Source organism: Bufo gargarizans, chromosome 6 (genome assembly GCF_014858855.1).
Source record: "Bufo gargarizans isolate SCDJY-AF-19 chromosome 6, ASM1485885v1, whole genome shotgun sequence".
In the NCBI taxonomy this organism is placed as follows: domain Eukaryota; kingdom Metazoa; phylum Chordata; class Amphibia; order Anura; family Bufonidae; genus Bufo; species Bufo gargarizans.
This window is the reverse complement of record NC_058085.1, coordinates 137449149-137589968: the sequence shown is the minus strand read 5'-3', so window position 1 is coordinate 137589968 and position 140820 is coordinate 137449149. Positions and strand designations below refer to the sequence as shown.

Below are 140820 nucleotides of genomic sequence, written 5' to 3'. Positions count from 1 at the left end.
GCTCAGTCTCATTCCAATGAGCTGCAATACCAAGCACAACCACTAGGTGCAAGGGGTTTGCAGCCCTCTGCCTTCTCAAACAGCTGATCAGGGGAGTGCCAGGTGTAAAAACACTCAGAAAACCCTTTTAATAAGGGTACATTCACTCAACCATAAGGCCCCTTACAGACGAGTGTCCGGGTGCCTTCAGTGAAAAATGCCCAATTACGCAAACAAATCCATTCAGTTTTGTTTGCAATCGCGTTCAGTTTTTATGAATATAGAACATGCTGCGATTTTCACACAACACAAAAGTGATGCGTGAAAAACATCGCTCATGTACAGAGCCCCATTGAAATGAATGGGTCCGGATTCCATGCGTTTGCATCGCACCCGCGTGGAATACTCGCTCGTGTGAAAGGGGGCTAAGTGTTTTGCTGGCCAAAATTTCGGATCCGCGAAACACCGATTCCGAGCTATATAGAAAATGCCTATTCTTGTCTGCCATCTGAACTTTTGCAGCACCACTGAAATGAATGGGTCCACACCCGTTACGCAAAATTGTGGAACGGATGCGGACCTATTCATACAGTCGTGTGGTTGGACCCTAATCATGTGCAACAGCCTCATATTCATCCAGTCCCTCCCAGTCAGATTGTAAGCAGGGCCCTCCGTCCTATTTGTAATGCTAGGAGACCGGCAGTGGACATTTATATGATCCCTCACCTCCATGGCCCACGCTTATGGACATGTATAGAATGGTAGTCACCAACCTGTGGCTCCCCAATTATTGCACCCAGCATTTGACTACTATGGCATGCTGGGAGTTGTAGTTTCAGAACAGCTGGAAAGCCTCAAGTTGGAGCCCACTGACGTGCATGGTTTAAAAAAAGATAAAAACCATGCCACGCTCTGCCTCTGTTCTGCCCCACAGCTTGGAAGCAGCGGCCATATCACTGCCAAGTGCGAACTGTACCCTGTGAAGACATGCGACAGCTGGCAGAGGAGTTAAATTATGAAAATCATCTTTAGAGATGGACCTGACAGTCCGGGCCTCATCGAACCTAATTTACATATGTGGCTACAGTAAACTGTCAGGCGGCCATCTTGTATAAAGCTCCAGATCTTTCTGGACGGAGCTCGCACTGAATGAGTGAGCAGCAGCTGATGCGGCAGCCATTTTGTGCCCCTCTCCTCCACATGTCCCAGAAGCCACTGTGAAGGGGGCAACAAAATGGTACTCAAACTGGCGAATAGATTATGTCCATCACAAATGAATGCATTCACCCAACTTATAGACCTAGAGCATGGACCCTTTCTTGTAGGAGGCCTGGCAGACATCTTAGGATGCCACACTCAAGAACCATGTGGGAAAACATGTGTAACACGGTTGCGAGTTGTGCAAGTGACACACATGGCTCAATGTGCCGCCAGAAGCCACATCACCACCACATGACTGTGGCCATATGGTGCACATCCGCTATATGTACTTGCGCCTTTAGGATATGTTCACCAGCGGCATTTCCACCTCAACATTTACAGTATATCACTAGAATATGCCTCAAGTGTCAGATAGGAGCAGGTCTCTGAGGTGGGACTCGCGCCTATCCCCAGACGAGCCCCCTGGAAGTAAAGGATAGTACGTCGCACATGTGCATCCTCCTCTCCAGTCATCACTATGGGACTGGGACAACTTCCATAGCTGTGCATGCCCAGCTGCCTTCACTTTCAAGGGGCCCCGTTCTGGAGGTATAAGCAGGTCCCATACCGGTTTGACATTTGCAGCATATCCTAGCAATATGTCACAAATTGAGGTGGAGAACCCCTTTAAGGCCGCGTTCACATCACTGTTTCGTTTTCCATTCTTTTGATCCTTCAGAAGAACAGAAAAATAAAGATCCCTTATTTTGATCATCCATTTTAACCACTTCCGTCAGAACTCAGAAATAGCTAAAATGGATGCAAAAGGTGCGTAACTGGGCACGACAATTAAAATACAAGATCCGTTTTTTCCTGTTCTTCTGATGGATGAGAAGAACAGAAAACAAACCGGTGATGTGAAGCAGAGAAAAGCATGCATTTCGAGTTCCATTGTTTCTAATGGGAATCTGCATTACCGCTCATACCACAGAAGTAAAGCATCACTTTTTGATCTATAAACCACGTGTAAAAGCAAGGAGTAGTGGTAAAAATAATATAATACAAATTATAATCTACTGTGTGAACATAGCCTTAAAGGGGCCACAGAAGGCTATAAAACACTAGAAACCAGGCCCGTCGCCCTATTAACCAATGACAATCAGATAGAAAACACATTAAAATTACTTACCAACAACAAGTCGCTGCCATTTAGCACCAATAATAGACAAAACTAATTAAATATATCAACATATGATAAATTAGCTAGTTGTCAAATTTTAACATTTATTTTAAAAAAAATTCTGACAAAAAAAAAAAAAAAAGAGTGGGAAGGCAAAAAGATAAAGAGTAGAGTATACAAGGACAGGAGGCCTTCAGAACAGAACAAACAGCTCTACAGACGCCATGAAGTCGCGGTCCGTTCAGTCAATGCAGGATCAAAGGGTCGGGAGTCTATGGCTCTCCAGCAAGGGGCAGGGAAACAGTCAGCATGGAGAGGAGTCAGTGTCCCGGGGCTCCCGCTCTCGCAGCAGGCGGCGGTTCTCCTCCTTCAGCTTCCCCAGTTCCAGCTCCAGCTGCCGGATCCTGGACTCCTGGGTGGCGGTGGCCAGCTCCTTGATCCTCAGGCTGTTGTTCTCCTCCTCCATGCGGCTCAGGCACTTCTCCAGCTCCAGGTACTCCCGGATCAGCTCCTGCTTGCTCATGTCCTGCAGGCTCTCCGCGTGATACTTCTCGTAGGTCTCGGAGAAGTCCTTCTGTAAGAACTCGGCCCCGTCGTCGCTGCCCAGGCCGTCGCTGCCAGTCCCGTCCTCCTCCTCGTCCTCCTCCGTGCTGTCGTCTTTGGCGAAAGAGTTGGCATGGAAGGAGGGGAGCGAGGCCAGGCCTCTCCGCGGCGGGGGGCACAGGTCCGGCTCCTCCTGGTCGTGGTCCTCCATCAGGAACTGCGTGGTGTTGTACGGGGCCACCGGCTGCCCTTTGGCAAACATCTCAGCCCTCATCTTGGATGCCCGCTGCGACTCGCGCTCCTCCAGCCGCTTCTTCTCCTCCCAGGTCAGCTTGTTGTAAGGCTTCCACCTCCTCTTCTTCTTGGACGGGCGCCTTCGATGCCTCTTCTTGCCCAGCTCCTTCCACTCCTCTTCCTGCTGCTGGGATTTGCCCTGGCCAAGGTGCCCGGGCTTAGGAGAGTCGCCCACCTTGCCGCCGTTGTCCTCTTTATCTGGGCAGGACAGGGTGGAGGGACTTCTCCTCTGGCACTCCCCCATCTCCTCCTCTGCCCTCGGTTGCCACCCACTATCTTCTTGGCTGTCCAGCAGGGATCCCCCACCTGCCAAACTTTTGCAGGGCAGGGTTGGCTCCTGAACTCCCACTTCAGCCATGGCACCCCAACTATTGCACTGTGGGGTGCAACAAAGGATGGAAACAAAGTCTCTCCTGGATGCAAGATTCTGTGCTTAAATGTTGCTCAGTTCACCATTAAAATGAGAATCGTCCATGGAGCCCGTGAAGTGCAGAGATCAACTTGCCTGAAGGCTGCATCCACCTCGCATGATAGCTGCTGTGTGTGGCTCCCCCAACAGTGCTGTGCGCTTCCCACTTCAGAAGCAAGCGTGTTGACTAGAGGCTGCACTGGAACGCAGTGGCTGTGCACTGCCACCAACTGGCGGCTGCTGCTAACACACAGGAGAAAGCAGTCAAGCCCCCCCTCCTCCACCTCCCTTCTCTCCTTCGCCTCAACTTGCACACTCGCCAACCAACCTCCGACTGCTACTGCCCAGCCTGGGACGCTTGCTTTTATAAAGAACCCGGCCCCCTTGCTGAAGCGCATGCGCCTATATCCGAGTCTAGTTGCACCCTGGGAACTGTAGTCCAGGTTGATAGTCGCTGATGAGGGGGTCAGCGTCTATTTGACTACCACTCCCACAAGACCTCTGATGTCACTTGCACTGAGACCAATGAACGCCGCCAAAGCCACTGCTTCCTATTCTGTGAAGCGATTGGCTAAGAGATCGTCGGGCTGTTGCTAAGCTATAATAAAAGAGCTATTGGCCAACGTTCCTGTCTGTCAAGGATTTTTAAACCAATCAGCGAGTGTGGGCTGTACCACTTGGACGTCTGAGTGGGTGTAATCTGATATTTTTGTAGCGTATGCTTTTTTTTCTGTCAGTAGTACGGCAGATGTATTTACATTTTTAACTCCCTCAGTTTTCAAGCGACTGCCATTAAATGTGAAAATACGGTTCAATTATTTGGAAGGCATACGTTTAACGTCCCCCCCACATAACGCAAACCATATAGCTGGGAGACAAAATAGTTCCTTAGATAGTCGTACGTATGAAACGTCCCGTGTTGCTGGCTACTAGGACCGTTTGTGGTAGTACTCCATGCAGTGGTCAAGGAAACATTGATGAGCCCTTGTAATCGCCTTGAAGAGGGTTCTATCCTGCAAACGAGAGCGGAGCAATACATGCCTTCTTATAGTCAGTAACAATGAAGGCGTGGATCTCTCCGCAGAGGTCCGTGTAAACATACGCTGTATGTAGTTCCGTCTTAAAGTGGAAATGATTACACAGGACAACCAACAGGAAGCGTGTGTTTTGGCCTGCACATGGTCAATAGAAAGACAGAGAGACCATACAATGTATTTATTCATGACACACATGAAGCAGAGATTTACTTTTACATGTAATATATACAATGTGTGCATTATACATAGCACACCACTCATCTGTACACAAATCATTAGGTCAATCACATTACATACCCCTTACGTGTGGAGGCATGCAAAGGACACGTTGTAACATGCCCCCTCTTTGGATGCTGCAGCGCCCCAGTCTCAGTAGGCCACTAGTGGTAGCTACGGTATATAGTCCAAGTTATTAGCTCTTCCTACAAAAGGAATTTGTTGGTGGGGGTCCAAATGCTGGCAGTGCCTGGCCACCCCCACCAAAAACGCCTTACACCCCAAGCAGTACAGGAGCTTCTTTGGGGCGTAGTGTCGCACGTTCCTGTACATAGACTTCCGGGAACGCGCAACAATGGGCGTTCGCTGGCACAGGAGCCGCGTATGTGAGACGCCCGTAGAATCGCGCATACAGAGTGCTCCATCCAGTACGCTCAGGTGTGAACCCAGCATTAGATCCAAGTTTTATGTTGGAGAACCCCTTTAGGCCGGGCTCACATGACTCAAAATACAGCAGAAAAAAAAAAAAATCTGCGGTTTTTGCAGCAAAAAAAAAAAAAAAAAAAAAAAGCTATGTGTATCACAAGTGGGTTTTGCTGCAGAATTGCCAGCAGACCACCATCTCCATTGCAAAGGGTGAAATCCGCAGCATAAATTCAAATCCTGTAGTGTTTGCAGGCAACACGTGGATGGGAATGGATGGGAATTCGGGAATTCTCATCCACTTTACTGGTACTGCGCAACGCTGCGGATTTGCCACACGAAAATCCACAGCAATTCAGTCATGCGTTAAGCCAGCCATAGGGCTCATGCACGCGACCGTATGCATTTTGCGTAACGGAACAGCTGGCCCCCTAATAGAACAGTCCTATCCTTTTTGTTATGTGGACAATAATAGGACATGTTCTACCCCTTTGTGGAACGGAAATACGGAAACGGAATGCACACAGAAAACTTCAGTTTTTTTTGTGCGTGGACCCACTGAAATGAATGGGTTCGTCTACGGTCTGCAAAAAAAAAAATGGGACAGAAAAAAAAAGTTTGTGTGCACAAATACCTGTGACTTGTCTGTAACTTGATGTCGTACAATTATTTTAAGGGTACTTTCACACTAGCGGCAGGACGGATCCGACGGGCTGTTCACCCTGTCGGATCCGTCCTGCCGCTATCTCTCCGTGCCGCCGCTCCGTCCCCATTGTTTATAATTGGGACGGGGTAGAGCTCCGGCGCAGAACGGCAGTTCGCAGTGAGAGGCCGCTTGACTAAAAAGTCGGACATGCAGTACTTTTAGTCCGGCGACCTTTCGCCGTGCTGCGCCCCATTTTAGTCAATCCGTTCCGTACTTCCGTTCCCCAAAAAGGAAAGATAGAACATGTCCTATCTTTTTGCGGAACGGCTGGATTGCAGACCCATTAAATGGAAGAGAGTTAGAGGATGTGATAGGCCACCCTAAAAAGATACACCTAAGGGCTCATGTACACGAACGTATTCTTCCGTGTCTGTTACATTTTTTTTCGGACCGTATGCGGAACCATTCACTTCAATGGGTCCGCAAAAACAATGGAAATGACTCAGTTTGCATTCAGTTTCTGCATGTCCGCTTGGCCGTTCCGCTAAAAAGTAGTGCATGTCCGCAAATCATGGTCCGTGGCTCCTTTCATGTCAGCGGGTCCGCAAAAAATACGGAATGCATATGGAACACATCCATATGTCATCCATCTTTTGCGGAACCATGCCCTCTTTGCCCATGTGTTTACTGTTTGCAAACATTACAGTAATAAACTTCCTGTTTCCGTTTGCGAAAAAATAACGGACTGCAAAACAACAATGGTCATGTGCATGAGCCCTAAAACTGTGAATAAGCCAAATTTTTTGGGGTAGGAAATTCCAGAGAACTGGTGCAGCTCGAGAGAAGTCTTGGAGACGGGAGTGAGAGGTTTGGATTACGTAGGATGTCAGTCATTGGCTGAATGGAGAGCACTGGTAGGGTGGTAGACAAATGAGGGAGGAGGGGGGTGCAGCACAGAGCTTTGTGGGTGAGAATGAGCAGTTTAAATCGAATCCTGTACTGTATGGGCAACCAGTGTAATGACTGGCACAGGGCAGAGGCATCAGAGTAGCGGTTAGACAGAAGAGTCTGGCTGCTGAGCTCAGGATAGACTGGAGAGGAGAGAGTCTGGTGAGGGGAGACTGATCAGTAATGAGTTACAGTAATCAAGGCCGGAATGGATCAGGGCAACAATGAAAGTTTTCGTTGTTTCCAGGGTAGAAAAGGGCAAATTCTAGACATGTTTTTGGGGTGCAGGTGGCATGAGCGGGCGATAAATTGAATATAGGAGTGAAGGAAAGATCAGTGTCAAACATGACACCAAGATAGTGGGTGTGCCACACATACAGGAAAATGATCAGGTTGGCTACTTTCACATTAGCGTTCGGGGCTCCGCTTGTGAGTTCGGTTTGAAGGCTCTCACAAGCGGCCCCGAACGCATCCGTCCAGCCCTAATGCATTCTGGACCCGGATCCGCTCAGAATGCATCAGTCTGGCAGCGTTTGGCCTCCGCTCCGCTCAGCAGGCGGAGGCAAACGGATCCGTTTGAATTTGACACAATATGGCTCAATTTTCAAACGGATCCGTCCCCCATTGACTTTCAATGTAAAGTCTGGACGGATCCGTCTGAGGCTACTTTCACACTTAGAATTTTTCTAAGCTATAATGCAGACGGATCCGTTCTGAACAGATCCCATCGTCTGCATTATATGTGCGGATCCATCTGGGCGGATCCGCTCTGAACCCAAGTGTGAAAGTAGCCTTAGTTAAGATTTATCAAAACTGTTGGAAAGTAGAATCTGATTGGATGATAGGGGCAACTAAGCCATTTTTCCTTTACCTAGTTTTAATAAATCTCCCCTAAATAGTTCAGTTTTAGAGAGGACAGACAGCGGACAGTCACTGGTGTTCTGTAGTACAGCAGGGATCATATCACAGCATGACGTGTATAGTTGGGTGTCGTCATTAGGGATGATGGTTTTTATTCATGCGTTTTTATGACGTGTGCCCTGCATTTCAAAATTCACATAGACTTCCAGCTGGAGGGTGGATTTGGCATTTATTTAATAAAAGATGCACCAAAAAAAAAAAAAAAAAAAAAAAGTTAAAAAAACATTGACGGATCCGCTCTGGCGGCTCGTATGCGGACCCATTCACTTCAATGGGGCCGCAAAAGATGCGGACAGCGCTCTGTGTGCTGTCCGCATCCGTGGCTCCGTTCCGCGGCCCCGTTAAAAAAATATAACATGTCCTATTCTTGTCGGCGTTTTGCAGACAAGAATAGGCATTTATATTGCCGGCGCCCGTTCTGTTCCGCAAATTGCGGAAGGCAACACGGGCGGCTTCCGTTTTTTGCGGATCCGCGGTTTGTGGACCGCAAAAAACGGCACGGCGGTGTGCATGAGGGCTTAGGCCACTTTCGCATAGTCAGTATCTTTAAGCCAAACCCAGGAGTGCATCCTACAGAAAAAAAAGTAACGGAAAGATATATGGCTCTTCTGTGTTTTGGGTAGTGTTGAGCAAACTTCTGTATTTAAGAATTCCGTTATGGATTCCGCTACCATGAACCATTTATGGTCTGTGGTAGCGGAATCCATAACTGAATTCTTAGATAACCCGAATCCGAACCTTGTACGCCAAACTTGAAAACAGAAGTTCGCTCCTGCCTACTTTTGGGCCCACTCCTGGTTTAGGCCTACAAATACTGATTCAGGTAGATTTATCAGAACTAGTGTAAAGGAAAACTGGCTTAGTTGCCCATAGCAACCAATCGGATTCCACCGTTCATTTTTTAGACCTTTGGAAATGAAAGGCGGAATCTGATTGGTTGCTTTGGACAACTAAGACAGTTTTCCTTTACACCACTGTGGAACATGTTGGTGCCATGTACTTAAAAATAAATGATGGTCTGGACAAGGGTTTCTCAACTTTAGTCCTCAGGACCATCTGCCGGTAATGTTTTCAGGATATCCTTAGTATTGAGCAGGTGATATAATTAGTGTCAGCGCATCAGTACTTACCACAGGTATTCATTCTGTGGGATATTCTCAAATCCTGACCGGTCCGAGGACTGGAGTTGGGGGAACCCTGGCCTAGACTTTATACAGCTGTAACAAATTCTTAGCTTTAAATAGTTTTTCATACAGGGAAGTACAATGCACAAAACGATCCTTAGGCTGGGTTCACACCTGAGCGTTTTACAGCGCTTTCCTACGCGCTGTAAAGCGCTCAACAGGCAAAAAACAATGATTCCCTATGGGCATGGTTCTCATCTGAGCGTTTTACAGCGCGTACGAACGCGCTGTAAAACACCCTACGCCCCAAGAAGTACAGGAGCTTCTTTGGGGCGTATTGTCGCGCGTTCCCGCACATAGACCTAGCGGGAACGCGCGACAATGGGCATTTGCTTGTTTCCTCGCACGTATGTAAACGGCCGATAAGCACGCTTGTAAACAGCGCTTATCGGGTACGCTTAGGTGTGAACCCGGCCTTAGACTTACTCTATATTGGAGGTGATGGGCGAAGGGTTCCTAAGGTACAGGGGGACTTGGAGCAACCAGAGACCAGCCATGATCTATCTGCTGACAAAGTTTGCTCAAAGTTCCCCCTCCTTTCCATTCAAAGGAAAGGAAGACAAATATAGAGCCGTGCAGGGGGAAGCAAGGAGGATTAGCAATGTCTCCATAGGCCAGAGCTGTGGAGGTGCAAATATAGCCAAATCTTGAGTTAATCAACATAGACAGTGATATGAATAGAAGAATACTCCTCCATGTCAGCCACATGGGATGATGGGCTCACCTCTGTCACCCCGCATCTCTTCCAATACACCCAACTTGTACTTCCAGCAGCATTTCAGATCCCGCAGCAGGAAGCCTTCCCCATCTTCTTATGAATTGTTTGCACCTGTCTGTTCAATTTGGTGTAACCTGTGCTGAATAGGTGGAGGCTAGGTATGACCCGGAGGCTGGATTTACATGTTGCGGCTGCCGTTTTAAAAAAATTGGACAAAACTTTGCTGCTGTGACTTAGGGCAGTATAAACTGGTGACCGATTCCTTGGTTTCGCAAAAAAAAAAAATTCCCCTCAAAAAGGGCAGCAAACGTCTGCAAAACCACCACCGTCAGATGTTACATGTAGGGATGAGCGAACTTTGTGTTTTAAGTTCGGCGTACAAGGTTCGGGTTATCTAAGAATTCCGTTATGGATTACGCTACCACGGACTATCCGTAACGGAATTCTTAGATAACCCGAACCTTGTACGCCGAACTTGAAACACAAAGTTTGCTTAACACTAGTTACATGTTTTCCTACAGGAAATTCTACAACACGGGGTCATTTATAAAGCAGAGCGTTTTATGCTGGTCTTTACTTCCCCCCTGCAGACGTTGCGGAATACGTGTGGGTTTTCAGTATGGAAAAAACAAAGCGTAATACAGTACCAGCAAAGGGGATGAGATAAGACAAATCTTATGCACACTTTTTTTCCGTGCGGAAAATGACCTGCCGCGTGGACTTTGAAATCCACAGCATGTCAATTATTTGTGTTATTTTTGAAGCAGAGTTCACCCTTTTCAATGGAAATGTGGCAAAACTGCACCAAATCCACACAAGCAGTTTTTTAAATGGATCTGGTGCGGAAATGCATGGAATTTCTGTTTTGAAATCGGCACTCGTGGCTGCACACGGTGTGGATTAAGTGCGGGTTTTCCATGTGAAAAATGCAGTCTAAGGCCTCATGCACACAGAGTTTTTTTTTCTGTTTACATTCCGTTGTTTGCGTTCCGTATAGGGTCTGTATATGGAACCATTCATTTCAATGGGTCCGCAAAAAAACCTGAATGTACTCCATTTCCGTTTTTCCATTCCGTTCAAAGATAGAACATGTTCTATTGTTGACGGCATAACGGACAAGGATAGTACTGTTCTATTAGGGGCCAGGTGTTCCGTAATACACACAAATGTCCGTATTTTTGGCGGATCCGTTTTTTGTGGGCCGCAAAATACTGAAAAAGCCATACGGTCGTGTGCAATAGGCCTAAGGCTACATGCACACGGCCGTTGTTTTGGTCCGCATCCGAGCCGCAGTTTTTGCAGCTTGGATGCGGACCCATTCACTTCAATAGGGCCGCAAAAGATGCGGACAGCAAAAAAATATATAACCTGTCCGATTCTTGTCCGTTTTGCGGACAAGAATAGGTAGTTATAAAGAATACTCAAGGTCAGGAAGTCAATAGTCGTGGCCCAGTGTATTGTCGATATTTAGAATTTAATGACACTTATATTAAAACAATGCTTGTGTTGCACTGCTTTCTTAGAGGAGTGTCAGGCTTGACAAAGAGATTCCGATTTTTTCAGGCAGCGTTTTTTTGGACAAGGGTCGCTTTTAAACATATATTCAGGTGGGTTGCTCGGCCTAAGTTCTATCTCTACATATACTAGTCGTGATGAGTGGGGAGAACCTTAACTGGCTGTATTCCGGGCACCCGCCCTTGTTCCCGCAACGCACCCGCACCCGCACCTTTTCCGCAACACCCGTCTGAAAGAGGCCTAAGGCCTCTTTCACACGAGCGTGGCGGATTGGCTCCGGATGCATTAAGGGTGCATTTAGTGAAACTCGCACCATTTTGCAAGCAAGTTCAGTCAGTTTTGTCTGCGATTGCATTCAGTTGTTCAGTTTTCTTCCGCGCGGGAGCAATGGGTTTTGATGCGTGAAAAAAAAACGCACATGTACACAGACCCTATGAAATGAATGGGTCAGGATTCAGTGCAGGTGCTATGCATTTACGTCACACATTGCACCCGCGCGGAAAACTCGCTCGTGTGAAAGGGGCCTAAGGCCACCTCCATACGTTGCGGAATACATGCATTTTTTTCCGTGCGGATTCCTGTGTAGTACAGTACCAGCAAAGTGTATGAGATTACACAAATCTCATGTACACATTGCAGATTATTTTTGCGCGGAAATTGACCTGCTGTGCATCAATTATGTTTGTAGTTTTAGCTGCTGATTTCACCCTTTTCCAATGAAGGGTGAGATCTGCGGCAAAACCGAATCTGCACCAAAACCCGCTGTTAGAAATTGTAGATTTTGGTGCGGATATGCTGCACAAATTCACATAAAACCACACGGAGATTCATGCAGATCATATGTGCGTTCACCCGCACTTCGGTGCAGGTACCCTAGGGCCTCATGAACATGACCATATTGCGCTAGCATTTTTTGCAGACAGCATACTAAGTCATGCATAAATCCATATTTTTTTGCAGATCCATGTGTCCGTTCCACAAATTATAGATCATGTCCTATTCTTGTACGTATTGTGCATGAGAATAGCCCTTTCCATTGATAGGAGTGAGGAAAGAGTGGGGTGCACCTGGAACTTATCTGGATTTGGCGGATCCATTGTTTGCGGACCAGAATATGGGCATGGCTGTGTGCATGAGGCACAATGGTCTGCAACCTGTGGATTTTAGGCTGCTGATAGTAGTAGTTGTACGACAGTTGGAGGGCCACAGGATGCATCTGTGACTCTTAGGCCCCTTTCACACGGGCGAGAATTCCGTGCGGAGTGCAATGCGTGAGGTGAACGCATTGCACCCGCACTGAATCCGGACCCATTCACTCCAATAGGGCTGTGCACATGAGCGGTGATTTTCACGCATCACTTGTGCGTTGCGTGAAAATCACCGAAAGCTCTATATTGTGAGTTTTTCACACAGCGCAGGCCCCATAGAAGTGAATGGGGCTGCGTAAAAAATTGCAAGCATCCGCAAGCAAGTGCGGATGTGGTGCGATTTTCACGCATGGTTGCTAGGAGATGATAAGGATGAAAGCAACCCCTGACTCCATTAAAGTGTATTCCCTGTATTATTTTAGCATCTTAATACAGAATGCTTAGTAAAATGTAGATTGAGGTGTTAAAAAAATATATTAACTTACCTGTTCCAATTGATCGCGCAGCCGGCATCCTCTTCTTTCTTCTTCTTTCAGGATCTACAAAAGGACCTTTGGTGACGTAATCGTGGTGAGCGCAGTGACGTCAGCGCAGGTCCTGCTGAATGAAGATAGAAGATTTCTATCTTCATTCAGCAGGACCTTTGGTGACATCCCCGCGCTCACCACGTGGTGAGCGCGATTACGTCACCAAAGGTCATTTTGCAGGTCCTGAAAGAAGAAGCAAGAAGAGGATGCCGGCTGCGCGATCAATTGGAACAGGTAAGTTATTTTTATTTTATTTTTTTAACACCGCAATCTACATTTTACTAAGCATTCTGTATTAAGAATGCTATTATTTTCCTTTATAGCTTTGTTAGAACGGAAAATATTAAAATCTACAGAATACCCAACCCAAACCCGAACTTCAGTGAAGAAGTCCAGGTTCAGGTTTGGGTACCATATTCAGTTTTTCTCACGCGCGTGCAAAATGCATTACACTAGCGCAGAAAAAACTGAAGAACGAAACGCAACCACATACAAAACTCACCCACTCGCAGGCAAAATCGCACGATTTTCCCGCGACGCACCCGCATCCTATCCGGACCTCACATGCGACAGAGGCCTTAGGGTCCATTCACACGTCCATAATGTATTGCAGATCTGCAATACACCGGGCTGGTACCCCTCTAGAAATGCATATTCCTGTCCGCTATTGCGGACAAGAATAGGACATGTTCTATTTTTTTCGGGTAACGCGGACCAGAAGTACGGAGCCACGGACCGGAAATGTGGACGCGGACAGCACAAAGTCCCCATTGAGAATGAATAGGTCCGCACATTGCGGAACGGATGCAGACCCATTCTATGGGCGTGTGAATGGACCCTAATATGTGGCAGATGCTATCCACACAATATACAATGAATCATGTCACACTCTGACTGTATATCACTGTGTAGCTGATTGTACTGTATAACCATTGTCATTCTTCACATTGCCATCTCATAACGGATATCCGCATGTTCCCTACAGGTTCTGCAGCTCTACTGCATGTCCACAGTGTTATTTCACAGACCGTCCATCATAATTCCAGTGATGATATGTGGGAGTGTTCTGTTTATTTGACTTGTGCTTCTTAGTGAGTGGAATCGCCCTTTTAAATCCTCCTCAATTCTTCCTGTAGTATTTGCACGTGATAGGAGGCAGAACTAAACAGTCTGGAAGTGATTGACAATCTCACGGGCCAATCACAGCGGCTTCAGTTGCTTCATGTGTAGTTAACCTTTCCTGTGCCACACAGGCCTTTATTGTTACTGTCTTGTATTCTGAAGACAGCCTCAACTGCATTCATACAGTATTGGTCCTTTAAACTCACCCACAGATACCTGATGAGGGGATTCTGAAAGGTTGTGGTATGGTGGGGGGTCTTCAGTTCAGCACCCTAGAGAGGAATGCAGCCACAAGCATCTCTCACCCTGGTGGATCCATTACTTCCACCTGGTAGTCAGTCCTCCCATTTCACTGAGAAGTATGCACTTCATCATTTCCCATGTGGTGGCGCTGCAGGGGAATTGAGCACTCATACTTTACCACTGATTGGGGGGGGGGGACAACCTGTGATCAGTGAGGGCTCAAGCACATGGCCGTTGTGCAGCCGTTCTATGCATTGGGGATCACAATTTGCGGTCCCCAATGCATGGGCAACCTCCGTGCAGCGGCCGGGACGGATTGAGACCCATTCAACTTGAATGGGTCTGTGACCCATCCACACAAGTTCTATTTTTTTGCAGTGCGGAGGCACGGACGGAAGCACTCCGTAGTGCTTCCAATCCGTGCTTCCGTTTCACACCGCATCTCCCGGATTGCGAACCCGGCTGGGAAACGGCCGCGTGCATGAGCCCTTAAAGGGATTATCTGGGTCAAGATCTGAACCTGGACATATCCCAGTTTTCACCCAGGCAGGCCCTCTAATATGAGCATCGGAGCATTTCGTGAATCACGCAGGGCAAAGGCTTTTTCTGGAGATCCAGTGTCGGGCTATCCTTAGGGACTGCTAGGTGGAGGCTTCCGCCTAGCAGTAAGCCCAATGACATCACTGGCACTAATGGGTAGACCTTAGCACTGCCCTAGCCTGTAAAATGGCTAGGGCAGTGCTAAAGCCTCCCAATCAGAGCCGCTGATGTCACTAGAAACACTGCTAGGCGGAAGCCTCCATCTAGCAGTGTAAAAAATATAAACAAACGTCCCTTATCCTGCGCGATTCAGGGGAGGGGCTGCCTGGGTGAAAACATTGATATGCCGCGGTTCAGCTCTGAACCTGGACAACCCCTTTTAGGGTCCATTCACACGTCCGTAAGTGTTTTGCGGATCTGCAAATTGCGGATCCGCAAAACACGGACACCTGCAATGTGCGATCCGCAATTTGCAGACCGCACATCACAGACACTATAATAGAAAATGCCTTTTCTGGTCCGCAATTGCGGACAAGAATAGGACATGTTCTTTTTTTTTTTTCAGGAACGAAATTGCGGATCCCGAAAAAACTGATGCGGATCCCGAAAATGCGGATGCGGATCCAGGAAATGTGGATTTGCATCCGTTCCAGCCCCATTGAAAGTGAATGGGTCAGCAAATTGCGGAACGAATGCGGACCCAAATTATGGACTTGTGAATGGACCCTAATTGTAAGGGTACTAGCCATACTGCACGGCCATTAACAATGCAGACCAACTAAACAGTGCGGTCCTAATTACCATACTTTATTCGGAGTCCGTACAACCGCTGGGTGAACAACCACAGCACGGCCACGTCGCAGCACAACATGGGTCAAAAGTAGGGATGAGCGAATTTCATATTTTGAAATTCGTTTTCGGTTTGGGTTGTGGTATAACATGAATTGCGTTATGAATTCTGTTACCACGGACCATAATGCAATTCCATAACAGGATGCCTTTAGAGGCATTGCGTTATTCATTCCGTCATAATTGAAGTCTATGGGCTGCATAACGGATCCTTCCGGTTTATGTTATGGTGGAGTCCTCTCCTGCATAACGTAGTTCTGTGAAAAACTGATGATTTTCCTCAGTTGTGCCCGAGTTCTCTGCAAATTAGTTCATTTTTTTCATGCAAATATTATGAATTTTCATGTGTTTTTCACTAGAATAATAAAAAACAACAACACACTTAGGCCTCATGCACACTGCCGTGTTTCACGGCCGTATGCGGGCCGTGGAACTGCGGCCTGGATCCCTCCTGAGAGCAGGAGCGCACGGCGTCACTGGTTGCTATGACGCCGTGCGCTCCCTGCTGCCGCCGCAATACAGTAATACACTGGTATGATCTATACCAGTGTATTACTGTACTGTGCCGGCAGCAGGGAGCGCACGGCGTCATAGCAACCAGTGACGCCGTGCGCTCCTGCTCTCAGGAGGGATCCAGGCCGCGGTTCCACGGCCCGCATACGGCCGTGAAACACGGCAGTGTGCAAGAGGCCTTAGGCCTCATGCACACGACCGTTTTTTTTTAAGGTCCGCAAAAACGGGGTCCGTAGGTCCGTGATCCGTGACCGTTTTTTCGTCCGTGGGTCTTCCTTGATTTTTGGAGGATCCACGGACATGAAAAATGAAAAAAAAAATCGAAGTCAAGTTTACCATTGAAATGATAGGAAAAAACGGACACGGATCACGGATCACGGACGCGGATGACAATCTTGTGTGCATCCGTGATTTTTCACGGACCCATTGACTTGAATGGGTCCGTGAACCGTTGGCCGTGAAAAAAATAGGACAGGTCCTATTTTTTTCACGGCCAGGAAACACGGATCACGGATGCGGCTGCCAAACGGTGCATTTTCCGATTTTTCCACGGACCCATTGAAAGTCAATGGGTCCGCGAAAAAAAACGGAAAACGGCACAACGGCCACGGATGCACACAACGGTCGTGTGCATGAGGCCATAATCTAATCTCCTAGCCACCATCAGTGAAAAACAGACAGTCCTTCAGTGTGGTTCAGGATTTTTTCACTGACCCATTGACTTGAATGGACCAATCCTGTGTAAAAAATAGTGATGAGAGGCAGGTGCAATATTTGAATTTGCGATATTTTGTCATATATTTGCGAATTCGAGATAATTTTCTCGATCGCAAAAAATCGGCAATGGAATATTCACATAATGCGAGCGAAATACAGGTGTAAGTCACTATTGCTACATTTTTCAAGCTGCTAGAAGTTTCCTGAGACTGGAGAAAATGGTTGGCACGGCAGAAGATTACAAAAGCTTTATATGCAGATAGAGTGCTCCAATATATTCGTGATTGTGAAATCAGCACTCATGATGCGAATATTTTGGCGCATACCTGCAACTTCACATTTTAACAGGTCTGACTACTTATTAGTGATTGGTGCTGTAAGGGCTGTTTCAGACGAGCGAGTCCATTGCGGGACCCACGCTCCGGGTGTGAGTGTGATCCTCTGCTCTGGACTTGCAGGAGCGCAGGGCATTATCATGATTTATAATGCTATGTGCCTCTGCTTGGCCTTTTCTCCACAGAATCATAGTGACATAAAGCTGTCAGTATGATTCTGTAGAAATAAGGTCAAGCAGAGACACATAGCATTATACATCATGATAATGCCCTGCGCTCCTGCAAGTCCAGAGCAGAGGATCACACCACACACGGAGCGTGATTCCCGCAATGGACTCGCTCGTCTGAAACAGCCCTAAGTATTGTTGTGAACTTATGACATCACAGCACTATGTATGTATGTACACTATATCACGATCTAACCTACACTGACAATCTCCCACTAAGGCCTTGTTCACACTTCAGTTATTTCCAACAGTTATTGTGAGCCAAAACCAGGTGCGGGTCAAAAACACGGAACTTTTCATTATACTTTATCTCTGTGTAGCCTCCACTCCTGGTTTTGGCTCACAAAAACGGATGTAAATAACTGATAAAATAACTGACGTGTGAACAAGGCCTAACTACGATATCTGTATTATATATATATGAGCTAACTATCTATCTAATGTAATGAGTGGAAAGCACAGAGCACAGCAATGACACTGCTCTCTCTTTCAGAACTGGGAAAAAAAAAAAAAATGCTGAAAATGGCTGCTGGGGAGGTTCTTATATAGTAAGGGGTAGGCAACTTTCCTATTGGTTGCTAGGGATGTTGCTAAGCTCAGACAAAGACATTGCAGCCTTCTCACTGGCCCACAAGCAAGAAGGGAGGTTACTGATGAAAAAATAATCGCAAATTCTCGAAGTGCCGATATTCGCAATTCTAATATTCGCGCCCAACACTCGTGAACAATAGATTTTTCCTGAATGGACAGATGGTCAGTAAAAAACATTGCTGAAGTGCCTATAACCATTGAATGAATGATTTTTTTGTGGTGTTTTTTTGGCTTGTAAAAATTGTCATGAATTTCATACGTCCGACAATCATGTGGCAAAACCAATGCATGGTTTGGCCACAAATTGCCGTGGTTCTGTAGCTAGCACAGATGATGCTCATTTAAACCGCAATACAGTGACATCTTATTTTAAAATGCCGAGAACCGCAGCACAATTGCTACATCTGAATATGGCCTAATAACAGTGTTGTAACTCAGCAAGCAGAAATCTTGTAAACTGCGAGGATGGCAGATTAGAAAGTCATTATACAATCAGGACCCATGCACATGATTGTATCCGTTTTGCAGTCCGCAAATCAGGGATACCAGCAGTGTAGGTTATGTTCTATCTTTTCTTTTTTGCAGGACTGCGGAACAGACATACGGATGCGGACAGCGCACATGGGGTCATTTATCAAACTGGTGTAAAGTAGAACTGGCTTAGTTGCCCATAGCAACCAATCAGATTCTACCTTTTATTTTTGATAGCTCCTTTGAAAAATGAAAGGTGGAATCTGATAGGTTGCTATGGGCAACTCAGCCAGTTCTACTTTACACCAGTTTGATAAATGACCCCAACAGTGTTTAGTCTGCACTTTTGCGGTCCCATTGAAATGAATGGGTCCTTGTCTGGTCCGAAAAAATATAAAAAATATGGTCACGTGCATGGAACCTTATGAAGGTTTACATAAACCTGGAAAAAACCTTTGAGGCCTAGTTCACACGAACGTGTGTGATCCGTGGCCATATTGCGGGCCGCAATACACGACCACAATTCCGTGTGCATTCCGCATCACGGATGCGGACCCATTCACTTCAATGGGTCCGCAAATCAGGAATTGCGGAACGGCCGCACGGAGTGCTTCCGTGGGGTTGCGTCCCGTACTTCCGTTCCGCAAAAAGATAGGACATGTTCTATCTTTTTGCGGAACGGGCGGATCGCGGACCCATTAAAGTGAATGGGTCCGCGATCCGATGCGGCTGACCCACGGCCGGGGATCGTGCATTGCGGCCCGCAGCACGGGCACGGGTCACACACGTTCGTGTGAACTCGGCCTAAGGCTGTGGCTACACACATGACAGCAAGTCTCCAAAAAATTGTGTGATCAAAAAACGTGTGTGCATTTTGCCTCTGCGTGACTATTTTAGGCTGTGACACCCATCATGTGACCAAAGATTGCTGTGTATCAGTGCAGCCATTCAAACAGAATGGAATCGCAAGTTGCTGCAACCCCAAAATGAAAAATAAATAAATCCAGCACTGGATTTTTTGCAATTCTGGTGTCATGGTCGCAACAAGTCGTGCTGAAACCCCATTCAGTTGAATGACTGCAGAGCTACACACCAATCTTTGGTCGTGAATTGGGTGTTGTGGGCATGATCGCCATGTTTGCTTTAGGGCTCATGCACACGACCGCGTTGTGTTTTGCTGTCCGCAAATTGCCGGCCATGTGCATTCTTCAATTTACGGAACAGGCCACCCATAATAGAAATGCCTATTCTTGACCGCAAAACGGACAATAGGACATGTTCTATTTTTTTTTTGCGGCCCCACGGAACGGAGTAACAGATGCGGACAGCACATGGAGTGCTCTCCGCATCTTTTGCGGCCCCATTGGAGTGAATGGGTCCACATCCGAACCGCAAAAAATGTAGCTCGGATGTGGAACCAAACCACGTTTGTGTGCATGAGCCCTTAGAGCTGCGATTTTGCTGTAGCAGCACAGCTGGGGTGGGATTTTTTGCGACTGACGCGTTACATTCATGGCAATCCCATTGACAGTCATTATATGCGATGTTGCAAATCTGGCCCATGTGGCCATACCCTAAAAAAGCAGTTCTACAGCGCTTCATACGACATGCAGTTTTCCCCTTTGAGTAGACTTTAGTTGGGTCATTTTGTTTATTACTGTTGGAAACTCTACTGTTTTTACTGGAATTCACCTTTAATGTAGGCGTGAGTCAAAACAGGATATAAGCCGTGATGACATTTAGAGAAGCAATGTACCCGGTTCTTAGAAGCAAAAGTCTAAATGAAGTGGCGCTGCTGCTGATTAATTATGCTGATACAATGGAAAATATGAAAAATAAAAAGTATCTCGGTGATCTTCTGGTAGAAAGGAGGCGAATGACCACTGACAAATCTCTTCAGTGACTAGTGGAAAGATATCATCAAGCTTCTTGACCTGATGAAGGGGACCCAAGTATCCCCAAAACGCGTTGTTTTATTTGATGATAATCCATTTATCTATATTGGAAGTGTCTCAGTCAGTGTTTTTTTGCACCATATCGTGACCCTGCTACCTTTCTACTCATGGAAAGATGACAGCTCTGTTCATCCTGTACTGTATAGAGATCATAGACATGTCATAAGTTGTTACCTCCTGGTTTCATCGAGGAAATAATACTATATACAATGCATTCTTTATAGCAGCACGGTGGCTTAGTGGTTAGCACTCGTGTCTTACAGCACTGGGGTCTTAGCTATGAATCAGACCAAGGACAACATCTGCATGGCGTTTGTATGTTCTCCTGAGGTTTGCGTGGGTTTCCTCCGGGTACTCCAGTTTCCTCCCACACTCCAAAGACATACTGATAGGGAACTTAGATTGTGAGCCCCATTGGGAACAGCTTGATGGTAATATCTGTAAAACACTGCGGAATAAGTCAGCGATATATATGTGCATAAAATAATAATAAAGTCCCATCTTCATCTCTCCTAAGTTGAGCTCATAAGCAAGCAGGTGCACTCAACTGTTTTCTTAAAGGGGTTGCCCAGCCAGTACATATTGATGACCTATCCTCGGGATAGGTCATCAACACCTGATTGGTGGGGTCTAACTCTCGGCACTACCCACCAATCAGCTGTTTGAAGAGAAATCTAAATCAATATTTGGTGTGAGTACCCTTTGCCTTCAAAACATCAATCAATTGTTCTAGGTACACTTGCACGCACTTTTTGAAAGAATTCAGCAGGTAGGTTGTTCCAAACACATTCGAGAACTAACCACAGGTCTGCGGAGGATGTAGCCTTGCTCAAATCATTAAGTCTCTTCATGTAATCCCAGACAGACTTAATGATGAGATCAGGTGTTGCGGAGGCCATATTATCACTTCCAGAACTCCTTGATCTTCTTTATGCTGAAGGTAGTCCTAAATTACATTGACTGTATGTTTGGGGTCATTATTCTGCTGCAGAATAAATTTGAAGCCAAACAGATGCCTCCCTGGTGGTATTGCATGGTGGATAAGTATATGCTTATATTTCTCGGCATTGAGGACACTATTAATCTTGACCAAATCTCCAACTCCATTTGCTGAAATCCAAACTTCCAAGGAAGCTCCACCATGTGTCACTGTTGCCTACAGACACTTATTACTGCCCCACTCTCCAGCCCTTTGGCAAACAACCTGCCTATGCACAAAAAAAACCTCACTTCCTATATTTTTGTGCATACTTGAGTTGCTTGGCCTTGTTTCCATGTCAAAGGTATGAATTTTTGGCCGCAATTCTTCCATGAAGACCACTTCTGACCAAACAGTGGATGGATGTACCTGGGTCTCTACTGGTTTCTGCCAGTTCTGAGCTGATGGCTCTGCTGAACATCTTATTTCAAAGGAAAATAAGCATGATGTGTCTTATTTGCTGCACTAAGTTTGCTTGCCTGACCAATGCTTGTACAGTCTTCAATGTTGCCCATTCTTTGTGCTTCTTCAAAAGAGCTTGAACAGCACATCTTGAAACCCTACTCTGCTTTGAAATCCTGGGAGAGACCTTGCTGATGCAGTATAACTACCTTGTGTTTTATTCCTGTGCTGAATCTTGCCATGGTGTCTTCCACAACCTCACCTTTGTAGCAGAGTTTGGCTGTTCCTCAAAGCTGTTTCCATTTTAGTTAATAAGTGTTTGACTCTCACATGAAAAGGAAGATCATTATCATACGCTTGGTATAATTGGTTAATCATACACCTCACTATAATCCTACAAAATCTCAGATTTTTTGCAAGTGTACCTAGAAGAGCTGATGCTGTTTTGAAGACAAAAGGTGGTTACACCAAATATTAATTTGATTTATAGCTCTATTTTATTCATTCACTTTGCATTTTGTCAATTGATAAAAAATAAACAATTAACATTTCAATTTTTGAAAGCATTCTTCTAAAACTTTTGCACAGTACTGTATACACATCTTGTAAATGTGCTATAAATGTATTTGGTGGAATACCCCTGGAGCCTAAGTAGGGCTGGTATTTCTTCCACAAAGTCAAGCACTTTAATGGCGATCAGTGAAGGAATAGGAGATAACAATTGTGAATGCTGTACCTGCGCTCCCTGGACTTTGTGTGGCTGTCATGGCCCATAACAGGTAGGAACTAGTGTTAGGGACCACTCATGGAGGCGACCTTGACGTGGTGAGTGGCTTATTACGCTTTAGCCAAAATGTACACCAATGCCTCATTCAACATCCAGCATAGAGGCAGGGCAGAGTGCTGGTTGCAGAGTGCGTTTGCATTTGTGTTTTTGCGTTTGTATCTGTATTTCGCCATAGCAATGTGCACCTGCATACAGGGTTGTGCTGATTGAACCCCCCACATTTTTTTCTTTGTAGTATATATTGGAGGCGTGGCGATCTCCATGCAGTGATGCACACCTGACCAGTTAGTCTGCCCTGGAGGCTGGTTTTAAAGTCAGTATAAAACTGAGTCTGCTTTCATAGCGCCATTTGGCTCCAGGAGAAGTATATAGTGGGCTCAGCATGCATGTTGGTACTTGCATCCCTGGATCTGATGAAAGCTGTAATGGCAGCGGACAGGGTTAAAAGCAGAGTGTGCTTGGCGTGCATGCTGTACCTGCGCTCCCTGGACTTTGTGTGGCTGTCATGGCCCATAACAGGTAGGAACTAGTGTTAGGGACCACTCATGGAGGCGACCTTGACGTGGTGAGTGGCTTATTACGCTTTGGCCAAAATGTACACCAATGCCTCATTCAACATCCAGCATAAATGCAGGGCAGAGTGCTGGTTGCAGAGTGCGATTGCATTTGTATCTGTATTTCGCCATAGCAATGTGCACAGGGTTGTGCTGATTGAACCCCCCACATTATTATTATTTTTTTGGGCTACTCTCAAGTTATTTTCTGGCCTTGTGCAAAGACACAGAAGTGAAGGGGAGGTACATTTTGTGTTAACATTTCTCTTGCTGGCATGGTTTACAGGGAGGATTCTTTTTGGGGACATGCCTTATTGGCACACTCCTGGGCGGATTTTCCAAACTCACGTGAAAAAAATAAAAATAATAAATCAGCGCTGAATCCAAGCAGATTTTCATGCCTTAAAATTACGCACGTTTTTGATCCTTTTTTTTTTTTGGCCACAAAAAAAACGTGCGTATGTGCACATCTCAAACGGTGTGTTTTTTCCGCTTCCCATTAATTTGAATGGGAAAATCAGCCCTGATTCTGCCCCAAGATAGGACATGTTGTGTTTTAGTTTTTTTTTACACGTGTAAAAAAGAAGCAAGTGCTTCTTTCTATTGAAATGAATGGGGGAGGGGGTCTGTTTTGAGGCGTTTTTGGAGCTGATTTTGAGGCAGAAACATTCCAAAATCAGCGCCACAAAAACTCTGTGTGAACTGACCCTTAAGCTGCACATACATGTTAGCATACCTGTCAGTGACCCTCCCATACAAAGAAGTGTGGGGGAGGTATATTTTTTAACATTAATAAAAATATTGACTGACCTGTGAGTGCTCTTGCTGGCACGGTTATTGATGGATTTTTTTTGGGGGGGACATGCCTTATAGACACATTCCCAGACTGGCATGTGTTTTTAATTGGGATAAAGGAATAGGCTGTTGCCAGATACCTCTGGCAGCCAGTTATCTCCCATGGGAACATGCATGTTGAAATCCATTATGCCCAGTCCTTCTTTGCACCAATATTTGGCTTCAAGAGAGAGTTCCGTGATACCCATACCCAATAGAAGATTAACTGATACTGCAGAATTTAGTGGATTCATCCGACATTTACCTAATGTGTATGGGCACATTTTATGGAGATACTGTTAATGGAGACAGAGGGCACTGTTAATAAGGGAACTCTCTGCCTGTAACTGTTTACAGGGGAACTCTACCTTGCATTACGGAGACATGGCCACATTTTAGACTATGTTCACATGGCGGATTCTGACACTGTCAAAATCTACTGCGTATTCCGTAGCAGAAATTGCCACGGTTTTAGGGCCACTATTTCAGTTTCAAAATTTTAGTCAAAAGATGCCGTGTAAAGGCCCTAAGAGTTCAGCAAAATTCTCCCAAATATTAGTCTATTTTGGTGTATGACAACCATTTACCATTACGTATACAATATAAGCCACACCCGCCAACCCAGGAAGAAGTCAGTTGTGATCGCCATAGTAACCACAAACAAAAACTCAATGGAAGTGTAAATGGTGCACAAAAAGCCTCCGCAAAGTTCAGCTGTAGGCAAAAGGGAAGGACAATGTGTACGTGTTGACACTTTGAGGGATAAGATCATTATTAAAGTCATTCATGCTTCCGGTAAAACATGCCTTTAAGGGCTCATTCACACGACCATATGGTTGCCGTGCCCCTGTTGTGGACTGCAAATAACGGTCCATAAAGCACGGGCACTAGCTGTGTGAATCCCGTATTGCGGTGCGGACCCATTGACTTGAATGGGTCCGCAATCCACACAATACATAAAAAAAATAAAAAATAGGACAAATCCGGATCTTTTGCGAAGAGGAAGCACAGACCTGAAAGCCTACGGAAGCGCTTTGGAGTGTTTCCGATCCTTACCTCCGCATGTCCCATCTTTAGCCGTATCTTGCATTCAAGTCAATGGGTCTGCATCCCCTTACAGTCATATGACTGAGCCCTAATTCTTATCTGTGGGTGTAATATACTGTTTATATTACTGCAGGACATTCAGACAGCGGTGGGGACAATAGAAGTGGTGCAGGTACCTGTAGGACTCATTTACATAAGGCCTGATTCAGACAGCAGACATTCCCATCTGTGTCCTATCTGGACTGCATCTGTGTAGCACATAGCCCAATAAACTAAATAATGTAATTCACACTTAGGTTTTTCTGTGCAGCATGCGCCATTCTTATACAAATTCTGTCTGAGAATCATTCAAATGAATGGGTCTGAAAAAAGAAGAAACAGACATCCGGATACATCCGTGTTTTGTGGATGGAATACATAATGGCACTGTGAATCGACATTTTCTGTGTAACCCATGAACTAAGGCTACATGCACAAGAACGTTTTTTGTTTCCGTGTCCGTTCAGTTTTTTTGTCAGTTTTAGGCCTCATGCATATGACCGTTTTTTTTTTTAAGGTCTGCAAAAACAGGGTCCGTAGGTCCGTGACCGTTTTTTCGTCTGTGGGATCCACGGACATAAAAAAAAAAAAAAAAAGTCGTTTTGGTGTCCGCCTGGCCGTGGGGAGCCAAACCGATCCGTCCTGAATTACAATGCAAGTCAATGGGGACAGATCCGTTTGACGGTGACACAATATGGTGCAAACGGATCCGTCCCCAATTGACTTTCAATGTAAAGTCAGGAGTCCCTTTTATACCATCGGATCAGAGTTTTCTCCAATCCGATGGTATATTTTAACATGAAGCGTCCCCATCACCATGGGAACGCCTCTATGTTAGAATATATCATCGGATTTGAGTTAGATCGTGACACTCAAATCCAACAGTATATTCTAACACAGTATAGAATATACTCAAAGAATTGTGTACATAAGTCCCCCCTGCTGGCTGCCCCCCCCCCCCCCCTGTATTTAACACATTGGTGGCCAGTGCGGCCCCCTCCACACAGGCGCGCGCGTTCACAGGATCGGAAGGTAAGCGAGTGGATCTCCAGCCTGCCAGCGGCGATCGTTCGCTGGCAGGCTGGAGCTGCGATTTCTTTAACCCATAACAGCGTCTAATATACCTGCTACCTGGTCCTCTGGTGGTCCCTTTTGTTTGGATCGACCACCAGAGGACACAGGTAGCTGTGTAAAGTAGCACCAAACACCACTACACTACACCCCCCCCGTCACTTATTAACCCCTGATCACGGGCGTCTGAATGGAGCCTTACAGGGGGGTGATCAATTACAGGGGGGTGATCACCTCATATACACTCCCTGATCACCCCCCTGTAAGGCTCCATTCAGACGTCCGTATGTTTTTTACAGATCCATGGATCGGATCCGCAAAACATACGGACGTCTGAATGGAGCCTTACAGGGGGGTGATCACCTCATATACACTCCCTGATCACCCCCCCGTCATTGATCACCCCCTGTAAGGCTCCATTCAGACGTCCGTATGATTTTTACGGATCCACGGATACATGGATCGGATCCGCAAAACACATACGGATGTCTGAATCGAGCCTTACAGGGGGGTGATCAATGACAGGGGGTGATCAGGGAGTCTATATGGGGTGATCACCCCCTTGTCATTGATTACCCCCATGTAAGGCTCCATTCAGACGTCCTTATGTATTTTGCGGATCCGATCCATGTATCCGTAAAAATCATACGGACGTCTGAATCGAGCCTTACAGGGGGGTGATCAATGACAGGGGGGTGATCAGGGAGTCTATATGGGTGATCACCACCCTGTAAGGCTCCATTCAGACATTTTTTTGGCCCAAGTTAGCGGAAATTTTTTTTTTTTTTTTTTTTTCTTACAAAGTCTCATATTCCACTAACTTGTGTCAAAAAATAAAATCTCACATGAACTCACCATACCCCTCACGACGGAATTCAAATGCGTAAAATTTTTTAGACATTTATATACCAGACTTCTTCTAACGCTTTAGGGCCCCTAAAATGCCAGGGCAGTATAAATACCCCACATGTGACCCCATTTTGGAAAGAAGACACCCCAAGGTATTCCGTGAGGGGCATATTGAGTCCATGAAAGATTGAAATTTTTGTCCCAAGTTAGCGGAAAGGGAGACTTCGTGAGAAAATACAAAAAAAAAAATTTAATCAAATTTCCGCTAACTTGTGCCAAAAAAATAAATAAAAAATTCTATGAACTCGCCATGCCCCTCACGGAATACCTTGGGGTGTCTTCTTTCCAAAATGGGGTCACATGTGGGGTATTTATACTGCCCTGGCATTTTAGGGGCCCGAAAGCGTGAGAAGTCTGGGATCCAAATGTCTAAAAATGCCCCCCTAAAAGGAATTTGGGCCCCTTTGCCCACCTAGGCTGCAAAAAAGTGTCACACATCTGGTATCGCCGTACTCAGGAGAAGTTAGGCAATGTGTTTTGGGGTGTCATTTTACATATACCCATGCTGGGTAAGATAAATATCTTGGTCAAATGCCAACTTTGTATAAAAAAAATGGGAAAAGTTGTCTTTTGCCAAGATATTTCTCTCACCCAGCATGGGTATATGTAAAATGACACCCCAAACACATTCAACTTCTCCTGAGTACGGCGATACCAGATGTGTGACACTTTTTTGCAGCCTAGGTGGGCAAAGGGGCACACATTCCAAAGAGCACCTTTCGGATTTCACCGGTCATTTTTTACAGATTTTGATTTCAAACTACTTCTCGCACATCTGGCCCCCTAAAATGCCAGGGCAGTATAACTACCCCACAAGTGACCCCATGGTATTCCGTGATGGGCATAGTGAGTTCATGGAAGTTTTTATTTTTTGTCACAAGTTAGTGGAATATGAGACTTTAAGAAAAAATAAAATAAAAAAATAAAATCATCATTTTCTGCTAACTTGTGACAAAAAATAAAAAAAGTTATATGAACTCACTATGCCCATCAGTGAATACCTTAGGGTGTCTACTTTCCGAAATTGGGTCATTTGTGGGGTGTTTGTACTGTCTGGGCATTGTAGAACCTCAGGAAACATGACAGGTGCTCAGAAAGTCAGAGCTGCTTCAAAAAGCGGAAATTCACATTTTTGTACCATAGTTTGTAAACGCTATAACTTTTACCCAAACCATTTTTTTTTTTTTACCCAAACATTTTTTTTTATCAAAGACATGTAGAACAATAAATTTTTATCGTTTTTTTTGCAAAATTTTACAACTGAAAGCGAAAAATGTCATTTTTTTGCAAAAAAAACGTTAAATTTCGATTAATAACAAAAAAAGTAAAAATGTCAGCAGCAATAAAATACCACAAAATGAAAGCTCTATTAGTGAGAAGAAAAGGAGGTAAAATTTATTTGGGTGGCAAGTTGCATGACCGAGCAATAAACGGTGAAAGTAGTGTAGTGCAGAAGTGTAAAAAGTGGTCTGGTCATTAAGGGTGTTTCAGCTAGGGGGGCTGAGGTGGTTAAAGGGGTTGTCCAAAGACAACAACTTATCCCCTATCCACGCCACATAAGAATGGGGGGGCTGTGTTCCCCAATTTCAATGGAGCAGCAGACACACATGCATGTCCACCTCTCTATTCAGCTCTATGGGACTGCTGGAGATAGAGTGCAAGCGCTCGTCTATCCAAAGCAGCGCTGTAGAGTTGAATGAAGCATCAGCAGAAACATGGCCCTCCATTCTTGTAATCAACGGAGGGCCCAGTGGTATGACCTCCACTTATCAGACACGTTTTGAATAATTTGTAATGGGACAACCCCTTTAAACGTGTTGCATGAGTTTCGAACAGTCACCTATCCGGTTCATAGGCAGTGTCAGCACTAGGGATGAGCACAAAACTTAGTTTCAATACTGTATGGAGAGAGCGCTCCGTACAGTATTAGAAGGTAAAAAAACATTTCCAAGTGGTACCTTGGGACGGAACCAGAGTTTTACAGTAGAAATCAATTTATTAAGTTATTGTGCTTAGTCTTGCGAGACTTCGTGAAGCAATAACTCATCGGGGCCAATACATTCTAATACCGTACAGAGCACTCGCTCTGTACAGTATTGAAACAAAATGTATGCGAATCGACTTTGGATGTTTCATCCGAAGTCGATTCACTCATCACTAGTCAGCACCATTCACATGAATACTTCATTTCTTGACAGTCCATGGACAAGAATGGCTCTGTTTCTAGAAACAGAGACATTTTAAAGGGCAAACACTAAACATATTGTAGATTGTGTGCTATAAAAGGAGATAATCATGAAAAAGGTTTCCAAAAAACACAGCCCTGAAAAACCAAATTGTGTGCATATGATTCCTAAGCAACAAAGGGGTCACAGGTAGAACTATAACCGACCATCCCCTAACATAGCAGTCACATATACTGTATATAAGTCCTGGTGATTTCCACACGAGAATAAAGGTTAGATCCAAATCATCGTTTATTTCTTTAGACAGGTGGAATATTGATTTACAGAACACAATATGATAGGTAACTAGGTCAGTTTAGGCAAGGCTGGAAGCAAAGGATTAAATCTAATTGAGGATTTGTATATAACGGTGCAAAAAAATATATAATTAATCCTGAGTGTGCTACTAGGCAGTGCCGGGTGATCTGCTCCATCCTTGTTCTATGCTAGGACCCATTCTACATATACATAATGTGTACATAATGCGTAATATAGATTTCAGGAGTTTTATATAATAAACAGTTACTGTGACAAGCATAGTGCAGGGATGGGGGGAGGCAGCTGTGACAGGATCAGCCATTCTTGTGTACCCCCCCCCCCCCCCCCATTTTTGGCTCTTAGACCCTGCTTTATGTGCCATGGGATGTGTTCAGGGATAGAAATACATACCATATAGCAGGGATGCTCAACCTGTGGCCCTCCAGATGTTGTAAAACTACAATTCCCATCATCCCATAGCTGTAGACTGTCCAGGCATGCTTGGAGTTGTAGTTTTGCAACAGCTGGAGGGCCGCAGGTTGGGGATCCCTGGCATATAGGATCAGCTAAACAAGTTTCTCAAGCAAGTCCAGCAAGGTCACCTAAAATGGATGGGTTTGTCTTTGAAGTCTTTCGTCTTTGTCCTCTACTTGTGTGATGGTATTTTGACAGCTAAGGCAACGTTCTCCATCAGTGCCATTATACAATGCACTGGTTGTAATCCCAGCGTCTGGTCTAATTACAGATATATATAAAGCCTGGCAGGTATTGTGAACACTTGGCAGATCCGTGAAGAAGGCGGTTCAGTTACTGTGGTATATTCATTTTATCACTGAAGCACAGTGCAATGCGAGAAGGGAGGCGGAGTGTATTTCTTATGATGAAAGATAATATTTCACAAGTCTAATTTTAGGTTTAGCCCTAAAATCCTAAATCTATCCCTCATCTCACCGACTATGTACTAATTACTTGTGGGAAAGAGCATCTTCACTCCAGAATCTTACACTTATCATAGTGCCGCCATGAAGCCTCCCTGCCTTGCATGGCTCCACAGCCAACTCTTCTGTCCTAGTGCTCCTCAGTGGCCTTTCTTTGTGCCTCTACGGCCTCACCTTTTTCCCTCCTACTTTCATACACCTCCTGTGGCCTCTCCCTTATCCTTACACAACTCTACTCCTGTGCTTATGCACCTCCGCAGCCTCCACAGCCTTCTCGCCTGTCAGTTGCAACCCCTCCCTTGCATACATCCATGGCCTCTTCTTAAAACGCTGCACACAGACATGGCCTCCCATCTTGTCCATGCACAACTTTGTAAACTCCTCTCCTGTGCACCTCTGCAGCCTCCCCTTCTGCCTTTGCACACTTTCACAGCCTCCGGTCTCTATAGCCTCCCCTCGTGCCCTTCTGTGCCTCCTGAACCTCCCCTTCTACCCAGCTCCATACTCCTCTCCAGTCCTGACCAATGCTGTGAGTAATGTGTAGCATTCTCTGATCCCTCTATGCTCCATGTTTTATATCATTCTGTGTTTCACTGTATGCTAACTTTCTGTCTTTGTTACTTTGTGTTTGCTTTGCGTCTTTGTTACTTGCTTTCCCTCAGGACTAAAAACCTATTTATCAGCTATAATGCCACACATTGCTTAGAGGGTGGAGGAGCGGCAGACAGGATAGAGGAGATTATTCAAGGAGGCTCTGAAAACAAAGTGAGATAATGCTTAAATCAACAGGGTACTATTAACATATTAATAATCATTAATCCATGCACAAGGCAAATTTACTGTCCAATAAGCTTTATCATCGCAGCTTGGCCGAAAAAATTCTGATTCATTTCGTCCACTCCAGTTCTGTACAGGGGACTACACAGGCCAAAAGTAACAAGTCATCTTTTCCTCCATAAAAACCTGCGCAGCAGCCAGTGTGCGACAAATGGCCAGATAACTATGAACAGAAATGTCCGAGACTTGGCCAGCACAGGATGTCGTGGTTTCTGTAAAATGAGACAAAGCAGACAAGTTCTAATGCCACAAAAAAGTAGAAATGAAAGAATATCTGCTCTAAAATATTATTTTACCACTTAACAGACCGTCCACGTTCCTTAAGCCAGCCACAGACATCAGATTTCTTTTGGTTAAAGGGGTTTTCCAATCTCCATTAAAAATAAGAGGCTGACTGGACAGTCTCTCTTTTTTTTTTTTTTTAAACACAACTTTTGACAGCCCCATCAAGCTGGAAGGCATGATGTTCCATATAGAGTCATGTGACCGATGCAGGCCAATCAATGGCCTCAGCAGTGACATGTGCAAAAATGGTACGTGACCACTGAACCTCAGCAGTCATGTGCTGTCCATGCACGTCACTGCTGAAGCCATTGATTGGCCGACAGCAGCCATTGAACAATCAGGGTTGAAGGCTCATGCCATATCTGGAGAGACATGTATGCTATTATTTACAAGTACTCTTATTAGGCTCTGTTCACATTTGTTTGGTGGCTCATTTGCAGAATTCATCATATTTAACAGGACAAACAACTCAACAGTCAATGGATCTGTTGGCACCAGTGGATATGTCATGTGACGGATCTGGCAGAGCGTTACAGCTTACATTATAAACAGAAGCCACAGCACACACGTGTTAGCCTCAGGCTGAATTCACACACTGTGGAATTCACATGGATTTGGGGTGTGGACTCTGCACTGCAAATATGCAACACCGTACAGTTCAATACAACTCTATGCTATTTTCCAATCCCCATGTACATACTGCAGAGTTTTGTCTCATGCATATCTGCAGAACGCCCACTATCTTGCAGATTGGGGATTATAGTAGATTTCTTCCATTAAAATGGGTTATCACATGATTAATGTAAAAAAATAATCTAATCCAATATCATAGTATTTTTATGTAAAAATGTAATCCAATAGCATATAGTATATAACAATCTCTTTCTAATAAACTCAGATCCAGCCCTGTACCTCACATGGATCCAGAGATCTCCCCATTCATTGCTCAGTTAGATTTATATCAAGCTGACAGCCTAGGGGGCGTGCACATTCTCAGGGGGCGTTTCCTTTATACTGCAGCTGATGGCAGTTGAAGAATGGAACTAAGGGCTTGTTCGCACGACCGTTGCCCCTCTGTGCCTGGGCTGTGGACCGCAAATAGCGGTTCCAATGCATGGACAACAGCCGTGGGGCTGCCGCATGCGGACCCCGACCCCGTTCACTTGAATGGGGTCCGCGATCCGTCCATTCCGCAAAAAGATAGAGCAAGTTCCATCTTTTTGCGGTGCGGAGGCACGGAACGGAACCCACAGAAGCACTCCATAGTGCCTCTGTAGGGTTCCATTCCGTGCTTCTGTTCCGCACCGCATCTCCGGATTTGCGGACCCATTCAAGTGAATGGGTCCACATCGGTAAAGTGAATGAGCCCTAAGCATGTGCTTACATCTCAGTAAGCAGGACAGAGAAATTAGAAAAAAAGCAAACAGCAGGAGGCGCTATACAGATAGATTTCAGTGAATAAGGCCTCATGCACATGACCGGTGTGTGTTTTGCGGCCCGCAAATTGCGTACCTGCAAAACATGGATGGCGTCCGTGTGCGTTCAACAATTTGCGGAACTGGACGGACAGCCATTGATATAACTGCCTATTCTTGTCCGCAAAACGAAGCAACGGATGCAGACAGCACACGGAGTGCTGTCCGCATCTTTTGCGGCCCCACTGAAGGGAATGGGTCCGCATCCGAGCCGCAAAAACTGCGGCTCAGATGTGGACCAAAACAATGTTCGTGTGCATGAGGCCTAACTCAGTAGCTATAATAAATTTTTAATTACATGCAATTACAAAAGTATTCAGGTCCAGGTGCTGGTTTGAAAAAATGTTGAATATTTTTCATGGAACAACCCCCTTAATGAAGATTACATTCACAACTGACGTGTGTTGCAGAATTACCTGCAGATTTGATCCACAAGTGTGAATTTACCCATAGCTGTGTAATTTTATACTACTGTATTTAGTCACCGACATTGGCCCGCTTCACACTCTGATTACTGACATACTGCACCTTATGTGATCTCCGTGTTTGCTCCTGTGTGTACTGTCGCTGCTCCTGTGAGAGAAAGGATCTTTGTTTAGTATGAATGCTAAATGACAGCCAAAAACATAAATCCTATCTGGACAGATATGTCTGTGCTCATTACCTTAATAAATGAGCCACAGAGAGACAATAAAAAACAGGCCTAAAGTCTTAGAACATAATAGATGCTGTGAAACTAGAAGTCCCAGCATGCTGTGTAGCTCACTTTATATCTGACACTTTCTTAATGGGGTTGTGCTAAGTTTTCAAGTTATCCCATATCTACAGAATAGGGGATAAGTAGCAGATTGCTGGGGGTCCGACCACTGGTCCCACCACCAAACACGAGAACAAGGATCCCGCTCCCCCATCCTGATGGAGCAGCAGGTTGTGCATGCGCTCTGCTGCTCCATTTATTCTGTATGAGAACACCGGAGATAGCAGAGTACAGTATAGAGCAGTGGTGGCGAAAGTTTACCATAGCGTTCCTGCCATTCATCAGCACAGGGTGCACTATGAACAGCGCAGGCAGCGCACTGAATCTAGGCAGGCTATTATAGCTAAATGATAAAGTACATGGAAGATATACTATATTGGACTGTAGTATTCAGGTAAAATTGCTGTGTTAGCACTTTGTGATAAATAAGTGGGTTTTGGGTTGCAGTTTGGGCACTCAGTCTGTAAAAGGTTCGCCATCACTGGTATAGAGAATGAATGGCGTGGCAGTGTGCAGGCGCCATCAGAATGGGGAACGGGACTCCTATTCTCAAGATCGGTTTGGGATACCAGCAGTAGGACCCCCAGCGATCAGTTAGTTATCCGGTATTCTGTGGATTGGAGATATCTTGAAAATTTAGCACAACCCCATTAAAGGGAATGTATTACCTACATATTTTCGCTAAATAAAATCAGACAGACAGTTATACATATTCTTTCCTTATAATCTATTTTTATTTTCTGATTACATATTTCACTTTTTTTTTTTTGTACATGATTATGGAGGCAGCCATCTTGCCTTGAACGATCTGAACAGCATTCAGACATATGCTTTACAGCAGCCATATAGACCTGGAGATGACTTACTAGGGCAGATTTACCTACAACAGTCTAAGGACTCGTTCAGACGACCGTAGGGTTTTGAGAATCCGCAAAACCCCGATGCCGGCCCGTGTGTGTTCCGCATTTTGCAGACCGTACATGGCCGGCACAGTCATAGAAAATGACTTCTTGTCTGCAATTGCAAACAAGAATAGGACATGTTCTATTTTGTGGGGCTGTGGAACTGAACTACGGATGTGGACAGCACATGGTGTGCTGTCCGCATCACTTGCAGTCCCGTGTGAATGGGCCCAAAGCCTGAAGTCTGCTGGAGTGAAATGCGGAGAATTAACTAAAGGAGTTGTCTCAAAAGCGGAAAGCTATCGCTACTCTTTATAATACACAGGGTGTACAAAACACCAGTCTTTTTACATCATATTGGTTACCGATCTGATGCTAAATGTCCGCGGTGTGGTACGGAGCCCGCTGATCTTATACATATGTTATGGACATGTGGGGCTCTGGCTGCCTATTAGAGGGAGGTGACTGCTATCATTCAAAGAGCGTACTTAGTAGGCATTCCGCATGACCCGAAGGTGTGTATTTTAGGATATGTGTCGGATATAAGCACTGAACAGGTGTTTAAAAATAGCTATAGGTAAGTTATTGTATACGGCTAGGAAATTGGTAGCCCTACACTGGATACAAGCTGCACCCCCCACAATCAGGGAATTTACTCGCAAGGTGAATACCATGATTACATACGAAAAAAACAATCTTCAGAAAAGGGGCTGTCTAAACAAATTTGAGAAATTGTGGGACCCCCTGGATGTCACAAATGTATACAGTGGCTCGTGGGAGTGCTGGTGGCTCCTGAAACCGGTGGGGAGAGGGGGCAGGGGTAGAAGGGCGGAGATTGGGGTATAACATTGTTTATTATATTTACTTTGTAATGATTCTATGTGCTTGTAAGTCAACTTTTGTAATATTTAAAGACACGATGGGTGATTATACACTGTTATATAGCACTTTGCTGTGTGATACATGTTGGATATACGAAATGTGGCGCTTTCTGTTAAAATAAAAACTATCTGATAAAAATAAATAAAAAAAAGGGGTTGTCTCACCTCATACATTGTCTGATAGTTGCAAGTCTCACCTCTGGCACCAGCACCTATCTTTAGAACAGAGCCCGCAAAGTGAAGGAGGGTGGACCACGTTTGCGTTGCTTCCCTCCATTCATTCCTATGAAACTGCCGAATATAGCCAATTGGCTAGCTCAGCTATTTTCGGCAGTCCCACTCAAATAAATGATATGCCCCCAGTGTCTGAGGTGAGACAACCCTTTTAAAAGAGGCTCACACCTCTTAATAAATTTGGTGCATTTCTTGCAGTTGGTGCTTCAGAAAAGTAATTCTACACCAGCTATGAGCAGATCTACATATATCTGAGCTATAATTCAGGCCAGTTCCTGGGCCTGGTGTAAAATATAGTAACTGTCAGGCTGCAGGAGCCCTCCTCTTCTCACATCCCACACTTTTTCTTGATAAATTAAAAAGTGCACCATAGTTTGCAACATTTTTCTTATGTTATAAAATTGGCATAAATGATTTGATAATCCCATTGACTTCTGCGAAATAGGTTTTTGGGCATGCTCCGTGACCTATGCAGAGGTGTGATCCTGTGATCTGTCTATATACAGGTGTAATACATGTAATCCTGATGATGGGATAACTGCTAACACTAATTACTACAGAAAAGGAAGAGTCAGCCTATTATGGGGATCAGTTGCCAGAGTGAAACCTGCAAGATTTCAGGATTATTTCAGAGCTTTATTTACACAGTAGGTCATTTCCTGATAATGCATTCCTTTTAGAAGGTGTTTGTATGAGGTCACGGTCAACAGACAGCACCACTCTTGTTCTCAGGCTGTATGTAGTATTGCAGATCAGCCTTCTACATCTGAATGCAAAACCAGACAGTCTACATTTATTATCCTAGTTATCATAATTAGTTTTTTTTAAGGAACACTATATGTTTAGGAGCACCACTTTACATGTGCACCATCATAAGTTACTTAGGTTCATGAAGCTATATAACATAATTAAAGGGGTACTCCCATCTTAACCATGTATGGCCTCTTGGTCTTGCACCTATCTCCAGAACAGGGATTCCCCTGAACGAAGGTCCCTTGGTGAAGCAGTCTATATTCACTTCTACAAGCATTCAAAATGCATTTAAACACAGTTGCGCCCAGGGGTGGGACCCTCAGATATGGCATATCCGTTGGATACCTGTTAAATGTGCAAAATAGGAACATCTCTTTAACTGATTAAGGATGCAGGATCATAACCTGTAAAGCCCTCTCCAGGTTTTGTAGCCGCTGACAGAGACCCTGGACTGTTGCTTGCAGAGCTTCTACTGTGGCTTTAATCTGAGGGCTCAAGTGGTATTGGGCACTTTGGCATCTGGTCTGTAATCCAGTTGATGTGTCCCCACTGTCTTCTTCACTGGGACTTCTCAGCCAAACATCATTAACTGAGTGAGGCACTAAATGGAGGAAAACACTCTGTGAAAAGCCATGTAATCTTGCAAAAACTATTCTTGAAACCTGTTTTACCCCCCCCAATATAAGATACCCCTTTGGGACCATCCTTCTCTCCCTACATCTATTTGTGTATCTGGCAATACATTTATGAAGCTGCAGAATAAACCAGGTATTATAGGTCCCAATGACCCTTATTCTAAGCCGCCACACATCCAGCACGTCTAGAGGTGGTTACCGCTTTCTGCAGGATTGAAAAATGATAAACTGAAAGAAACCCAATGATATTTTGGTCAAAATTTCTCATCCTTCTCTTTTGCCTGTATGTCACAGAACAACAAGGCATGTGCACTCTGCGGTCTTACTAAACCCTCATACTGATGTAAAATTGAGAGATTAGCCAACATATCCTACTGTGGAGAAAACATGTCTGAGCCAGAGCTCCGCACCAAGGTTTCTCAAGTAGCTCGGGACCTAACGCTAAACTTACCTGTGCTGTATGGTGCACATGTGAGGCCTGGGCTAATCAGCCAGTCTTGGGTGGGGCTCAGAGCTCTCTCCCTCCTCCCATTGTAAGCATGGCTGCATGCTGGAGGTAACTGGGAGTTTGCTCTGAGTCAGACCTTGCGCTCCTGTAATTTGCCCACTGGTTCCTGGTATTGCCTATACGGCACAGGTAGGTTTAGCCTTGGGTTCCGAGCTACTTGAGAAAACTTGGCGCGGTGCTCGGGCTCAGACATTTTCAGAGCCGTACATGCACAGCCACCCCTCCCTTCACGGTGGTCGAAACGAGGCCTAGTTCTCAACCCGTCAGACATTTATGGCATTTCCTTTGATTATGCCATAAATGTTCAGATAGGGATAACCCTTTAAGATCTCCTCATTGCATAGTTACTCTGATCTGTACCTGGTCCGATATTATCATCCTTTCGTCTGTCTGCACTTTTCCTCCTTGGCCTAGTCTTGGTCTTTTTGTGTGTATCAGATGCTTGAAATAAGTGTGGGTAAATCTTAGAACCATTTTCTTCACATTCCTAAAAGGAAAGGCATTAAACGGGATGCACATATTAAATATATATCTGGACAGAGTGCATACGATTTTAATAGTTTATTACACTAGTGTCTCACCTCATCAGATCCCAGCTGTTCCACACTGTCAGAATATTCATTTTCAGAGCCCCAGCTTTGCAGCTTCTGCTCACTTTGCAATGGGCGTGTTGTCTCACCTAAATTTCATTAGACAGCAACAAGAATTATGGACCCTATACACATTGATGTATTGTCAGCCAAACGTCTAATCTGTGTAGGAGCTCCTGAATATCCCCAAACAAATGATGTCGAGGGAGAGAATATTTTTGCCCCATCCTTTTGTTCTCTTGGGAGATAAGCAGTGTCTGACAGCAGCTTCATTCCCGTTCCCCATTAAATACACATAAACGATAGGCCGAGCCGGAAAGGAGTATGGAGAGATAGCTGTCAGCCAATAGATATTGAATGTGTATGGCTGCCATATCTGTTTGTACTGACCTTTATGTATGCCCAATACTGCAGATACAGAAGTGACAAAAGCTTCTATATCCTGTTTGTTTCAGGAGATGACATGACCCCGATCCATCCCTTGTCTAAAATATATCATAAGGGTGTCGGGGAGGTACCATGTTATCACTGCTGTTAATTTCCACTTCTGGATCAGGATGAGGCAGCATGTCCCACTGTGACATAGCTGAGAACTGAGCACATGATAATGGCCAATTTTCATGGAAATATATAAGCTGCCCACTCCAAGGCAACTGGATCATAACAATTAAAAGGGTTCTCCAGGAATTAAAAAAATGAAAATATTATAAAATATTTTAATAATATATAAAAGTAAATATATTCACAAATACCTTTCATTACTTAGAATGGCTTGTTTTGTCTAGCAATCATTAGGTGAAATAAAATGGCCGCTGTCCTATTAGTGCACACAAAACCTGTCCTAATCGCACAGGAGGACAAGTTACTTCACCACAATGAGCTAAAGTGCTGCCTCATCCTCCTCTCTGCTTTGCTTTTCAAGAATCATGATCCTGAATACAAGTGAATCTCTGTGGGAATGGAGAAGATGAGGAGACATGAGAGGAGGGTGAGGTGTGGATAATGAGCAGCAGCACTTGTTTACAGTCTCCATTACCACAGCCCTACATCACCACAGTCTGTCCTGTCCGTCCTCTCTGTAATTCATGTCTCCTCATTAACTAAATTCCCCAGAAATTCAGCTAAAGATCTTATCTGTATTCAGGATCATAATCCCTGACAAGTAGAGAGGAGGATGAGGAGAAGGATGAGGCAGCTTTTTACCTCAGTGTCGTGAAGTAACTTGTCCTCATATGTGATTAGGACAGGTTTTGTGTGAACTAATGGGACAGCGGCCATTTTGTTTCCCCTGATGATTGCTCCCCAGACAAAACGAGCCATTATAAATAATTAAAGGTATTTGAGAATATATTTATAATAAAGTAATATTTAAGTATTTTCATAATTCCCGAAGAACCCCTTTAAATGGGAAATACCATAGCTAAGAAATTAGATTATGAGCCCCACAGGAACTTATGAGCGATGACCATTTCTAGTCCTGCCTAGAGATCAAGATCAGTGATGCTCCCTATGTCATAGAACTTTTCTTTTTTTACATTAATGTAACCTAAAACACAGAAGCAGGACCTGCATTTAGTTATGACCTTTCCCAATCTGCGAGTAGCAGAAGAAGAAAAAGGGCAGATCAATGTGCGCTCCATGATTTATTGGGTTAAAAATACAGAGAGAATACACTGTGCAATGTGTGTTGCTGGCGGGCCGCTGGTCTCATCAGGCACATACTGCCCACCAGAGTAATACGTTCCCACTCTCTGTATTTTTAACCCAATAAATCATGGAAAACTAGTGCCCCTTGTTCTGACCTTTTCTGCTAACCACTGTTTTGTGGGATTCTTTGGTTACCTGGCGCAGGAGGGAGCTGCTGAAGTACTACATCAGGAAACTGTCTACACGTCTTCCGTGGTGCTGTGCCAGCAGCACAACATCCTCTGGTAAGCGGCCCTACACCCTGGGGTCGGCCTCCAGTACTTGTCAGGGCATACACATGAGGCGCAGCCCTCTCTCTCTCTTTTGCATTCACCAATCTGTGCCACATCTTTCAGCAACTAGTGCAGATTTGACATTACCGTGAATGGTTCCAATTTGGTCTGTAATTCAGAGCAGGTTTACACACTAACCTAAGGATTCACTTCTTTGTTTGAGCTCTTCTTGCTCAGAGAGTGTACCCAGCTCTGTCTCCTCTGATATGGCTTCATATTGAATAGTGTCGCTAGATTGCTGCTCCTCCATATCGTCGCCCTCTGGGATCACCTTTTTTGTATCTTCACAACTCTTTTGCTCTGCAACAGGACGGTTATACACAATAAGGGTACATTCACACAACTGTGCCGTGTTTTGCAGTCCGCAAATTGCGGGTTGCAAAACACAGATTCCTGTCGTATTTGTTCCGCATTTTGCGGAACGCACAGGGCTGGTGCTATATAGAAAATGCCTATTCTTATCGGCGATTGCCTCAAAACGGAACTACGGATGTGGACAACACACTGTATGCTGCCCGCAACTGTTGCGGCCCCATTGAAATGAATGGGTCTGGACCCATTCATACAGTCGTGTGCATGAGACCTAAAACAGACAAAGAAAACATCAAATAGCTACATCAAGCTACAAATTACAAAACTATCACAGGCCAAAACCATAGCTTGGATGAGTGCGAGACTAGGGCCTCTAACTAATTCCTAGTGACTTTATATACCATTATATGATGACGTGCTATATAAAATCTCCATCCGGATAGTCCTATAGCAACATCTTGTTCCTGTTTTGGGTGTAGGGACCTTGTTGCACAATCTACTCCACTGCATTGGCCTATGTCTATATTTGGGAAAGTTTTAGATACATCTTTCTAATATACTTTGGGGCAGATGTTCTACTATTTGTAAGACAGTCTAAGACTAAGCCAGACTTATCACAGTGGCTGAACCTGGATGATGAATTTGGTACATCTTTAGACTATCTAGTCTGAGTTTATATCACCTATTAGTTGACTGGCTTTGTGCCCCAATTTTTTGAGCAAATATGGTGCAGAGTGGCACAACCTAAGTTATGCCCACTTGTCTAGCAAGGAGAAAAAGGGCCTAAGACACTTAAAAAAAAAAAGGTGGCACCAGAACTCTGACTGAATATGACCCAGATGTCTAGCTTATTTTGATTAGTAAAGTCTGCCTGTATTCTAACTCCTCACCAGCCAGAACTGGAAAAATATAGATTGCATCTACACTGATACACTGAAGCGAACTCAGAACAGGAGAGACATTTGTGATGCTGATGTGGTTTGTTCTCAGGGGATTGTCTAGACTGGACATAACTGTATCCGCTTCTTAGCTGAGATCAGGACTAGATCTCTGGGGGGGTTTGGGCTTTGGGACACAAACAGGAATGTTTAAATTCACTGACCGCAAACAGAGATCTTGAAAACAGTGATACAATGAAACAGAAAATAGAAAAAAATTGCTTTATTTACATCAAACGGGAAACCCCCTTTAAGTGTCCTTAGGACTGTATTACACCAATAGAGTATGACAGATTTTCTCACCAATCATTGGTCAGATGGCCATTTACACACTTATTATACGCACCAACTATTGGTCTGATTGGATAGAAATTGGTCATATACTCTGTTGGTGTAATACAGCCTTAAGTCAAGATGTAGGATTGGATTTGTTAAGGGTACTTTACATGGGCTGACAACTGAACAGATTATCGCTAGTTAACAGTCGTTAATCATCTGGCGGTGTAAATGCACCACCGATTACCCGATGAACGAGCAAAACGCTAGTTCATAGGATAATTGTATCTTTTGTGCAGCACAAAAGATCATTGGTTCCCAGTGGCAGATGGTGCTGTGTAAACACAATCTACTGCCGGGAAACGAGACAGTATAGGGAAGAGCAAAGGCATTAGGGATCACTTCTCCCCATACTCTGGAGGAGATCGCTTCCCTCCCGACAATCTGAGATAGTAGTCCCGTGTAAAGGGACCTTTACAGCTAATTCTTGATGCATTCTTCTTTCATTTGGTAGATGGCAATTCTCTGGTGATAAGATAAAACTTTGACCATTGGACAATATATAAGCTTATCCACTAGATCTTTAAACTTTACCCCTTGTGCCCTACACAAATTACTTGGCTGACGCTGCAAACATTTTTTATACACATGCTCACACTGTATAAAGGCATGGCTGCTCTCAATGAAAATAGGGCCTTTGGCATATGGAGCCCCTTGCCATTTTATCTAAAATTCAGCCCATGTAATACCACCATATAGTGCCAAGATAAAACTGCCACAATATAGTGCCCACATAATGTGCAGTATTCAAGTAATACTCCCTTAAAGAGGCCGCACACTGTGCCCATATAGTTCCCACATAATGACATTCGCAAATAATACCACCTAGCACTGCCAAGTAATACTTTTAGCTTGCTCTTGAGACTTTCTTTCTTGGAAAACCTCTAGTAAAGATGGACAATGGGCAGTTGCCTAGTTTTCTACCCCCTAAGAGCTGGATACTATATTTAAAGAGTAAGTGAAGAACGTAATATGTGAGGTTTTATAGAGTAGGAGGACCACCTACCACTTGTCTGGAAAAAGGAGCCTGGGGGACGCGGCATGTCAGGGATGACATCATACAGGGGGCGGAAGGGCTCAAACATATCAGGCGATTTGTCTTCCAGAGGGATTGTGTCTATAATCTGATACAAAACACAAGGGTTAAGGTTTTCTTCACAACAGATTGCACTTTAGACTCAGATACCAGTACATATGTATGTCAGGTGTACATGTACAGGCAGCTCAAATGCCCAAGTTCGCCACTTAGTAATGTATTTGGCAATGTACCCAGTATATACTGTATACCAACCCAACTAATAACCAAGCTGCAGCGTTGTTGCCAGGCTTTCCTTTACCCGCGGCAAAAAGTCAGCCGACTGCTCTAGTTCTGTATGTGCATACCCTGGCCAAGAAAAAACTACTTGTTGGTTTCCGCTGGGGCACGTCATCTCCTACCTGGCATGCTAGTGTGGTCATGTGGGCAGCTATATGTTACTGACAATAGTTGTAGTTCATTTTATAGATTCTTTCAAATTTATTTTTATTAGATAGGATAAGGAATGCTACATTTCCGACCCCAGTACGCAGCACCAGGGTTTGGTGTATAAAGTAACATGATGCAAGACAAACCTGTACAGCACATATCATGTTATGCAGTTTCAAGGCGTTAGTATACCCGTATGAAGTGCCATACCTTTATTACATATACCAGTACAGTTAAACTGAAATGTTGAATGTACAGAACAGTATTAAGGAATAATGAGACAGGCGGGAGGGGGTAGGAAGAGTGTGGGACTGGATGAGGGGACCAATAAAGAGGGGGGGGGGGGGGGGGGGCTCTTTGCCCTCTCTCAGGGCCACACATCAGAACTGACTATATTAGCTAAGTTATTTTCAGCTTCTGTTCGTGACAAAAAGATCTGTTGCTGAGGAGTCTTTAGTGGAGCCAATTGATTCCACTTTGCATTATCATAATGATCTCAATCAAAAGGGGAATATATTTTCTAGAACCACTTTATGAGGGATCTCCCAGCCTATAAGACCTCCACGGGTTCCCCAATTCCAGTAATTGTCATGTGCTCCATCCTCCCAACTTGCCAACTCCTTCAACCTATACATTTAATCGACTTTGTCTTTCCACTGCTCCACACACAGGTCGGTGTGGGCAGCCAGAGCAGGACAGACTCTGGAGTTAGAACGATTTAATACATTCTGAATGGATTGTTGGATTGCTGACCAGAAGGCAAGTATCTTAGGAAAAAAACTGAAAATATGACTCAATGTTTCCGCCTCAGCCCCACACCTCCAACATTCATCAGAGTTTTGGAGACCTCTTACATACAGCTGTTTGGGGTCTTGTACCAATGTGTTAAAACCTTATAAGAATGTTCTTGTACCCGAATACACCTCGAGAACCCATGCAAATGAGAGTGTAAGCGCATAATGTCAGTTTCAGAAAATGTCCTACCCAATTCTGTCGTCCAGTGCTGAATATCATTGGGCGTAACCTTACTCCTCGGAGTTAGTAAATAGATGTATAAGTACAATATCAGTTTCCTTGGGAGGTTCCCTTTATCCATTAATTTCTCGAACCCAGTCCTCTCCCTTTTCTCACCCATTTGTTTATGTAATCATTTACTGGTGGAGTTAAGTTCTGAGGCATTAATGAAGTTGCTGCGCCTAGGAACTTGTGGGATGCTCTGCAGGCCCACTCTGCATCTGGTAAGCCTCCCAGAAACTTTTATACCGTGTACTCTCTGAGTTTATCCCACACCGGAGCAATATCTTTCACTCCTGGCCTTACAAATGGAGGAATAAGGTCAGCTGGCATATTCAGTGAGGGACTACTCAGAAGGCCATATTCTTTATTCAGGGTTCTAATCACCGATTCTGTTCCCCTCAAGAGTGGGTTGTCATCTAAGGGCGTAGAAGTTAGGCACCATAGCCCTGCTCTCTGTTCATGTGTGAGGTATACATGTTCCAGTTCATTGCCCAGTGCCCCATAATCAGGAACTTGGATTTGGAGCCATCTATTCATATGTATTGCTCTATGATAAGTAAGGGCATCTGGAAGGCCTAATTCTCCATGTTCTTTCCTCATTATTAGCCTATGGTAAGCCACTTCCCATTCCATAGGAAATTAGAAAAGATCTTCTTTACTTGAGAGAAAAAAAAGAGCTGGGTAGGAAGATAGAAAGCATTTGTAAGACTTTTAATAATAGTTTAGACATGATAAAGGTTTTCAACAGGTTTTTTCTTCCCATCCATGATACATAGGGAATTTTCAGAGACTTTAATTGTGTCTGAATGTCTTTAAGTAAGGGGACATAGTTTAGTTGGACCAGTCTGCCAAGCTGGGCGGCAATTTTAACTCCTAAGTAAGCAATAGGAGACTGTTGCCATTTAAATGGTGTAGAGGTCTTGACGGTTGACACCATCGCCTGAGAAGCAGAAATATTAAAATCGCTTCAGTTTTAGAATGGTTAACCTTGAAGCTAGATAACATCCCATATTGTTCGAATAGGTCAAGTAGATGCGGGAAGGCCTCGACAGGGTTTGTTACCCATTTTATAGATTCTGATGATATCGAGGGCTAGGTGCCAGCAAAGTCTTTACCCATAAAATGTTAGGGCTGAAATTTAAAGAGACTGTGACACCAGTAAATGTTATTTTAATAAAGTTCAGCATGAAAAACTGGTTACTTTTGTAATTTGCTTCATTTGTGAGATTCTCTTAACTTCATTATAATGGCGTCCCCTGGTGTTTAATCTGTACAGTAAGGTTTACATCCACCTACATGCTAATCTGTACAGTAAGGTTTACATCCACCTACATGCTCATTTCCACCCTTCAACTGCCACTAGCCCTATCTATTGTTAGAAGCTGTGACAGTTACAGGAAGAGAGATGCAGCAGAAAGGACACTTCCTGAGCTGTGACAGGGAAAGAGCTGTAGCAACTAGGACACTCCCTCTGAGCTGAGCTATGATAGGGAGAGGGCTGCAGCAGATAAGACACGCCCCTGAGCTTTAAAAGTAGAGAGCTGTAGCAGATAGGATATGCCCACTGAGCTGTGATGAGTAGAGCGCTGCAGTAGATAGGACATGTCCCCTCAGCTGTGATAGGTAGAGAGCTGTAGCAGATAGGACATGCTCCCTGAGCTGTGATAGGAAGAGGGCTGTGGCTGATAGTGAGAGAGAACTGCAAAACAAAGGACACCCCATCCCCCCCCTGAGCTGCCAGCTTGAAATACATCTAGTTGAGCAACTGGACCAATGAATGGTGAGATCTCTGGATCCATGTGAGGTACAGGGCTGGTACTAGCTTTGTTAGAAAGAGGTTGTCGTGTACTGTGTGATGTCAGATTTTCATTTTTACATGGCAAAATTAATTTAAAGGAAATGTTCATGCAAAACAACTCTTTATGGCACAGATACATTTGAGAAGAAACCATTGGTGTAAAAGGAATTTAGACCCTTTTGGCCAAGTAACAGATTTCCATTACTGGAATACTGATACAACTTTAATAGCCAGGGGTCAGCAACCTTCGGCATTCCAGCTGTTGTGAAACTACGACTCCCAGCATGCAAACATGCTCAGCTATTCTTCTAACTCCTATAGATGTGAATGGAGCAATAAGGAAGTTGTAGTTTCAGAACACCTGAAGTGCCAGAGGTTGCTGATCCCAGTTATAAGCAATCTACTTTTGAATGGCCCTTTGCTTGGAAAGCTATGGCCCTAAATGACTGCCATGTCTGTCTGTACATTCACTTGCAAGCCATTTACCAATGTTCACTGGCTCTGAACAAGTCCAAAACCAGACATCATTTGGGCTGTGATGATGAGTTTTAGCAATTTCTCCCCAATTATTACACTTTGCATTTGATGCTGTTAGGACATCGCATTGCTATGTACCTTTTGTGCAATTTTTTTCATTTCTCTGATATAAGCACACATGGCATCTTCTTGAGTCATAGCCCCAAGCTTGCTCCAGGCATCCCTGCGAAAACAAACCAGGAAAATGGAAACTGCATTTTGGTAGTAAAAATAGAAAAGTATTCGGTAGTCGACACTGGGACATGTTGCCTCACGCTGATCCAGAAGTGGAAATTAAAAGCAAAGTGACAATGTGGTACCTCCTGGCCCCCCTTATATATATATATATATATTTTATCCAGGGCGCTCATCAGGGTCCTGTAATCTCCAAAAACAAATAGGATATAGAAGCATGTGCTTTTCTTAAATTACATAGCGCTCACCACTGTTTCACTTCTGCATATGTATTACTGTACATACATACATACATACATACATACAACTAAGGTCAGTACAAATATGTATTGTCAGTCCTTACAGGGACTGTCTCATCTTTACAAGCCCTTTTTGAATACAAGCCGACCAGGCAATCAGCAGCTGCTGCAGGGAAAATGTATTATTAGATGGAGGCCAGTCAAATGCCAGCGTCAAAGTCGCTAATACTTATCCCAGCCCACCCCCTATGGCAGTCATATTATCTCATAGGGTATATGTGCAGTGTTCATACCATACCACTTATATTTGCCAATCGGATCCCAGAAAGGAGGACGGGAGATATTGCAGGGTCCTACTGTGGCCTGTTTGTAGTAGCCGTAGAATCTGAGCATTTCCTCATAGGACGGCCGATAAGCACCTAGAAACGCCAAAATCAAAAGGTCCAGTCCAGTGAGACAGAGGGTACACAGATACAAGGTATTACATACACATTCATTGGGTAATGCTAATGAAAGGTGACTTTTTAGCCATTAGCATTGGAGTCTATGAGGATTACATTATGTTCCTCCGAAGCCCTGCCACAGGCAGGGGCTCCATAGGAACTTATGTGCGGCAGCTTCGGATCATTCCACCCCTGCTGATCATCAAGTGACTATCCGTGATCAGTTGTAAAAACCTGGCGGTACATATTAAATTTCCCTGCAGTGCCACCACAGGAGAAACTAGGCATTACACAGCGTCCTTTAAATTCTATGGTCTGCGTAATGCAGGGCAGGTCCTCCAGAAAGTTGCACTTTGTTACCTCTCTCTATTGTGGCTGAGATATAAGAACCCTGAATAAAGGACCACCTCTATTAAAGGGATGGTGCCACTAATAAATGTTATTTGAATAAAAGTCAGCATGGAAAACTAGTTATTATTGCAATTTACTTTCTGTTACAAAATAATTTAGTTGTGAAATATTCTCTTTGCTTCATTATTGTAGCTCCCCTTGGTGTTTAATTTGTATAGCAATGTGCACGTCCACCTACTGAGGTGGTCGCACATGCTCAGTTCCATCCGTCAACTGCCACCAGGCATATCTACTGTTACAAGCTGTGACCGTTACAGGGGAGAGCTGCAGCAGAAAGGACACGCACCTGGAGTTGTGATAGGCAGACAGCTGCGGCAGAAAGGACACTCCCACCGAGCTGCCAGCCTGGAGAGAATCTAGAAGAGCAATTGGAGCAAAAAATGGTGCAATCTCTGGATCCATGTGAGGTACAGGGCTGGTTCTAGTTTTGTTAGAAAGAGATTATCATGTACTATATGATGATTTTTACATCAATCATGGTATAACCCCTTTAACCCAGTAACCACTAGCAGGGTATTTGAAAATAGGTTTTGTAAAGTTGATAATCCCTTTAAGAACAATGACTTGAAGATGTAATATCTGCCTATCCAGGTATGAATTGGAGGACTTCTATTTGCATGACCTGTCTATGAGCTATAATTGTCAAAGTAGCTTGGATAAGCAGAAACCAGGACACTGGGTCAAACATAGCCTGAATAATGGACACAGAACAAGGACTGAGCTTGAGGCTGTGCCAGTTACCAAGACATCTTGAAGCGCTACGGGCAAAAGCTATGCCTGGTACTGCCACTTCACATGCCATCCTATCTGGGGGTGTTATGCACTGCATCCATACATACTGTATAATATTTATGTGTTTAATGATATGGCTCAGTCTATTATAATTACATCATTACTGTTATCTATCATTGCGTCTCCATACTGTCCATTGTTTTCTTACGTGGCAGGGAGGCCTGTGGGGGTCTGCAGGTATAGGGGCCCAGGAGCATGTCATGGGGATAGAATTTATGTATTATTCCTCTTGCATTGACAGGCACATAATAAATAATTCTTCCTCACATAGCAGCACATGGCAGGGTTTCATTAGATTATGCAGGGTCACATAGGGCTTTACATACCATCTTTTGGTAAGCTCTGAATAACGGACACAGCTGCATTGAATTGCCTCCGATATCCAGTTTCATCTTGATCCGTCCCCATGAGTCCAGAACGCGGTGCTGCACAATCCCTGACTGCGGCGTAGAAAGCTCCTGTGCTTTTCTTCGTTTACAGGGCAGAAGTGCTGCCAGATACTGCCGTGGAACTGATCTGCTGTACAGCGTCCTGATAACAGATGAACTCTGATCTGATTCTGTTGACTTGGTTTGTAATAAAATGACAAGAAGGCCAGAGCCTGCAAAAAACAAAAATCACACTGGAAATCTAGTAGACAACATCATAGCTACTCTTCAATCAACTTACAGTTGCAAGAAAAAGTATGTGAACCCTTTGGAATGATATGGATTTCTGCACAAATTGGTCATAAAACGTGATCTGATCTTCATCTAAGTCACAACAATAGACAATTACAGTCTGCTTAAAGGGCTTCTGTCACCCCACAACAGTCCTTTTTTTTTTTGGGCTAGTTACATTCCTTATAGCGCGATATATGAGAATATAATGTTGTCACTTACTTTCATGCGGCCGTTTCTTGAGAAAACGAAGTTTTATAATATGCAAATCCGGTCTCTACCAGCAAGTAGGGCGTCTACTTGCTGGTAGCCGCCGCAGAAAACCGCCCCCTCGTCGTCTTGATTGACAGGGCCAGCCGTGATCCCCTCCTCCGGCCGGCCCTGTCAGTATTTCATAAATCGCGCGCCTCTGTTCATTTGGCGCAGGCGCTCTGAGATGAGGAGGCTCGTCTGCTCAGAACTCCCTCAGTGCGCCTGCGCCGATGACATCACCGAAAGAGAAGACGTCATCGGCGCAGGCGCACTGAGGGAGTTCTGAGGAGACGAGCCTCCTCATCTCAGAGCGCCTGAGCCGAATGAACAGAGGCGCGCGATTTTTTAAATACTGACAGGGCCGGCCGGAGGAGGAGATCACGGCTGGCCCTGTCAATCAAGACGACGAGGGGGCGGTTTTCTGCGGCGGCTACCAGCAAGTAGACGCCCTACTTGCTGGTAGAGACCGGATTTGCATATTATAAAACTTCGTTTTCTCAAGAAACGGCCGCATGAAAGTAAGTGACAACATTATATTCTCATATATCGCGCTATAATGAATGTAACTAGCCCAAAAAAAAAAAAAATTATGACTGTTGTGGGGTGACAGAAGCCCTTTAAACTAATAACACACAAAGAATGAAATGTTACCATGTTTTTATTGAACACACCATGTAAACATTCACAGTGCAGGTGGAAAAAGTATGTGAGCCCTTGGATTTAATAACTGGTTGAACCTCCTTTGGCAGCAATAACTTCAACCAAACATTTCCTGTAGTTGCAGATCAGACGTGCACAACGGTCAGGAGTAATTCTTGACCATTCCTCTTTACAGAACTGTTTCAGTTCAGTAATATTCTTGGGATGTCTGGTGTGAATCGCTTTCCTGAGGTCATGCCACAGCATCTCAATCTGGTTGAGGTCAGGACTCTGACTGGGCCACTCCAGAAGGCGTATTTACTTCTGTTTAAGCCATTCTGTTGTTGATTTACTTCTATGCTTTGGGTCGTTGTCCTGTTGCAACACCCATCTTCTGTTGAGCTTCAGCTGGTGGACAGATGGCCTTAAGTTCTCCTGCAATATGTCTTGATAGACTTCGGAATTCATTTTTCCTTTGATGATAGCAATCTGTCCAGGCCCTGACGCAGCAAAGCAGCCCCAAACCATGATGCCCCCACCACCATACTTCACAGTTGGGATGAGGTTTTGATGTTGTGCTGTGCCTCTTTTTCTTCACACATAGTGTTGTGTTTTTCTTCCAAACAACTCAACTTTGGTTTCATCTGTCCACAGAATATTTTGCCAGTACTGCTGTGGAACATCCAGGTGCTCTTGTGCAAACTGTAAACATACAGCAATGGGTTTTTTTGACAGCAGTGGCTTCCTCTGTGGTATCCTCCCATGAAATCCATTCTTGTTTAGTGTTTTACGTATCGTAGATTCGCTAACAGGGATGTTAGCATATGCCAGATACTTTTGTAAGTCTTTAGCTGACACTCTAGGATTCTTCTTCACCTCATTGAGCAGTCTGTGCTGTGCTCTTGCAGTCATCTTTACAGGACGGCCACTCCTAGGGAGAGTAGCAGCAGTGCTGAACTTTCTCCATTTATAGACAATTTGTCTTACCGTGGACTGATGAACAGCAAGGCTTTTGGAGATACTTTCATAACCCTTTCCAGCTTTATGCAATTCAACAATTCTTAATCGTAGGTCTTTTGAGAGATCTTTTGTGTGAGGCATCATTCACATCAGGCAATGCTTCTTGTGAAAAGCAAACCCAGAACTGGTGTATGTTTTTTTATAGGGCAGGGAAGCTGTAAGCAACATCTCCAATCTCATCTCATTGATTGGACTCTAGTTGGCTGACACCTCACTCCAATTAGCTCTTGGAGATGTCATTAGTCTAGGGCAGTGATGGTGAACCTATGGCACGGGTGCCAGAGACGGCACTCAGAGCCCTCTCTGTGGGCACCCGCACTCTGGAAAAAAGTATATGGTGTACAATATGTCTTAGACTTTTCCTGCCATTCATCAGTGCAGGGCGCACTATGAACAGCACAGGACAGCGCACTGAATGTAGGCAGGCTTTAATAGCTAAATGAGGATATACTATATTGGACTATAGTATTCAGGTTAAATTGCTTTGTTGGCACTTTGCAATAAATAAGTGGGTTTTGGATTGCAGTTTGGGCACTCGGCCTTTAAAAAGGTTCGCCATCACTGGTCTAGGGGTTCACATACTTTTTCCACCTGCACTGTGAATGTTTACATGGCGTGTTCAATAAAAACATACTTTTTACATTTAGTCCTAGACTACTGATTGCCTCATCTTGCCATGTGTTTTTCTAACAAATTATATAAAACTTAACTTTTATTGGTTCTTTTATTTTATTAATCTTATCTAACCTTAATTGTTTAAAACTTTTATCAGGTGATCCCCTTTTTCTAGTGCTGCGTTGCAAGTGTTTTCTTCTGATCTGGTAGCTGCGCGCTAGCTCCAGATTTTTCCTGAAGTCTGTTAGTTCCTTCTATATATTGCACTCATTGGGTTCACCTAATATTTAAAATCACCTCATGCACTGCCCCCCCCCCCCCCCCCCGACATGTTTCGCCAGCTACCTGGCGTCTTCAGGGGATCGGGCAGTGTGCAATGAATCAGCGTGGCGAGATCTATTTACCGTATTTTTCGCCGTATAAGACGCACCTAGGTTTTTGGGGAGGAAAATAAGAAAAAAAATATTTTGAACCAAAAGGTGCGCTTTTGAACTAATTGTGGTCTGTGGGTGATGCACTGTTATGGAGGATCTGTGGATGACACACTGTTATGGGGGATCTGTTATGGGGGATCTGTGGGTGACGCACTGTTATGGGGGATCTGTGGGTGACTCACTGTTATGGGGGATCTGTGGGTGACGCACTGTTATGGGGGATCTGTGGGTGACGCACTGTTATGGGGGATCTGTGGGTGACGCACTGTTATGGGGGATCTGTGGGTGACGCACTGTTATGGGGGATCTGTGGGTGACGCACTGTTATGGGGGATCTGTGGGTGACGCACTGTTATGGGGGATCTGTGGGTGACGCACTGTTATGGGGGATCTGTGGGTGACGCACTGTTATGGGGGATCTGTGGGTGACGCACTGTTATGGGGGATCTGTGGGTGACGCACTGTTATGGGGGATCTGTGGGTGACGCACTGTTATGGGGGATCCTCTCTGGATGGCACTGTTATGAGGATCTGTGTATGACAGTTATGAGGGGGATCTGTGGATGACACATATATAGCATCTTATGCTATGTGTCATCCACAGATCCCCTCCATAAGTGTAGGGGTCGCATTTGCTTTTATAATGGGGGTGGGGGTCGCATCTGCATTTATAATGACAGCGGGGCCCGTGCAGTGACTGTATTCTACTACACGGCCCCCGCTTACTGTATAATCATATCCCTAATAGTTAATTGTTGTGTGCACTGCATGTAAAAGCACAATGAGCGATAATGATGAGCGCTGTCTATTACTTACAATTAGAAGCGCTCGCCGTTCGGAGCAGAGAGCAGGGAGGAGGCAGGCCGGGAGGACGGGCGCTGACAGTGTGAGTCATCCGTCATGCGCCCACGCCGCCTGCTTCATTCATAAAGTGGGCGGCGCGTGACGTATGACTCACACTGCCAGCGCCCGTCCTCCCGGCCTGCCTCCTCCCTCCTCTCTGCTCCGAACAGCGAGCGCTTCTAATTGTAAGTAATAGACAGCGCTCATCATTATCGCTCATTGTGCTTTTACATGCAGTGCACACAACAATTAACTATTAGGGATATGATTATACAGTAAGCGGGGCCCGTGTAGTAGAATACAGTCACTGCACGGGCCCCGCTGTCATTATAAATGCAGATGCCGCCCCCAGCCCCTCCTCCCTCACAGCAGATACACCCGCCGCACGGCATCGCGGTGGGTGTATCATTGAAAACTAGGCAAAATCGGCTACATTCGCCGCATAAGACGCACTGCTATTTCCCCCCCACTTTTGGGGGGGAAAAAGTGCGTCTTATACGGCGAAAAATACGGTAATACCTCCTATTGCTTGACATCATCGTATTCTGACCAATAGTATTTATCCTTGTTTTGTTCTTTTAGGTACTTGCAACTTTATTGGATGCTTTTTAAGTTTACTCCTCCTCTTTTTGATGACATGCATTATCTCGCGATACTCGCTCTCATCCCGCGCATGTCTCTACACTTTGATTTTTCTAGTGCTACGTTCACTCGCTCATGTCGATTCTTTGGGGGGGGGGGGGGGGGAATCTTCGCGATTATTTTTTTTTTTCTAGTGTTAGATACCTTCGCTCCTTGATATCGATTTTTTTAGAGATGCTCTCGCGATAATTAGCCTCATCCCGCGCATGTCTCTGCACTTTGATTCTTCTGGTATTGGCGATTACTTTTGCGCTTATATTCGAACTTAGAGCAACATTGCCTTCTCTTCTCTCTTGATCTGCGCATGTCCTAATACTTAGAATTTCTTTTTATCTTTATTAGCGCTTGTACTTTAAAACATATGATCTTAATATTGCTATTGCGATCTTCTCCTGCACTTCTATTTTGTCTTGAGAGTTTAGGTTTTCTTCTCTTTCTATTATGTATGTGCTTATCAATTAGTCTTCCACTGGTACCTATTGGGTACTTGTGCTATCTCGTGACTGTATATTTTTATGATCTTTCTGTATCTCTCTCTGGTCATTTTTCATCTTTTAAAGTAACTTCAGTTTACTACTTTATGTTGGTTATTTTTTTTATTATTTTTTTATATATTTTTCTTGTTTTATTTTTTATGGATTTGGTTATGAATACTTATTTTTGTCATTCAATTTTTTAATGTGTTCTTTTTTGGTATATTATTAAACTACTGTTTTTTTTTATTTTTTATTGTTTTCCTACAGTAGGTTTTTCTGATTGTTCTCCTATCTCTTCCAAGGTAGGTACCTGTTCTTTTTATCTATTGGAATTAGTCTCGCCATTTTTCTATTGTGTTTCTTTTAGGTCAGATTTTCATTATTATTATTATATTAGTATTTCTATATTCCTATTTGTTCAGCTACATTCATAGAAACGATGCAAAGGTGAAGCCTTCATTTAGGCCTTCTTGCTGTAACTTTCTATCCAAATCCCATTGCCTAGGACCAGGCCTTATTTTTGTAATTCCCCAAATTTTCAGGCTGTCACTTTTCCCACCATGTACTGCCTTTATATGTCTGGATAATGTTGTGTCAGCTCGTAGGTTGATGTCACTAAGATGTTTAGAGATCTGTCTTCGAAGTTCCTGTATGGTTTTCCCCACATACAATTTTGGCCATCCACATTGGATAGCGTACACTACCCGTATATTGTTTTACAGTTGATATATTCAGTGATTTTATATTTTTTCCTATCTACTGGGTTTTCAAATTCATTACAGGCTTGCATTTTACTGCAGAATTGGCAGTTGCCACATGGATATGACCCTTTTGTGGTTAGCCATGTTGTTTTTTGTCTCTGTTGACTGTTCCATTGGAAATCGCTATGCACTAATTGTTCCCTCAAGTTTTTTCCTCTCCTATATGTTATCGTGGGATAGTCAGTAATAATATTCTTCAGGTCCTCATCCAACCTCAGAATATTCCAATGCTTCTCCAGGATATTACTGACTTCACTGTGTTTTATGTCAAACGTACCTATACAACGCACAATTTTTTCTGTGGTTGGTTTTTCATGATTTTGTAATAATTCACTTCTTTCTCTTACTTTTGCTTTTCGGTATGTTTTATGCAATACTTTTTTTGGGTACCCACGCTCTAGGAACTTTTGGTATAATATTTTACTCTCGCACTCAAAGGCTACTTCTGTTGAGCAATTCCTTCTTGCTCTGAGATACTGGCCTACTGGAATTCCTCTTTTAAAAGGTTGTGGATGGTAACTTGACCAGTGCAGGAGACTGTTAGGCGACATTGGCTTTCTGTAAATTTCAGTTGATATACTCCCATCTTCTGATAGTGCGAGAGATATATCTAAGAAATTTAGTTTATTTTTCTCTATTTCAGCTGTGAACTTTAATCCTATTGTGTTATCATTAAGGTTTTTCACAAATTCGTGAAATTCATTTATTGTGCCATCCCAGAGTATTAGCACATCGTCAATGTAACGACCCTAGTATGTGATGTGCTTGGTGAATTTGCTGTGTGTGAAGACTATTCTGTCTTCCCACCACCCTAAAAAAAGGATTGGCGAAATTAAGTGCACATATCGTACCCATTGCGGTACCAGTGATCTGCAAATAATATTGTCAATCAAAAATGAAATAATTGTGCGTGAGTAAAAATTGTAATAGTGTCAAAACAAATTGATTGTGATCTTTATATTGTATACCTCTTGTGTCTAAATAATAACCAATTGCCTCAAGTCCAATTTTGTGTTGTATACTGGTGTACAGTGCTTCAACGTCCAGACTTGCTATAAAGTACCTTGATGTATTCACTTACTGGTGTGACAGATGGTTACCTCATAATATACACACAAAAATGCCACATGCTAATGAGCTGATTCGAGTTCGGCGTGATGTAATTGAGTCCAGCGTATATTTAATTCAGAGCTATAGCCACTCCCCTGCCCACCTGCTGCTGATTCATATGGAAACAAACTGTCATTCAGCAGCAGGTGGGCATAAAACTTTGTTCTAAAGCTCCGTACAGTATTAGAATGTATTGGCTCCGATGAGCCAAAGTTATTGCTTCGCGAAGTCTCACAAGACTTCGCGTAATATCTTCATAAATTAATTTGTACTGTAAAAAAACACATTTCCCGAACTCTGACCAAACCCGAGTTCTGGAAATGTTTTTTTTTACAATAAAAATTAATTTATGAAGTTATTACGTGAAGTCTCGCGAGACTTCGCGAAGTAATAACTTCGGCTCATCTGAACCAATACATTCTAAGGCCTAGTTCACACGAACGTATGGCTTTTATAGTTTTTTTGCGGTCCGTTTTTCACGGATCCGTTGTTCCGTTGCGTTTCCTTCAGTATGGCATATACAGTAATTACATAAAAAAATTTGGCAGGGCATAACATTTTCAATAGATGGTTCCGCAAAAAAAAAAACATGACTTAAATGGGGCCACGGAACGTGATTTGCGGGCAATAATATGACATGTTCCATCTTTCAACGGAACGGAAAAACGGAATGCATACGTGGTACATTCCGTTTTTAATGCGGAACCATTATAAACGTCCCTTTCTCTACATGTAGATTTTGTAACTTTGATAGTACATCTTTTGTATCCCTTAAAAGGGAACCTGTCATGTGGATATTTGATTATAATCTAACTAAATACAATCATTAACTACTAAAAAGTACCTTGATGTATTCACTTACTGGTGTGACAGATGGTTACCTCATAATATACACACAAAAATGCCACATGCTAATGAGCTGATTCGAGTTCGGCGTGATGTAATTGAGTCCAGCGTATATTTAAAGGGGTTATCCCACTTAGCGTTTCTATACTTACCTGCTGCCACCGCGCGTTCACTTCCTGGATTCTGGCTGGGGGCGGGCTTCATCTTGATTGAAGTCTTCTCCCGGCCGTGCCGCGCGCTGGAATGAATGCGCACGCCGCCGCGCATGCGCAATGGTGACTTATTCCTACAGAGCCGGCGTGCGCGTTCGCAGCTCTGTACTATTCTGGCCGGGAAGAAGTCACTGTCGCGCATGCGCGGCAGCGTGCGCGTTCAGAACAGCAAGCGGACCGGCCGGGAGAAAAGGAGTCGTCTTCTGGGCAAGCGCGACCTTCCGGCTTTTCAAGAAGAACAGTGGTCGTAACCAGGGGAGACCGAGTCACAACAATCAGGTAAGTGGGTATGAATTTTATCCTAATCGGTGGGGATTTGTTAATAAAGTATATTTACAAAAATGATCACTGTCAAATCATTAACAGATTTAACAGTGATCATTATGATGGGATAACCCCTTTAATTCAGAGCTATAGCCACTCCCCTGCCCACCTGCTGCTGGTTCATATGGAAACAAACTGTCATTCAGCAGCAGGTGGGCGGGGAGAGTCAGGAGCTCATGAATATTCATGACTCATCATTATCAGCTGGAGCTTTTTTAATACAAGATGTTGGCAGATTGACTGGGTCAATTAAAGAAAGTGACCCAGCATTTTGCTAAGCGAATCAGTCACTTATTTATGTTGCCCTTAGTTAGGACACCATAAAACTGGTGACAGGTTCCCTTTAAGTATGATGTTAGACTGGGGACAAATGGGGATATTACCTGATCGACATAGCCGCTGATCCCTTCACTGAGACTTTCAATAAAAACATGGTAACATTTAATTCTTTGTTGGTTATTAGTTTAAGCAGACTGTGATTGTCTATTGTCGTGACTTAGATGAAGATCAGATCACATTTTATGACCAATTTGTGCAGAAATCCATATCATTCCAAAGGGTTCACATTTTCTTGCAACTGTATATCTACTTCTGGGAAAATTGGTCACCCGGCTTTCCAGGAGATCTGAATGGAAATTTAAAAGACAAAGTGCAGAATGAATCCCTGAATACCTACCAGTGACAACCAATACAGCGGTAACCAACACACCTGAAAAACTAAAAGTGGACAACTCATTTTTAACATTTCGCAGAAAAGGCTGACTAGGATGTGGTTACTGCTGATTTTGATTTCATTTTAGAGGTTTTTTTTAAGAGAATTTATCACCTATAGTTTTTTTTCCAGTTTTTTATAGATATGCATTACAGCAGCGACATGGGCCATAAACACAATAAACAGGAGGGGGCCCCATTCACTTACATGGGAGTTTTCTGGGCATGCTTTGTGACCTGCAGAGGTCAAAAGGGAGTAGTAGATTAGCTGTGATATCACCTATTGTGAATGTTGGAATATATATACATGTACAAGTAATCATGTTAATATTTAAATTGTCTTTACTAATTGATTATCATGTACATCTTGGTAACCTTCCCTATATATACACACTTGTTTGAAACACCGTTATCACTGCTTGACAAAGGCTCCATGGAGTGAGCTGAAACGTTGCATTTAGTGTAATAAAAGATCCACTATTCAAGACCGGAGTGCTGCGCTGTTTTTTATATTACACAGATACATGCACACAAAAATTATTTTTTAATACGCTTAATATAAAAGAAAATCTTTGTTTAAACAATAGACCATTTTCTGATTACACAGTCCATTTAAAGTGTAACTGTTGTTCAGTTTTTTTTTTATACAATGCAGGGACAGAAATGTTAAACATTTTTGTAATATACTTTAAGGAAAGAGGTTTCTTTGTACTAGAAAACAGAGTCGTTGCTAAGGAGAGTTTGTCTTCAGTTCTAGACTGCCTCTTGTCACTACCCCACTCCTTGACTATGTACATGTGCCCCATCACTGCCCATTACCCGTCCTATCCGACCTGTTACACACAGGCATCTTCCGCGCTCACTAGAACTTAAGACTGAAGACAGATTCTCCTTAGCAATGTTTAGATAGAGCTTTTCTAAGACTCTTTACACCCTGTTATCTAGTACAAAGGAACATATTTCCCTAATAAAGTATGGGGGTCATTCATTAAGCTGAAATATGCCTATATTAGGGATAAGCAAATAGACTTTGGATGAAACACCCGACGTCGATTCGCATAAAACTTTGTTCTAAAGCTCCGTACAGTATTAGAATGTATTGGCTCCGATGAGCCAAAGTTATTGCTTCGCGAAGTCTCACAAGACTTTGCGTAATATCTTCATAAATTAATTTGTACTGTAAAAAAACACATTTCCCGAACTCTGACCAAACCCGAGTTCTGGAAATGTTTTTTTTTACAATAAAAATTAATTTATGAAGTTATTACGTGAAGTCTCGCGAGACTTCGCGAAGTAATAACTTCGGCTCATCTGAACCAATACATTCTAAGGCCTAGTTCACACGAACGTATGGCTTTTATAGTTTTTTTGCGGTCCGTTTTTCACGGATCCGTTGTTCCGTTGCGTTTCCTTCAGTATGGCATATACAGTAATTACATAGAAAAAATTTGGCAGGGCATAACATTTTCAATAGATGGTTCCGCAAAAAAAAAACCATTGACTTAAATGGGGCCACGGAACGTGATTTGCGGGCAATAATATGACATGTTCCATCTTTCAACGGAATGCATACGTGGTACATTCCGTTTTTAATGCGGAACCATTGAAATTAATGGTTCCGTATACTGAACACAAAAAAACAGCCCGTACACTCGCAAAAAAAAATTTCATTAAACACAGTATTGGACCAAAGTTTTATGCAAATCGACTTTGGATGTTTCATCCAAAGTCGATTCGCTCATCCCTAATTGCAGCGCAACACCCAGTTGCGGCACAATCTGCAACTTCTCCCCGCTCACGCCAATTCTAAAAAACTGGGAGTGGCGTGGGCGAGGAAGGGGACAGGCCGGCAGAAAAAGGTCAGGCGTAGAAAACGTTCTAAATGTAAGACAGCTTCCTAGTGGAGGAACCGCCGAAGTTATAAAGCGTCTGGTGCCTCTTCATAACTCCGTCAGAACCACTGCCAGCTTAGGGGTTTATTAAGACCGACGTCTAAAAAGGCAGGTCTTAATAAATGTGCCCCTATATTACAAAATGTTTAACATCCCTGTCCCTACACTATATCAAAAATAAACTGAATGGATTACACTTACCGGTAATCTGTTTTCTTTGAGCCTCTGACAGCACCCCTGGAGAGACCGCCTCCACTTCCTCAGGACAGGAAACAGAAACCAGAACCGCCTTTTTAAAAGGAGGGGGGGTTACACCCTACTATCTCTTTTTTTATACTAGTAATTTTTTTGTTTTGTTATACCCATGTACATATATACACCATCTACAGAAACTATCTAGGGTCAGGAATTAACCGGGTGCTGTCATAGGCTCAAAAAATAAATAAAAAAAACGGTAAGTGTAATCCAATCATTCTTTCTCGGCTATGACAGCACCCCTGGAGATTAGGGTGGGACCACAGTCTGAAGTACTTTGTGACCAAATGAAAGAACTTCATTAGAAGGTAACTGTATTCTATAGTGCCTAAAAAAATGTACAGTGCTGCCCATAATTTAATCACTCACCTACCGATATTCAGGTTTTAGTAGATCCAGAAATAAAAGTGAAGTTTTAAGCAATACCTGGGTCAAAATAGGTCTCATTGCCTTGGTTGGTATTAGTTAATTTAGTGGATACAATACCTTACCCAAGTTATGTCCTAAATACGTTTATTATGCCCATAATTATTCATACCCCTGGCAAATTTTGACTTAGTTACTTTTATTCAACCAGCAAGTAATTTTTTGACGGGAAATGACATAGGTGTCTCTAAAAAGATAATAAGACGATATACAAGAGGCATTTTTGTGGGAAAAAAAAACTATTGTGACTTTAGACATCAATCATATTTAAGGGGCTTTCATTTCTGTCTTCTTTAATATACAGTCTGCAGGGCTACAGTCATTCACATGTAGGAGCAGCAACAGATACAACAGAGATGGCAGATGCTCGTAGTCTTTCCATTAACAGAGCACTTGTTCCGAGAGGGCATACATACACAGATATACATTGTTAAATGCTACAAGTAAATTATTCATAGATGAGAAAAATAAAGAGAAATGTGAACTCAATAGGTATTTTAGGACCTCCACCCTAGTGATTTTTATTCTCAAGAGCATGGAAGAACTGTTTACTACAGAGGTGACTACCTAGGGAACGCACGCTGGAAAACAACTTGTAAACCAGAAAAGGGATAGGAAAAGAGGTTGTGAATACAATAAAGGAGATTAGGGGCAGGACAACCCAAGTTCTTATGTACTATTAAGGCTTTATTACACTGGTCAACGGTTGGCCAGTTCATCGTTAACGAGCATTCGCAGGAACCACAGATTACCCGAAACGAGCAAACACTTGTTCATTGGAATCTTTCAACAGTATGGGGACGAGCAATCAATTGCATTAGTAATCACTTGTCCCCATACAGTGGAAGAGACCGCTGAATGTAACAACTGCAGCCTTCTCCGCTAGCGAGCAGGCGATTGCTGGAAAGGAACGCTTCCCTCCCGACAATCACCTGCAGGATCTTTTAATCTAATACAGCCTGAGACACACACCCCCCCTCCACCGCCCAGAATAAAGAACCATCGGAAGAGTGGCCCACCTACTGGAGCAGGGCTTCTCAATCTTTTTCGACTGGGATATCACCATTGGTTGTAGAACATGCCAACATTTTCAAAATGGCCTCCTGAACCCACGGGAACATTAAAATAAGCACAGTAGGAGTCAGTTATGTTGCTAAACCGAAGAGTCCTGGAGCATGAGAATGGCCTTCCAGCATACACTTCTGTCACAACTGTTTCACCCGCCACTAGGGGGCGCCTCACAGTCTAAGAAGCGCTGATCTAGAGGATTCTTGCATGGTGATGTTTTCTACAATAGGCCGTTGACTCACAGCATAGGTTTCAGGCAGTTATATGGGGATGCTGGTAAAGGGGCAATTCATGCTTAAATGGCTTGGACAATTAATAAATATTAATATTTTCACGCGCCTATACCATTTTACAGTTATATATAGATAATATATAGATAAAAAGGGGAGGAATACCTTTGTAAATACATTACCTTACTTAAACTGATCCTGAATTATAGGCTGTATTAAACTCCAGAGCTGTGTACACATTTCAGTGGAAACCGTCAGCAATCTTGTGAGACACACGCCTGGCAGTTTACCTGAACACCTGTGATGCAGGAGGAAACAATAGTTTTGCCTTACATGAGATTTCTGCTGATTTTTCACCGGAGCACCATGGTTTCTTCATACAGTTGATCAGCAGGGGTACCTGGAGTTGGACCTCCACCTCTCGGATACTGATGACCTATCCTGACGATAGGGTAATCAGTACTATATTCCCAGAAAACCCCTTTAATGATCTACACCTATCTGCCATAACATTAAAATACTACAAGCCCCATACACAACAGGCTGCTGTGTTCTCACATTTGAGTAGCTCTTCCTGGGACTGAACCTGACAGGCTACCCTTTTTTCCCCCATGTGCATCAATGACCCTTCGGGTGCCGATTCACTGGTGGTCTTTCCTTTGACCACTTATGTAGGTACCAGGGGTGGATTGGGAACTTAAAGTGGCCCTGGAACAAAAACTAGAAGTGGCCCCTTGTTGTAGGAAGGCCCAAACTGACTGAAGTCTGGCCAACACAAGTAGGCAGGGACAAGAAGAGGGTGGGGCAGCAATACCATAGTGCAGCACAGGATACCGTCCCTGCAGAACCAAATACCACAGTGTAGCACAAAATACTACCACCTCAGCAGAACCAAGTATCACAGTGCAGCACATAATAGTCACCCTCACTGCAATATTCAACTGTATCACCATCCTGAGGATGCAGTTAAATTCAGAAGAGCATCTGCTGCCGCTGGCAAGGTGCCCCTAGCATTAATTCATGCTGAGAACATTAGATTGTATGTACCTGGCTGGGGGCTATGAAGAGGGCCCGGGCATTGGCCTACCAGGAAAATTCCCTGTAGGGTCTAAGACCAGTCCGCCCCTGGTAGGTACTAATCACTGTACACTGGTAACACCTCACAAGACCTGCCATATGATAGATGCTCCGACTTATCTAGCCCTCACAATTTGACCCTAGTTGCTCAGATCTTTATGCTTGCCCATTTTTAGCATTTCCAACACATCAATTTGAAGAAGTGACTGCTCCTTTGCTGCCTGATATGTCACACCCCTTGACAGATGCCATTGTCGCAACCTATTCAGTTATTAACATCACGTGTCACTGGTTTTAGGTTACTTTCACACTTGCGTTGTTGGATTCCGGCAGGCAGTTCCGTTGCCGGAACTGCCTGCCGGATCCGGAAATCCTTATGCCAACGAATAGCATTTGTTTCCGGATCCGGCCGACAAATTCATTGAAACACCGGATCAGTCTCTCCGGTGTCATCCGGAAAAACGGTTCCGGTATTTTCTCCGGCCAAATACCGTAAGAGTGACAGAACTGAAGACATCCTGATGCATACTGAACGGAATGCTTTCCATTCAGAATGCATTAGGATAAAACTAAAGAGTTTTTTCTGGTATTGAGCCTCTAGGACGGAACTCAATACCGGAAAACTTTTACGCAAGTGTGAAAGTACCCTTAGATTGAAACCTCGCCTGCCAGCAACCACAATAGCTGCATGAGTTTGCAGGCAATTCCTCTGTGAACCTGCCCTAGGGTTTCATGCACATGACTGATCGGCCCTGCAAACACGGACTGTTGTTATTGTTTAAAGAGGTTCTCCGAGCTTTGAAAATTGATGACCTATTCTCAGGATAGGTCATTAATATCAGATCATCAGCTGTTTGAGGAGACAGCGCGCCCAGTGTGCACGTGCCATCTCCCTTCTCTCTTCCTACTCTCCTCTGTATGTCTATGGGACAGCAGCGCTGAACAAGAAGAGAGAAGGGAGGCGGCACGTGCGCAGTCTCCTCATACAGCTAATTAGCAGGGGTGCTGGGTGTCTGGGTGCCGCCCCCGCCCCCCAGATCTAATGTTGATAACCTTTCCTGAGGATAGGTCATCAATACAAAAAGCCTGGACAACCCCTTTAAAATCAGGTTTTTCTGTTAAACATATTTTTAAAGAATGTTCGGTGATATTATATAGGGATGAGTGAATCGACTTCGGATGAAACATCCAAAGTCGATTCGCATAAAACTTTGATTCAATACTATACGGAGCTAGTGTGTCGTACAGTATTAGACTTTGCGTAATAACTTCAGAAATTGATTTTTTTTCTACTGTAAAAAAAAATAAAAAATTCAACAAAGTAATGCGCAACTAACTGACTTCGGCTCATCAGAGCCCATACATTCTAATACTGTACGGAGACAGATCTCCATAGAGCATTAATCCGAAGTTTTAAACGAAGCGACTTTGGATGAAGCATCTAAAGCTCGCTTCGCTCATCACTAATCACAATGACAGATATCACTCAGCTAGATATAGATAACACAGGATCCACCATTCACAATAGGTGATATGACAACTTATCTCCTCCCTCCTGACCTCTGCACAGGTCACAGTGCATGCCTAGAAAACTCTCCCACAGAGAGTAAAGCATATCTCTATGTGCTAAGCCAGGCATGCTCAACCTCAAAAGTACAATAAGCTGTGTATAGTGTAAGTGATTCTGACACGGTTATGTAATTTTAATCTGCATACTTACTGGTATTCCAGTGCTGTGCCCTCGCAAACTAGCAATAAACTGCATTGAGTGGACTCCTCCCCATTATATGTGTGAGCTCAGGACTCCTCTAATTGCATTATACTGCTGGTTTGTGGATCCACAATGCAGGTCACAGTCAGAATGCACGATGCATGTTACATGCTCGGACTCGGCGTCATTTACACTGTACATCGCTTCCAGAAAGGTCAGGCAGAGGCACACAGCATTATCAATCATGATAATGACATGCGCTTCTGTAGTCCAGGCCGCACAATCTCTCTCATACACAGAATGTGATTCCCAAAAAGGGACTGCTCGTGTGAACAAGCTCTTATTCTGCATTCACATGACATTGAAAAGAGTCATGGCCAGCGGCTGTCAAAAAATAGGACAGGTCCTATTTTTGGCCATTTTCAAAGCCAGATGGACCCTATTGAAATCAATGGGACTGTTTTTAGCGGCCATTTAGACAAGAGTGCACCCTTCTACTGACCATTAAAAATAGGTATATTTGGGCCTTTCAGGGGTTAAAATAAAAAACCCTCATCCACTTGCATGTGCAGGGATATTTTTGGGGACCACTACAAGGGGGGGCATTACTCCTACTGGGAAGCACAAAGGAGGCAGTTATTCATAATAGGGGGGGGGGGGGGGGGGCACTAATAGGGCCATAAATTATACTGGGGCACTTTGAGGGTCATTTGATGTCCAAAGAGTACTATGGGGGGGGGGGCATTATGTATGCTGTCAGGGCAATGCACCAGTTGGGATGTTAAAAAAAATATCCAATGAAGTTCATCCGTTTTTAATGTTTTTCATGTGTGAAGTACTCCAACTTTGCCTTAAGATCTTTTTCAAAGGGATGAATCTCTCCTTTAAGAGCGGCACCACTATTGTCACATTAGGTAGAGAACAGTGCACCCACCCACACGATCCCTACCTCGGCTAAGGGAGGTAAAACTGTAATCAGACAGGCCAGGTCAAAACCAGACAAGAACAGCAAGGTCCAAATAAGAAACCAAATACAGAGTGAGATACAAGCCAGTGAGAGTCCAAACCAGGGAGAACTTCAGAACCAAAGCAAGAGACAGAGGCAGAGTCAAAATAATGTATTGGGTCAGAACCAAGAGATAACATCAATAGAAGAATCATAAGTCAGAGGCTAGGTCAGGGCAATCCAAAGGTTTGCCCTGGTGAGGCAACTAAGACCAATCACAGGTGACTGGTCAGCATTCACCTGTTGAAATATCCCGCGGTGAATCAGCACTGGACAATAGTGCCGAGCCTGATTTGCCTGGCATCCCAACTATCTAATAGGCTGATCAGCCATAACGTCAGTGTGTATGGGATGCCGGCACCGAGCCCGATTTGCCCGGTGTCCCTGTTCACCGATAGTTCAACCAGCCTGCTGTCATTAAGGCTGGTTGTCACAGAGATAACGTGACGCTGCCGTAGCAAAGTCAGACTATTCGCGAGAGTGTGGGCAGGTAAGTATGTGACGCCCTCAAGAGCAAGCGAGGCGAAACGTACGTTAGGGTTGTTTCCCCCCCCCCCCCCCCTCCCCTCCAGGCTCTGGGTCTGTATTTTTACATTTATCCAGTTTTTACTTGCCTACTTATTTTCTCGCCTGTGTTCGGTAGATATACTTTGATTTAGCACTTTTATGCCCCTGCATGACCCCATCTCGATGTTTACTATTATGTAAAAGATTTTTGCACTTTAGTTAATATAACATTCTGGGTCTTGGCCATAACAGGGGCATATATAAGATATCAGGTGGAGTTAGAGAAATATCTATATCTGGATAACTTACTGCCTATATTTAACACCCATTTATGTATGTAAGGGGATCTAGTTGACGGGGCAATGCAGACCCTGAGTCTGGTAGGGTTACTATCATACATAGTGCCTATCTGTACTGCAATTTGTAATTGATTTTATTATCTCATTGTATGTCTAATTTGATATTATGTAATATAGTATGTATTTGAATTACATGTGTGGTCTTTTTAGTTCGGTGCAGTATATACTGTTGCCACACACCATCATTTACCAGTGGGGTACCCCAGGGATCTGTTCCGGGACCCATATTGTTTAATATCTTTATCAGCGAAATTGCAGAAGGCCTCGATGGTAAGGTGTGTCTTTTTGCTGATGACACAAAGTTTTGTAACAGGGTTGATGTTCCTGGAGGGATACACCAAATGGAAAAGGATTTAGGAAAACTAGAGGAATGGTCAAAAATCTGGCAACTAAAAATGTAATGTTGATAAGTGCAAGATAATGCACCTGGGGCGTAAAAACCCAAGAGCAGAATATAAAATCAGTGATACAGTCCTAACCGCAGTATCTGAGGAAAGGGATTTAGGGATTATTATTTCAGAAGACTTAAAAGGTAGGCAGACAATGTCATAGAGCAGCAGGATGCTTGGGTGTATAGGGAGAGGCATTACCAGTAGAAAGAGGGAGGTGCTCATGCCGCTCTACAGAGCACTAGTGAGACCTCATTTGGAGTATTGTGCTCAGTACTGGAGACCATATCTCCAGAAGGATATTGATACTTTGGAGAGAGTTCAGAGAAGCGCTACTAAACTAGTACATGGATTGCAGGATAAAACTTACCAGAAAAGACTAAAGGACCTTAACATGTACAGCTTGGAAGAAAGACGAGAGAGAGGGGATATGATAGAAACTTTTAAATACATAAAGGGAATCAACAAGGTAAAAGAGGAGAGAATATTTAAAAGAAGAAAAACTACCACAAGAGGACATAGTTTTAAATTAGAGGGGCAAAGGTTTAAAAGTAATATCAGGAAGTATTACTTTACTGAGAGAGTAGTGGATGCATGGAATAGCCTTCCTGCAGAAGTGATAGCTGCAAATACAGTGAAGGCGTTTAAGCATGCATGGGATAGGCACAAGGCCATCCTTCATATAAGATAGGACCAGGGGCTATCCATAGTATTCAGTATATTGGGCAGACTAGATGGGCCAAATGGTTCTTATCTGCCGACACATTCTATGTTTCTATCATTTGTGGTACCATTTGGCAATATGTATGTGACAATTATAAGCCCTGCATGCATGCGTTTTGTGGTCTGCAAGTCCGCAAAAAACAAAAAAACACAGATACCAGCCATGCGCATGCAGGACAAGTTCTATATTATTTTTTTTGCGGGACTATGGTGTGGACATAAAGATGCGGTGTACTGTCTGCATTTTTTGTGGCCCCTATGAAATTAATGGGTCCACATCCAATCCATAAAAAATGCGTATGGGATGCGAAACAAGAATACGGTCATGTGCATGAGGCCATACTTCCATGTGAAGCCGGACTGAAAGGGACAAGGCTGCAGGCTTAATACAGAATATGTAATCTGAGAAATCAGCAGGAGGCATTAGTAAATTCTTTCATTGGAGGAATCTGCTCCACATGTTACAACAGCTAGCTCTGCAGATGTAGTGCGGGGATACTGCTGATCGAGCAGACGTCTGGCGGTACCTGGTAACTCCTGAATGCGGTCATAACACGACTGCCATATTGGCTGAAAAAATAACATCATTGTATTTGCGGACTGGGGCCTGGTACTGCACATAGATGAGCTGGCAAGTGCACTTACCAGTCTGTATCCACAAAGGGGGGTGATGCATTAATACAGGCAGATAAGGTAAAGTGCTGCTGAGAGACCTGTGTGAACGCACCAGCTAGAGGGCAGGCAAGATTCAATTGTACCAGGAGATGTGCATCGCTTAGAATGGAAGGTAGTGGCCCCCTAGCCAACTGCCTATTAGGCCTCTCACACAAGATATGCAGATTGTGTCAGGATCTGTTGCTTTTACACACAATTTTAATCAGTTTTGTCTGATTGCGTTCAGTGTGTGCTTTTTTTCCCCGTCCGTCTATGTATGTGGAGAGTGCGTGTATGACTGCGTCCATGTATGTGGAGAGTGCGTGTATGACTGCGTCCATGTATGTGGAGAGTGTGTGTATGAGCGCGTCCATGTATGTGGAGAGTCTGTGTATGAGTGCGTCTATGTATGTGGAGACTGCGTGTATGACTGCGTCCATGTACGTGGAGTGTACGTGTATGACTGCATCCATGTACGTGGAGAGTGCGTGTATGAGTGCGTCCATGTACGTGAAGAGTGCGTGTATGACTGTGTCCATGTATGTGGAGAGTGCGTGTATGACTGAGTCCATGTACGTGGAGAGTGCGTGTATGACTGAGTCCATGTGTGTGGAGAGTGCGTGTATGAGCGCGTCCATGTATGTGGAGAGTCTGTGTATGAGCGCGTCCATGTATGTGGAGAGTGCGTGTATGACTGCGTCCATGTGTGTGGAGAGTGCGTGTAAGACTGCGTCCATGTACGTGGAGAGTGCGTGTAAGACTGCGTCCATGTACGTGGAGAGTGCGTGTAAGACTGCGTCCATGTACGTGGAGAGTGCGTGTAAGACTGCGTCCATGTACGTGGAGAGTGCGTGTATGACTGCACTATGGGGGCATCTACTGGGGCCCTATATACTGGCACCCATTATAGGTGGGCACTATGGAGAAGTGGGGGACAAGAGCACAGTGAGGGCATTATATAGGGGCATTTAATACTGGCACCCATTTTGATGCCACTATGGGGAAGGGAGGAAAGGAGCATTATGGGGGTATCTATGTGGGGCATTTTATAGTGCCACATTATGGAGGGCACTATGGAGACGGGGAAGGAGCACTATGGGGGCATCTTCTGGGGGGACTATATGGGAGTATTTTATACTGGCACAAATTATTAGGTCACTATGGGCACCTAAGCTCAACTGGGCACTAAGTGTTTTTTTGTAGTGGCACACAGTACAGGTCATTGGAACACATGAGGGCATTCTGGGGACATTGGCTCTACTGGGGGCACTAAGAGGAGGTGTTTCTTTTTTTACTGCCACACGACGGGGCATTTTTTGTACTGGTGCACATTATAAGGGGGGGGGGGGGTTCTACTGTCACACATTATAAAGAGAATTATTACTATCGGGGCATTATGGTGGGCCTTCTTACAACTGGGGGACTATGGGAGCATTATTACTTGTGGGACACAATTACTGTTGGGGGCACTGTAGGAGTACTATTACTACTAAATGCGCTCTGGCAAAGAAATAATTACTATTGTTGGGACTTTGGGAGCACCATTACTTTGGGGGCACCCTGGCACAGCATCAGCTTAGCACAGTTCTTTTTGCAGTATAGTTTTGGGGAGCACAGCTTCTCAGTATTGGGGGTGCATGATGGGATGTTAACAGTGGCGACTCTAGGAACAATATATAGGGGGGGCACAAAGATACCACAGTCAAAAATGGGGGGGCAAAAACAAAATAAGTATATAGAAATAAGATTACAAAATACTAGAGAGTTGCGGTATGCAGGGATACATTTATAATAAAACAATTTACTTACAAAAGAAGCTATTCAGTCGTCTGCTGTGCCGTCCTCTGCTTGCTTCCGCGGATTCTTTCCCCTTCTTTCTGTCTCTCGTCAGTGCACAGGCGCACTGTTATGGTGGATCTGTGGAAGACACACTGTTATGGGGGCATCTGTGGATGACACATTATGCCTCTCATTAGCCCTCATTATGCCTCTCATTAGCCCCCATATCAGCCCTTATGCCTCATTAGCCCCCATTATTCTTCATATTAGCCCCATTATGCCTCATTAGCCCACATTATGCCTCATTAGCCCACATTATGCCTCTAATTAGCCCCCATTATGCCTCTTATTAGCCCCCATATGCCTTCAATTAGCCCCCATATGCCTTCAATTAGCCCCCATATGCCTCCTATTAGCCCCCATATGCCTCCTATTAGCCCCCATATGCCTCCTATTAGCCCCCAATTAGCCCCCATATGCCTCCAATTAACCCCATATGCCTCCAATTAGCCCCATAGACCCCATATGCCTCCAATTAGCCCCCATATGGCTCCAATTAGCCCCCATATGCCTCCAATTAGCCCCCAATTAGCCCCCATATGCCTCCTATTAGCCCCCAATTAGCCCCTATATGCCTCCAATTAGCCCCTATATGCCTCCAATTAGCCCCCATATGCCTCCAATTAGCCCCCATATGCCTCCAATTAACCCCCATATGCCTCCAATTAGCCCCATAGACCCCATATGCCTCCAATTAGCCCCCATATGCCTCCAATTAGCCACCAATTAGCCCCCATATGCCTCCTATTAGCCCCCAATTAGCCCCTATATGCCTCCAATTAGCCCCTATATGCCTCCAATTAGCCCCCATATGCCTCCAATTAGCCCCATAGACCCCATATGCCTCCAATTAGCCCCCATATGCCTCCTATTAGCCCCCATATGCCTCCTATTAGCCCCCAAATATGCCTCCTATTAGCCCCCAAATATGCCTCCTATTAGCCCCCAAATATGCCTCCTATTAGCCCCCAAATATGCCTCCAATTAGCCCCCAAATATGCCTCCAAATGCCCCCATATGCCTCCAATTAGCCCCCAAATATGCTTCCAATTAGCCCCCAAATATGCCTCCAATTAGCCCCATATGCGTCTAAATGCCCCCATATGCCTCCTATTAGCCCCATATGCCTCCTATTAGCCCCCAGCAGCCACATTTTTTATAAAATAAAATAAAAAAACACTTACCTCTCCTGCTCCTGGACGGACGCCGCCTGCCATTTTCTCCCTCCTCAGTCGACTGTGCTCTAAACTGGCGCGCACAGCGTGAGGTCACAGAGCGACCTCACGCTGTGCGCAGCCCTGCACAGCCGACAGCCGAGGACCAGGAAGTGGTGAGTACAGAGCGTTCACCACTTCCTGGTTCTTCGGTACTAATGAGCGCTTCCATAATGGAAGCGCTCATTAGTATTCACTCAGGGGAATCAGCGGGGGGGCACCCGGGGGGGCAAGGAACAACATAGGGGGGGCAATTGCCCCCCCTCGCCCCCCTCTAGCGACGCCACTAGATGTTAATTAGAGGATGATGGAAAAGTAGGAAACTAAGATGTCTGTCAAACTCTGCAGAGACGTGAGATGGCTGAAAGAAATGATCACGGTGGTCTGGTCTGAATGGAGAAGATGAAGAAAGAGAACATTTACATCAGAGGAGACGTCACTGGATGTAAGAGGTATGGGGCGCTGTATGAGGCTACTTTCACATCTGCGATAGTGATCCTGGCGGCTGTTCCAGCTGAGAATTGACTGGATCCAGCACTGCTGGATGCTGACAGAATGCCCGCCAGCCCCATTAACTATAATGGGGTACGGGAGAGATCCGGCCACAATCCGGGAAAAATGCAGAGAATCAGCGGGACATAAACCGCTGCATGCTGTGCTTTGTTTCCAGTCGATTCCTTGCATTTTCTGCCGGATTAGGTGGCCGGATTGTACTAAGACCCCTAATGTCACCTGGGGACCCCCAAAGAAGCTTGTGTGTTGGCTGAAGCCTTCCTATCTTACTGGTGGCTGGCCCTGCCTCTCAATTGTGCTTCCGGCTTTGGCTCCGCCCCTAGACTGCAAGGGGGTGGGGCCTGTTGGGGGTCATGTGATTGGGCCGCTCAGTCAAAAATGCCCGGGCCTATTTTTTGTCCTAGTCCGGCCCTGGGCAGTGAGGAGGGTCGAGCTCATTGTTTTTAGAAGTAGGATCAAAAAGGAAAGACAAAAACTACTCCACTCATTGCTTTCCTAGATAGCAGCTATAGAATCTGTACATAAACGGACAAAAGCTTTACATGCCCATGCAGAGTTGCTGCAGCTGAGACGAGAGCTGAAGGACCATCTTATCGTGTATCATGCTAAAGCATACCAATATTCTAAATACCGCTTCTATGTCCATGGGGACAAAGGCACCAAACTTATGTCCAAACTCATAAAGCAAATGCGAGACTCCACCTACATTGCTTCAATTAACCACCTCCGGACCGCCTAACGCAGATGTGCGGTCCGGAGGCAGCAGCGCTGCGCACAACGACGCATATACGCGTCATCTCGCGAGACGCGAGATGACGCGATATGCGGCCCGCGCATGCGCAGTTCGCGCCGGCATTTCGAAGAGGACCATTTCGTCATCAGCTTGCCAGCCAATGATCGCGGCTGGCAAGCTGATTATTTTCAAAAAAGCCAATCACAGAGCCATATATCAGATCATATTTGTAAATATGATCTGTTATATGGCTGCCTGCTCCTCTGCTGGTTCTTTTCGTCGGTTGGATCCAGCAGAGGAGCAGGCTTCACAGTGAGTACACCAAACACTACACTTTAGCCCCAGATCACCCCCCTGAACCCCAATTAACCCTTTGATCACCCCTTTGTCAATCACTAGTGAAAGGAAAAAAGTGATCAGTGTAAACTGTCACTTTTTTTTCCCACTGGTATTGACCGTTAGGTTTCAGTATAGTTTAGGTCCCTTGGTTAGGTAGTTAGCGATCAGTTAGCGCCCAGCCCACCGCACCGCAGTCCGTTATTCGCTGATTAGCGTATCGCTAATCAGCATTTGTACTTTTATAGTATCTGGAAGTGATCAAAACTGATCACGGTCAGATCTATAATAGTACTAGTGTCACTTTAGTTCGCCCTCCACCCAAAACGCAGTGTTTGCCCGATCAGGCCTGATCGGTCGCCCACACGTGCGTTCGCCCACACCCGCCCCACCGCAGTGACAAAAAAATTTTTTTTTTGATCACTGCACAATCACTTTACACGCACTGCGGCGATAAAAAAATCAGTTTTGATATTTTTTTATCAACCGCAGCGGCCTCCGGTACTTCGCTAGCCTCCCCTTTGTAAGACAGGCTTGCTTTTTTTTTCTTGGGTAGTCTCAGGGAATACCCCTAAATTTAGTTGCCCACATGTCTAACAGGGGGTATTCTTCTGAAGAGGCCTACAGGCTTCTGACCCAGTCGGATGAGGAGTGGGAACCCTCATCTGATGAATCCAGCGGGTCAGAATACGAACCTGTAGAAAGCAGTGGCTCTCTGACCCAAAGTTCGGACGAGGAGGCTGAGGTCACTGATACCACCAGGCGTACCCGGCCCCGTGTCGCTAGACCACAGGTAGCGCAGGATCCGCTTCAAGAGCAGCAGAGTGGGGCTGGTGCTGTCGGATTACGTGGTGAGGCATACACCAGCAGCCCAGCCCTCCCTGGACCTAGTACCAGCACTGCCGTACAACCTGGTGAAGTATCGAGCACCAGAAGGGCAGTTGAAGCTGGTACGGTGGCACGTGCAGTAGTGACCCCGTCGCAGCCACCGCAAAGACGTGCCCGTAGAATCCCAGAGGTGCTGGCAAACCCTGATTGGCAGTCCCCAACTTCAGCCGCACCTGTAGTTTTCCCTTTCACTGCCCAGTCTGGAGTTCGGGTTGAGACAGCTCAGATCAGTTCGGCCCTGGGATTTTTTGAGCTGTTCTTGACTGCGGAGCTTTTAGACATAGTTGTGGCCGAAACAAACAGGTATGCCACACAATTTATCACCGCTAACCCGGGAAGCTTTTATGCCCAGCCTTTCCGGTGGAAACCAGTCCAAGTTTCCGAAATTAAAACTTTTCTGGGCCTCCTCCTCAACATGGGCCTGACAAAAAACCATGAATTGCGGTCATATTGGTCCACGAACCCGATTCATCACATGCCCATGTTCTCTGCTGCTATGTCCAGGGCACGTTTTGAGGCCATCCTGCGGTTTCTGCACTTTAGTGACAACACCGCCTCCTGTCCCAGGGGCCACCCTGCTTTTGACCGGCTCCACAAAATTCGGCCCCCCATAGACCATTTCAACCAGAAATTTGCAGATATTTATACCCCAGAGCAAACCATCTGCATAGACGAGTCCCTGATACATTTTACCGGGCGCCTTGGCTTCAAACAATACATCCCAAGCAAGCGCGCCCGGTATGGGGTCAAATTGTATAAGCTCTGTGAAAGGGCCACAGGCTATACCCACAAATTTCGGATCTATGAGGGAAAAGATCAGACCCTGGAGCCGGTCGGTTGCCCTGACTACCTGGGGAGCAGTGGGAAGACAGTTTGGGACTTGGTGTCACCCTTATTCGGCAAGGGGTACCATCTTTATGTGGACAATTTTTACACAAGTGTGGCCCTCTTTAGGCATTTGTTTCTAGAACGGATTGGCGCCTGTGGTACCGCGCGAACTAGTCGCGCGGGCTTCCCCCAACGGCTCGTTAGCACCCGTCTTGCAAGGGGGCAGAGGGCCGCACTGTGTAACGAAGAACTGCTCGCGGTGAAATGGAGAGACAAGCGTGACGTTTACATGCTCTCCTCCATTCACGCAGACACGACAATACAAATTGAGCGAGCAACCCGTGTCATTGAAAAGCCCCTCTCAGTCCACGACTATAACCTCCACATGGGAGGGGTGGACTTCAATGACCAGATGTTGGCTCCGTATTTAGTTTCCCGCAGAACCAGACGCTGGTATAAGAAGGTGTCTGTATATTTAATTCAATTGGCTCTGTACAATAGTTTTGTTCTTTACAGTAAGGCTGGGAGAACTGGATCCTTCCTCAAATTTCAGGAAGAGATCATCGAGAACCTCCTGTACCCAGGAGGTTCCGTGGCCCCATCCACCAGTGTAGTTAGCCGTCTACACGAGCGACATTTCCCCAATGTCGTTCCTGGTACCTCAACCCAACCGTCACCCCGAAAAAGATGTCGTGTCTGTAGCAGGAGTGGAATAAGGCGTGACACCCGCTATTTCTGTCCTGACTGTCCTGACCACCCTGCCCTATGCTTTGGAGAGTGTTTACAGAAGTACCACTCACAGGTACACTATTAGCATAGGGATCATCTCACCAGGATAGGCACACAGGGCTATTAGGGCCCATTCACTCACACAGCTGCTGCAAACGTCTCCTTTCACCTGGGACAAAGTGCATAACGCACTTCGCCACATCTTTGGGCGATTTGCGCTTTGCACATTGACCCATGGGGAAGGAGTGGTTTGTTCTATAAAAAGGTAAAAAAAAAAATAAAAAAAAACACCAGTAAGCAAAAAAAAGTTAATGTTCAGTTAAAAAAGTTAAAGTTTATATGTTCTGTTGCAAAGTTAATAAAATTATTGCGTTGCGGTCTGGTTTTTTCTTTTTTTTTTTTTTTTACCTTCCAGGTGGACCAACCGATCGACTAGCTGCAGCACCGATGTGCATTCTGACAGAAGCATTGCGCTGCTGTCAGATTACACGCAAGTCGGTGTATGCGGCGCTGCAAGACGAGATTTCTACTCTGCAGTAACAGATACGTTTGCCGAAGCATACGAGCTGAGGAGGAGGCGGCGTTCCTATGCTTTGGCAAACACTTTGTATGTATATATATATAAAATTAAATCATTGCCGGGATTTTTTTTTTTCATCCACATCGATTGATGTGAATGGAGAAATCTGGTTTGCCAGGGCATACGAGCTAAGTGGGTATGGATGTAGGGCGGAGCTCCTATGTCCTGGCAGACGCCTTTCCCCTCCATTATTTTTTTTTGGGCAGAGATTTTTTCATCCACATTGATCGATGCGAATGAAGAAATCTGTGCCATTCATTTTTTTCTTTCAGCCCAGAGGCTGAACGGAAAAAAAAAAATCTCATTACCTGTATGCTCAATATAAGGAGAATAGCAGAAACTCCTAATGCTGGCCATACATGTAATGACTGCGGAGACCCTCAAATGCCAGGGCAGTACAAACACCCCACAACTGACCCCATTTTGGAAAGAAGACACCCCAAGGTATTTGCTGAGGGGCATATTGAGTCCATGAAAGATTTAAATTTTTGTCCTAAGTTAGCGGAAAGTGAGACTTTGTGAGAAAAAATATCAATTTCCGCTAACTTATGCGAAAAAAAAAAAAAATTCTATGAACTTGCCAGGCCCCTCATTGGATACCTTGGGGTGTCTTCTTTCCAAAGTGGGGTCACATGTGGGGTATTTATACTGCCCTGGCTTTTTAGGGGCCCTAAAGCGTGAGAAGAAGTCTGGGATCCAAATGTCTAAAAATGCCCTCCTAAAAGGAATTTGGGCACCTTTGCCCACCTTGGCAGCAAAAAAGTGTGACACATCTGGTATCGCCGTACTCAGGAGAAGTTGGGGAATGTGTTTTGGGGTGTCATTTTACATATATCCATGCTGGGTGAAAAAAATATCTTGGTCAAATGCCAACTTTGTATAAAAAAAATGGGAAAAGTTGTCTTTTGCCAAGATATTTCTCTCACCCAGCATGGTTATATGTAAAATGACACCCCAAAACACATTCCCCAACTTCTCCTGAGTACGGCGATACCAGATGTGTGACACTTTTTTGCAGCCAAGGTCGGCAAAGGGGCACATATTCCAAAGTGCACCTTTCGGATTTCACCGGCCATTTTTTACAGATTTTGATTGCAAAGTACTTCTCACACATTTGGGCCCCTAAATTGCCAGGGCAGTATAACTACGCCACAAGTGACCCCATTTTGGAAAGAAGACACCCCAAGGTATTCCGTGAGGGGCATGGCGAGTTCCTAGAATTTTTTATTTTTTGTCGCAAGTTAGTGGAATATGAGACTTTGTAAGAAAAAAGAAAAAATCATCATCATTTTCCGCTAACTTGTGACAAAAAATAAAAAGTTCTATGAACTCACTATGCCCATCAGCGAATACCTTAGGGTGTCTACTTTCCGAAATGGGGTCATTTGTGGGGGTTTTCTACTGTTTGGGCATTGTAGAACCTCAGGAATCATGACAGGTGCTCAGAAAGTCAGAGCTGTTTCAAAAAGCGGAAATTCACATTTTTGTACCATAGTTTGTAAATGCTATAACTTTTACCCAAACCATTTTTTTTTTTGCCCAAACATTTTTTTTTTATCAAAGACATGTAGAACAATAAATTTGGCGAAAAATTTATATATGGATGTCGTTTTTTTTTGCAAAATTTTACAGCTGAAAGTGAAAAATGTCATTTTTTTGCAAAAAAATCGTTACATTTTGATTAACAACAAAAAAAGTAAAAATGTCAGCAGCAATAAAATACCACCAAATGAAAGCTCCATTAGTGAGAAGAAAAGGAGGTAAAATTCATTTGGGTGGTAAGTTGCATGACCGAGCGATAAACGGTGAAAGGAGTGTAGTGCCGAAGTGTAAAAAGTGCTCTGGTCATGAAGGGGGTTTCACCTAGCGGGGCTGAAGTGGTTAAAGGGTTTCTGTCACCAGATTTAACCCTATTAAGCTAGTTGACATTAGCGATGTGCTAATGTCAGCTAAACCTAACTAGCCTATTCCTACTTTTATCTATGCCCCCGTTACGCCAAAAATCTAACTCTTATATTATGCTAATTAGCCTCTAGGAGCGGGGGGGGGGGGGGGGGGCGTTGTTCCTGCTCCTAGAGGCTCCGTTATTCCACCTTTGTCGCCTCCCTCTGAGTCAACTCTCTAACATGTACTGTTCCTGAGATATTCCCAAAAAAATGCTAATATGGCACATCACATGCCCTACATTAGCCAATAGAAGCCTGCAGGTCTTTCTCTTCATATCATACATGGTCACATGTCCCTTATCAGCCAATAGAAGCTCACAGGTCTTTAGTCTCCACATACACTCAGTTTTACACCAGGTTTCCATAACAACCCATCCAGTTTTCTTCACTGCTGAAGGTCAGTTTAAAAGGGGCAGGGCGCTGTGGATGACACTGTTAAGGAAGCAGAGTGCTGTAGAGGTCACAGTTCAGGGGGCAGGTAGGGTGGCCATTCAGGCCAACCTTAAAAAGACGGACTTAACACCCCCGCCCCCAGTCCCGCTAAGCCACGCCCCCTCCCACTATGCAGCCGACAGGGATTGAAAAAATTAAGGCAAAAATCAACTCCTGTCAGCTGCAGGGGTGAGAGGGACGGTGACTTTCTCCCTGCAGCTCAGAATCAAGGGGTGGATGCTGGTAGAGGTCACCGTTAGGGAGCATTCACATTGCGGACAAAAATAGGACATGTTCTATTTTTTTTCGGGAACGGAAATGCGGACCCTGAAATGCGTATTTCCGGAGCCGGGCCACACATATGTACGATGGGGCCGCACAAAGGCCAAGAAAAGACATTTGTCCATCCAGTTCGGCCTGTCATTCTAATCCAGAGGAAGGCAAAAGAAATATAAAAAATAAAAAAAATAAAAAAAAAATGTGAGGTAGAAGCTAATTTGTCCCCACTTTAGGGGAATAAAAAATTCCTTCCCGATTCCAATCAGGAAATCAGGATGACTCCCTGGATCAACGACCCCTCTCTAGTAGCTATAGCCTGTAATATTATTACACTCCAGAAATATATCCAGGCCCCTCTTGAACTCACCATCACCACCTCCTCAGGCAGAGAGTTCCATAGTCTCACTGCTCTTACTGTAAAGAATCCTCTTCTATGTTTGTGTACAAACCTTCTTTCCTCCAGACGCAGAGGACGCATAGAAATGAATCCGCAATTCCGTTCCGCATTTATTGTGGACGTGTGAATGGGGCTACTTTCACACTAGCTTTAATATTTTCCAGTATTGAGATCAGTCATAGGGTCTCAATACCGGGAAAAAATGCTTCAGTTTTGTCTCCATTCATTGTCAATGAGGACAAAACATAACTGAACAGATCGAAATGCTCCAAAATCCATTACTTTCCGTTCTGATGCCGGAGAGAAAACCGCAGCATGCTTTTCGTCCTGGGATGCGGAGTAAGACGGATCCGTCATGACCTACAATGCAAGTCAACGGGAATGGATCCATTTTCTCTGACACAATAGAAAATTGATCCGTCCCCCATTGACTTTCAATGAAGTTCATGAAGGATCTATCTTGGGTATGGTAAAGATAATACAACTGGATTCGTTCATAACAGATGCAGATGGTTGTATTATCAGTAACTAATGATGGCCTTGCAATTCGCAGCAAACTTAGTGCGCTCGCGATCCGCCGAAAATGAGAACATATGGCGATGTCTGCGCGCACCATATTCTTTTGCATTGCGCCAAACTTTTACCCATGACACATCCATCAGGTGGGACAGGACAGTCAATTGAGACATTTCAGCACATGGACACACCCCCAACCCTATAACAGAACCCGATCTGGCAGCCATTTTACATTATGAGTTTTGCCAGTGTAGGGAGAGGTTGCATGTTTGAGCAGGGACAGGCTGTTAGGAACTTAGGGACACTAAACGCTAGCTAAAAGGGCCACAAAAGTCCTTTTAAGGACTGGTAACGTTGTGCTATCGATAGATGTGATACACAGAGGGGTGTGATATACTTGTATATTACAGTGCATTTGTATGCTTCCAGAAAATACTGATTGAGGGCTGCGATCTATCAGCTTCCACAAAATAGTGATTGAGGTTTTCCATATACCAGTGTCCACAAAATTATATACCAGCGTCAACTAACAACTGATTGAGGCCTGCCATACATCAGCTTCCACAAAATAGTGATTGAGGTTTTCCATATACCTGCGTCCACAAAATACAGGATTGCGGGTTTTGATATACCAGCTTCTACGAACAACTAATTGTGGAAGCTGATATATGGAAGGCCTCAAATACTGCTCTTCTCTAGGGACTTCGGCACAGGGTCATTTTGAAAATGACAGGCAGAGAAAGAGGCAGGCCATTCTGCAGGGGTGGTAGGGGTTGGGCAGGTGCACCAAGCCGGAGCCCAAGTGGGAAGTTGGAGAAGGTGCGTGCGATTACGTCAAAGGATGCACCAGAGTTGGTTGAGTGGCTCACTCAGCCTTCCACTTCTGCACCCTCCTCATCCTCTGTATCTACACCCTCCTCACTCTCTGCTGTGTGCACCCCCAAAGACACCACCACCACCATAGCCCCTCCACTCGAGTCATAGGAATTATTTTTCCATCCATTCCCGGACCTTACTGATGTTCAGCCATTCTTGGCATCAGATGAGGAAGAGAAGGTAGCAACGGCTGCCACACAGCAGTCTCACGACAGTACCCAGATCAGCCCAAGGAGGGTGGTCCCCGCTATTGCTGCCTACTCTGAGATCTCTAATGTCAGTGGTGGTGAAGGTGACGATGATGACGTGTTGATGGATGTCATGTTGGTGCCCACAAGAGAGGAAGAGGAGGGGGGTTCAGAGGGAGAGACAGAGCAGCAGATAGGGAGGAGAAGGAGGAGAAGCAGGCAGAACTCGAAGTGCACAGGAGGCAAAAAGCAGACTGCAAATGTATCTGGAGCGAGCCATCCACCATGCACGGTCACATCTTGCGCTCCCAGGATGCCGGCACATGGCTCTGCAGTGTGGGCTTTTTTTTTTTTTTTTTTTTTAAACGTGTCAGCGGCTGACAATAGTATTGCCATCTGCAGCCTATGCTGTCAACGCATAAGTCGCGGTAAGCTCAACACTCACCTTTGGGATGACCGCCTTAAGAAGGCACCTGGCCTCCCATCACCGAGCCCAGTGGGAGCAACACAGTCAGAACCAACAAAGCCACATTCCTGGCGCTCCACATCCTGCCTCTTCTCCTTCTCCTCCTATTTGTCCTCAACTCCACCTTCCACGTGCCATCGTCGCGTTCATCTGGCACAAGGCAGGCTTCCATGGCCCAAATGTTCGGGCGTAAAAAAAAAAAAATCCTTTTGCCCAAGAGCTGACCGCTGGCTTGTCAGAACTGATAGCCCACCAACTACTGCCATATAAACTCAGAGGCCTTTAGAAAATTTGTGGCCATAGAAACACCGCAATGGAAGGTCCCCGGAAGGAAATATTTCTCCCAGAAGGGCATCCCTGAACTATATGGCCACGTTCAGCGGTAGTGTCGGTGCCAAGATGCATCTGACCACAGACACGTAGTCTAGCAAACACAGGCAGAGAAGGTACATAACTTTTACTGCCCACTGGGTGAACCTTCTGAATGCCATCAAGCATGTAACCCATGGCACCCGTTTGGATTTGGCGTTACCGCCACAGATTGCATGCAGGATGGCCTCTTCTCCTCCATCTTCCCCTCGGGTGACCCCTCCTTTTCCACTGCTACCGCCTCTTCCGTTGCACCCCCTAAGTTCCCAGAACCTATTCGACGTGCCAGGTGAGACGTTGCCATGCTGTGCTGCGGCTGTTGTGCCTGGAAGCCAAGAGCCACACCGATCCTGCACTGCTTTCAGCTCTGCGATCACAGGCCGATCAGTGGCTAACCCTGCTCAACTTGACAGTTGGTAAATTGGTGTGTGACAACGGTGCCAATCTGCTGAGCGCACTTAAACAGGGCAAAATGGCACACGTCCAGAACTTCGTTGTGCAGCAATTCGTTGCCAAATACCCCAGGGTCCAGGACATCTTGCGATAGGCCAGGAAAATCTCCACTTTGTATATGCTTGATAGGCTGCTCCAGCAGAAACATGCCGTTAACGACTACCTGTACTCTGCGGCAGGACAGGTTCTGGGGAGCTTGGTTTCTTTTCACCGCACCAGTGGCTGCTCATGCAGGCAGACTTCTGCGGCCATTTGATGAGATCACCAAACTGGTCAGTCGCAGCCAGGGTGCCATCAGTGACATCGTACCTTACCCCTTCTTTCTGGAGCATGCATCGGGTTGTGTCATTGAGCAAGCTGTCGAGGAGCAGGAGCTGGAAGATGAGGAAGTCGCAATGCTGAATGAATTCCCAGGGGGGGCTACTCCATCTGAGACAAGTCAGCAGGAGTCTGAAGAGGAGTCAGAGGAGGTTGGTGGCTGGGGGGTAGGAGGAGGAGCAAGAAGAGCAGGCTTTAAACTTTTCGGGGATCCCTGGTGTTCTCCGTAAATGGGGGGGGGGGGGGGGGGGGTGAGACAGAGGACAACATTCTCCTGGGCGATGAGCAGGAGCCAGAGCGCTCCACCGCTTCCAATTTAGTGCAAATGGGGGCCTTCAGGCTCCAGTGTTTGAAGAGGGACTCCCCATATAAAAAGCATAAAGGTCAAGGACCTGTACTGCATGGCAACGTACTTAAACCCCTGGTACAAACACAAAATGGCGGACATGTTACCAGCATCACAGAAGGCTGTCAGAATGCAGCATTTCCAGGCCTTGCTGCGAGAGATGCTGCATTCTGCTGTTGTGAGCACAGGCAGAGGAAGTTCCACCCACAGCAAAACAGGTGCGGGTACCAATTGTACCGCGCCTGCAAAAAGAGGGCGGTTCAAAGATGTGTTGGTCACGTCGGATATGAGATCATTCTTGCAGCCAACCCATCAACAGCTGCCCTCCAGATCCAGCCTCAGGGAACGCCTAGACCGACAGATGTCCGACTACATTGTGTTAACAGCCGATGTGGACGATCTGAGAAGCGAGGAACCCCTTGACTACTGGGTGTGCAGGCTTGACCTGTGGCCAGAGCTGGCACAATTTGACATGGAACTCTTGGCTTGCCCCTTGTCGAGTGTCCTGTCCGAAAGGATGTTCAGCGCAGCGGGGGGGGGGGGGGGGGAGAGAATCGTGACCGATAAGCGCACTCGCCTGGTTCACAACAGTGTGGACTACCTCACATTTTTTTAAATGAATGAGGCATAGATCTCGAAGGTATTCAACACCTGTGATGACCACTGTGTAATTGAATTTCCTCATGCCAGCCCACACATATCTGCCACCACCTAGAACAAAGAATGATCCTTGCCTTATGTATATACAGTGGCATAAAAGGCCTTTTAGGTCAGGTGAATGCCTAATGTTTGTGGCCTGTATTGGCCGACAGTTACATATTCATCCTGTGACCGCCTAATGTACCTCCAGCCACAGAACCCAAAGTTCTTTGCTGACAGGTGAATGCCTATTGCCTAATTTTTGGGGCCTGTACTGGCAGACAGTTACATTTTTTATCTTAAGCCACATAATCACACCGTTTTCTCACTCCTCTGCCTCCCACTTTCTAATGTCCCAGGGTCATGCGATTGTGCCCCTCACCCCGTACTGTGCCCCCTTATACCCTGCATTGTGCCCTCTTACCACACCCTGTGCAGTGCCCCTAGTCATTCTCTGTACTGTGCCCTCTTATACCCTTTTATCCGATCACAGTATGGCGGTGGTATCCAATAACTGGATGGCCATAACTGTATCCCTTTCCCTGCCCATGCCATCCTTTTTTAGACCTGGCATGAGTGGGAAAAATATGCAGATTGCGGTGATAAGGACCTTTGCGCCACAATCTGTGTCAGAAATACACCTAACAGACGTATTTCTATATAATAAATGACCACCTAATTGTATTATTATTCGGGGGTAGGGCGAATATCGTTATATTATATAGATTCTAGTGTAATCTACTGTTCCCTGTATTTCCCAGTAGAAAATGATCCTTGGGAAACACAGTCCTCATCCCTGACCACCAGGACCAGGTAGCTCTCCGTCAGTACATGGCGGCCTCTCCTCCTGTCACGGATGTAGTAGGGGAGAACACCAAAATACAACAAGAAGAAACAGGAAAGACAGACCTCACCGCTAGGGAAGGAAAAAGGGTCACCACCTATAAAACCCTGCTCCTGGCCCTAACTCCTATCCGTATGGGCACCTCTCGATGGCAGAGATGCCCATACACAGGAACTTGGAAAACCCTGGTAACCCTTGGATGCCCTAAAGGTAATGACAGGGCAGAGGAACCAGCGGCTCGCTGAGGTCTAGTAAACAACTGGGGGGGGGGGGGGAATACAAAACACAAGTTGAACACTTAACTTCTGAGGATGATGGATGAACAGGACTTCAACAAGAACCACACTCCAGCTCTTCCAAAACCAAATTAAGCTATCCAGAGCAAGGAGTGATGGGAAAAGTCGTACTAGATAGGGAAAGGTAAAGGTCACATGATCCACACCTGAACAGGAGGTGTGGACATACCAGCAACACACAAAGTGAAACCAAAAGAGGCTGTCAGATCACTCATGTGCAGTCTTTCAGACCTTCTAACACCTGTCTCAGGTGTGACAGTATTTCCCCTTCCCCTTCTACGGGTGACATCTGGGGAACCCAGGACCGACCTTATCAAGATGAGCTCTGTGGAATCCTCTCACCAGACGACTAGCATTAACATTGGTCACTGGAACTAGGGGTGGGCGATATGCAATATAAATCTGGCCAACGATAGAGATTTTGTTTATATCACCATATTGCGGTAGAACATGGCATGCGCCGCTCTCGGCACTCACCATGTTCTCCTGAGCCGGCACAGTGGAGAAGGAGGGAGTCCCTCCCTCCCCACTGTGTGTGGCTGCCGCTGACAACCAATGAGAACAGACTAGGAGGAGGAGGAGGGGCAGGACTGTGGCCACTGCGCCACCAATGAGAACAGAGAGGAGGAGGAGGAGGAGGAGGAGGAGGGGAGGGACTGTGGCCACTGCGCCACCAATGAGAACAGAGAAGATAAGGAGGGGAGGGACTAAATGCAAACGTAGCCTGCATATGCCGACCATATCCTCTATTACTGCGCACCGTGATCTGCAGCAATTAACCCCTCAGGTCCTGAGGGGTTAATTGTGGCGGATCACGTCGCGCAGTAATAGTGGCCAGGTATGGGATATGGCCGGCACATGCAGGCTACGTTTGTATTCTGGCATATTAACTATATTCATTGGTGGTGTAGTGGCCACAGCCCCTCCCTTCTACTCCCCCTCTTTGAAGTATTATATTAATTAATTGCGCCCCCCCCCCTCACACGATTAAATCATTGGTGGCAGTGGCCCCAGGGTCACCCACTCTCAGGTCCGGACCACTCATACGTCTCCTGTCGTTCCTCCTCAGGAATTTTGAGCACCAGAAAATGTACCAAACTGTGGATGGAACCCATATGCCCCCAAAAACGGCGACTTATCAGTGGATTCCTGTCTACGGTTATTTATAGCAAACTCAGCTAACGACAAAAATGAAGACCACTCTTCCTGATCCTCTGAAGCAAAACATCTCAAGTAAGTCTCCAGATTCTGATTAGTGCGCTCTGTCTGTCCGTTCGACTGAGGATGAAAAGCCGAAGAGAAGGACAATTGTACACCCAGACGAGTACAGATCGCTTTCCCGAATCTGGAAACAAACTGAGACCCTCTATTGGACACCACATCAGAGGGAATGCCATGTAGTTTCACGATGTTGTTGACAAACACCTGTGCAAGAGTTTTAGCATTGGGTAGACTAGGTAATGCAATAAAGTGTACCATTTTACTAAAACGATCGACAACCACCAGAATCACGTTTTTTTCCCAGAGGAATTCGGTAAATCTGTGATAAAATCCATGGACAAATGGGTCCAAGGTCTGGACGGGATGGGCAATGGAAGCAGAAATCCCAAAAGCCGAGTACAGGTCCTTCAAAAAAAAATTAGCATATTGTTATAAAGTTCATTATTTTCTGTAATGTACTGATAAACATTAGACTTTCATATATTTTAGATTCATTACACACCAACTGAAGTAGTTCAAGACTTTTATTGTTTTAATATTGATGATTTTGGCATACAGCTCATGAAAACCCAAATTTCCTATCTAAAAAAATTAGCATATCATGAAAAGGTTCTCTAAATGAGCTATTAACCTAATCATCTGAATCAACTAATTAACTCTAAACACCTGCAAAAGATTCCTGAGGCTTTTAAAAACTCCCAGCCTGGTTCATTACTCAAAACCGCAATCATGGGTAAGACTGCCGACCTGACTGCTGTCCAGAAGGCCATCATTGACACCCTCAAGCAAGAGGGTAAGACACAGAAAGAAATTTCAGAACGAATAGGCTGTTCCCAGAGTGCTGTATCAAGGCACCTCAGTGGGAAGTCTGTGGGAAGGAAAAAGTGTGGCAGAAAACGCTGCACAACGAGAAGAGGTGACCGGACCCTGAGGAAGATTGTGGAGAAGGACCGATTCCAGACCTTGGGGGGACCTGCGGAAGCAGTGGACTAAGTCTGGAGTAGAAACATCCAGAGCCACCGTGTACAGGCGTGTGCAGGAAATGGGCTACAGGTGCCGCATTCCCCAGGTCAAGCCACTTTTGAACCAGAAACAGCGGCAGAAGCGCCTGACCTGGGCTACAGAGAAGCAGCACTGGACTGTTGCTCAGTGGTCCAAATACTTTTTTTGGATGAAAGCAAATTTTGCATGTCATTCGGAAATCAAGGTGCCAGAGTCTGGAGGAAGACTGGGGAGAGGGAAATGCCAAAATGCCTGAAGTCCAGTGTCAAGTGCCCACAGTCAGTGATGGTCTGGGGTGCCATGTCAGCTGCTGGTGTTGGTCCACTATGTTTTATCAAGGGCAGGGTCAATGCAGCTAGCTATCAGGAGATTTTGGAGCACTTCATGCTTCCATCTGCTGAAAAGCTTTATGGAGATGAAGATTTGATTTTTCAGCACGACCTCGCACCTGCTCACAGTGCCAAAACCACTGGTAAATGGTTTACTGACGATGGTATTACTGTGCTCAATTGGCCTGCCAACTCTCCTGACCTGAACCCCATAGAGAATCTGTGGGATATTGGGAAGAGAAAGTTGAGAGACGCAAGACCCAACACTCTGGATGAGCTTAAGGCCGCTATCGAAGCATCCTGGGCCTCCATAACACCTCAGCAGTGCCACAGGCTGATTGCCTCCATGCCACGCCGCATTGAAGCAGTCATTTCTGCAAAAGGATTCCCGACCAAGTATTGAGTGCATAACTGAACATAATTATTTGAAGGTTGACTTTTTTTGTATTAAAAACACTTTTCTTTTATTAGTCGGATGAAATATGCTAATTTTTTGAGATAGGAAATTTGGGTTTTCATGAGCTGTATGCCAAAATCATCAATATTAAAACAATAAAAGGCTTGAATTACTTCAGTTGGTGTGTAATGAATCTAAAATATATGAAAGTCTAATGTTTATCAGTACATTACAGAAAATAATGAACTTTATCACAATATGCTAATTTTTTTAGAAGGACCTGTATGTGTCACCTTAGCACGTACACCGGTACCACAGGCTGACAGTCCTCAACACACTTACGCAACTCCAGCCACCAGACTCTGCGAAAGATGAGATCGACAGTCGATCTGCTCCCAGGGTTCCCAGCAAGCACCGTACAGGGATGTTCCTCGAACACCTTGTGACGTAATTCGGAGGGAACAATTTCCCCGGAAGACAGGAGTCCAGAGTATCCTCCTGTGCCTCCAGATCAGGATAAAGAGCATATATGACCCCTTAAAGATACATACAATCGGACTAGGATCATTAGACCCCCCCCCCCCACCCCCCAGGAAAGCTACGCAACAAAGCATCCGCCTTGACGTTCTTAACCCCAGGTCGGTAAGTGATGAAGTTAAATCTGGTGAAAAACAATGACCATCTGGCCTGCCTTGGGTTCAGTCGCTTAGCCAACTCCAGGTAGGCCAGATTCTTGTGATCCGTAATTACCGTAATAGGATGAATTGCTCCTTCCAACCAATACCACCATTCCTCGAACGCCAACTTAAAGAGGACCTTTCATCAGTTTTGACAGACCTAATTATGGTAATACCTTGTAGGGCGGCCCCCACTGATGCCACGGGTGTATATTTTTTTCAAACCCACCCCCCGTTCGTCCTTTGTGGCCCTCCGATGATTTGGAGCGCTGTATTATAATGAGCATTAAACTCGCAACGGGGAGGAGACGTAGTCTTCTGCTGTGGGCGTCTCCTTCTCCCTGGTTGTGAGCGCGATCCAATCAGAGAAGACTGCTCACAGCCAAGGAGAAGGAATCTCGGGGGCCACAGCGGACGAACGGGGGGTGGGTTTGAAAAAAATATAAAAAAAAAATAATACACCTATGGCATCAGTGGGGCCGCCCTACAAGGTAATACCATAATTAGCATATGTCAAGACTGATAAAAGGTCCTCTTTAATGGCCAGCAATTCCCTACATCATAATCCCTTTCAGCAGTCGAGAGTTTTTTTTATTTAAAGAAAATGCACATGGGCGCCATTTACTGGGTGAAGGACCCTGCGATAAGATTGAAGGGACCCCGGACAATATGGAGGGGGACGCATGGCCATACTGGCATTTTGCCGGATAGCTGGGTGTCCAAGGGATTGTCTGCCTAGAGATAGTTAGCTAGTGGGGGACGTTTTTTGGCGGGAAAAGGGTTTCCCGCTTTTGTGGGATCACCAGGCAGAAGAATAATTCTGCCTGGTGAGCACCCTACAATTGGTAGGAATTTTAGCCTATGGTAGCCCTGGGTTCAGGGGAAGGTTAGCGGAGCCCTGGAGACGTCAGCTGATTGGTGTAGGGGGAGGCTGAGGGGGCTATAAGTGTCCGTGCTCCGCAGGCTGGGGCTTGTCTTTGATTTGAACCTGCCTGTGGAGCCGGATCCTGTGTGCTTTCCTACCGTGTGATGGATTTCCTGATGGAGGAGCTGGCGTCTAGAGCGGCGGTAGAAGGTGCCCCGGCGTGGATCCAGGATTGTCTGGCGCAGCTGCGTGCCCCGGTTTTCCAGATGGCGGAGGAGACATCGATGTCGGCGATGGATCGTGCCCAGGAGGGTGGAGAAGCTGCGGTCTGCGTCCCGGCTGGATTGGTGCGGAGCGAGGTGTCGGAGCTGCCGGAGCTGAGGGAAGAGGCGGTGGCGTCAGGATCTCGCGAGAGGAGCCGAAGATTGCGATCGCAGAAGAGGAAGTTCTCACAGGACTCTGCGGAGCGTGCGGGACCGAGGCAGCAGGATCGGAGGAGGGCCGGTGGTCTCGCGAGAGGACGTCGCGAGATTACGCCGGGCACGTCGGGATCAGCTGGAGCGTCGGGTCAAGGTTCAGCAGTGCCAGGGGACAGCAGTGGATGCCGCAGGCCGGTTTCTAACCCCGCTCTGCGGTCCTGTGGTAACGGGTCGCAGGGTCTGGGGGGACAGGTGGATTCTGTGGGCAACACGCTTCTGGAGCAAGGGGATTCTACTTCGGGACCGCAAGCTGGATGGCCGTATGCTGCTGCAGCACCTCTGCCTGGATCGTCTTCTCTGTCGGGTGAGTGGTCTGCTGTGCAGCTTGCCCCTGTTATGTCCTCACTGTCCAGAGTGCTTTCTTCCCTGGAGGGTTTGTTACCTCGGTCTTCTGCCCCCCCCTTCCTCAGACCTCTAATGCGGAGCCGGCTCTCCATAATGTGGCTTCGGCTTGGCTTGCAACTGAGGGGCTGGGGGGGGGAGAGGCTGACAGTGTGGTTGAGCCGCTTTCGGTTCAGCAGTTACCGGTTTTAGATAGAAGGGGAGGTATTGCCGAGAATTGTTTGAAGGAAGTGTTGCCTTGTTCTGTATCCCCTTTAGGTTTTCATTTATCTGTGGTTGTTAAAGAAAAAATCTGGAGTGGTGATTATGTAGATATTCTCTCTCTCCTCCCGGCCTCTAAGGAATTTGTTTCCAAGATGGAGCGCAAGGAGGAGAGAGTGGAGGAGGATAGGCGCCGTCCGATTCCTCGTTCTTTCAATAATTGGTTACAGGCGTTCTGTATTTTCGCAGGTGTTTTGGGTGAGCGTTTTCCTGAGAAATGTTCGGGTTTGTTCCAGCATGTTGATATTGTGTTAGAAGCGTATAAAAATTTTGGTGGTTTCGGTTGGTTCCAATATGATGAAAATTTTAGACAGAAGTTGGCGGTTTATCCGCAGCTGCAATGGGGCACCAAGGATGTTGGCTTGTGGCTGAATCTGTTGGTGCCCCAGAAGCCGCCGGTGGTTAGTCAGAGAATAGCTCCGGTGGGCGGTACTATGAAGAGGGGTCTCTGTTTTGCTTACAATGAGTCGCAGTGCAAATGGCCTGCCACTTGTAAGTACAAACATGAGTGTGGGTTTTGCGGGTCAAGTCACCCAATGTCGCGGTGTTTTAAAAGGGCTAATTTGCCAGCGCAGCCACTGGCAAAAGAGTTTCTTTTTAAAAGCATCGACGCCAGTAAATCTGGTGAGAATGCTACCTTGGCTAAACAGGTTTCCAAATCGGCAGATAGCTGATTTGTTGGCCAGTGGTTTTGCTGAAGGTTTTGTGTTGCCTCCATTTTCTGGTAAGGGTTGTGTTTTAGTTAAGAACTTACCTTCAGTTCAGCAGTTTCCGTGGGTGGTGGCGGAGAAGTTACAGAAAGAAATTGCTGCTGGAAGGGTGGCGGGCCCCTTTTCGGTGCCACCTTTTGAGGATTTTCGTTTGTCTCCTCTGGGGGTGGTGCCGAAAAAGGAGCCAGGTGCGTTTAGGATTATTCATCATTTGTCATATCCATTTGGTCAGTCATTAAATGATGAAATTGATCCGTCTTTGACTAAGGTTTGTTACACTACATTTGATTCTGCTGTTTCAGTGGTCCGGATGTTTGGTAGGGGAGCGTTAATGGCGAAGGCGGATGTGCAGTCGGCATTTCGGCTTCTCCCCATTCATCCGGCGGCATTTAATTCTTTGGGTTTTCATTTTCAAGGTTTGTTTTATTTTGACAGATGTCTCCCAATGGGCTGTTCTATCTCGTGTTTTTATTTTGAGGCTTTTTCCACTTTTATTGAATGGGTGGTCGCAGCACAGGCTATGAAGGGTGGGATAGTTCATTATTTGGATGATTTTTTGTTTGTTGGTCCGGCGGATTCGGTGGTCTGTGCTGAGGTTTTGGCTGTGTTCGTAGCAGTGTGTGCGGAATTTGGGGTGCCATTGGCGGAAGAAAAGACTGTGTTGCCTTCTAGTTGTATAGAATTTTTGGGTATAGTTATAGATGCTGAGGTGGGGGAGTTTAGGTTGCCAGTTGACAAGGTTAAGAAAGTGTTTTTGTTGATCAAGGGTTTTTTGTTGCGTCATAGTGTTACTGTTAAAGAAATTCAGTCGTTGTTGGGTTTGTTGGCGTTTTGTTGTAGAGTTATGCCCATGGGTAGGATTTTTTGTCGGCAGTTGGCTCTGAAAATAGCTGGGTTGCGGAATCCGTGTTTGCATGTCACATTAGACAGGGGGATGAAGGATGATTTAGCGGTGTGGCTGAGTTTCTTGCGCGATTTTAATGGTCGAACGCTGTGGCAGGAAGAATTTGTGGACGCATGTCAGTTGAACCTGTTTACGGATGCAGCAGGTAGTGTGGGCTTTGGCGCATTCTGGGACGGGCGGTGGTGTGCAGAAAGGTGGCATGTGTCTTGGGTGCAGAATTCAGTGTTGTCTAATTTAGTGTTGCTGGAGCTGTTCCCGGTAGTGGTAGCCTTAGTGCTTTGGGGTCAGTCTTTTCAGAATAGACGTATTCGTTTGCATACGGATAACAAGGGAGTGATGTATGCAGTTAACTGTTTAGCTTCCAGATGTCCACTGGTTGTTAAATTATTAAGGCATTTGGTCTTGTTGTGCTTGCAGAGGAATGTATGGATTAAAGCTGTTCATATTCCTGGTTGTACTAATGATGTGGCTGATGCTTTGTCCCGTTTGCAGATGGATCGGTTTCGCAGCTTGGTGCCATCGGCCGACGCTTTCGGGAGTCCTTGTCCGGAGCATCTGTGGGGGCTGATCTGGAGTTAGCTCTGAACCTACTGAGGCGGTCAGTGGCGGTGTCCACATGGCAAGGTTATCTGTCTGCTTGGTTGCGTTGGGAGCGGTTTGCGGCAGGTTTGTCAGTATCACCATGGGTTTTGAATGAGGCGTTGGCTTTGTCGTTTTTGTTGCATTTATTTGAAGAGGGTTTGGCGCATAGTTCAGTCTGTCGGATTATAGCAGGGGTGTCATTTTTTCTTAAATTGTTTGGGTCGGGGTTATTTACTGAGTATTTTTTGATTAGGCAGTTATTGAAGGGTTATAAGTCAGTGGGTCATTTGCCGGATGGGCGGTGTCCCATTTCCCCAGAGTTGCTTGTTAGGTTGTGTGGTGTTACAAGGTCAGTTTGTTTCTCTCAGTTTGAGGTAGTATTGTTTTGTACAGCTTTTATTGTTTTGTTCTTTGGGGCTTTGCGGATTGGGGAGCTGTTACCTCGTTCGAGGTGGGCTAAGGGAGGTTTGGCTTTGGGACAAGTGGTAGTGCAGAAGGCAGGCGTATCTTTGTTTATTGGAAAGTCTAAAACGGATCGGGCAGGTAAAGGGTGCTGGGTTAGATTGGGGGCAATTGAGGACAAGAGGATTTGTCCGGTGTTGGCTGTGGGGCAGTATCTGGCGATTCGGCCTGAAGGGATGTTGGATTGTTTTCTGGTTCATGATGACTTATCCCCACTGTCTCAGTTTTCAGTTTCGGGCAGTACTATCAAAGTGTTTGGGTAGGTTGGGGTTGAGTGCTAAATTCTTTTCCTCTCATTCATTCCGTATAGGTGCCGCGACTGCGGCTGCGCAAGCTGGCTTGAGTGAGTCAGTTATAAAGGGGATCGGCAGGTGGTCTTCTCACAGGTATAGATTGTATGTAAGACCGCATTTGTTAATTATATGATTTATTAGTTTCAGGTATTACAGTATGGATTCTGGGCCATTCTTTCGTCCATTGGGCTGAAAAGAGGGCTGCAGAGAGGTGCTACGGATCCAATCTTTCGTTTTCAGCGGAGGCCGTCAAGATATACTGGGCCGGAGTTAGAGGACTTCGCTGGTCAGGTTTGGTTGATTTAGTGTTCCATTTGCATGATGTCTTTCCTAACCCGACTATTATCATTATTCATTTAGGAGGTAATGATATAGGTTGTTTGGACACTATGGAGTTGATTTTTCAGATGAAAAGGACATTTTCGGATCTGCATCGGTTGTTTCCTGATACTCGCCTGATCTTTTCAGAAATCATTTGCAGGCGCTGCTGGCTGCTGTCCCCGGAGCTGAAGTTCAAAGAGAAAGTGCGGAAGAGGATTAATCGAGCAATGTCTAAGTTTATGCCTATGTCCGGGGGATTTTCTTTTAGACATGTTGATCTAGAGAGTGGAGAGGCGGGCCTTTATTTTAGAGATGGTGTACACTTATCGGTGATTGGTTGTGATATTTTTAACCTCGACCTTCAGGCTATGATTGAGATAGCGGTTGGTGGGGTGGGGCCCGCGCCGCCTTGTTAAGGCGGGTGGGCCGGTTGGGTGAAGTAAGGATAGTCGTCCCGTGATGGGATGGACTCTGAGGTTTAGATATGTATATATTTATTATTGGAGTCTGAGTTTATGACTGGGCTCTTAAAAGTTTAAGTTGTTGTATTTGGTAATTATTTAATAAATCAGTTCCGTTTACCTCCACTCTCTAGTCAGTGTTTTTATTATTGTTGATGGTATGCTGGTTTATTGATGTTACAGGTTGGGCAAAAATATGCCATGTATTGCCATGAAGGGACCCCGGACAATATGGAGGGGGACGCATGGCCATACTGGCATTTTGCCGGATAGCTGGGTGTCCAAGGGATTGTCTGCCTAGAGATAGTTAGCTAGTGGGGGACGTTTTTTGGCGGGAAAAGGGTTTCCCGCTTTTGTGGGATCACCAGGCAGAAGAATAATTCTGCCTGGTGAGCACCCTACAATTGGTAGGAATTTTAGCCTATGGTAGCCCTGGGTTCAGGGGAAGGTTAGCGGAGCCCTGGAGACGTCAGCTGATTGGTGTAGGGGGAGGCTGAGGGGGCTATAAGTGTCCGTGCTCCGCAGGCTGGGGCTTGTCTTTGATTTGAACCTGCCTGTGGAGCCGGATCCTGTGTGCCCCTCCCGCCCGCCCTTTATATATGGTAAGTATTTGGGGCCGTGATTGATGTTGGGTGAAGTAAGGATAGTCGTCCCGTGATGGGATGGACTCTGAGGTTTAGATATGTATATATTTATTATTGGAGTCTGAGTTTATGACTGGGCTCTTAAAAGTTTAAGTTGTTGTATTTGGTAATTATTTAATAAATCAGTTCCGTTTACCTCCACTCTCTAGTCAGTGTTTTTATTATTGTTGATGGTATGCTGGTTTATTGATGTTACAGGTTGGGCAAAAATATGCCATGTTCCTACCCTTACCTCGGACGCGTCAACCTCAACAATAAATGGCTGAGACACGTCCGGTTGCACCAGAATAGGGGCCAAAGCGAAACATTCTTTCACAGCAGAAAAGGCCTGTAATGCCGCATCAGACCAGATAGAAATATCAGCACCCTTCCTAGTCACGTCTGTTGAACTATTCAACGGTGGTTAAACCTTTAAGATTAATTTACGGTAGTAGTTGGTAAACCTCAAAAACAGCATATGCACCTTCAGATTTTCAGGTTGATGCCAGTCCAACACGGCATGGAGCTTCTCGGGATCCATACGAAAATCTGAGGATGAGAGCAGGTAACCCAGAAATTGCACTTCCTGGGTCCAGATTGCTGGAATCTGCCCTACAATGGGACATCTTAGCATCCAACTTATTCTCTCTTAGGATCTGTAACACTTGTCTGACATGATCCTGATGAGTCTCCATATTAGGCTAATAAATTAGTATGTCATCAATGTATACAACTACAAACCTCCCCACCAGATGATTAAAGATGTCATTGACAAAGTGTTGAAAAACCGCAGGAGCATTGGTTAACCCAAAAGGCATGACCAGGTTTCTAAATCCCCCTCCTTGATCCTCACCAAATTATATGCCCCCCCAGATCCAATTTAGAGAACACCTTGGCACAGACAATCTGACTAAACAAATCCGGAATCAAAGGGGGTAAGGATCACTGACAGTAATATGATTGAGCTCACGGAAGTCCAGACATGGTCTCAGGGTACCATCCTTTTTCTTTTTGTTTACACCTTGATGCTGCAAGTACAGACAAATATTCACAAAATGTCCCTTCTTGCCACAACAAAAGCAGACTCCTTTCACATGACCCAAGCTTTTGCCAATAGTTCCAGGAGTAGCTCCTCCTAACTGCATAGGCTCCTCACTAAACGCAACCACCAGTGTCTCTCCACCATAAGTGTCAAAGGTAGCAGGACCCTTGTTGGACAGTACGTCCTGAAGGTGAGGACCCCTAGATCTCTCCCTCAGGCGTCTATCAAGACGCACAGCAAGGGACATGCTTCCAATGACTCAGAATTTTCATGAAAAGCCAACGCGTCCTGCAGTCTCTCAGAGAGACCCTGACAGAATTGCCTACGGAGAGCAGGATCGTTCCACTCTGTATCGGTAGCCCATCTACTTAATTCAGAGCATTAGGTCTCCGCGGAACATTCTCCCTGCCACAAACCCCGTAACTTGGTCTCGGCCTGAGAGATCCGAAGGCTCTAAAGAATTCATCTACCGACCGGAGGGGCGGTGATCCGGTCGGCAGAGAAAAATACCAAGATTGGGCGTTCTCTTTAAGCAACTAAATAAATCATACCCACACGTTGACACTCATCGCCAGAAGAGTATGGATGCAGGCGAAAGTATAATTTACATGACTCCCTGAACCGGATAAAATTGTCACTAACCCCGGAAAACCTGTCCGGGAGAGCCACCTTTGGTTCAGGGCAGGCCTGGGACCCACCACTGGAACCAGCAGCCCGTGGACTCTGAATCTGCAAGACCATCGCACGTAGGTCTGCTACCTGCAAAGTCAGATTCTGCAGCTGTTCAACCAGTTCGGACATAGTATCCATACCTGCACAGATCAGAACAAAAAAATGGCGGGATAGGGCCTCTGGATAATGTCACGGATGTAGTAGGAGAGAACACCAAAAGACAACAAGAAGGAAGAGGAAAGACACTAGACCTCACCGCTAGGGAAGGAAAAGGGTCCCCACCTTTATAGGTGGTGACCCTTTTCCTTCCCTAGCGGTGAGGTCTAGTGTCTTTCCTCTTCCTTCTTGGTAAGGCTGCTCCTGGTCCTAACTCCTATCCGTATGGGCGACCTCTTGATGGTAAAGATGCCCATACACAGGAATCTGGCAAACCCTGGTAACCCTTGGATGCCCTAAAGGTAATGACAGGGCAGAGACAACCTGTTTCTTCCCTGGTGAAGGAACCAGCGTCTCGCTGAGGCCTAGTAAACAACCAGGCGGTGAAATACAAAACACAACAAGCGGAACACCTAACTTCTGAGGATGATGGATGAACAGGACTTCAACAAGAACCACACTCCAGCTCTTCCAAAACCAAATGAAGCTATCCAGAGCAAGGAGTGATGGGTAAAGTCGTACTAAATAGGGAGAGGTAAAGGTCACATGATCCACACCTGAGTAGGAGGTGTGGACATACCAGCAACACACAAAGTGAAACTAAAAGAGGCTGTCAGATCACTCATGTGCAGTCAGTCTATCAGACATTCCAACACCTGTCACAGGTGTGACACCGTCACGCTGCTCCGCTGTGTACTGGTGCTTATTATGACACTAGGGCTGGGTTCACATCCTATTTTTGCCATCCATTTAATGCATACCAAAAATTGTAGAAATTTTTTTTTACGTTAACATATGCATTTTTTTAAATGGACTCTGCAGGATACAAAAACATGGAGTGCTGCACATTTGTATACATCAAATAGAAAATACAATTTTTCTAGGCTCCAGCAGGGCACATTTTTGAGAGTTTCCCTTTACGCTGGGTTCAGACCTGAGCGTTCGGAAACGAGCGCTCTGTATGCGCGATTGTACGGGCGTTTACAATCGCGCATACAGAGATTGGCGTTCACACATTGTCGCGCGTTCCCGAATTTCTATGTGCCGGAACGCGCGACAAACGCCCAAAAAAAAGCTCAAGCACTTGTTCGAGCGTCGGGCGTTTTACAGCGCGATCGTACGCGCTGTAAAACGCCCAGGTGAGAACCATTCCCATAGGGAATCATTGGTTCTTGCCTGTTGTGCGTTTTACAGCGCGTAGGAATGCGCTGTAAAACGCTCAGGTGTGAACCCAGCGTTAAGGCTGCGTTCACACGGGCGTGATTTCCGCGCGGGTGCAATGCAGTAGGTGAACGCATTGCACCTGCACTGAATCCTGACCCATTCATTTCAATGGGGCTGTGCACATGAGCGTTTTTTTTTCATGCATCACTTCTGCAATGCTTTAAAATCGCAGCATGTTCTATATTCTGCGTTTTTCACGCAGACCTGGCCCCATAGAAGTGAATGGGGCTGCGTTAACGCATTGCATCTGCAAGCAAGTGCGGATGCAATGCGTTTTTCACTGATGGTTGCTAGGAGATGTTGTTTGTAAACCTTCAGTTTTTTATCACGCGCGTGAAAAACGCATCAAAACGTATTGCACCCGCGTGGAAAAAACTGAACAACTAAATGCAATTGCAGCCAAAACTGACTGAACTTGCTTGCAAAATGGTGCGAGTTTAACTGAACGCACCCTGAACGCATCCGGACCTAATCTGTCACGCTCGTGTGAACTCAGCCTAAGGCTCCATTCACACATTCGCAATTCCATTCCGCATTTTGCGGAACGGAATTGCGTACCCATACATTTCTATGGGGCCGCACGAGGTGCGGCCCCGATCCGGAATTGCGGACCCGAGCTTCCGGGTCCGCAATTCCGATCCTGAAAAAAATAGAACATGTCCTATTTTTGTTCGCAATCGCGGACAAGAATAGGCATATTCTCTTAGTGCCGGCAATGTGCGGTCCGCAAAATGCATGTGTGAATGGACCCTAAAATGGATAAAAATGGCCCTTGATTAAAAAACTTCTTTTTTGTGGGAATTTTTGCCAGTGATCCCCCTCTGGTATGTGACATGTTGTGGGACTATTTGTGTACTTCTAGTAAGTTTTTGCTGGCTGCAAATATGACCTGAAGGTTTTTCAGGTTTGCCTGCCATTAAAGTGAATGGGGCCCGCGGCAAACGCCCAATGTTCGTCTATCACTATCAGTAACGGAAGCAAAAACGCTAGTTGTAAAAGTAGCCCAAGCTGTAAGGAGGCCACAGTGCTCACCAGAGCGTCACAGCTGATTGGTGGTGCTACTGGGAGTTGAACCCCCACCGATCAGATATTAATGATCTATCCTGAGGATAGGCCATCAATTTCAAAATCCTGGAGAACCCCTTTAAGGGTCCATTCACACGTCCATAAGTGTCTTGCGAATCCGCAAAACACGGACACCTGCAATGTGCGATCTGCAATTTGCGGACCACACATCACAGACACTATAATAGAATATGCCTATTCTTGTTCGCAATTGCGGACAAGAATAGGACATATTCTATTTTTTTCAGGAACGGAATTGCGGATCCCGAAAAAACAGATGCGGATCCCGGAAATGCGGATTTGCATCCGTTCCAGCCCCATTGAAAGTGAATGGGTCCGCAAATTGCGGAACGAATGCGGACCCAAATTACAGACGTGTGAATGGACCCTTATTGGACATAGGGTGTGTGAACAGATAAATGCTTCCTCCATGTGTGATGGCCTGTACAGGACTATAGTTATGATTACTGAAGGGAAGGCTCAGGCAAGACTGTGGCTGGCACCAGCTCCAGGCAAACTTGGGCAGACACATTACACATTGGGCTTTGGGGGCAGATCATAAGAGTAAATACTCTCACCATTGCGACTTTGTTGTCCTACATACATCTGCCCTGGGCTAACATGGCAATTCCAGATGTGATTTGAGTCACATGGCGGTCCTGTGTCGGGGACTGCTAACCCTGCGTTCACATCTGCATTGTGAAATATGGCAGGCTGTTCCTCTGCCGGATTTCACAACGCAGACGTTAAAGTAGCCCGTAGTCATATCAGCCGTGAATATGCTGTGCAATAGTGAAGTCTTGCATTTTATAAATAGGAAGGGGGCCTGTAACAGTGGGTTCCACTATGGTAGACCCACTGCATCCATGTGGATGGCAGTTTACTATAATGGCTGCCATGTAATGCTACATTTCCCCTGCAGTGGCTGGTGTGTACCGCCATACAGTGTCTGCGTACATGGACCCTAGAGATTGCTGGCAGCACTATTTTTCCTGTCCAAATAATGGCCACCAATGCAACCCAAAGAACATCATGTCAACGAGATTCGTCAAGTATCTACCCTTTTTTGGATTATATTTATAAGAGGAACCACGACGCAGATGTGAACAGAACCCTAGGGTTTGTTCTGCAGTCACAGTTTTTGCTGCAAACTTCTCAAACTGCAGGAACAATGCTTCGGTTTTGCCCCGATTTCAGAAAATCGCAGGAAAAAGTAACTTTTTTTGCTGTATAACTTTAACTCTTGAGCTATAGTTACAGAGGAATACTGCGCATGGCAGGCAGCTGTCACTTCACAATTTTTGGGCATACATGCCAACTCTCCAAGAACATCGGTAAGAGCTGGTAAATCTCCAGCAGAGATCATAGAGGGCTGCATTCTCCTGGGAAGGCGCACCATTAGACGCAGCCCGATACTTGCTGTGAAGTGGCGCGACTTGTAACAAAAAGTGGAGAACCTTCTTGGAATGGGGTAGGACCTTAGGAAAAGGATTGTGTCCATGCCCTGAAAAATATGGGCAGCGCCACTCTTCTTCTGCAGGCCAGCGACAAAGAGTATGGTCATTGCACTATTCGGTGCTGACGCGCCACTGAAAACCCTATCCTTAGGCCTCATGCACACGAACATGCCGTTTTTTCGCTCCACAAAAAAACGGAAGCCACCCGTGTGCCTTCCGCAATTTGCGGAACGGAACTGGGCGGCCCATTGTAGAAATGCCTATTCTTGTCCGCAAAATGGACAAGAATAGGACATGCTATTTTTTTTTTTTCGGAGCCACGGAACGGTGCAACGGATGCGGACAGCACAGAAAGTGTGGCTCGGATGCGAACCACAAAAACGGTTGTATGCATGAGGCCTTAGGGTGTGGATGTACCCTAAGAATACGTTCATGCAACGGATTTTTGGCACTGCAAACCTGCGCTGAACCCACCTCCCATTGTGTCTAATGGGAGGCTGTGCTGCACTTTATGCAGCCGAGGATTTTTTACATGTCGTTTTCCAGACAGCGCCAAGAATGGACATGTACAGTTACCGGGCAGACACCTCGGAAAGCCGCAGCGGGAAACGGCTCGCTGTTTAGCTCCATTCAATCGACTTAAACCGAGATTAGGACCGGACCATTCAAAATGAAAACCCACCGCAGAAAATACAGCGCTTTCTGTCGTTGGGCTACACGGCGGTCCAAAACCGTCGTGAGAGCATACTCTAGGGAGGATCATTTACTAGCGCCTCTATGCCATTTCATTGCATAAACAAAGTCACAAGAATATTTTATCGCATGGGCGTTTTTATGCTGCTCTCGCCACTTGGGAACATTGGCCTCAGCAAATTTACTTAACATGCGTTAGGAACAGGCACACAGACTGCTGGAGGATGCGCCAAATTTATGAAAAGGTCATAAATTACACGCGTTCCCCGGCAGCATAGGGGAGAATCAAAGGCTGGTGTAAAATGGCAGTCATTGTAAATGAGTCCTGAGGACTGAATTCACACTGGAGTGTTGTATTCTACAGCGCGAATTCAGCAAATGCTTCCATAGGGCGCCATTGACCCAACAGCCATAGTCTGGCTGGTATACGGTTTTTTTTTCCAGGCGTATAGTTAGCACAGTCTGTAGTGCTATTCCATAATGGAGTCGTCCAGCAAAAAAATACGTTTTAATTTAACATGGGAGCCATATGTCATTGTATGTATAGCGCCATTTTATATCAGTATCACAATATAAACCAATGTGTGACATAAACATTAATAACACATGGCTCCATCTTCAGACTCCTGGAGCCCTTCATATAGGAAATAACTGTAAAATGGCTACTTTATTACATATGTCATATACATGTGTCTTTTACACATACACAGTGCCACTTCCGTCATTACCTGCACCGGGCACCGTGGCCCAGGCCTCTGGAGCTAGCAGCCACTCCTCCGGAACACTGGGACCCTCAGCCCGCCCGCGCCGCCCATAATTCCGGATGCAGCAATTACGCCAGGCCGGGGATTATGAGGTGAATTGAGGCGGGGAATCCTGCACTGTGGGAGGACGGTGCGGTGACGTGCGGCTGACGGTCCGTCTACAGCGAGCGTGTGCTGAGCCTGTCATACAGAAACCTGATGACACTGCCAGCATCGGCCATTTTGTTGCCAGGCTTTATGGTTGTAGTCATATCATGTGTAGAGGGTGGCAGCCATTACTGCTCCTCATGGCCGGTAGTCAGAATGTATCCCCTGCTGTGCAGGACACAGTGACAACCGTTGTGGGAGCTGTAATGGCAGATGCTAGGGTTGTCACCCAACTTTCCCAGGCACAGAAACCTCCTATTTAACAGTTTCCTAACAATTTTCTGAGCAGTGGCACAAGGAAGAGAAGACAGTATATGCCTAGTAATAGCTGCCAAATGTATCACCATTACTCTGCTGCATTGTGTTTTTGACTGGTTTCCCCCTTTGGTGATGTGAGGACATGCAGTGCGGTACAGACACCACAGAGAACACACCCTATTTTATTAGTCAAATCTGCCCAGTGCTGCTGGCATCCATCACAGGACGGTTCCATATCTGTGTCATGGTTTTCATTGATAACGGAAACCACATTGTAGATGTAAATTGAGCCTAATCTGGTGCTGGGGCTCCATCCAAAGAGCAGCCATTTTGTCAGTGGAGTCCATATTAAAGGGGGTTTCCGGTACTTTCATATAGGTCATCTATATTAGATTGGTGGGGGTCTGACACCCTGCAACCCACGGGCAGCCAGAAACGCAGCAGGCGACAAAAGGCTCAGTCCACTTTGTATTTTAGGTGCTGGGGTGCTGCAGTTACTACCCAGTAGACGCAGCGTTCTGCTTCTGGCTCTGTATAATGTATAGGTTTACCCCCTGAGTGTAAAGCGCTACTGAATATGTAAGATTATTATTATAGGTTCTGGTCGCTGCCTGAAATAGCTAATGGGAGGTGCTAAGTGTCGGGCCCCCACAGCTCTAATATTGATGACCTATCCTCAGGATAGATCATCAGTATTTAAATACCAGTAAAGCCCTTTAAGGACATGGCCAAACGTGTATGGATTAAGGCTGGGTTCAGACCTGAGCGTTTTACAGCGCGTTCCTACGGGTGATTCCCTATGGGAATGGTTCTCACCTGAGCGTTTTACAGCCTGTACGATCGCGCTGTAAAACGCCCGACGCCCCAAGAAGTACAGGAGCTTCTTTGGGGCGTCTTGTCGCGCGTTCCCGTACATAGACTTCAGCGGGAACGCGCGACAATGGGCATTCGCTTGTCTCTGTATGTGCGATTGCAAACGCCCGTACAATCGCGCATACAGAGCGCTCCATCGCGAACGCTCAGCGCTCAGGTCTGAACCCAGCGTAAAACTGGTGCTCGCTCAGAAGCTAACACAGCAGACGTCCAAGGCAAGGTCCATGATTGGCAATAAAGCCAACCGTGGACCTTCAACAGCTCTGCGCTGTTCAGTCCTCCGCTATGTCCGTGTTCCGCTCTCCAGAGTGTTTAATCTGCATGCATGGTTATGGTCACATGTTCTGCTAGAGCCAGTGACCGGTTTCAATGGTAATGTGGCCACAAGCAGCACGTCACTGCAGAAACCAGTCATTGGCTGCAGTGCAGCATGTGACCACGCCCATGCAGATCCAGATGTAAACATGCTAGGGACTGGAACATGGACAACAGCGGGGGCAGCGAGGGGCAGGTAAGTATAAATCAGGAGGCTGTAGGCATTTGATAAAATGTAATTACTAGAAGTGTAAAAAAAAAAATGAAATCAGCCCCTTTTCCCTCTATTAAAAATAAACTATAAAAAATAAAGATCATATTCATCGCCATATCCCAAAATGTCCATAGTGTTAAAATATAAACATATTTTTCCCATACGTTGAACGCCGTAACAGAAAAAAATTAGGATGGCCGATTTGCCTTTTTTGCCACTTCACCTCCAAAAAAATGGTGTAAAAAGTCATAACCACTCCAGAAGGGTAACTACAGATCGCCCTGCAAAAAATGAGCCCTCACACAGCTGCAGAGACGTAAAAATAGAAAAGTTATGGGGGTCAGAATATGGAAATGCTAAGAAAAAAATTGTTTTTGTTTTTTCAAAGTTTTTTTAAGTATTAAAACACAAAAAAACTATTTAAAAAAGTTAGCGCTAATTGTACTGACCCAGAGTGAAGATAATGCATCATTTTTACTGCATGGGGAACGCTGTAAAAATGAAACCATTGCATTTTATTTATTTTCCATTTCCTCCCCATTCAGAATATTTTTCCGGCCTCCTACTACATTGTATACAATAGTAAATGGTGCCCTTAGAACTTGTCTTGCAAAAAAACATGTGAAGAAAAGAAAAAAAGTAAAAAATGAAAAATCGCTTGCTCCCTAAGGGGTTAATAGCTGCCTGTTTACGGATGTGTGATGTCACTGGTGTTTGAGGAAGCATTATCCCCATTCTTCGGATACCTGAGGTGATGTCATGCCGCTGGAGAATGTACACGCTGCATTTTTGTGAAGCCATGTTCTGGAGAGGACATGTGCTTCATTCAGTTATAGCTTTACAACATTTTTGAGAGGTGATTGCGCCTGTGAGGAGAGGAACATGCATTTCCTCTTGTGTTGTATTGGGTACAATGGGGGACATTTATCAAAACTGGTATAAAGTAGAACTGCCTTAGTGGCCCATGGCAACCAATTAGATTCCACCTTTCATTTTCCAAAGGATCTCTGAAAAATGAAAGGTGGAATCTGATTGGTTGATAGATTCATTTACACCAGGTTTGATAATTCTCTCCCAATCAGTGCCAGCCATACATTAGCCCTGAGAACAGTGAGTGCGACAATGTACCAACCACATATAGGGTCATTTATCAAACCAGTGTCAAGTAGAACTGTCTCAGGTGGAATCTGATTGGTTGCTATGGGCAACTGAGACAGTTTCGCTTTACCTCAGTCTTGATAAAATCTCCTCTATAGAGGCATATGCACAGTATAGCAGTGTGTTTTTTTTAAATGATCATTTCAGCACCAAAATCCACATGGGTTACTTGCAGGTTTTTTCCTGCATTTTGACATTGAAAGGGTGAAATCAGCACTGAAAATCCACACAAAAAAATTGACATCCTGTGGATTTCAAAATCTGCACTTCAGGTCAATTTCTGTATGGAAAATGTCCCGACCGTGTACATGACATACATAGCTGGTACTGTACTTTACTGTACATGAAATTCCACACTTAATGTGCACCGTGAGCATATACCCTCAGGCCACACATTGCAGATTACGTATGTTTTTCCCGTGCGGATACACCACGGCTTAGTACAGTACCAGTGTTAGGGAACACAAATGAGCAAAAATAACTTCGCTCACCTGTGTCCCGTTTAATGGAGGCACGGACCATAAACCTGGATAAGGCAAGATCAAAGTCCAAGAAAAGTGAAAAATGTCCAGCTTCCAATAAAGCGTTGCATCTTTATTCTTCAAAAATCATCCAAGTCTGACATCATGCAGACAGGGTAGCGTTATATACTATAAAGAAAAAAATGTGGGGGGTTCAGCCAGCACAACCCTGTATGCAGGTGCACATTGCTATGGCGAAATACAGATACAAACGCAAAAACACAAAATGCAATCGCACTCTGCAACCAGCCCTCTGCCCTGCCTCTATGCTGGATGTTGAATGAGGCATTGGTGTACATTTTGGCCAAAGCGTAATAAGCCACTCACCACGTCAAGGTCGCCTCTATGAGTGGTCCCTAACACTAGTTTCTACCTGTTATGGGCCATGACAGCCACACAAAGTCCAGGGAGCGCAGGTCCAGCATGCACGCCAAGCACACTCTGCTTTTAACCCCGTCCGGTGCCATTACAGCTTTCATCGGATCCAGGGATGCAAGTACCAACATGCATGCGATTGCATTTGTGTTTTTGCGTTTGTATCTGTATTTCGCCATAGCAATGTGCACCTGCATACAGGGCTGTGCTGACTGAACCCCCCACATTTTTTTCTTTGTAGTATATATTGGAGGCGTGGCGATCTCCATGCCGTCATGTACACCTGACCAGTTAGTCTGCCCTGGAGGCTGGTTTTAAAGTCAGTATAAAACTGAGTCTGCTTATATAGCGCCTACCAGTAGCCATTTGGCTCCAGGAAAAGTATATAGTGGGCTCAGCATGCATGTTGGTACTTGCATCCCTGGATCCGATGAAAGCTGTAATGGCACCAGACGGGGTTAAAAGCAGAGTGTGCTTGGCGTGCATGCTCATTCAACATCCAGCATAGAGGCAGGGCAGAGCTGCTGGTTGCAGAGTGCCATTGCATTTGTGTTTTTGCGTTTGTATCTGTATTTCGCCATAGCAATCTGCACCTGCATTGGGTTGTGCGGGCTGAATCCCCCATATTTTTTCTTTGTAGTATATATTGGAGGCGTGGCGATCTCCATGCAGTCATGCACACCTGACCTGTTAGTCTGCCCTGAAGGCTGGTTTTAAAGTCAGTATAAGGCCTCATGCACACGACCGTTGTGTGCATCCGCGGCCGTTGTTCCGTTTTCCGTTTTTTTTCGCGGACCCATTGACTTTCAATGGGTCCGTGGAAAAATCGGAATATGCACTGTTTGGCATCCGCATCCGTGATCCGTGTTTCCAGTCCGTGAAAAAAATATGACCTGTCCTATTTTTTTCACGGACAACGGTTCACGGACCCATTCAAGTCAATGGATCCGTGAAAAATCATGGATGCACACAAGATTGTCATCAGTGTCCGTGATCCATGTCCGTTTTTTCCTATCATTTCAAAGGCAAACTTGACTTAGATTTTTTTTTCATTTTTCATGTCCGTGGATCCTCCAAAAATCAAGGAAAAAATGGACACGGATCACGGAACAACGGAAATCGTTTTTTCGGACCGCAAAAAAAACGTCCGTGTGCATGAGGCCTAAAACTGAGTCTGCTTATATAGCACCTACCAGTAGCCATTTGGCTCCAGGAGAAGTATATAGTGGGCTCAGCATGCATGTTGGTACTTGCATCCCTGGATCTGATGAAAGCTGTAATGGCACCGGACAGGGTTAAAAGCAGAGTGTGCTTGGCGTGCATGCTGTACCTGCGCTCCCTGGACTTTGTGTGGCTGTCATGGCCCATAATGGGTAGGAACTAGTGTTAGGGACCACTCATGGAGGCGACCTTGACGTGGTGAGTGGCTTATTACGCTTTGGCCAAAATGTACACCAATGCCTCATTCAACATCCAGCATAGAGGCAGGGCAGAGTGCTGGTTGAAGAGTAGGACAGCGTTATAGTCTACTAAAATACGATCCTTACTCAACTTAGTAAGGATTGTATTTTGGTATCCAAAACGAGTAGACTATAACGCTATCCTGTCTGTATGATGTCAGACTTGGATTTTATTATTCAAGATTTTTGAAGAATAAAGTACCAGGCTTAGGCCTCTTGCACACGAACTGGCATGTGCTGGCCGTGCCTGTGCTTCGGACTGCAAATTGCAATCCACAATGCACGGGCACTGACCGCGGGCCAGCCGCATGCGGATCGCGACCCTATTCACTTAAATGGGTTCCGCGATATGTCCGTACTGCAAAAAGATAGAATAAAGTTCTATCTTTTTGCGCAACGGAAGCACTCCATAATGCTTCCGTAGTATTCCGTTTCGCATCTTTGGATTTGCGGACCCATTCAAGTGAATGGGTCCGCATCCGTGATGCGGAATGCACACGGCCGGTGCCCAGTGTATTGCAGAACCACCGTATACGGCCCGCAATACGACCACGGGGGACAAACGGTCGTGTGCAAGAGGCCTTAGTGTGTGAGAAAATTCTCCTGTACACTTTGGTTTTTCATTCCATGTGGAAACTGACCTGCCATGAGGATTCTGAGATCCGCAGCATGTCAATTCTTTCTGCAATTCTTTTGTGCAGAGTTCATCCATTTCTAACTGCATCAAATCTGCACCAAAAACCGCAAGTAACACATGCAGTATTTGGTACTGAAATGCACGGAAATTCATGCAAACTTTCGGCAAGACAGCCTGCACCCGTGTGCAGGTAGCCTAACAGTAACTGTATGTGATGAGGATTATGTGTGGTTTTTCCATGCAGATTTTCATGCAGAAAATCTGCAGCGTAATACAGTACCAGCAAAATGAATGAGATTTGCCAAGTGCTAAGCTTGCCCATTTACTAAACGGGCGAATTCGCAAAGTCTGTATTTAATTTGTTCCTCATTTGTTATCCTTTCATAAATCTTTTTTTTTTTTTTTTTTTTTAAGTCTGACCTCTAGTGGTCATTTTTTTTTTTAGGACAGATTAAAATTCACTAAGACTGGCCTAAATAGTAAGCACACGAAAATGTGGCGCAAGTGAGCTGAATTTTGACGCACATCTCCATGAAAGTAGGCAAATTGTGGCATAACTCACCACTCAAAACAGAGGCAGAAAAGTACGCCAGCCCTGGGGTGAAGCATAAATTAGAAGTAGAAAAAACTGGCACAAAATAGGGTGCACCTACATAAATAGGAGGGAAATTGGGCGCAAAAGTTAAAAGACTTCTGAATTTGTCTTAAAACAGGAGCAAATGCCTCTTAAACAGGCGCAAAAACCAGTTGGTAAGGCCTCATGCACACGACCGTTGTCTGCATCCGTGGCCATTGTGCCGTCTTCCGTTTTTTTCGCAGACCTATTGACTTTCAATGGGTCCTTGGAAAAATCGGAAAATGCACCGTTTTGCAGCCGAGACCGTGATCCGTGTATCCTGTCCGTCAAAAAAATATGACCTGTCCTATTTTTTTGACGGACAACGGTTCACGGACCCATTCAAGTCAATGGGTCCATGAAAGAACACGGATGCACACAAGATTGGCATCCGTGTCCGTGGCCGTAGGTTACTTTCATACAGACGGATCCGAAGATCCGTCTGCATAAAAGCTTTTTCAGAGGTGAGTTTTCACTTCGTGAAAACTCAGACCCGACAGTATATTCTAACACAGAGGCGTTCCCATGGTGATGGGGACGCTTCAGGTTAGAATATAGTAAAAGAACTGTGTACATGACTGCCCCCTCCCCCCCTGTAGTTAACACATTGGTGGCCAGTGCGGCCACCCCCCCCCTCCCTCCCCTGTAGTTAACTCATTGGTAGCCAGTGGGGCCCCCCTCCCTCCCCTGTAGTTAACTCATTGGTGTCCAGTGGGCCCCCCCTCCCTCCGCTGTAGTTAACTCGTTGGTGGCCAGTGGGCCCTCTCCCCTCCCTCCCCCTCCTAATTAAAATCTCCCCCCCATCATTGGTGGCAGTGGAGAGTACCAATCGGAGTCCCAGTTTAATTGCTGAGGCTCCGATCGGTAACCATGGCAACCGGGACGCTACTGCATTCCCGGTTGCCATGGTTACTTAGCAATTTGTAGAAGCATCATACTTACCTGCGAGCAGCGATGTCTGTGTTCGGCCGGGAGCTCCTCCTACTGGTAAGTGACAGGTCTGTGCGGTGCATTGCCTAATGATCTGTCACTTACCAGTAGGAGGAGCTCCCGGCCGGACACAGACATCGCAGCTCGCAGGTAAGTATGAAGCTTCTACAAATTGCTAAGTAACCATGGCAACCGGGACTGCAGTAGCGTCCCGGTTGCCATGGTTACCGATCGGAGCCCCAGCGATTAAACTGGGACTCCGATCGGTACTCTCCACTGCCACCAATGATAGGGGGGGAGATTTTAATTAGGAGGGGGAGGGAGGGCCCACTGGCCACCAACGAGTTAACTACAGCGGAGGGAGGGGGGGTCCACTGGACACCAATGAGTTAACTACAGGGGAGGGAGGGCTGGCTACCAACAAGTTAACTACAGGGGAGGGAGGGGGGGCCCACTGGCCACCAATGAGTTAACTCCAGGGGACGAGGGGGGGCCGGCCGCACTGGCCACCAATGAATTAACTACAGGGGAGGGAGGGGGGGGCTGGCTACCAATGAGTTAACTACAGGGGAGGGAGGGGGGGCCCACTGGCCACCAATGAGTTAACTACAGGGGAGGGAGGGGGGGCCGGCCGCACTGGCCACCAATGAGTTAACTACAGGGGAGGGAGGGGGGGGCGGCCGCACTGGCCACCAATGAGTTAAAAACAGGGGGGGGGGGGGCAGTCATGTACACAGTTTTTCAGTATATTCTAACCTGAAGCGTCCTCATCACCATAGGAACGCCTCTGTGTTAGAATATACTGTCGGATCTGAGTTTCACGATCTAGCTCATATCCGACAGTATATTCTAACATAGAGGCGTTCCCATGGTGATGGGGACGCTTCAAGTTAAAATATACCATCGGATTGGAGAAAACTCCGATCCGATGGTATAAAAGGGACTCCTGACTTTACATTAAAAGTCAATGGGGGACGGATCCGTTTGCAATTGCACCATATTGTGTCAACGTCAAACGGATCTGTCCCCATTTACTTGCATTGTGATTCAGGACGGATCCGTTTGGCTCCGCAGCGGCCAGGCGGACTCCAAAACGACTTTTTTTTCATGTCCGTGGATCCTCCAAAAATCAAGGAAGACCCACGGACCTACGGACCCCGTTTTTGCGGACCGTGAAAAAATACTGTCGTGTGCATGAGGCCTAAATGAGACTTAAAGAGGACTTTTCATGGGTCCAGACATTATAAACTAAGTATCAGGATATGTAGGGCACAGTGCAGGGATCTAACTGCACTTACAATTTTTTCTGGGCGCCGCTTCATTCGCCCACTTTGGCCCCTCTTGTATTCTCCCGCCTGGTATGCTAATTAACAGCATTGGAGCAATGGGGATGAGACGCAGTCTTTCTCCGTGGGCGTCTCCTTCTCCCTGGCTGTAGCGCTGTCCAATCGCAGTGAAGAGCGTCACAGCCAGGGAGAAGGTGAGGGTTTTTTCTCCCTGGCTGAGACACTCTCCTTTGTGATTTGCTATTTTTTCTGTTGGTTTGCATATAGAGATGCTTGGAGGTGTATAAACTCCAATTTAAATGAACCTGTTTTCCATCCACAGGCTACATTTAGGTGCACCTGCGAGGCCTGGGCCATTCCAGCCTGTCTTGAGTGGGACTCGCAGACTCCTTCCAACTGGTAACTGGTGAGTTGGCTCCTGTAATTCGCCCACTGGCCCCTGGTATTGCCCTCACGGCACTGGTAGGTAAGTGTTAGGACCCGAGCTACTTGAGAAACCTTGGCGCGGTGCTCGGGTTCAGACATGTCCTCCACAGTAGGATATGTTGGCTAATCTCTCAATTTTAACATCAGTATGAGGGTTTAGAAAGACCGCAGAGTGCACCTGGCTTTGCATATGTTGCTATATTGTTATATTGGTTATCACATCCACATAATTGCTAGCTTGTGTAGGATGTCTATTGTGGTACTTGTGGTCCCCTGCGGGCATCCTCCACTGTATGCATTTTTGCTGGGGACCACCATTAGCAACGGGCCACAAGTGCAGGATTTGCTCCCCTATATATATGCACAACTGCATATGGGTTTGAGTACTTCCTGCCTGTTTAATACTATGCCATTTTTTCTGTTGGTTTGTATATGGACATATGGAAAGCACATGGAGTTGTTTCCATTTTTTATGCAACCCATTGAAGTGAATGAAAACGCATATGGGCCACAAAAAAAAAAAAAAAAAAAAGGCATGTATGTTTGTGTACATGAGCCCTTCTGCTGATTTATAATGCTGTATCTCTGCAAGATCTTGATCCAGATAAGGCTACTTTCACGCTTGCGTTCGGGGTTTCACTTGTGAGTTCCGTTTGAAGGCTCTCACAAGCGGCCCCGAACGGATCCGTACAGCCCCAATGCATTCTGAGTAGATGCGGATCCGCTCAGAATGCAACAGTATGGCTCAGTTTGGCCTCCGTTCCACTCAGCAGGCGGACACCTGAACGTAGCTTGCAGCGTTTTCGTGTCCGCCTGGCCGTGCGGAGCCAAACGGATCCGTTCAGACTTACATTGCAAGTCAATGGGGACGGATCCGTTTGACGTTGACACAATATGGTGCAATTGCAAACGGATCCGTCCCCCATTGACTTTCAATGTAAAGTCAGGCGTCCCTATTAATATACCATCGGATCAGAGTTTTCACCATGGGAACGCCTCTATGTTAGAATATACCATCGGATTTGAGTTAGATCGTGAAAACTCAGATTCGACAGTATATTCTAACACAGAGGCGTTCCCATAGTCATGGGGACGCTTCAAGTTAGAATATACTGAGAACTGTGTACATAACTGCCACCTGCTGCCTGGCAGCACCCGATCTCTTACAGGGGGCTGTGATCCGCACAATTAACCCCTCAGGTGCCGCACCCCCTCCCTCCCCAGTATTAAATTCATTGGTGGCCAGTGCGGCCCCCCCTCCCTCCCCAGTACTAAATTCATTGGTGGCAAGTGCGGCCCCCTCCCCAGTATTAAATTCATTGGTGGCCAGTGCCCCTCCCTCCCTCCCCAGTATTAAATTCATTGGTGTGAAAACTCAGATCTGAAAAAGATGTTATGCAGACGCATCCGTTCTGAACAGATGCAAGCGTTTGCATTATAGGTGCGGATTAGAGATGAGCGAACTTCTGTTTTAAGTTCGGCGTCTAAAGTTCGGGGGCGGGTTACCGGAGAATCCCGATCTGGAACCGGATATGGATTCCGACTTCCGTTGTGGTCCGTGGTAGCGGAATCAATAATGGCCGATTATTGATTCCGCTACCACGGACCACAACGGAAGTCGGAATCCATATCCGGTTCCAGATCGGGATTCTCCGCTAACCCGCCCCCGAACTTTAGACGCCGAACTTAAAACAGAAGTTCGCTCATCTCTAGTGCGGATCCGTCTGTTCTGATACCAGACGGATCCGCACCGAACGCAAGTGTGAAAGTAGCCTAATACTGTCAGTGTAGTTCAGTAGATTCCATGTCTGTCAGGGTCACATAGCATTATAAATCAGTAGAAGGGCTCATGCACATGAACGTGTTCCGACCGGGCCCGTATTGCAGCCCGCAATAAACGTGCCCCAGACGTTTTTGCACTGCATCACGGATGCAGATCCATTCACTTGAGTGCTTCCAGGGGTTTCACTCCATGCCTCTGCACCACAAAAAACAAACAAAAAAAAACATGTTCTATTGTTTTTTGCGGCGCGGGCTGATCACAGACCCAGTCAAGTTGAATGGGTCTAGAAATGTCTGCAGAAACCGCATGGATGGTGCCCGTGCACCGCAAATTGCAGTCCCCAATGCACGGAAAGGCCGAGCCATGTGCATGAGCCCTAACCCTGTGTGATCCTGTCAGAGGAGCAGAGGTCAGAACGGGAACTCGCACTGCCACTCTCGCATTTACCTTGCTCATCTGCGTTTGGCCTTAGGCTACCTGCACAAAGGGACAGGTTTACAAACAGAAAATCAGTTTTGCTGTAGATCTCCCTCTTGCATTTTAAAAGGGTGAAATCCGCACAAGAGAACCACACAAACAATTGACATGCTGTAGATTAAAACATTTGGGAAATCTCTTACACTTGGTACTGTACTTAGCGGCGGTTTATCCACAAAAGAATCCACGTAAAAACCGCGTGCAATCTACAGTGTGTGCAGGTGGCCTCAGGCTGAGTTCACACATGATTAGCTGCGGATTTGCTGTTGTGGATTTTCACGCGGCCAACCTGCAGCATTGTACAGCGCCAGCAAAGTGAATCAGCTTTTAGCAATTCTCATTCACACGCAACAGAAAAAAATCTGCAGCAGAAACTAAGCTGCGGTGCAGATGTTAAGGCCTCTTGCACACGTCCGTGTGTCCCCCATGGCAGTATTGTGTTCCGCATACGGCAACTCCGCAATACACAGGACACCGGCCGTGTGCATTCCGCATAATGGATGCGGACTCATTCACTTGAATGGGTCCGCAAATCCGGAGATGCGGTGCGGAACAGAACCACGGAACGGAAGCACTACGGAGTGCTTTTGTGGGGTTCCGATCCGCAAAAAGATAGAACTTGTCCTATCTTTTTGCAGAACGGACGGATCGCGGCCCCCATTCAAGTGAAAGGGGTCGCGATCCACATGCGGCTGGCCCACGGTCGGTGCTCGTGCATTGCAGACCGCAATTTGCAAGAGGCCTAAATCTGCAGCATGTCAAATTATACCATGGATTTCACCATTTTCAATGCAAAGAATGAAATCTGGTTCTAATCTGCTGCATTTCAGCAACAAAATCAGCCTTGGGGATCATGCACACAAACGTATTTCATTTCCGTTCCGTTTTTGCGGTTTCCATTTGTGGTCCATATGCGGAACCATTCATTTCAATGGTTCTGCAATAAAAACCAGAATGTTCTTCTTGTGCATTTCGTTTCCGTATTTCCGTTCTGCTAAAAGATAGAACTTGTCCTATTATTGTCCGCATAACCGACAAGGATAGTGCTGTTCTATTAGGAGCCAGTTGTTCTGTTACGCAAAATACGGAATGCACACGGACGTTATCCATATTTTTTGCGGGTCCTTTTTTTTGCGGACCGCAAAATACATACGGTTTTGTGCAAGAGGCCTTACAGTGACAGCCACAGAGCCCCCTGGAGTCATTCCCAGTGCCCCCAAGGCACTCTTGTGCCAGGGGGAAGAACCATCTGTTCGGGCAGCACTGTAGGCGCCATGCTCTGCTGGTACTGCACAGGGTTACACCGTGCTGCAGAGTCGTTGGGGGTGGACTGGGTCATCCCGTCTCCATCAGGTCTTGTCATAAAGTTTAGCGCTGAGCCGTCTGTGTAAAAAGATTAGAATCTGCCTTTCAATTCAGATAGAAAATGAGTTATTTACCACAATGCAGTAAAAAGGAAGGTTCCCCACACGTACAATATCCAGATACAATCATGTAGGCGCTGCGGCCTGAAGATAAGGCCTCATGCACACGACCGTTGTGCCGTTTTCCGTTTTTTTCTGCGGCTCCATTGACTTTCAATGGGGCCGTAGAAAACTCGGCTTGTGCGCCGTTTTTACACCGCGCCCGTGACCCGTGTTTCGAGGCCGTGAAAAAAATATAACCTGTCCAACGGCCAACGGTTCACGGGCCCATTCAAGTCAATGGGTCCGTGAAAATCACGGATGCACACAAGATTGTCATCCGTGTCCGTGATCCGTGTCCGTGATCCGTGTCCGTTTTTTCCTATCATTTCAATGGCAAACTTGACTTAGATTTTTTTTTCATCTTTCATGTCCGTGGATCCTCCAAAAATCACGGCAGACCCACGGAAGAAAAAACGGGCACGGATCACGGTACAACGGAACCACGTTTTGCGGGACGTTAAAAAATACGTTCGTGTGCATGAGGCCTAAGGCTCTACTGAGAATTACTATGAGGTAAAGACATACAGAGCCATATCTAATTCACCATAAACTGCTTCACTGCATCAAAAGCCGCCCAGACGCCCGACCAGCAGTCCCACACAGATCTGCCTCTGTAATCGCTTAATGCAGCTCCTCATTACTGATAAGGTTGGTGTCTGTCGGCTCCATGTTTCGCCTGACACTTTTGACTGGTTTTAAGGCGTATGTAAAGGATGGCAGCGGTAGTGTGCCTATAGCAGGTGCAAAGGTGGCAGTCACAGCCAGGCCTTTATTCCTTGGGAGGGGTCTGCAGGCCTCCTGTGCTATATGGAGGCCTGCCATGTATTACAGCAGGGATAATGCCCATCTTTATATTGTGTATACATCCACCATGCAATCACATATGACAAGTGCACAGTTGTCAGCAGGTAGGTGCTGGGTTGCGCCTAAAAGGGGTATTCTGGTCATTTCAAGTTATTCCCTATCGCAGGATGGGGAATAACTATTAGGGTCCATTCACACATCCGCAAAATGGGTACGCATTTGCGGATCCGCACTTCCGGATCCACATTTCCGTTCCGCAAAAAAAATAGAACATGTCCTATCGGACAAGAAAAGGCATTTTCTATGAGAGTGCCGGCGATGTGCGGTCCGCAAAATGCGGAATGCACACGCCGGTGTCCGTGTTTTGTGGATCCGCTGGGACCCCAACTGATAACATGAGTGGGAGCTTCATACCCCGCAGAGCGCCCCCCCCCCCAAATGAACAAAGTGGTGGGTTGAGTATGCCCACTGCTGCTCCATTCAGCTCTATGGGACTGTCGGAGAGGGCACAGGACAGGGCTCAGCTATTTCTGGCGTTCCCATAGATATGAACGGAGTGGCAGTGTGCATGCTCAACCTGCTGTTCCATTCGTTCCCCTGGGAAAGGCCAGCAAGAAGTAAGGTGCCACCATACTTGTTAATGGTAGATATTGGTAGAACTCAGTTATCCTCTATCCAGGGGATAACTTGAAATTACTGGAATACCCCTATAACAGTTTCATGCATGATAGACTATTATTGGTCGGTCCTGTTTTTGTAACGGGTGGGGAGCTCCAGAGTACATGCCAAGGGGCACACTCCGATTCTTAGGGGGTCTGCATGTTCACTTAGCAGTCATATGTGACTACAGGAGGAGTAATTTTATATCACAGCCACTACAAACACCATAGGTAGGTGGCCTTCACATTTTAATAATCAATAAATAAAAGTGGGATTATTTATGGCCTGATTGGTGTGGGTCCCACCTTTGGAACCTGCTCCTATCTCAAGAATGGGCCCCAACGTGAATGTAGAGCAAGTTGCTCATGCTCTGTCACCCCTCCATTCACCACTATGCAAATCCTGAAAATAACCAGACATCCCTTAGCGAATGGAGCGGTTGCCAATCATGCACGGTTTGCTCTCCATTTACACATATAGGACTTCTGAAAACAGCATAGTGTGCTCACTCTCCTGTTTTCTGAAGTCCCATAGTAGAGCAGAGGATGCTGCGCATGCGCAACGTGCTGTCGGTTCGCTCCACAGCCCTGTTACTGAGATAGGTGCAGGTTTCACTTCTGAGACCCACTCCTATCAAAAATTTCTGATATCGATATGCCATAAATTCCCCAAATGGGAGTACCCCTTTAACATTGACGAGTGGATGAATTACATATATTAACCCTTTAAGTACTAATAGGGAAAAAGCGCCATGGAAACAAAAAACATCTTTAAAAACAAAAGTGTAAAAATAAGCTGTTTGAACAGTGGTGCTTATCTGCTACTGAAAATGGGAAGGTGTTTTTTAAGCGTATTTTGGCACATAATGTAAAAGTACTGTGGTTTTCAGTGGACTTTCCCACTACACATTCAGTTTGGCTCCAATGGTCGTGTTATTTCTAAAGAGAGTGGGTGAGCAGCTCTGACACCGCTCCTCCCGAAGAAACAATAGAATTATAATATCCAATATGGCCATCACTCAGGATTAAGAAATCTCAGGTCGTGTAAAGACCGGGGAGAATAATTAATGCATGTACTATGTATCTACAGCCCCCTATTGATAAATCAGGGAATTGCATGCTCTGCCCCACAGTACAGGCTCATGCACATAGAAATACCGTGTGCACGTTAACCCTGTACTGCAACACGTGGCATCCATACAGTTCCTTATTACAGCCCTATTGTAGTGTGACACTGTGTTCTTACCTAGTTTCCCAGTTAAAGGGGTTCTACAGTTTGTTTTAACTGATGATCTTTCCTCTGGCCTGGGCGTGGCTAAGCTCTGTTCATTTGAATGGAGTTTAGCGCCGCCCAGGCCAGTTGATACTAGTGGTGACGTCACTGGGCCTGCAGTAAACAGTGAGAAGGCTGCGGCGCTGCTGGAGCGCCGCTGAATTCTCAAACAGCTGATAGGCGGGGGTCCCCCGGGTGTATGCCCCGCCAATCAGATGCTGATGATCTATCCAGAGGATAGATCATCAGTTAAAACAAACTGTAGAACCCCTATAAAGTTACAATGTAGAAAAATGTGAAAGTTAATACCAGTTTAATCCACAGCTTTCTTCAAGGTAATGACCAGACTGTGGATAAAGTCCACTGTGTGCTCATTTTTCCAAGCTGAATTTTTCTGCTACATGAGAATGAGAATTTTTGAAAGGCCCAACCACGCGGACTGTACTGTATCCACACTGCTAATCCGCAAAGGTCCCCCATGTCTGTAAATGGCCTAAAAGTTAGTTTCTCCAAAGTTGCGTGGGTGTCCACCATCTTGGCCAGAATTACAGCTCTTTCAGAAATCTTCTCCAAGCTTTTCCAGGGTCCTGAGATAATTTGGAGAGGTAAACATGGAGAGGAAACTACTGATGCCCAAGGCCCCTTACACACCAACGTGATGGCATCCGTTACCTGAGGGTAAGTGGTTCATCCACGAAGGATCCGTGTTTGGACTACTAGGCTGAAAATTAATTTCCAGAGCATCTCCAAGCAACGATCCATGAAAACCACGGTCCAAACACAAATATGGCATCCATGTTGTGTCTGTGGTTTTCATAGACCCGTAGACTATAATGTGTGTTCATGCCTACATGGTGTCACCACTGACCATTGAAAGCCCTGATGTGTGAATATACTGTATAGATATTGCTATGGAAAATTATAAATAACCAAAAATGATTTAAAAATGTTATTTAAAAATATGTTTTATCCGCACAAGGGCAGAATCAGCGGCGGCCATGCCAGGAACCAGGAGCGACGCGGGTTCCGGGGAGCAAGGTAAATACATTGCGTGTGAGGGGCCTGGGTATATGGGAGGGGGGTTTTCGGGAATCGGATAACACCTTTAAAGTCAATGGTTGCATGAGTGGTTCATGGAGACCACAGACCGCACAAGTCCATGATTCACTGACCTGAAAGAGGCCTAAGAGCGAGTTCACATCACTGTTTATTTTTCCATTTTTCAGAAGAACGGAAAAATAAGTGGTGATGTGAACTCAGCCTTACAAGGACTTATGCCCATGAGCATACTTGCTCAGTGTATTACGGACTGTAAACGGCCCGCAATATACAGGCACTGGCCATGTGCAGTCCTTACCACTTGACTTGAATGGGTCCCCATCCGCCAAATACGACCGAAGATAGGGCTTCACCTATTTTTTTGCGGAGGGACGGATCAGAAGCACTTCGAACTGCTTCTGTGAGCTTGTGATCAATGCCTCCGCACTGCAAAAAGATAGAACATGTTCGCGGATCCATTCAAGTCAATGGGTACACATCTGCACATGGCCAGTGCCTGTGCATTGCGGACCACTGTTTGTGGTCCGTAGCATGGGCACTGAGCCATTACGCTCGTGGGCAGATTTTCCATTCAGTTATCTGGAAAACCTGGAGGATGACATCTGCTGATGATTCAGTGCTGGCTGTATTGGTTTTCACAATCTTTCCAAACCTTTGTCACTGTTCTACCATCCATACGGACACAGTGATCTATTTTTGTTGGTCGGTCACACATTACTCCCCATTTCCATCAAACATGTATGGGCATGTGTTCAGCCCCTGGCGTCCAGCAGATGTCATGGCAACACTTGTACACTAGATGGTGCTGTTGCTATAATAATAATTCTCCTGTACATTTATAAACCCAGAGAGGTGTGTATAATAATGTCAGCTGAAGGTAAACAGTGTATGTGACACATGTATCTGAAGAGCTGTGATTGTATATTCATGCTATGAAATAAGCAGTCATTCATATGAGAGATATACATTCATGCGCTAGGACAAGCAGTCATTTACTGGACTAGGATTACTGCAAAAGCACTGACCCCTGGTGGTCAAGATGGGTAACAAAATGATTTGGAATAGCAGTTTATGTTGTCTCATTTATCTTGTTTTTCTGTTTGTAGGTCATAGTTTATTATTTGATATTTTTGTTAGTATATAAAGAGTAATTCTACCTTCAAAACCACACCAATTTTATATTTCAATGTCATAAATAAGGGTCACCAGCTCAGAACCCAGAACGGAAAGTTGACCTTGTATTACACGGACAGCCATTCCTCTGAATAACTGCCGTGCGGTACTGCATTCTCCTGCCCAGCAGCTTCTGCAGTGGGATTTTGTAAAACAACTGAACAGGACCAATTACATAATGAGTAAAGCAGGCTATAAACACATGAGCCACAAATAAACCCGCAATAGATGGCGTCTAGTATACAACACGCCACACGGGAGGAAAGTCAAGCAGCCTAAACAAACTAACCATATGGATATACATAGATAGGGATGTTTGTGGAATGATCGAGCAGGAGGAAGGGCCATTGGGCAAGTCAGACGCACCTAGACGAGAGACATCAAGCTACAAAAGGACGTATCTCTTGTCCATCTGCAAACTACAACCATGGAGACCATATACACCTATATTTGGGAATTGTACGGTTCGTAAGATGGCAAAGCTCCTCTAATCTAGCTGAGCAATCTTCCTAAACCAGTGGAAGATAGTGGGAACAGAAGTTTGTCTCCAATATAACGGGATCAGAGCCTTGGCTAGCAATACCAGTTGTAACCAGAAAGGCTTGTTATATGTGGTAATAGAAGCGGGAATGGGATTTAAAAAGAGTAGTTTGGGGGTCAACAGTGGAGAATTAGGGTATATCTTGGACAATACCTCAGTCAACCTAGCCCAATAAGGCCAAATCCAGATACAGTCGCACCACAGATGTAAATATCAACCCACATACCGGAGTTGGAACACCGCCAACACGTAGACGGTATAGTGGGATCAATACGGCTTAACGTAACAGGGTCCCTTTAAGTGCCCTGTCTAACCCAGGAAGAAGTACAGAGTCTTAAAAAGATTCAAATAGACAAATCGCCAGGACCAGATGGCATACTCCCCAGTATCCTAAGAGAATTAAGTAACGTCATAGCCAGACCCTTATTTCTGATATTAAGGGACTCTATATTGAGAGGGTGTGTTCCACAGGATTGGCGCATAGCAAATGTTGTGCAAATATTCAAAAAGGGTCAAAAAATAGAGCCCAGAAACTATAGGCCGGTAAGTTTAACATCTGTTGTGGGTAAACTGTTTGAAGGTTTCCTAAGAGGTGCTATGTTGGAGTACCTCAATGAAAATAAGCAAATAACGACATATCAGCATTGCTTCATGAGGGATCGGTCATGTCAAACTAATTTAATCAGTTCTAGACTTGACAGTGGCAAATCAATGGATGTCGTATATCTGGACTTCTCCAAAGCATTTGACACTGTACCACATACAAGGTTAGTATATAAAATGAGAATGCTTGGACTGGGAGAAAATGTCTGTATGTGGGTAAGTAACTGGCTCAGTGATAGAACAGAAAAAACAAAATCCGTAACCCGTGAAGTGATAGGAACGACACTAGGAAGGAAAAGGATGAGCGCCAAGCTTCCAGTCTGTGATGTATATATAGGAAAATAGTTATTGGATAGGTAAATACCCCAATAGATGAACATACAAGACCGGCGAATAAAGTATTGATATCGTTGGTTCTTGTCGGAATTTGCGCCAATAAGGCCTTCACTATAATAACATATAGTTCCAACTAAACCAAGACCTCAAAATCTATACACCCCTTAGCAAAAGAGGTATATCAAATGGAGCTCAAAGGAAAATTTGCACATACATGTAAACATATACATAAATGATAAATACGTAAAAACAAGTAATAAGAGCATAGAGCTTTTCCACTCACTTCACAAGGGCGGGTCACCTACAGGATAAGCTCAAGACACCTGGGGTGATACCCCCCTGATCCGAGGTCGTTCGTAGAATGGTAGAGAGCCAGGTAAGTTGACCGAATCTGCGGTGTAGATGGAAACAGCAGGCGGATCCTTAACTTCGTGAAATCTCTCTTTATTCAGAATAAAATAAGCTCAACGTGTTTCGGGGGTCTATATAATATCCCCCTTCCTCAGGAGCAGATGATAGAAAACAGAGGGAGGTTATTAACAGTACACACTCAGATTGGGTCACTGTCACTAGTGGGGTAACTCAGGGGTCAGTATTGGGCCCTATTCGCTTCAATATATTTATTAATGATCTTGTAGAAGGCTTGCACAATATAATATCATTTTTTGCAGATGACACTAAACTATGTAAAGTAATTAACATGGAAGAGGACAGTATACTGCTACAGAGGGATCTGGATATATTTGAGGCTTGGGCAGATAAGCGGCAGATGAGGTTTAACACTGACAAATGTAAGGTTATGTACATGGGAAGGAATAATGCAAGTCACTCGTACATACTAAATGGTAAAACACTGGGAGACATTGAAAAGGACCTAGGCATTTTAGTGAACAGCAAACTAAGCTGTAGAGACCAGTGTCAGACAGCTGCTGCCAAGGCCAATAAGATAATGGGTTGCAGAACATAGTCCTACCACTTTACAAATTACTAGTCAAACCACACATGGAGTACTGTGTACAGTTCTGGGCTCCTGTGAACAAGGCAGACATAGCAGAGCTGGAGAGGGTTCAGAGAAGGGCAACTAAAGTAATAACTGGAATAGGGGGACTACAGTACCCTGAAAGATTATCAACATTAGGGTTATTCACTTTAGTTAAAAGACGATTGAGGGGAGATCTAATAACTATGTATAAATATATCAGGGGTCAGTACAGAGATCTCTACCATCATCTATTTATCCCTAGGACTGTGACAAGGGGACATCCTCTGCGTATGTAGGAAAGTAGGTTTGTACACAAATATAGAAGAGGGTTATTTACGGTAAGGCCCCATTCACACGTCCGCAATTTCGTTCCGGGTCTGCATATCTGTTCCTGAAAAAAAAAATAGAACATCTCCAATTCTTGTCCACAATTGCGGACAAGAATAGGCATATTTTATTAGTGCTGGCGATGTGCGGTCCGCAAAATGCGGAGCGCACATTGCCGCCGTCCGTGTTTTGCGGATCCGTGCATCCGCAAAACACGCTACGGACGTGTGAATGGACCCTAAGAGCAGTGAGACTATGGAGGTAGTGATGGGGAGTTCACTAAAAGAGTTCAAGAGGGACCTGGATGTATTTCTGGAGTGTAATAATATTACAGGCTATAGCTACTAGAGATGGGTTGTTGATCCAGGGAGTTATTCTGATTGGAGTCGGGAAGGAATTTTTTTCACAAGTGGGGAAAATTGGCTTCTATTTTTTGCCTTCCTCTGGATCAACTTGCCGAACTGGATTGACAGATGTCTTTTTTTCGTCCGAATATACTTTGTTACTATGTTACGGTCTGTACCACCTGATGACCAATTTATAAGAAGTCTCTTGCAAGGTGATGCAACAAGAGGGACCTTCACACAATTTATAAGGTCGAAGGTACTGTGTCAGAGAGAGTTCCTTCTCCCATGCAGAGATATAAAGGGGAAGGGAGTCATCTAGAGAAAGAGAGAGTTAAAGGGAACCTGTCATGTGGATATTTAATTGTAATCTAACTAATTATATACAATCATTAACTACTAATGAGCTGATTTGAGTCCAGCGTGATGTCATTGAGTCCAGCGTTTTTTTTAATTCCGAGCTATAGCCACTCCCCGCCCACCTGCTGCTGGTTCATATGGAAACAAACTGCCATTCAGCAGCAGGTGGGCGGGAAGAGTCAGGAGCTAATGAATATTCAGGACTCATCATTATGAGCTGGAGCTTTTCAATACAAGATGTTGGCAGATTGACTGGGTCAATTAAAGAAAGACCCAGCATTTCGCTAGGAGAATCAGTCACTTATTTATGTTGCCCTTAATTAGGACACCATAAAACTGGTGACAGGTTCCCTTTAAAGAGGTTGACTAGTCTGTTTAATACTGTAGACCTATCCTCAGGATAGGTCATCAATATCAGATCGGCGGGGTCCGACACCCGGCAACCCCACGATCAGCTGTACGGGGAGACAGCGCGTGCAGTGTGTATGTGCCATCTCCCTTCTCTTCCTGCCTGCCTGCTGCCGCTGTCCCATAGACATATAACAGTGGACAAGAAGGGAGATGGCAAGTGCGCACTGCACGCGCCGTCTCCCCATACAGCTGATCGGCGGGTGCCTAGTGTCGGACCCCCGCCGATCTGATATTGATGACCTATCCTGAGGATAGGTCATCACTATTAAAAAGCCTGGACAACCCCTTTAAAGGAAAATGACCTATTCTTTTAATCACATTTTTATTTTTACCATATTTTTTAAGAATTTTTAGATTTTTAATTTTCCAAGTCAATATTAATATTTAAACAAAAAACATAAAATCTTGCAATTTTCGCACTGGCCACTAAGCATAATAGGCGTGTCACAGTGTGGTTTACTGTGACAAGAGTTGCTGTGTTTGCTCACATTGGTTGCTCTGGCGTACTGGCTACGGTGGATGCCGTGTATTCTGGTTGCCATGAACGATGTGTAGTTTAGGCAGCCTTACACGTAGCCAATTCAGACCTGCGGTTTGCGGCTTTTACCTGGTGCGGCGGTGGTGCCATCGGGTCCCCATGGGGCTGTGGGGGGGGACCCGATGGCATGGAAGGCAGCGCGATGCCTTCCTGAGGCATCTGCGGTACCTTTCGGTGAAGAGCCTGTGAGATCCAGCCCCCTGGATCTCACAGGCCCCGGAAGCTGTATGAGTAATACACACAGTATTACTCATACAGCCAATGCATTCCAATACAGAAGTATTGGAATGCATTGTAAAGGAATATACCCCCAAAAGTTCAAGTCCCAAAGTGGGACAAAAAATAAAATGAAAAAAAAAGTTGAAAAAATCAAGTTTTCCCCCCAAAAATTAAAAGTTTCAAGTAAAAATAAACAAAAACGTAATTTTCCCCAAATAAAGTTAAAAAAATTGTAAAAAATACAGGGGGGAGGGGGGGGGGAGTATACATATTAGGTATCACCGCGTCCATATTGACCGGCTCTATAAACATATCACATGACCTAACCCCTCAGATATAAACCATAAAAAATAAAAACTGTGCTAAATAAACCATTTTTTTGTCACCTTACATCACAAAACGTACAACAGCAAGCGATCAGAAAGTCGTTTGCCCAGCAAAATAGTACCAATCTAACTGTCACCTTATCCCGCAAAATATGAGCCCCTACCTGAGACAATCGCCCAAAAATGTCCTCTAGCAGACTTCAGTACCGGGCCTACAAGATCCATAGCAATTTGCTCGAATGGGACCTCGATAATCGGGAGGGGTGCTGGCTGGTTTTTATTTAGACCAATATGGCAATGTTTCAGCTCATTCAAGAGCCTTTTTCAAGCCTTGAAAAAGGCTCTTGTATGAGCTGAAACGTTGCATCCACCATTATCTTTTACTTGGAGTGCTGTCCATTTTTCATCTTTATCAAGAAGGGGTAAGCTGCTACCTCCCTGGACCTAGCACCCTCCTTGTGCTTTTCCAGTGCCGCCATTATTTTCCTATATATATATATATATATATATATATATATATATATAGTAGGAAGGCTCAAGGGGCCGTCATTGATGGAAGGTATGTGTCACCGAGGTTCCTGGCCTCAGTGAGGTAAGAGCCGGTAGTTTTAAGTGTCAGCGGCAGCTAGTGTTGATTGACACTGTTTGTTGCTAGTATGGCTGTAAAGTCGATCTGGGTCGGCTCTTACTGGGAGTAGCCAAAGTGCTGGGTGGGTGGCTGCTCCCCACGCTCCAGGCCGGGTCTTTATTGGTCTAAATAAAAACCAGCCAGCAGTCTCAGCCGGGTTTGGTTGATCCTCCATCTGACAGGGAAACTTTGGAGACTCTGTTTTGGGATCTGTGAATTGGTGCTGTGCCGTACGCTCAAAAACAGGCACCTAAAGCCTGCTGTGGACGGCTGGGGGAAAGACTGCTAACCAGGTGAAGATTTTGTTCTATGGACATTGCATGGTGTGAACTTACACTAAGATTAGGCTAACAAGCAGCAGCAGGAAACTAACCAGCTGCTATTACAACATGTAATGGCGTTGCAAGTGGCCAGAGCATCCCAGAATGTCCACGATGCCTGGATGACGTCGAGACCTATCTGGCGATGTTCGAAAAGGTGTCCGTGAGGGAGAAGTTCCCCCGAGACCAGTGGGCTGAGGTCGTCGCTCCGTTCCTGGCGTCTGGGCCCCAGCAAGTGTTTTTTGTACTTCCCAATGATTAAGTGACCGACTACTCGACCGTAAAAGGTGAGATCCTGGTGAGACTGGGGGTGAATGTATTGGTTCGGGCTCAGCAGGTGCACCAGTGTATCACCGCGTCCATATCGACCGGCTCTATAAACATATCACATGACCTAACCCCTCAGATGAAAACCATAAAAAATAAAAACAGTGCTAAATAAACCATTTTTTTGTCACCTTACATCACAAAACGTACAACAGCAAGCTATCAGAAAGTCGTTTGCCCAGCAAAATAGTATTAATCTAACTGTCACCTCATCCCGCAAAATATGAGCCCCTACCTGAGACAATCGCCCAAAAATGTCCTCTAGCAGACTTCAGTACCGGGCCTACAAGATCCATAGCAATTTGCTTGAATGGGACCTCGATGAAAAAGGCTCTTGTATGAGCTGAAACGTTGCATCCACATGGGTGAATAAACACCATTATCTTTTACTTGGAGTGCTGTCCATTTTTCATCTTTATATATATATATATATATGTGTGTAAAGGCCGATTCATTGGCCTGTATTTGTGGGAGGGGCTTGGCCACCTACTTCAACGGCCGGCGCCCTCCCACATGCGTACGTAGTGCAGAGTCCTTAGGAAGCGTGCGCTCGTACCTGGCAGTCCCTTCGGCAGATTGGGTAAGTGGACATGCGTGCGTGCGGTGGTCGGCTCTTTGGTGAGTAGGGGCCGCCATACGCCGGGTCTCTGCTTCACCAGCAGACAGCAGGGGACGGGGCTCCACAGCACGGGGACCCCTCCTGCCCGTTCAACGGCGGCACCTCTTCAGCCGCCGGGGGGGGATGGAGCCATGGATATGGCACTCCCCTCCTCCGCCGCCCAGGCTCGTGCTCGGCACCTCTCTCCGGCGGGGGGCGGGGCCAGTGGTCACGTGAGGACCCAACCCCCCGCCCGCTTCCGCCCCCTTTTCGGCCAAAACACAGCCTGCGCTGCCCCGCTCCCTCACCCGGGGAGCGGGACGGCGTCATGCGGCTCCGCCCGTCACAACAGAATCGGGGACAGCAACACAGACTCCCCTGCGTCCCAAATTGCCAGGGGGCTACACTTTTTCCCCACGCGGTGGAGATGCCCAGCCGGCGGTGGGGCGGCCCCTCGTGGAGTAGGGGGGCACCCCATCAGGGAGTGGTGGGCCCCCCACGTGGCACGTCCCATACAAGAAGGGGGAGGCATGTCTGATTAGGCCTCCCCCTATGCCAGGGGGCAGCGCCGTTTCCCCACGTGGTGGAGATGCCCAGCCGGCGGTGGGTCGGCCCCTCATGGAGTAGGGGGCACCCCCGCACTGAGCACTCCATCAGGGACCGATGAGGCCCCCCACGCGGCATTTCTAGTTTCGGCAAGATAGGGCCCTCGTCGCCGGGGGCCCCCCTGTGTCGACCTCATGCCAGAGGGCTGCGCTGCTCCCCACGCGGCAGAAGTGCTCAGCCAGCGGACGGCGCCACCCTGGGACAGAGGGGGCCCCCGCACTGAGCACCCTGTCAGGGACACGCGTTAGCTCTCCACGTGGCACCCGTTTCATGTTTGCGGGGAGTGTCAGCCGTTGCCTAAAGATCCATCCCCACTTGGTTCATGGTGCCAGGGAACTCCGCGTTCCCCACGCGGTTACCGTGGAGCACGGTGGGGCACGCAACGGCTCGCTCCTCGCCCACATTAAAGTCTGGCACGGGCCGCCGTGCCGCTTAGATAGGTAGGGGTTTCATCACCAACGTTAGGTACTGGTCAACGTCAATCAAAACACCCACTCCCACCAGTCGACCATACCTCCCCTCACGACCACGTCCTGGTAATTGAGCCTCACGCATTGACTGGTTCTTTTGTGTTGTTCCGTTGTTGTTTTCCAGGTTCTAACAGTGGTTAGTCAGAGAAAAGTTGGTTGGATCTCAATTGATTTTCCTTGTCTACCAAGGTAGTGGGGGTACACGTTGGGGGACGGGAAGTGGCTGCCTTCAGGCTGGTGTCTCATGCATTTTTTTACGTACAGGTTGTTTTATTTTCATTAAATACTTCCGTGGAAGTCAGTGTATAGGGATTCTCAGTTGGTAAGTACGTCAGGTCCTTGCATGGACTTCCGGGTGGCGGTTCCTGGCCATTCCTTCACGGCTCTTCTGGTGTTAGTGTGCATACCTCACGGGAATTGTTCACTATTTCATTACGTGGTTAGACAGCTGCACGGATACCAGTGGTCATCCAGGCTAGTCGGTCATATTACGTTACTGTTTTCACAGCTGCAATGTCACGTGCATCAGACATTGTCGAAGCGTCGGTGGACGAGGTCGTAGCACAGACATCCGAGAGGGGCAGTACACCGTCCCTACGTGCTTGGACCGTCCCCAGGCTTATGGCGGAGCTGACAAAGCGGGGCGTTCCTTTCCCGGCAACCGCCAGAAAAGCGGAGCTATATCGGCTGTGGAGAGACTCCCTGGTACCCAGTGCCAATGATCCCCCTGCAACTACGATGCAAACATCGCTGACTCAGATACACGTCATGCTAAACAGTCTGACGTCGGCCGTCACATCCATGCAGGCGAGATTGGAGTCTATCGAGGCTCGCAGCGCAGTCGTACCAGTTTCCTCCCTCGAGGTTCCGGTCGCCTCCACCTCTGCCATAGCAGACATTCGTTCTGTCCAGTCCGTCCCCAACGTGACTCCCTCCCACTACGTCCCGGTCAACATCAGGAAAGACATCCTAGAGGGTAGGGATGTCAATCTTGCGTCTCTACTGATAGCCTCCAGGGACCTTTCTGACAATAAGGTCATAGCTTGTGGGGAAGTGTCAGTGGTACTGAGGAGCCGCGACCACCGGCTCAACCGCAAATTGTCCATCCCGGAATTCGTCATGGCGTTTAGCCTTTTTAGGGATGTCATTTGCACTGCCAGGCCGGACAGGAGGGAGGAACTAGACCTATATCTCTTTAGGGTCACAGAGTTGGGTCATAGGTATGGAGGGACCGCGTTCTATGACTACCACTGTTCATTTGCAGCTAAGGCGGCAGCGGCTCTCTCCCAATTCCAACACGTTACTGACTGGTCCAACCTGGACACTGAGCTTTTCTGCAGACACTTTGCAGGCCTGAAGGCTCCCTCCTGTTCCGCCTGTCAGTCTATCTTCCACTCTGTCGAGTGGTGCGATAAGTCCGCCGTCAGCACGGCGTCCTACCCCTCCAGCTCTGCAGCTGGTCCTCTTGAGGTCTTCAGGCCCCCCAACTCAGTAGACAAGCTGGGCCGACCCATCGTTCAGCTAGGGAGGGCACAGATATGCAACAACTTTAATTACGCCTCTTGTAATTTTGGGCAGTGCCGGTTGTTGCATATCTGTACCAATTGTTTTAGGGCCCACCCCCGAGTAGCATGCTCATTAAAATCGGTAAAAAATTACATGAGTGTGGTCAATATCAGCCGTCTACAAGAATACTTGCAAGGTCACCACAACCCAGGGTTTGTACAGTTCCTGGTGTCAGGATTTCACGAGGGCTTCCATACGGGACTGATCACGACTCCAGAGTCCACACACGAGTGCAAAAACCTTCAGTCAGCCGAAAGAAATCCCGCCTTGGTAGACGCACTAATAGAGGCCAAGTTAAGCAAAGGGTTCCTAATCGGTCCCTTTGGTGTGCCCCCTTTTCAACGCTGGAGAGTCAGTCCCGTGGGGGTAGTCACAGGCAAGTTCAGCGGAAAGGAGAGACTCATTATCGACTTGTCGGCCCCACACGGCTCCCAGGTCCCCAGCCTCAACTCCCTCATTCCTTCGGAGGAAGTGGGCATGAGATATGCTTCGATCGACCAGGCTATCGCCATCATCATGAAAACGGGCCCAGGGTCCTGGTTGTCCAAAGCCGACATATCGGATGCCTTCAAGTTGCTTCCCATCATGCCAGCCCTCTGGCAGTGGCACGGCATCAAGTGGAAAGGCCTGTATTATTTCTCCACCAAGCTCACCTTCGGTTCCAAGAGTAGCCCCTGGCTCTTCGATCAGTTGGCTCAGGCACTCCACTGGATCTTGGCGCATAAAGTCCTCTGTGAGTTTGTCATCCACTACTTGGATGACTTCCTGCTGATTGAGAGGCCAGGGGCACTCCCCCTAGGGCTGGGCAAGTTGCTGAGGTGTTTTTCCCAGTTAGGTGTCCCGGTTTCCCCCAAGAAAGTAGAAGGCCCGGCCACAGTCATCACCTTTCTGGGCATCGAGTTAGACTCCCAGCATATGCTAGCTAGGTTGCCTGCGGACAAGTTAACAAGGATTAGAGGAGTCATCCACAGGTTCACAGTCACGACCGTGGTCACTAAGGCTGACCTTCAGTCTCTACTGGGCATGTTAAACTTCGCCATGCGAATCATCCCGCAGGGCAGAGCGTTCATATCCCGCCTACTGGCGCTCTTAAGTTCCGCCCCGGAACAGGACAGCCCAGTGTGCCTGGACAGTCAAGCCCTAGCGGACCTCCACATGTGGGACCATTTCCTGAGCCAGTGGAACGGGGTCTCCTTGTTCGTACCCGAGCTGTCGTGTCAGTCACCTACAGTCTTTTCAGATGCAGCTGCGGGCTCGGGGTTTGCCGCCATTTTCGGCACCCACTGGGTGGCAGACGCATGGCCTGCCGAGGTGGGACAAATCCCTGGGGTTCCTCCAAACCTCGGCGCTGTTCGAGCTGTACCCCATCGTGGTGGCCGCCCATATCTGGGGCAATCTTTGGGCGCGTCAGTCTGTTCTGTTCGTGACTGACAACACAGCCGTAGTAGACATTCTTAACCACTTCAGCCCCGCTAGGTGAAACCCCCTTCATGACCAGAGCACTTTTTACACTTCGGCACTACACTCCTTTCACCGTTTATCGCTCGGTCATGCAACTTACCACCCAAATGAATTTTACCTCCTTTTCTTCTCACTAATGGAGCTTTCATTTGGTGGTATTTTATTGCTGCTGACATTTTTACTTTTTTTGTTATTAATCAAAATGTAACGATTTTTTTGCAAAAAAATGACATTTTTCACTTTCAGCTGTAAAATTTTGCAAAAAAAACAACATCCATATATAAATTTTTCGCCAAATTTATTGTTCTACATGTTTGGGCAAAAAATGTTTGGGCAAAAAAAAATGGTTTGGGTAAAAGTTATAGCATTTACAAACTATGGTACAAAAATGTGAATTTCCGCTTTTTGAAACAGCTCTGACTTTCTGAGCACCTGTCATGTTTCCTGAGGTTCTACAATGCCCAAACCCCCACAAATGACCCCATTTCGGAAAGTAGACACCCTAAGGTATTCGCTGATGGGCATAGTGAGTTCATAGAACTTTTTATTTTTTGTCACAAGTTAGCGGAAAATGATGATGATTTTTTATTTTTTTTCTTACAAAGTCTCATATTCCACTAACTTGCGACAAAAAATAAAAAATTCTAGGAACTCGCCATGCCCCTCACGGAATACCTTGGGGTGTCTTCTTTCCAAAATGGGGTCACTTGTGGCGTAGTTATACTGCCCTGGCAATTTAGGGGCCCAAATGTGTGAGAAGAACTTTGCAATCAAAATGTGTAAAAAATGACCGGTGAAATCCAAAAGGTGCACTTTGGAATATGTGCCCCTTTGCCCACCTTGGCAGCAAAAAAGTGTCACACATCTGGTATCGCCGTACTCAGGAGAAGTTGGGGAATGTGTTTTGGGGTGTCATTTTACATTTTAGGGACCACTCATGAAGGCAACCTTGACGCGGTGAGTGGCTTATTACGCTTTGGCCAAAATGTACACCAATGCCTTATTCAACATCCAGCATAAAGGCAGGGCAGAGAGCTGGTTGCAGTGTGCGATTGCATTTTGTGTTTTTACATTTATATCTCTATTTCGCCATAGCAATCTGCACCTGCTAGGGGTTGTGCGGGCTGAAATTTTCCATATTTTTCTCTTTGTAGTACGTATTGGAGGCGTGGCGATCTCCAAGCAGTCAAGCACACCTGTCCAGTTAATCTGCCCCCCTGGAGGCTGGTTTTAAAGTCAGTATAAAACTGAGTCTGCTTATACAGCACCTACCAGGCCATTAGGCTCCAGGAGAAGTATAAAGTGGGCTCAGCATGCATGTGAGTACTTGCATCCCTGGATCCGATGAAAGCTGTAATGGCACCGGACGGGGTTAAAAGCAGAGTGTGCTTGGCATGCATGCTGTACCTGCGCTCCCTGGACTTTATGTGGCTGTCATGGCCCATAACAGGTAGGAACTAGTGTTAGGGACCACTCATGAAGGCAACCTTGACGCGGTGAGTGGCTTATTACGCTTTGGCCAAAATGTACACCAATGCCTTATTCAACATCCAGCATAAAGGCAGGGCAGAGAGCTGGTTGCAGTGTGCGATTGCATTTTGTGTTTTTTCATTTTACATATACCCATGCTGGGTGAGAAAAATATCTTGGTCAAATGCCAACTTTGTATAAAAAAATGGGAAAAGTTGTCTTTTGCCAAGATATTTCTCTCATCCAGCATGGTTATATGTAAAATGGCACCCCAAAACACATTCCCCAACTTCTCCTGAGTACGGCGATACCAGATGTGTCACACTTTTTTGCTGCCAAGGTGGGCAAAGGGGCACATATTCCAAAGTGCACCTTTCAGATTTTGCAGGCCATTTTTTACACATTTTGATTGCAAGGTACTTCTCACACATTTGGGCCCCTAAATTGCCAGGGCAGTATAACTACGCCACAAGTGACCCCATTTTGGAAAGAAGACACCCCAAGGTATTCCGTGAGGGGCATGGCGAGTTCCTAGAATTTTTTATTTTTTGTCACAAGTTAGCGGAAAATGATGATTATTTTTTTTTTCTCTTTTTTCCTTACAAAGTCTCATATTCCACTAACTTGCGACAAAAAATAAAAAATTCTAGGAACTCGCCATGCCCCTCACGGAATACCTTGGGGTGTCTTCTTTCCAAAATGGGGTCACTTGTGGCGTAGTTATACTGCCCTGGCAATTTAGGGGCCCAAATGTGTGAGAAGTACTTTGCAATCAAAATGTGTAAAAAAATGACCGGTGAAATCCGAAAGGTGCACTTTGGAATATGTGCCCCTTTGCCCACCTTGGCATCAAAAAAGTGTCACACATCTGGTATCGCCGTACTCAGGAGAAGTTGGGGAATGTGTTTTGGGGTGTCATTTTACATATACCCATGCTGGGTGAGAGAAATATCTTGGCAAAAGACAACTTTTCCAATTTTTTTATACAAAGTTGGCATTTGACCAAGATATTTTTCTCACCCAGCATGGGTATATGTAAAATGACACCCCAAAACACATTCCCCAACTTCTCCTGAGTACGCCGATACCACATGTGTGACACTTTTTTGCAGCCTAGATGCGCAAAGGGGCCCAAATTCCTTCTAGGAGGGCATTTTTAGACATTTGGATCGCAGACTTCTTCTCACACTTTCGGGCCCCTAAAAAGCCAGGGCAGTATAAATACCCCACATGTGACCCCACTTTGGAAAGAAGACACCCCAAGGTATTCAATGAGGGGCATGGCGAGTTCCTAGAATTTTTTTTTTTTTTGCATAAGTTAGCGGATATTGATTTTTTTTTGTTTTTTTCTCACAAAGTCTCACTTTCCGCTAACTTAGGACAAAAATTTCAATCTTTCATGGACTCAATATGCCCCTCACGGAATACCTTGGGGTGTCTTCTTTACGAAATGGGGTCACATGTGGGGTATTTATACTGCCCTGGCTTTTTAGGGGCCCTAAAGCGTGAGAAGAAGTCTGGAATATAAATGTCTAAAAATGTTTACGCATTTGGATTCCGTGAGGGGTATGGTGCGTCCATGTGAGATTTTATTTTTTGACACAAGTTAGTGGAATATGAGACTTAGTAAGAAAAAACAAAAACAAAACAAACAAAAATTTCCGCTAACTTGTGCCAAAAAAAATGTCTGAATGGAGCCTTACCAGGGGGGGGGGGGGGGTGATCAATGACAGGGGGGTGATCAATGACAGGGGGGTGATCAGAGGGGGTGATCACCCATATAGACTCCCTGATCACCCCCCTGTCATTGATCACCCCCCTGTCATTGATCACCCCCCCTGTAAGGCTCCATTCAGACATCCGCATGATTTTTTACGGATCCATGGATACATGGATCGGATCCACAAAACACATGCGGACGTCTGAATGGAGCCTTACAGGGGGGTTATCAATGACAGGGGGTGATCAGGGTAATCGGGGTAATCACCCCCCCTGTAAGGCTCCATTCAGACATCCGCATGATTTTTTACGGATCCATGGATACATGTATCGGATCCACAGAACGCATGCGGACGTCTGAATGGAGCCTTACAGGGGGGTTATCAATGACAGGGGGTGATCAGGGTAATCAGGGTGATCACCCCCCTGTCACTGATCACCCCCCCTGTAAGGCTCCATTCAGACATCCGCATGATTTTTTACGGATCCATGGATACATGTATCGGATCCACAGAACGCATGCGGACGTCTGAATGGGGCCTTACAGGGGGGTTATCAATGACAGGGGGTGATCAGGGTAATCAGGGTGATCACCCCCCTGTCACTGATCACCCCCCCTGTAAGGCTCCATTCAGACATCCGCATGATTTTTTACGGATCCATGGATACATGTATCGGATCCACAGAACGCATGCGGACGTCTGAATGGAGCCTTACAGGGGGGTTATCAATGACAGGGGGTGATCAGGGTGATCACCCCCCTGTCACTGATCACCCCCCCTGTAAGGCTCCATTCAGACATCCGCATGATTTTTTACGGATCCATGGATACATGGATCGGATCCACAAAACGCATGCGGACGTCTGAATGGAGCCTTACAGGGGGGGTGATCAGTGACAGGGGGGTGATCACCCTGATTACCCTGATCACCCCCTGTCATTGATCACCCCCTGTAAGGCTCCATTCAGACGTCCGCATGTGTTTTGCGGATCCGATCCATGTATCCATGGATCCGTAAAAATCATGCGGACGTCTGAATGGAGCCTTACAGGGGAGTGATCAATGACAGGGGGTGATCAGGGAGTGTATATGGGTGATCACCCGCCTGTCATTGATCACCCCCCTGTAAGGCTCCATTCAGACGTCCGTATGCTTTTTGCGGATCCGATCCATGTATCCGTGGATCCGTAAAAATCATACGGACGTCTGAACGGAGCCTGACAGGGGGGTGATCAATGACAGGGCGGTGATCAATGACAGGGGGGTGATCAGGGAGTTTATATGGGGTGATCATGGGTGATCAGGGGTTTATAAGGGGTTAATAAGTGACGGGGGGGGGGGGGGTGTAGTGTAGTGTGGTGTTTGGTGCGACTGTACTGACCTACCTGAGTCCTCTTGTGGTCGATCCTAACAAAAGGGACCACCAGAGGACCAGGTAGGAGGTATATTAGACGCTGTTATGAAAACAGCGTCTAATATACCTGTTAGGGGTTAAAAAATTCGGATCTCCAGCCTGCCAGCGAACGATCGCCGCTGGCATGCTGGAGATCCACTCGCTTACCTTCCGTTCCTGTGAGCGCGCGCGCCTGTGTGCGCGCGTTCACAGGAAATCTCGCGTCTCGCGAGATGACGCATATATGCGTGACTGTGCGCCAGCCTGCCACCTCCGGAACGCACATGTGCGTTAGGCGGTCCGGAGGTGGTTAACAGTGGGCTGTCAAAATCTAGCTCAGTCATGTGTTTCCTCAGACGGTTAGTGCAGCTCTCCCTACAACACCACTTTCATGTTTTTAGTGCGCATGTGCAGGGTGCGCAAAACGGGGCTGCTGACGCCTTGTCGAGGGCTAACTTCTCCCGTTTCTTTCAGATCATGCCAGAGGCAGATGCGACAGGCGCCACCATCCCTCCTCACGAGTCCTTAAGGCTAATGTAACCGACCACCTTGAGACGGCCCACGCTCTAATACGCCATTCCCTCTCGCCTAACACAACCAGGGCATACAACACCGGGTGGAAGACGTTCTGCAGGTTTCGAGGGGAATGTCCTCAGGGGGACTCCAGGTTTCCAGAGTACATCCTGGCGTTCATTGGTTACTGCCACTCAGTGCGCAAGCTCTCCCACGCTACAGTGAGGTCGTACCTGGCGGGAGTGCAACACTTCCTCTCTGTTAGCCATCCCGAACTAGCATCAGTGTTCACCATGCATGCTGTCAAAGCCGCCCTCAAGGGTTTGAGCAAGTGCGGGCCTCAAAGCCAAGTACGCAGGCAACCGGTCACCGGCCCTCTTTTCCGCAAACTGTCCGACGCCTTGGACGGTAATCCTTTCGGGGTTTTGCCCAGCTTGGTACTTAAATCCGCCATCTATTTAGCCTTTTACGGCTTCCTGAGACCTGGGGAGTTCACCTGTTCGCCAGGCAGCAGCAGGTTCCTCACGGTCAGCCAGCTGGTCCAGAACTCCGACGGGTTCATATTACTGCTCAAGACGTCTAAGACCTCCCAGTTGGGCCCCCCTGTCCAGGTATCCTTCTTTCCCACAGCACATCAATGGTGTCCCGTCACGGTGCTTCGTCAGTTACGGTCTGCCTTGTCCGAGGCCGGACCGAACAGTCCGTTGTTACCCTTCGGGGTGGTTCCGCTCACCACCCACCAGTTCATATCCCATGTAAGGTCACTAGTGGCCAGCGCGGGCGGTGACCCTGCCACCATTTCGGGTCATTCGTTCCGCATAGGTGCTGCATCCGCGGCCTCCAGGAATCGAGTGCCTGCGCATGTCATTCAGAAACTGGGGCGTTGGCACTCGTTTTGTTTCAACCGCTACATACCGCGTCCCGAAACCGAAATGTCGGCAGCCTTTCAAACTTTAGCTTTGTAACGACTTTGCAATAAATTACTTCTGCCTGTCAGTATGTCTTTTGCCCTCTTTCAGGCGTCCCTCCACGACACGGTCACGGCACAACTCTGACCGCTTAGGGGTAGGGTAGCCCAGGTAGGACAGACACGTACTTGGTTGCCACGACCACAAATATATATATAGTATTTTAGGGTAAATCATAACTATCTAATAGGTGAGATCCTGTTACTCCTGTACTGCACAGGGAGCAGGAAATGACTGAAAAGACTTGATTATGAAGTCATATGACATATCATCACACATCTTAAAGGGGTTTTCCCATCTCAGACTATGGGGGCATATCGCTATATATGCTCCCATTGTCTGATAGGTGAGGGTCCCAACCACTGAGAACGGAGGCTTGAACATTGTGGAGGGCACACTGCGCATGCCGAGCCGCCCTCCATTTATTTCTATGGGGCCGCCGAAAATAGCTGTCTTATCATACAACATGTTTATGATTTATAAGACATGAATATCACATCATAGGATATGAATCTGACATCGTAAAGGGAATCTGTCAGAAGATTTGGACCTATGAAACTGGCTGACCTGTTGCATGTGCACTTGGCAGCTGAAGGCATCCATGTTCATGTTCATATGTACCCGCATTGCGGAGAAAAATAAAATTTTAATATATGCGAATGAGCCTCTAGGAGCAACAGGGGCGTTACCATTAAACCTGGGGACTCGGCTCTCTCTGCAACTGCTGCACCCTCTGCACTTTGATTGACAATACCAGGCCCTAACAAAGTGGAGAGAGCACGGCAGTTACAGAAGAGTAGAACCTCTAGGAGTAATTGCGCCTAGAGGCTCATTTGCATATATTAACCCTTAAGGACTCAGCTCTATTTCACCTTAAGGACTTGGCCATTTTTTGCAAATCTAACCAGTGTCACTTTAAGTGCTCATAACTTTAAAACACTTTGACTTATCCAGTCCATTCTGAGATTGTTTTTTCGTCACATATTGTACTTCATGACACTGGTAAAATGAAGTAAATGTTATTTATTTTTTTTGCATAAAAAATACCTAATTTACAAAAAAAATTTGAAAATTTTTTAAATTCCAAAGTTTCAGTTTCTCTACTTCTGTAATACATAGTAATACCCCCACAAATTGTGATGACTTTACATTCCCCATGTGTCTACTTCATGTTTGAATTATTTTGGGAATGATATTTTATTTTTTGGGGATGTTACAAGGCTTAGAAGTTTAGAAGCAAATCTTGAAATTTTTCAGAAATTTACAAAAACCCAATTTTTAGGGACCACTACAGGTCTGAAGTCACTTTGCGAGGCTTACATAATAGAAACCGCCCAAAAATGACCCCATTCTATAAACTACACCCCTCAAGGTATTCAAAACTGATTTTACAAACTTTGTTAACCCTTTAGGTGTTGCACAAGAGTTATTGGCAAATGGGAATAAAATTTGAGAATTTAATTTTTTTGCCTTATTTTCCATTTTAACCCATTTTTTCCACTAACAAAGCAAGGGTTAACAGCCAAACAAGACTGTATCTTTATTGCCCTGACTCTGCCGTTTACAGAAACACCCCATATGTAGCCGTAAACTACTGTACAGGCACACAGCGGGGCGTAGAGTGAAAGGTGTGCCGTATGGTTTTTGGAAGCCAGATTTTGCTGGACTGTTTTTTTGACACCATGTCCCATTTGAAGCCTCCCTGATGCACCCCTAGAGTAGAAACTCCAAAAAAGTGACCCCATTTTAGAAACTACGGGATAGGGTGGCAGTTTTGTTGGTACTAGTTTAGGGTACATATGATTTTCGGTTGCTCTATATTACACTTTTTGTGCGGCAAGGTAACAAGAAATAGCTTTTTTGGCACTTTTTTTGTTATTTACAACATTCATCTGACAGGTTAGATCATGTGGTAATTTTATAGAGCAGGTTGTCACGGACGCGGTGATACCTAATATGTATACAATTTTTTTTAGTTATGTAAGTTTTTTACAATGACTTCATTTTTAAAACAAAAAAAATGTTTTAGTGTCTCCATAGTCTAAAATGGGGTCACTTTTTTGGAGTTTCTACTCTAGGGGTGCATCAGGGAGGCTTCAAATGGGACATTGTGTCAAAAAAACCAGTCCAGCAAAATCTGCCTTCCAAAAACCATACGGCACACGTTTCACTCTACGCCCCGCTGTGTGCCTGTACAGTAGTTTACGGCTACATATGGGGTGTTTCTGTAAACGGCAGAGTCAGGGCAATAAAGATACAGTCTTGTTTGGCTGTTAACCCTTGCTTTGTTAGTGGAAAAAATCGGTTAAAATGGAAAATAAGGCAAAAAAATTAAATTCTCAAATTTCATTCCCATTTGCCAATAACTCTTGTGCAACACCTAAAGGGTTAACAAAGTTTGTAAAATCAGTTTTGAATACCTTGAGGGGTGTAGTTTATCAGAGGATAGATAATCAGTTCTAAAGTCTCAGAAAACCCCTTTTAGTTATAAGGGGCTTGATTTAAATTTCTAGGAGAAGCGTCACAGCGGTCTCTTAGCTGTGTCTGGTATTGCAGCTCAGTCCTATTAAAATGAACGGAGCTGAACTGCAGTACCAGTCAAAGCCCATAGACAGGTATGGTACTAAACTATATGGTACTTCAGGAAAAGAAAGTAGATCCCTTTTTTAAATTCTGGACAACCCTTGAGGAGTCTCTGCCATTTCAGCAAGCTTTGCATAAATCAAAAATACAAGTAAGATAAGAAATCTACAGTAGGTAGGAAACACCCACATAGTGAGCCCTGACTGGAACCCAACCCGCTTTCCCTGCCTACTTGCGGTGCAAGCCCTAAGCGGCAATTCTGTAACTGGTCGATGTTTCCTGTTCTGCTAAGTGCAAGACAGACAGACACAGAGACGCAACCACACAGAGAAGGGTCATATAGAAATAGGTCAAAACCAGGAGGACAAATACGGTACAAAATCAGAGGATGAAGGGCAGTCAAAATAGCAAAGCCAAAGTCTGAACCAGACGGAAGGGGGGGGGGGGGGGGATCACAGTACAAAATCACAAGACAAAGGAAGGTCAGAGGCAAACCGAGGTCAATATACTAAAAAATCCAAAACACTCACAGACAGAACCAGGAGCACAGCTAGGGAATCTGACGCCATCACTGGCAAAGGTATATGGCCAGCAAGGGATTTAAGTAGAGCACCGACTCCCAGGATCAGAACCTGATAGGTCCATGACTCAATGCTCCATTAGATTTCATCAACACAACCGTATGTATTTTGCTGTCCGCAAAAAACGTATCAGCAAAAAATACGGATGAAGTCCGTGTGCATTCCGTATTTTGCGGAACGGAACAGCGGGCCCCTAGTAGAACAATCCTTGTCCATAATGCGGACAATAATAGCACATGTTAGATTTTTTTTTTTTTTTGTGGAACGGAAATACGGAAACGGAATGCATAAGGAGTACCTTACGTTTTTTTTTTGCAGACCCATTGAAATGAATAGTTCCGCATATGGGCTTCAAAAAAAATTGAACGGGCATGGAAAGAAAATATGTTTGTGTGCATGAGCCCTTAGTCAGACACAGGAACAGCTGAATAATCAAGCACTGCTAGTTTTCCACCAGCACACGCCTGCTATGGAGACAAACAGAGCATTGCATCCTGTTATACGCAGCGCATCTCTCCTGATGCAGTCACCCCGAAGCTGGAGATCTCACCGCCAGAGTCCAGACAGGTAAGTTAGTGCCAATTGTATTACAGAAAAAAATGCTTATTTCTCCACTTATCAGACTTCTCTCACAAAGCTTCTTTCTCCACTTGTCAGACTACCCTCCTCTGCCTCCCACACTGATAAATACCTCTCAGTCCACTGAAAAGATCCTTCTTTAGAGACAAGACAGTTTACCAGCTCACTATGGGATCAGGTTACAATAGAAGTCTATACAGAGAGAGAGGCACAGACGCAAAGAGACGCTTCTGCTTCCAGTACGTTTTTACCCCAGTGCTAGTCTCCTTATCAGCTAGGCCACTTTTTTTCACTTGTACAAACAGCACTATAATCAACTTATGGCACCACATTCTGGGAACTACAGTAATAAAGTTGCTCCAATGTGAACAATAAAAAAATAAAAATAAAGCCTTTTTTTTCCATGAAGAGTGGCTTTAGTTTGTGTTATATTGCTGTAATTGTAGTGTCCCAATGTAATAAAATATTACATTATTTTAAATGCATGGTAAATGCAAAAGAAAAATAAGAAGCAGAATAGGTTATATTTTAACATGCATT

The 140820-nt window shown here is 45.7% G+C and overlaps 2 protein-coding genes across 5 annotated transcripts; both read right to left on the bottom strand.

The window, feature by feature from the left end:
* Positions 1–2383: 2383 nt before the first annotated feature.
* Positions 2384–3874, bottom strand: HEXIM1 (HEXIM P-TEFb complex subunit 1). The gene has a single exon (XM_044297512.1). It carries the CDS (start codon positions 3492–3494, stop codon positions 2604–2606), a length of 891 nt encoding a protein of 296 aa, XP_044153447.1. The 5' UTR covers positions 3495–3874; the 3' UTR covers positions 2384–2603.
* Positions 3875–29478: 25604 nt separating this feature from the next.
* ACBD4 (acyl-CoA binding domain containing 4) lies at positions 29479–101762 on the bottom strand. 4 transcript variants are annotated; one of them, XM_044298670.1, is made up of 11 exons: positions 101565–101757; positions 49059–49333; positions 47385–47505; positions 46752–46836; positions 42863–42980; positions 40409–40570; positions 38283–38380; positions 38062–38188; positions 36963–37159; positions 33560–33604; positions 29479–31483 (listed from the first exon to the last, which is right to left on the bottom strand). In XM_044298670.1, the coding sequence occupies exons 2-11, from the start codon at positions 49138–49140 to the stop codon at positions 31376–31378; spliced, it is 1143 nt and encodes a 380-aa protein (XP_044154605.1). In that variant the 5' UTR covers positions 49141–49333; positions 101565–101757; the 3' UTR covers positions 29479–31375. The 4 variants fall into 4 exon arrangements, 3 of the variants coding, with proteins under 3 accessions (XP_044154605.1, XP_044154606.1, XP_044154607.1); XM_044298671.1 differs by lacking the exon at positions 101565–101757 and adding an exon at positions 62330–62389; XR_006390447.1 differs by having other exon boundaries at positions 31392–31483; positions 36904–37159; positions 101565–101762.
* Positions 101763–140820: the final 39058 nt, after the last annotated feature.

Excerpts from the sequence above, each read along its gene's own strand:
- HEXIM1 (XM_044297512.1), bottom strand. The coding sequence starts at position 3,494 with ATGGCTGAAGTGGGAGTTCAGGAGCCAACCCTGCCCTGCAAAAGTTTG.
- ACBD4 (XM_044298670.1), bottom strand. The coding sequence starts at position 49,140 with ATGGGGACGGATCAAGATGAAACTGGATATCGGAGGCAATTCAATGCA. Across the intron at positions 47,506-49,058 it reads TCAGAGCTTACCAAAAGATG|GTGCTTATCGGCCGTCCTAT; the intron begins GTATGTAAAGCC and ends TGGCGTTTCTAG. Across the intron at positions 37,160-38,061 it reads GGATGATAATATCGGACCAG|TGCCTCACTCAGTTAATGAT; the intron begins GTACAGATCAGA and ends TCCTCCATTTAG.